The 125,058-nt window shown below is 57.2% G+C and overlaps 3 protein-coding genes across 14 annotated transcripts; 1 reads left to right on the plus strand and 2 right to left on the minus strand.

Moving 5' to 3' along the window:
* Positions 1–8,845: 8,845 nt before the first annotated feature.
* On the plus strand, positions 8,846–24,538 carry SSBP4 (single stranded DNA binding protein 4). Of its 12 annotated transcripts, none has more exons than XM_019015517.4 (18): positions 8,846–9,110; positions 17,329–17,401; positions 17,730–17,791; positions 17,876–17,960; positions 20,820–20,909; positions 21,330–21,395; positions 21,624–21,683; positions 21,770–21,839; positions 21,977–22,047; positions 22,124–22,191; positions 22,534–22,579; positions 22,675–22,710; positions 22,804–22,858; positions 22,948–23,018; positions 23,110–23,188; positions 23,560–23,588; positions 23,684–23,791; positions 24,192–24,538. In XM_019015517.4, the coding sequence occupies exons 1-18, from the start codon at positions 8,986–8,988 to the stop codon at positions 24,219–24,221; spliced, it is 1,224 nt and encodes a 407-aa protein (XP_018871062.2). In that variant the 5' UTR covers positions 8,846–8,985; the 3' UTR covers positions 24,222–24,538. The 12 variants fall into 12 exon arrangements, with proteins under 12 accessions (XP_018871062.2, XP_063557890.1, XP_030860425.2 ...); XM_063701820.1 differs by having other exon boundaries at positions 8,850–9,110; positions 23,684–23,907; positions 24,192–24,398; XM_063701821.1 differs by lacking the exon at positions 8,846–9,110 and adding an exon at positions 9,172–9,680 and having other exon boundaries at positions 23,684–23,907; positions 24,192–24,398.
* A 258-nt stretch (positions 24,539–24,796) lies between these two features.
* Positions 24,797–28,172, minus strand: ISYNA1 (inositol-3-phosphate synthase 1). Its single transcript, XM_031004564.3, has 11 exons — positions 28,068–28,172; positions 27,835–27,963; positions 27,574–27,735; positions 26,948–27,080; positions 26,659–26,852; positions 26,305–26,454; positions 26,007–26,222; positions 25,732–25,896; positions 25,538–25,651; positions 25,241–25,458; positions 24,797–25,093 (listed from the first exon to the last, which is right to left on the minus strand). Exons 2-11 carry the CDS (start codon positions 27,952–27,954, stop codon positions 24,889–24,891), a joined length of 1,677 nt encoding a protein of 558 aa, XP_030860424.1. The 5' UTR covers positions 27,955–27,963; positions 28,068–28,172; the 3' UTR covers positions 24,797–24,888.
* Positions 28,173–34,338: 6,166 nt separating this feature from the next.
* On the minus strand, positions 34,339–116,425 carry ELL (elongation factor for RNA polymerase II). The gene is made up of 12 exons (XM_031004060.3): positions 115,997–116,425; positions 66,973–67,020; positions 59,847–59,968; positions 59,462–59,625; positions 55,626–55,900; positions 52,241–52,365; positions 43,249–43,345; positions 42,175–42,673; positions 38,452–38,518; positions 38,013–38,184; positions 36,913–36,957; positions 34,339–36,556 (listed from the first exon to the last, which is right to left on the minus strand). Exons 1-12 carry the CDS (start codon positions 116,129–116,131, stop codon positions 36,440–36,442), a joined length of 1,866 nt encoding a protein of 621 aa, XP_030859920.1. The 5' UTR covers positions 116,132–116,425; the 3' UTR covers positions 34,339–36,439.
* Positions 116,426–125,058: the final 8,633 nt, after the last annotated feature.

Genomic DNA, 125,058 nt, shown 5'->3' on the forward strand with positions numbered 1-125,058 from the left:
CGCGATCTTGGCTCACTGCAAGCTCCGCCTCCTGGGTTGAAGCCATTCTCCTGCCTCAGCCTCCAGAGTAGCTGAGACTACAGGCGCCCGCCACCACACCCGACTAATTTTTTTTTTTGTATTTTTAGTAGAGACGGGGTTTCACCGTGTTAGCCAGGATGGTCTCGATCTCCTGACCTCATGATCCGCCCGCCTCGACCTCCCAAAGTGCTGGGATTACAGGCGTGAGCCACCCCGCCCGGCCTAATTTTTGTATTTTTAGTGAAGACAGGGTTTCACCATGTTGGCCAGGCTGGTGTTGAACTCCTGACCTCAAGTGATCCGCCCACCTCGGCCTCCCAAAGTGTTGGGATTACAGGCGTGAGTCACCGCGCCCAGCCTGGTTCAGTTTTAAACGGGCTAGTCAAAGAAGGCCTCTCTAGAAAAAAATATAGACAAGAAAAAAAGATGCGCAGGGAGGAGTTCAAAATGGGGACAGGATTTTTGGGGGTGTGGCGTGACTGGGTGATGTTTTCTATATTTGCCTCCTCCTTGCCATGAAATAATTCAATACAGAAATATGTAAATATACATTTGTAAGCCGACCTGAGAGCAAGGGCAAGGTCAAGAGAGGCAGACTAGATTCCACCGCGGACCCTTGGGGTCTTAGCTCAGGGAGGCCTCAAGGGGATGCTGGGGGCGGGACCTGCTGAGACTCTCAGGAGTTGCTACATTGAGTCTCTGCTGCCCTCAAGTGGTTATACTCGGAACCGCAGGTGCTGGCTGCCTTGGCGAAGGCAGGCAACTCCCTAGACCACACAGAGGAGTTCAAAACAGAGGGGATATTGGTAATCTTTAGTCCATTTGCTCAGCAACAAATATTTGTTGAGCACCTACTGTATGCCAGAAAGTGTTATAAGCACTAGGGACACAGCCCTGAACAAAACATACAAATTTCGGCCGGGCGCGGTGGCTCACGCCTATAATCCCAGCACTTTGGGAGGCCAAGGCAGGAGGATCACTTGAGGCCAGGAGTTCAAGACCAGTCTGGGTAGCATAGTGAGACCCCCCCTTCTCTACAAAAGAAAGCAAAACATAGAAACCTCCTGCCCGCATGGAGCTCAAGGGTTCCTGGGGCAATAAATATGCAAAAATTAACAAACAAGATATCCAGGAAGAGCCAGGTGCATGGGCTCACGCCTGTAATCTCAACATTTTGGGATGCCAAAGTGGGCAGATCACCTGAGGTCAGGAGTTTGAGACCAGCCTGGCCAACATGATGAAACCTTGTCTCTACTAAAAAAATACAAAAAGTAGCCGGGCGTGGTGGCACACACCTGTAATCCCAGCTACTCGGGAGGCTGAGGCAGGAGAATTGCTTGAACCCAGGAGAGGGAGGTTGCAGTGAGTCAAGATTGCGCCACTGCACTCCAGCCTGGGCAACAGAGCGAGACTTCGTCTCAAAGAAAAAAAAAGTATCCAGGAAGATCCAACAAGGTAATATAATCCAAACAGAGGTTTGGGGACCTCTCCGAGGGTATGTCACTGGAGCTGAAGCCTGAAGGATGAAGAGAAGCTGGCCATGGTGTACAGTTGTAGAAAAGGTATCCCGGCCAGGAGAAAACCCCATGCAAAGGCCCTGGGGTGGGATGACCTGGATGCATTTAACATAATCATGTCAAAACATGCTCAATATCAGGTACTTACCAAGTGTGGACTCTGTGGTGTTGTTAAGCCAAAGGACCCCCAGAAGGGAAGAAAAGACTCGTGTCCCTGTACCATCCTGAGAGGGATGGACCTTAGGGTACCACAGGAAATCTTTCTTCCACCAGTAAGAAGAAAGACTGAATCTGGGCACAGTGGCACACATCTGTAGTCCCAGCTACTTGAGAGGCTGACACGAGAGGATCGCTTGAGGCCAGGAGTTCGAGACCAACCTGGGAAACAAAGTCAGACCCCCACACACACACAAAAAAATAAAATTAGCTGGGCTTGGTGGTGCGCGTCTGTTGTCCCAGCTACTCGGGAAGCTGAGCTGCGAGGATCGCTTGAGCCCAGGAGTTTGAGGCTGCAGTGAGCTGTGATTGTGCCACGGCACTCCAGCCTGGGTGACAGAGTGAGACTGTCTCTAAAAAAAGGAGGATAAGGGCCAGGCGCAGTGGTTCACGCCTGTAATCCCAGCACTTTGGGAGGCCGAGGTGGGTGGACCATCAGGTCAGGAGGTCAAGACCAGCCTGGCCAAGATGGTGAAACCCCGTCTCTACTAAAAATACAAAAATTAGCCAGGCGTGGTGGCAGGTGCCTGTAATCCCAGCTACTCGGGAGGCTGAGGCAGAGAATTGCTTGAACTCAGGAGGTGGAGGTTTGCAGTGAGTCGAGATCGCACCACGGCACTCCAGCCTGGACAACAGAATGAGATTCCATCTCAAAAAAAAAAAAAAAAAAGAGGAGGCGGAGGCTGGAGCTCTAGACAGACGAGGTGAGGAATGGGCATTGTCAGGGTACCTCGAAGTCAGACCTGGTGCCTCCACTCCCTGATTTGTGTCCCCAGGCAAGTTGCTTTGCTGCTCTGAACCTTTCTCAGACATAGGTGAGTGCCACCTATGGGTCTCTCACAGGACACCCTTGATGCCGTGATGAGCCTGTTTCCCCATCTGTAACATGGGGAGAAGAAATGACAGCCAGGAGTGGTGGCACACACCTCTGGTCCTAGCTACTTGGGAGGCCAAGGTGGGAGGACTGCTTAAGCCCGGGAGGTGGAGGCTGCGAAGGCAGCTGGTTGAGGTTCAGCGAGAGCACTGAAGCAGAGCGCTGGGTGCACAGTAGCTGGGGCTTCCAGTAGCTGGCTCTGAGTTGAAGATTCAAGGGCAGGTGGGATCAGGTGGGGTGAGGGGATACCTGGGAGGTGACCCCAGGAAGCTCCTGGTAGGGAATGGGACATGAGACAGGAAGGGAAGGAGCCCTACAGGGGGCACCAACTGCCAAGAGACATGACACATGTGGATGAGTGGCGCTCAGCCCCGCCTGGGACAGCTGGGGGACAGTGTAGATGCTCATCTCAGAGGGGTCCCACTCAGGGGCGAGGAGCGTGGGGTGTTTTGGTTTGGGTTGTTTTTTTTTTTTTTTGAGACGGAGTTTTGGTCTTATTGTGGATGTGGGGGAGGGACGACGAACGTGAGGGTGGGAGGTTGTAGGTTCAGCAGAGGCTCCTCGGCCAGGAGTGCAATGGCGCAATCTCAGCTCACGGCAACCTCCGCTTCCTGGGTTCAAGAGATTGTCCTGCCTCAGCCTCCTGAATAGCTGGGATTACATACAGGCACGCGCCACCACGCCTGGCTAATTTTTTGTAATTTTGGTAGAAATGGGGTTTCACCATGTTGGCCAGGATGGTCTCAAACTCCTGACCTCAGGTGATCCACTCGCCTTGGCCTCCCAAAGTGCTGGGATTACAGGCGTGACCCACCACACCCGGCCCTGTGGGGTGTTTATCCACCCCCAACCTCATTTTGATTTCCCAGAAAACAGACCCAAGATGGCACACTGAGAATGTGGGGCACATGGGTATCCGGCCATGGGAGCTGGGGAAGGGTCCTGCAGGGGGTGCCCAGGAGCAGGGGAGGTCGTGGGAAATGAAGCTCAGTCCTGTCGGAGACCTTAGGGAGACTGGCATGTCCTTAGACGGGGCATTCCCAGGGCAGGCACGGTGGTGGCTCACACCTGTAATCACAGCACTTTGGGAGGCCAAGGCGGGCGGATCGCCTGAAGTCGGGAGTTCAAGACCAGCCTGGCCAGCATGGTGAAACCCCGTCTCAACTAAAAATACAAAAATTAGCCAGGTGTGGTGGCAGGCACCTGTAATCCCAGCTACTCAGGAAGCTGAGGCAGGAGAATTGCTTGAACCTGGGAGGCAGAGGTTGCAGTGAGCCGAGATTGTGCCACTGCACTCCAGCCTGGGCAACAGTGCGAGACTCCATCTCAAAAAAAAAAAAAAAAGAAAAGAAAAGAAACGGCATTCCCTTGGCCAGAGAAAGCTACAGGTGAGGAGAAGCAGAAGCTGGCGGCGGGGAGTGCAGCCACGTGGTTAGGCCCAGGGTGGGCTGCAGCCAGCGTGCACCCAGAGCTACCAGCAGCTACTACAGACCCTCCTCCTAGGCCTGGGATTTCTAAGAGACACCTCGAGTCTCCCAGACCAGACAGGGTACTGGAAGCACTCTGATGGGTGGGGTATTGCCTCTGGGTCGCTCACATGACGTCCTTGGTTCCTTTACGAGCCTCAGTTTCCCCATCTGTAACATGGGGAGAAGAAATGATGGCTGGGCTTGTTGGTGCATGCATTTGGTCCCAGCTACTTGGGAAGCTGAGGTGGGAGGATCACTTAAACCCGGAGGCTGAGGCTGCAGTGAGCTATGATTGTGCCGCTGCACTCCAGCCTGGGCGACAGAGTGAGACCCCCATATCTAAAAAGAAAAATTAGAGATGCTGCCACCTTCTTTGGTCTGGAGGGAGGACGTTACCAGAGGATGAAAGCCAGTTCCCAAGGGTTAGTATCACTCTGGAGTTCAAGTGCAGGGCAGAGGGGTGGGGCTTTGATGTGTGGCTGGTGAGAGCCACAGAAGGTGCTAGAAGCACAGAAGTGTACCGGCTTTGGTTAAGCTTTGTGGAGGACGGACGTGGGGGTGTGAGTTGCAGGTTTGGCAGAGGCTCCTTGGCCAGGCCCTCCTGTATCCCTTCTGTCACCCGGAGTCCCTCGCAGCCCTGTGGGATTGGTGGCATGACCCAGTGGCTTGGAGGGGTCACTGAAGTTCAGCTGTCTCCCGGTCAAGGCCACAGAGTGAGCCAGGGCACAGCTAGGTTCAAACCCAGGCCCAGAGCCTCTATCTGTGAGTTTCCGCCTCCAGGCAACTAGTCTTGGGGTATAATCCCCATTTCAGAAACCCTAGCTGGCTGTCCAAGGAGTGAGGCTGTCTGAACACCCCTCTGCCCATGCTGGCCACCCCCAGCCTTCCTGAGTCAAAGGCCCAGCTCCTCCCACCCCCCACCCTCGACCTACCCTCGTGTTCACCAGCTGCTGTGGCTGCTCCCACCCTGGTGTTGTTTGGGTTTTAATTTTTGTGTTGCATTTAGAAAATTACCCATAATTACAGCTTCTGAGAGGAAACGGTCTCCTAGCGCAGACCCGGCTCCCAGCTGTGGCCGCCTCCCACGCACGCACGGCTGGGGAGGGGTTGCAGGGGGCGCCAGCCCCAGTCCTGGCCCCTCCCAGGGCCCCCCACTTTAATGAGGAGGAGGGAGGGAGGCCGTTTCCGCCACCTATGGAGAAGAAAAACCACCAGCAGGAAAACCCAACCCGGCCTCCTCTACAGGAATCGGGAGTACTCGTGGGCCCCTCCACTGCTGTGTCCTCAAGGAGACAGGACCCAGAGGAAGGCGGAGGCGGCCAACTGAGGACGGGATGCGTTATTTCATCCGAATACTGCCAAGTCCAACTAGGGACTGTGCGGAAACAGTCTTGCGGGGGCAGTGCCCAGGGAAGGCTTGGAGGAGGAGGAGGAAGAGGAGGAGGGAGAGGAAGAGGAAGAGGAGGAGTTGGCCTCCTCCCCCAGGAGGACCAAGGAGGAACCCTTGGCCAAAGGAGGAGCCTCAGTAGGCCAGGCCAGAAGCCAGAGAAAAAGCGTTCCAGGCGGGAGGAACCGCTAGCGCAAAGGCTTATGGGTGGGACTGTGCAGGGTGGATCCAGGGTGAGGGTAAAGTCGGCCCCTTCTCCTGGCAACCCCCCTGCCCTAAAAGCAGATTCTCCTTAGGGCTCCTCCAGGCACAGTCCCTGACCCGTATTTAGGGGACATCCATGGTGGGTGACTCACCACTGTCCACCCCAAGAAGCAGAGACCCAGCCGAGGACCTGCCCTGGGCCCCTTCCGGGGGCAACCTCCCTGCCCCCTCTGTGCCACCTTGATCTCACTGGCAACCCCACGGAGCTTCTTAGGTTTTTTAAGTTTTTGTTGTTGTTATTTTGAGACGGAGTCTCACTCTATGCCCAGGCTGGAGTGCAATCTTGGCTCACTGTAACCTCCGCCTCCCGGGTTCAAGCGATTCTCCTGCCTCAGCCTCCTGAGTAGCTGGGATTACAGACGCCCGCCAATACACCCAGCTAATTTTTGTGTTTTGAGTAGAGACAGGGTTTCACCATGATGTTTAGGCTGGTCTCGAACTCCTGACCTGAGGTGATTCGCCCGCCTCAGCCTCCCAAAGTGCTGGGATTACAGGCATGAGCCACCGCGCCCGGCCGGTTTTTTTAGTTTTTAGTAAGAGTCTTGCTCTGTCGTCCAGGCTGAAGTGCAGTGGCACGATCACAGCTAACTGCAGCCTTCACCTGCTGGGTTCAAGCCATCATCCTGTCTCGGCCTCCAAAGTGCTGGGACTACAGGCACACGCTGCCACCACGTGCGGCCTCCCATGGAACTTCTTAAAATCGTGACGTAGATCCCATCCTCTCCTCGCGGCTCCACACCCTCCCATTGCTCCCTAATGCTCTTAGAAAAAAATCTCACCCCCTCCCCTCCGGGCGTGGTCTAGCTCTCTGCCTTCCCTGCCATCATCCCCCTCTTCTTCACCCTGCCCCGGCCACGGCCGCTTCCTGGCTCTGCCTCCAGCGCCTTCGCCGTGTGCCCACCTCAGGGCCTTAGCCCTTACTGTGACTACAGTCTGAACATTCCACTTCCAGGTCTTTCAAATCCACCCCTCCTCTCCCCGTTATTAATAATTTTTCCTCCCCGCCCTGCCCGTCCTTCGCTTGGGTGAGGGGTCCCTTTCTGCGGGTTCTGCCCCCGCAAGGCGTGCGCCCTGGTTGGGAGTGCGCGCGGCTCAGCTCCCCGACGCCGCGTGGGACCCAGGGCCGGCTGCCCTCGCACTTTTCCGCCAGCGCCCAGGCTGTGTTTGGAGATCCTTCCCGGTTGCCATGAGAACCGCGCTCCTCGCTCCCGCCCTCCGCGCCTCCCCCATCACAGCTCTCTGGGCCGCCGGCGTCTCAGCCTCCCTCCCTCCTTCCCTCCCTCCCTCCGCCTCCGCCCTCCCCCGGGAGACCGACCGACCCCGCCGTCGCCCGTCCTGTCACCAGGGGTCCCCTCCCTCTCACGCACGTGGCACTCCCTGAAATTAACCGACTGACTCGCCAGCTTTTGACTGTCCGCCTCCCCCATCAGATTCTGAGCTCCAAGAGGTAGCAACGTGTCCCGGCTGGGTCTCCGGAGCCCAGCACACAGTAGGCGCTCAATACATGTTTAATGGGGTGAAGACTCACATTGACCCAAGGAACCGTGGCTCACAGGGGGCGAGGGACCAACCAGGGCACACAGGGCCCTGGGGAGCCACGGAGCTTTGGGAGATTAAATTGGGGGTGGCAGGAGGGGCATCTGCCGGGCCCGGGAGTGCCGGTTGTCACCAAGGCTCTGTGTGACTTTGGGTGAGCCACACCCTCTCTGTGCCTCATTAGGAGTAGGCGCTGGCGGGGGCAGTGGTGGGAGCGGTCATTAGAATGGGAGTGACCTGGACGCCGAAGCCCACGCCCCCCGTGGTCCCCCAGGCTCCGGGGCCGTCGCCAGCCCGAGGCCCTGCGGAATTGTGCGGGCCCCTCCTACCCCGCCGAGCCGGGGCCCGGAGGCCCGCGGGAGAGGAAGCTGGGGGAGGGGGCGGCCGGCTGGACAGGAAGTGGGAAGGGCTGGCGTCCCCCCTCCCGCGCCGAGGCCCCTCGGGGAGGAGGCGGGGCTGGGGCCGGTCCTACCCTTCCCTTCCTCTCCGCGGGTCTGGAGCCCCGGCGGCTCCCGACTTCCCGCCGGCCAGAAGGCTTGGGGTGGGGGCGGGGGGTTCTCAAGTACTGGGGGGCGGCCTCTATCGGGGAGGCATCTGGGGGGTCAGCTGGCAGCGAGAGACATCCAGACATTCACACACAAACACACACACACACACGAAACGTGAGCACAGAGCCACACACAGGTCCTAGGGAGCTGGCGGCCCACCCACGCGCAGAGACACACACGTGCACATTCGGCACACACTTGTGCACACAACCTCACTGAGCGACTCGGCCCGACTCGGACCCACAACTGCCACCGCGCAGCCAGGGACAGTCGCCGAGACAGCGATAATTTATTGGGTGTTTGTCAGCCCCCCCCGCACAAGGATGCACACGTGCACTCACACGGGAGCCGCGTGTTTGCACACACACACGCGGGCTTGCCTAGGAAAAAAGAGGAATAGCCGTGGCAAACACAGAAACATCTAGACCCAGAGTCAACCGCACCGCCTTCCCCTACCCTGCCCATCCACACACGACCCACTGGTACCCGGGCATCCCTGCCCTGCGGGGGTCCCTGCCTCAGTATCCGCCCCCACCCTCTCTGAACACCCCTGGTGGGGGGGATGAAGGGCCCTAGAAGGGGAAAAGGGCACCCACTGCCTGCACCCTGACTCCCGCAGACAAAGGTGGGATGCGCCCCATTTACAGCTCACAGCACCGAGGCTGAGAAGCCCAAACAGCAGTCACCCAGCACCTAGTATTGTCACCGGGTGTTACTTCGGGGTGGTGCCAGGTGGCTCCCACAGCCTGGGTACTATAGGAGCTTTGTGTCTGTGTGCCTGGGTTGTGTCTGTGTTGTGTGACTTCGGGCGGGACGCTGAGTGTCCGCAGGCCCTGTGACTGTGGAGCTGGGTAGGGTGTGGTTCTCAGGAAGCCGAGATAGTGCGCCCCAGGGTGACTGTGAGTTAACTCCGTGGGCTCTGTCCACGGCTGTTGGAAGCTGTGGCACGGCCTTGCATAAGCGCGCGCCTGCGTGAGGCTGGGTGCCTGTGTGCGGTGGCCTGTGTTTAGTTGTTCCAGGACGGCCACTGTGAGCTGGGTGTGTGGCAGTGTATGTGTGTCGCTGGGCGGGCTGTATGTGCGGTGGTTCCCACCCTTGCTGAGTGTGGGTAGCTCTGCGGGGTGAGACACCCAATGTCACTGCCTGAGGCTTTATGGGGCTATCCGCAGTCGTTCCAGCAGCGGGGTACACTTCTGCTGTGTGGAGCGCTATGTTGAGTGTCGCTGCGAATGTGTGTGGCTGGGTGTACAACAATGTGGGTGGCCGGCTCCATTTGAGGTGAGTGAACGTGTGTGTGCACGCGCGCGTGTGCAGCCGCGATCAGCTGTGCGTCCCTGGGTGGCCGTCCGGGATCCTGACCCGCGAGTGTGTAGCCGCGCCCCCACCCCCCGCGGCGGACACTGCGCGTGCGCGCTCCGCCCGCGGTCCCGGCGGCGGGACCCACCCGCGCGCCCGCCATCGCCCCTTTAAGAGCTGCGCCCGCGGGCGGCGGAGAGGCAGCGGGCGGGGGCGCGCGCGGCGGGAGGAGGGGAGCGCGCGTTTCCCGGAACAGCCCGCGCGGAGGAAAGGGAGGAAAAAAAGCCACCCTGCGGCTGGGGCCGGAGCTGGAGCCGCCGCTGCCGCCGCCGCCGCGGCCGTCTGGAGCTCCCCCGCGCGGACGATGCCTGCCGTGCCCGCCTGGGGCTCGGGGCGGTGAGGCCCGGGGCGCGGGGTAGCTATGGCGACGGCGAGCGCGGCCCGCGGCGCCGCCTGACAGGTGTGGGCCCCGGCGGCGGCGGCGTGGAGCAGCATGTACGCCAAGGGGGGCAAGGGTTCGGCCGTGCCCTCCGACAGCCAGGCCCGCGAGAAGTGAGTGCGGGGCCGGGGCCGGGGGCGGGGCTCGGCGTCCGCGCTCTTCCGTGGGCTCCGGCGCGGGCGGGCACCGCGCGGGGCACGTGGGCGCGGGCGGCGGGGAGCGCGGAGCCTGAGCGCGCTCGAGGGGTCGCGAGATTGGCGGGGGCGCGCGACCCCCGAGGGGCACGAGATTGGCGGGGGGCGCGCGAGACCCTGAGGGGTCGCCGGAGTTGAGGGGTGGCGGGCGACCCGAGGGGCGCTAGACGGGAGTGGACTGGCGAGACCGGAGCGGCTCCAGGGGTCGCGAGATTGGCGGGGGCGCGCGAAACCCGAGGGCGCGAGATTTGAGGGGGCGCGCGAGATCCCCGAGCGGGTCTCGGGGGTCGCGAGGCCTCCTCGAGACGTGGGTGCGCGAGGCTGCGGACGCATGGGGATCGAGGTCAGCGAAGTTTTCCGGGACGAACAAGAGTGTCGGCTCGGGGACCCCAGTCGCCTGGGGTAGAGCTGGAGAGCGGCTGGAGGGGCGCGCGGCCACCTGTCTGCCCTGGCCCCAGCAGCTGTGTGGGGCCCCTGGGGAAGCCGCACGGTTTACAGTCCAGGGGCGGGTGGGGACGACGGAGCCCCTCTCTTGATACCACTGAAGAGTGCATACTGAGGGCCCCTTTTGTTCTGGGCGTGGCTCCAGGCTGTGGGTACCAGGCGCTCTGAAGCTGGTAGGGGCAGGTTCCACAGTGCGGATGGAGGAAGGGTCGTGGTGGGGCTGCGGTCTCTCGGGGTGGGGAGTCAGCCGAGTGTGCTCTCCGGGTGGAAAGCATTTGAAAGGTGCTTGGAGCAGTGACCGTCCCGCAGGAAGGGCACGGGGCAGTTTGCAATGTTGTTAAAAGTGCCCAGAGGCCGGGCGCGGTGGCTCACGCCTGTAATCCCAGCACTTTGGGAGGCCGAGGCGGTCGGATCACGAGGCCAAGAGATCGAGACAATCCTGGTCAACATGGTGAAACCCCGTCTCTACTAAAAATACAAAAATTAGCAGGGCGTGGGCGCCTGTAGTCCCAACTACCCGGGAGGCTGAGGCAGGAGAATCCCTTGAACCCGTGGCGCAGAGGTTGCAGTGAGCCGAGATCACGCCACTGCACTCCAGCCTGGCGACAGAGCCAGATTCCATCTCAAAAAAAAAAAAAAAACCAAAAAACAAAAAAACAGTGCCCAGGAGGAGGGGAGTCTTGTCATAGCTGATGGGGGTCTTCCAGGATCCTTGAAGTTGAGCCACCTGGAGTGGCCTGTGGTGTGGAACTGGCCACCCAAGCAGAGAGGAGGCTGGGTCAGCAGGGAGGGGTCCCATGAGGACCTGCCTTGAGGGCCAGGCCAGGAGTGAGGACTTGAATGTCTGGGTGCTGGAGAGGAGCCCTGGACGTTGGCTGAGTGTCCCCCATCCTGCCTCTTCTGCCTAGGCTGACTTGGGGATGCCCCACCCCTCCACAAAGATGCCTGTCCCCTCTGCCCAGCCTCTGGGTCATTTTGAAGAAGAGGCTCTTCTGGCTGGAAGGTGGTAGGCAAATGACTGCGCTGTCAGGCCTCCCTTGCCTGTGTGCAGTTAGGAAGATGACCTCCATTTCCAAGCACCCTTAAGCCCAAAGACTTTTTGAAACTGGCCTCTGGCTCCTGCTCAGGTCGGAAGCAGGAGGTGTCTGCCATGGTCACCCCTGGACCCCTGGTCTGTCTCCTGTGTGTCTCCAGGCAGCTGCTGGCTCTGGAGGCATCCACCCACCCCGTGGGAATCGGGATCGTTCACTGATTCAGCATATCTGCCCTGGGTGTCCCTGGGTGTGGCAGTCGGGAAGGCAGGCTCCGGTCGGGATGGCAGGGTCGGTGGCCCTGAAGAAGCCCCCACCCCAGCAGGGAGGCAGGTATCCAGTTAGCAGGAGAAAGCAAAGTGGATGATAGATAGCGAAGGGTGAGGGGATGTCAGGTGGAGGGCACAGCAAGTGCAAAGGCCCTGATATGGGACCAGGAAAAGGAGCTGGGGCTGGGCCCAGGTGGAGGAAGAGGCAGCCTGCAAGAGTGCCAGATGGGCCACGGTTGTGTGTGCAGAAGTGCGCTCTGGCTCCCAGGTGGAGTGGGGCTTATAGGGGTCAGGAACAGAGGCTGGGAGTCCCTGGGGATGTGGACACAGTCTGAAAGAGAGCTGGGGAGGCCGGGCGTGGTGGCTCATGCCTATAATCATCCTAGCACTTTGGGAGGCCAAGGTGGGTGGATCATTTGAGGTCAGGAGTTCGAGACCAGCCTGGCCAACATGATGAAACCCTGTCTCTACTAAAAATACAAAAATTAGCCGGGCGTGGTGGCAGGTGCCTGTAATCCCAGCTACTCTGGAGGCTGAGGTGAAAGGATCGCTTGAACCTAGGAAGTAGAGGTTGCAGTGAGCTGAGATCGCGCCACTGCCCTCCAGCCTGGGTGACAGGGCGAGACTCCATCTCAAAAAGAACAAAAAAGAGAAACAGTGAAAGAGAGCTGATGGCAGCCTGGACCCAAGTAAGAAGGAAGAGATTTCATAGGTTTGAGCCGGGGGTGGTAGGGTGAGGGGGTTAGCTGCATTCCTGGCCTCCTTCCCATACTGTCCTCCCACTCCCCAACCCGCCCAGCAGAGGTGCTTTGGGGACACTGGCCTCAGGACTCAAGGCTCTCGGAAGTCCCTCAGCTGCCAGTGGGGAGGCTGCAGGGCCCATCTTTGGTCAGAGCCAGCCTGCACGCTTCCATTTCACGGAGAGGGTCTCGTATAAGTGTTGGTTTCATAGAGGTGAGGTTCCTCTATGAAAGAAAGCCTGGAAAACGCCAGATGGCCGCATGCACCCATTTCAACGAAAGGGACACCAGGGCCCTGGAGAGGAAGCCACCTGATGAGAACTCAGCTTCTCTGGCACAGATGAGCTCTCAGAGGCAGCCCCAGGCCTCAGTTTCCTCATGTGAAATGTGGACGACCCATCTTTCAGGATCTTCGCAAGGACTGGGTGGGAGCCCGTAGGCAGAGCACCTGCCGGGGCAGCCACGCGGCTCTCAGGAAGTATCTGCCTCGGGCAAGCCACTTCCTGCCTCTGGGCCTCGGTTTCCTTCTCTGTGAAATGGGGTGAAGAGGTTACACTGCTCCAAACCTCGACTCTCCAGCACTGCACTTTTCTTCCTGCAATGAGCCTCATGCCTCCTAAAAATGAGGCGCTGCGTATCCTTCCTTCTCTCTCTGGCCCCAATCCTGAGCCCCTTCTGGCTGCCCTTGGAGCCTACAGGCCTCCCCGGCTCACCCTAGGTCTCGGCCAGCTGGCTCCAGAAAGGGACCGAGCACCTGGTGGGTGCCTGCCCTCGGGGGCTCGCAGCAGATGGCAGTGACTGCGGAGTGCGGGGGCAGCAGAGTGGGCTGAGGGAGGCTGGGGTCTGAGTGGGCCACTTGCAAGAAGAGGGCCATGTGTATATCCTTCAGCACTCAAGTGTTGCCAGGCAGGTTGAGAAGAGGTCCATGAATCACAGCCATGGTTGGTGTTGCCTGGCAGCTCGTGGGTTTCTCCCGGGCTTGATTTTGAGCCGGCACATAGATGCCGCTGGCTTGTTCATCAGCCTGGCAGGTAAGCCAGGGATGGGATTCACAATTGGACGTGGTCATTTTGGCCCCTGGCTGGAAATGGCTATGAGGGGCAGGTGTGGAGGGTAGTAAGGCGAGGCCGCCACTTTGCAAGAAGCTGCCAGAGGCCTGGCCTTTAGGGTTGGCAGAGGGGAGGGAGGACGGCGAGGGTTGGAGGGTCAGCAGTGAGAGCTGGTGACGGATGGCACGGTGACACAAAGCCGTGAGTGGCAGGTGTCTCCTGCCCCAGCAGCATCTGTGTCTAGGAGGGTGCTGAGCAGGGAGCATCCATTGCAGCCATTCTGGGTAATTATGGTAACTCGCGTCATTACGGTGGTAGCTGTGGTACATTTCAGGCCACCAGGCGCTAGCACCCCATCCTGGCTCTGCTTCCCTGTGCAGCCTCATGCTCGCTCCAGGTCCAGGCGCCCCATGTCCTCCGAGTCTTGTGTTCCTTCTGCAGGGAGAGCTGCCTGCTGCTCTTCCGGGTGCCTCCCCATTTTCCTTTCTGGCCGCCTGCCTGTGTGACACAGGGAGCCCTCATAGGTGACAGGCCCTGAGAGGTTGTACCGGCCCAGGGCAGGTGGCCGGTGGGGGGCAGAGGGCATGGGTGATTTGCATCCAGAGCCCTTCCCTATAACTGAGCTCAGGGCCCCAAGCGGTGGCGCCCCCAGACCTGGCCCCCGGAACAGTCCTCTGGGAGGGGAGGACCTTGTAGGTCCCAAAACTCCCTGGCCGAACAGCCAGGCTTCAAAACTTTTCACCCAAAACAATAACAACCCACAGTTCTTCCCTGGAGACTGAATCCTGTTTAAAATAAAAGGACCAATGTGGAAGGGAAATCAGCAAAACCGAAAACTTCCTTTGGCCTCCCATCGCTCCCAGGATAAACTCCCAAATCCTCAGTGTGGACAGAATAGCTGCTGACCTTCATCAGTACTTAGCCCATGGCTCGCCTAATCCTCCCGGCATCCCAGGAGGGGGTCCCTGGGCCGGTTTGTTCATTCACTGGGGTGACTGGGGCCCAGGATGCCTAGCTCCATTCTAAGGTCGTTGCAGTGAGCAGACTCCAAGTCCCCGCCCCACGTCAAGCTAAATTCCATTGGGGGCCCAAGACAGAGACTCTCAGATGGAGGAGACGGAGCAGGGTGGGGGCTTCCATGTGACAGTGAAGCCCCGGTAGGTGACACTGGAGTCTCTGGGTGGAAGTGCCCCAGGCAGGGAAGCAGTGCGCAGAGGCCCTGGAGTGACAGGGCAGCCAGTGTGTGGGTCGGGGCGGGGGGCAGCACAGGAGGGTTTGAACAAGGAACATGGGGGTGGGGGGAGCAGCACCTGGAGGGGACTCTGTCGTAATCCAGGTGGGAGACGGTGGGTGGCCTGGCCCAGGTGTGCAGTGGAGGTGGGGAGAGGGGCCCAAGTCAGGAGAGAGATTTCCTTCAGTGTTTTTTTAAACGCAGTGATGTTTGGGGACAGCTGGGTGGATCTCACACAGGTGCACGCCTGTGCGCACGCCACCAGAGGCTCCTTGGACAGGATGCATGTGTAAAGGCCAAGCTGACAGTCTCTGAGCAGGGAGGGGGAGAATGGGAAAGGGGTGGGGGCTCAGGGTGTTGAGGCTGGGCCTCTAGATGTCAAGTGAACAGGGAATCCCAAGTTTGGGGAAGGTCAGGCCATAGTACCCTCTGGACAGCCCCTGCTTGAAGGCATCATCAAAACAGGACAGGCGGCCACACAGGGAGAGCAGAGGAGAAGACAGAGCTGGTAGCCGGGGGCGGGGGCTGGAGGCAGGAGGACAGCAGGAGGGGGCGGAGAGGGCGGGGTGGGCTCTAGGGGGCCACCTCCTGGGTTAGGCACTTACGGGGACAGTCAAGGAACAGGAGACAAGGAAGGCAGGTAGAACCCTTCACAGCCCCCTCCTTCAGGAGTCCCCCTGGGCCTTTTGGACAGCTGTGCCCTGGGTGTGGGGTACCCAGAATGCAGCCTCGGCAGGACCTCCCGCTGCCCCCGCCCTCTCGGGGCCGCTCACCAGCGTTCCTGCAACTCTGTCTTACCCCACTCTGGCCTTTCATGCCCCCTGCTCTGACCCCTAAGTGGCTGGGGTGGGAACTCTCTTCCACACCTGGCAGGTGGGTTGGCACTGGGCTCCCCAGGCTAGTCGGTCTGCCCCTGGAACCTGCTCACCCTGGCCTTGTGTGCTCCCCTTCCACTGATGGATGCAGGCCTATCAGCCACTAGCCACAGGGAAAAGCTCAGAAGCCTCTAGATGGGCCAGGGTGCCACAGAAGTGAGCTAGACAGGTGGGCCTGCAGGCCGCGGGGCCAGGAAAGTGGAGGAAGAGCAGGTGTGGGAGACTGGAGGGGTGGAGGTCAGGATCTAGCAGGGCCTGGGCTGGGGGCAGTCTCTTCAAGAGTGCTGTGATGATGCAGGGGTGACCATTGGGCGCTGTGTGTCCTGCCCCATCCCTGCCCCTGGGGTGGCCTTCACAGCTCACGTGGTGCAGTGTGAGCCTGGCGCACTCCACCCTGGACCGCCTCCCCTCCCTGATGTCACCCCCCCACTTGCCTTTCCGTAGCCTCAGTGCCTTCCAAGCTGCCACAGAGCTCACCTCTCTTGACAGGTATTGCCTGTCTCTGTCTCTCCCCTCAAGAACATGGCCTCCAGGACAGGGGCCGGGTGTGTGCACTGCGCAAAAGGCACTTCATGGATGCTGGAGGAACTAATGAAGAAGTGAATGAACGAAGGAGGGGAGGCAGGATGAGATTTGGGGCAAGGGAAGTGCCCATGAGGACCAGGTGGGGGCAGGAAGTCCCCATGTTCTCTAGGGGCCGGGGCAGGAACAGGAGGACTGGAAATCTGAAAGGGACCTGGGGGCCCTGATGGGTGGTGGGTGCTAGGATTGGAGCAGCCTGGCTGGGAGGGAGCAGAGCGTGAGTCAAAGGAAGGTTATTTTAGGATGGGGCCGGCAGCCAGAGAGGGCGGCGCAGCTGAGCTGGAGGCGGCTGTGGAAGGGCCCCCAGGCCTGCCTGCTTCTCGCCTCTAGGGCTCAGCCTCAGGCTGGCCCTCTGGTACCCTGTCTTGAATCTAAGAGTCCCCCAACCCCCAGCAGAGCCTCGTGGTCCCTAGCTGGACAGTACAAGAGCGCTGAGCAGGGAGCGGCTCAGTTCCAGGGAGGTCCAGAAGGGCTGGTGCCACAGGACTGGGCGACCCTTTGGATGGGGGGTTTGTCCTCTGCTCTCTGGTGTGGCAGCTGGACTGGAGCGGGGTGGACAGTCCGGCCTCCGCCTGTGACCTGCAGAGGGCCGTGCTGGAGCCACCTGGCTGGGCGAGGGTGACCCAGGTCCAAGCCCTTGGGGTGCACAGTGGTTGAGAGGGTGAGTCCAGGGGTCCCTGGCAGGCTGGGGACTCGCGCAGAGCCCTGTGGGTGTTTGGGTAGGGCAGCACCACTGCAGACATGGCACTGCAGGCCCTACCTCCCCTGGCCCCCCACCTCCATTCCCCAGACACTGCCCCAGGCTCAGCACTGCCCTGACTGGGGACAGTCTGCAGAAAGGGTTGAGGCCACCATGGTGGATGGGCATCTCTTCCCCAAGGAAGAGATGGGGTCCAGGGACTACAGGGGATGTGGGGTGGAGGACCCCTTCCCTCCTTCCTTCCTGGCCCGGGGAGGCAGGGGATGAGTTTGGAGGTGGGCCCTGAGCACACTACATGGCCCAGGGTGCCCAGTGGTCGTCCCTACCCCGCACACACTCAGGAATGACACTCCTCTATGGAGGAGACCTCCCCAGCGCTGAGGCCTCTCTGGAGTCTCAGTGTTGGCAGGACATGGCCAGGACTTGGTCCTCGAGGGAGCGTGGAACACAGCCGAATTCGGCCCGGAATTGGGGGTCACGGATGCCTGGGAGGGGCCTGCAGGACGTTATCCAACTATGAGCTGTCCCTGCTGAGCAGCTGGTGGGGAGGCCACCTTTCCACCCGCCCTCCTGAGAGATGGAAGGGCTTTGGGGTGGGCCCTTGCCTTGGAGAGCCTGAGCTCCCTGGGCCGCCTCGCCCCCATAGGTTGGCGCTGTACGTCTATGAGTACCTGCTGCACATCGGTGCCCAGAAGTCAGCCCAGACCTTCCTGTCTGAGGTAAGCCGCCACCTCCAGGCTGGCCCTCCCTCCTCACCCACACTCCGGGGGTCCTTCATTTCCACTGGGGATCCAGGGGGTGGGCCCGCGTTGCCCCTCTGATGGCCCTGGGAACTGAGGGCTCTGCGGGGTCCAGGCCCTGGGCTAGCATCCAGGCATCTGGTCCACATGCCCAGCTGGGACCTGCCACACATCCTGGGGCCCTCTGCCCACCCTGTTACCCTTCCCTCCCCACTCCCTCCCTGCCCAGATGTTCTCTGGGCACCCTGCTGGGTGGTGGGGCAGGGTCAGGTAGGGCCACCCCCTCACCACCTTCCTTTCCCTGCAGATCCGATGGGAGAAGAACATCACGCTGGGGGAGCCCCCTGGGTTCCTGCACTCCTGGTGGTGGTACGGGCTGGGCTGCTGTGGGTGGGCTGTGGAAGGGGGTTGAGGGAGGCACGTGGAGCAACCATCTTCCCCTTTGGCCCACAGCGTCTTCTGGGACCTGTACTGCGCGGCGCCTGACCGAAGAGAGTCCTGCGAGCACTCCGGCGAGGCCAAGGCCTTCCAGGACTATGTGAGTCCTGGCCCCAGGGACTCAGGGGCTCCAGGGCGGGAGGTCTGCTGGGCCTGTGGCTGGTGAGGTGGGGTGGGGGGCTGCACAGCCAGAGGAGGGCTGGGGATGGTGGCAGTTTGGGGTTGACAGGCAGAGCTGCAGCTGCCACTCAGGCTCTTGGCCACTTCTGGGGGTCCTTCCACCCTCCACTTGGTCCAGGGTCACTCACAGAGTAAGGGAAAGCTCTTTCCACTGCACCACACTTCTGAGGGTCCCCACAGCCCTCCCACCCCCATTGGGGCACTGGGGGGTGCCATTTCCCCGCCTCTCATGTGAGCCTGCGTGGAGATGGGGGAAGCTCACTGCCTTCCCCCTCCTCTGCCGTGTGTGCATTGGGGGTCACTGCTGCTCCTCTGAGCGGGGAGCCCAGGTCGGGGTGCCTGATGGGCCAGGCACTGGGACACTTTCTGACCTTGCCAGGTATCTGGAGCTGCCCACTCCCTCTCTGCTGTCATTTTCCCTCTGGGTTGGAAAAGGTCAGAGGCCGGCCTGGAGTGGAGGCTGCCTGGCTAACACCAGGGGATGGCAGCCTCCTGTTGTCATGGGGCAGCAGATGGCAGCCCTTCCCTTCATCCTCTGCGCTGGACCACCTGGCCCCCTCTGTTGGGTCTGAGGGGGAGGTGCCGGCTCTGCCGGTGGGCGTCTGGGGGGCGCCAGTCCCGCCCACCCCCTACCCGCTGTGCGCCAGAGCGCAGGCCCCAGCAAGGCAGAGGCGGCCCGAGGGGTGGGGCGCCCATGTCTCTGAAGATGCCTCCAGCATTCTGCATGAGAGCTGGGCACGCTGAAGCCCTCCTGGCGTCACTGCTGTTCACCCCCATGGTGTCCCACTACTCGTGTGTGGTCCCCTTGTCCTAGTCCCGCTAGATCTGGGACCCCGGGGGTGTCTGGAGCTGTGGACTTGGGCGACTCTGCCCCCATCCCTGCCGTCTGGGTCTAGCATCCTCTCTGGGCGCCCCCCGCCGGGCCAGGAGGGCGGAGGTGGAGAGTCGGCGTGAACGCGCTTCCCAGGCGCGCAGCGGTTACCATGGCAGCGCCGGCGCAGAGCGTAGACCGCAGGGCCCAGGGCGGAGGCCGCCCAAGCCCTGGGGTGACCGAATCCCCGCGGGGACTCGTCATGCCGGGCCGTCGCCTCCGTTGCTCTCGCTCTAACGGGGGGCGCCTTGCCCGCCGAGCCTGCACGGAGGCGGCCCCTTCCTCTCTCGCCCTCCGAGGCGGGGGAGGGCTCTGTTCGCCCCTCCCCGGCTCCCTGCCGACCTTGGCGTCTCCAGGAAACGCCGGAGCGCCCAGCCCATCGCCATGGCAACGCGGGCCGGGCCGGCTCCTCTTCAGGGATGACTGACGTAGGGGGTCTGGCCCGGGCCAACCGCCGGGGAGAGCGCGCCGCCCGGGATTAACTGCTCAGGGCCTAGAGTTGGGAAGCTGCGGGGCGCAGGGGGCGGGGTGGTGGGTGCGGTGGAGCGTCCCCGACCAGGAAACGCTCAGGCACCCACTGTGGCCCGTGAGGGGATTGCCCTCCCTGCGGGGTAGACAGACACAGGGCTCAAAGGTGCCCCCTCCCTACCCTCGGGGAGTGGACCGGAGGGGCCGCCTGGGAGCGCAGCTGCTCCAGGCCATTGTGTTTGCGGGAGGGGGCGGGGTGGGGGCCAGAGCCCAGAGGGGACCTGGAAGTTTGGAACTGAGAAAGTGGCACAGGAGTGGGGCCCTAGGGCACGAGGGCTTTCGAAGGATTTGTTTTGGGCCTTGGGAGTGCTCGCCGTCACGGTGGGCTTAGGGGGCTCCTGCCTCCAACCCCTCCCCCAGTTTAGGACCCTGGCGGGAGGCTTGAGGCTAACCTCAGAGAAGGGGCAGGAAGGGGTCAACCCGCAGCCCCACAGAGGGGGAGGGAGGATTTCTCCAGGAGCCCTCCTCTAGGCAGGGGGCCCCTTGCAGCAGTCCCTGAGGGCAGGAAACGCTGTGTGACTGTAGGCAGAGTGCTTAACCTCTCTGAGCCCAAGTGGCTGTAGTTCATGCCACAAACACCTGAGTGTCCCTGTGTGCTGGCTTGGGCCGACCCCAGAGAGAGCCCATCACCTTCTTTTTGGGGTTTGGGGCTTGGCCTGGACCATACAGACAGGGGCCAGGAGAGAAGTTCTCCCCTCCCTGTCCCCAGACGTGTCCCTCTGCCCTCATAGACTGGGCCTCCCTTCCCACCTCACATCCCCCTCCCCACCTTCCCCCTGCCAGACCCTGTAGGCCCCATAGCAGACAGGTCTAGAACTTGGTCCCCAGCCAGGTCTGGGCTGCCACCACAATTTCTGGCAGATATAGGAAGCCCCCTCTCCAGCACCCTGTCTTGTCGCCTTCTCCATCTGAGAGAGGCTGGGGGATGGGGACCCCACCCCAGAATCCTGCTTTTCCCCCTCCCTCCTGGACGAAGGGCAGGGTGGGGTGGGGCAGGGGTCTACACCTGTTCTAAGATGGAGCCTTCAGGGAGGCTCTTGAAACTGCCGGTATATTTGTGTGTATGTTTATTTGGGGGGGTCCTGAGTAGAGTTGGGGACCCGGCTGAGCTGCCCTGCTAGCCAGGACGATGCAGGGCCAGTTGGGATGGGTCTGGAGTGGGGAGCAGGTCTGTGGGAAATGAGGGCGACACTGGATCCTGCGTCCTACAGGGTCTTCAGACCCACAGATCCTCAGGCTGACAACCCCAGTGTGCTCACTGGCCAGTGCCAGCTCGCTGTCCCATGGGGCCAGCCACCTGCAGAGAGGAGGGGGCACACCCCAGGTAGGAAGTGTCCAAGTGTCCTGACCTGGCCCTCTGGGTTTCCCGCACCCTTACAGAGTGCTGCAGCCGCCCCCAGCCCTGTTATGGGGAGTATGGCCCCAGGTGACACAATGGCCGCAGGCCCCATGGCGGCTGGCTTCTTCCAGGTATGGCCCCGGCTGGAGTCCACTGGCCCCCAACTCTGGCTGAACATGCGTTTGAGGGTGGGGGGTCCCACGTGGGCAGAGGTCATGAGGCCGGCAGGCTGGAGTTGGGTGGGAGGGTCCTCTGTGCCGCAGGTGTGCCCAGGTGGGCCTTTCAGGGGCCAGCGAGGGAGGGCCTGAGTGCAGTGGAGGGTGGGTGTCTGTGCGCTTGGCCTGCACATGTGTGCGCACAGGGTGCTTGGGGATGCAGTAGCCACAGTGGTCCTGGTGACCACTGGTGCCTGAGTCCTGCCCTCAAGCCTTTCCACAAGGTCCCTGTCCCACAGGCTGGCCCACCCCTCTGCCTCCATGGAGCCCCTCCCCTCCTCAGCCAAACCCAGTAGGGCCTCACTCCCCCCCACCCACCTGGTTCTGTCCTCCTAGGGCCCCCCCGGCTCCCAGCCGTCCCCCCACAACCCCAACGCCCCCATGATGGGGCCTCACAGTCAGGTAAGGAGCTGTGGTGCCCGCCCCTCACACACACACATCCCCTCCCCCAGCGCCGCCCCCTCCCACCCTCAAGCCATGATGTCCTGGCAGGCGCCAGCTGGCCGGGCTTTGCTGGCTGGTTCTGGAGGAGGGGGCTCCCCAGGTCGGGGGCCCCAGCATAGCAGGAATGGGGTAGCTTTGGGGACCAGAGGGTGGGGGAAGGTGCTGATCCCCACCCACTTCTTCCAGCCCTTCATGTCACCGCGCTTCCCAGGGGGCCCCCGGCCCACCCTGCGGATGCCGAGTCAGGTGAGAAAGGGATGAGGGGAGGGCGGGCAGGAGCTGGGCCGGGGAGGGAGCACCCCACACTCAGTGCCGCCGCACCCCCTCTGCAGCCTCCCGCAGGCCTCCCTGGCTCCCAGCCCCTCCTCCCTGGCGCCATGGAGCCCTCCCCACGAGCCCAGGGTGAGTAGGGAAGCTCCAGCCCCTATCCTGCCATCAATCAGAATTCCAGCTCTCAGAGCCCGGACCTTGCTGCCTCCCCACTGTCCACACTGGGGAATGGTCCAGGTCCAAGTCCCCTTCCTTCTGCCCCACCCCAGGGCATCCGAGCATGGGCGGCCCAATGCAGAGGGTGACGCCTCCTCGTGGCATGGCCAGTGTGGGGCCCCAGGTAAGAGTGGAGCCCTGGTGGGTGGGGCCTTCGGGCTGTCCCCGGTCTACCCCTCACAGCCCCTTTGCCTCCGCAGAGCTATGGAGGCGGCATGCGACCCCCACCCAACTCCCTTGCCGGCCCAGGCCTGCCTGCCATGAACATGTAAGATCCTGGGGGATCCTAGGAGTGTGCAGTTCGCAGGCCACCACCAGCTTCATGGCTGGGTCAGCTGGGGCAGGTCCTGAATCCTCAGGACAGCCTTGGATATTGTTTATTTCATGGCCACTGTTGAGGGGAAACTGAGACTTGAAGTAGCAATTAGTTCCCTGGGGCCAGTGATGGGTTGGGATTGGAACCTGGCAGCTCATGGTGGCCACTTTTCCAGCAACATCTGCTGCTCTGTGGTCTGTCTGGGGATACAGTGGAGCAGGGTGTGGGGGTGTGTGGTGAGGGCTGTGATCCACATGGACTAGCCCCAGAATCTGTCATCGCGGTCTCTTCCAGGGGCCCAGGAGTTCGTGGCCCGTGGGCCAGCCCCAGTGGAAACTCGGTGAGCCTATGGCTGGGTGGGCAGGCTTGGGGTGGGGTGGGAGGGGCACTGGGTGAGCCGCCTGGCTGACTGCTCACAGCTGCCCTTGTCCCCAGATCCCCTACTCCTCCTCATCCCCCGGCAGCTACACGGTAAGTCTGAGCAAAGCTGGGTCACCCCTGGTCAGGGGTTGTGGGATGGCAGATGAGGGGCCATTTCTCACGGTTCCTGTCTCCTGTGTGCAGGGACCCCCAGGAGGAGGTGGGCCCCCTGGAACACCCATCATGCCTAGCCCTGGAGGTATGGCCCAGGCAGAAGTGGGGGTGTGCTAGGGTGGGTGTGTTTGGGGAAAACCCCGTCACACCTGGCACCCTTCTGGTCTTCCCCAGATTCCACCAACTCCAGCGAAAACATGTACACTATCATGAACCCCATCGGGCAGGGCGCCGGCAGGGCTAATGTGAGTGGGGGCTTGCGGGGGTGCTTCTCGAGGCGGTGACCCCACTTGGGGAATGGGTGGCCCGAGTCCCACGCTGTCCCCATGCCCGCAGTTCCCGCTCGGCCCTGGCCCGGAGGGCCCCATGGCCGCCATGAGCGCGATGGAGCCTCACCACGTGAACGGATCCCTGGGTGAGTGGGCGTCCCTGCTCCCGCCCACGTTGCCTTCCGGGTCCGTGCGCTCCCTGGCTGCCTCCCCCTGCCGTCAGCCCGCCTGCCGGGTGGAGGCGTCTAGTGGCGTCCTGAGCCCCCCGGGGGCCGCTCAGTGACAGGGGCTGCCCCGAGCTGGAGGGGGATCCAGCGACCAAACCAGAGGATGCACTGACCGCCCCTCCCCCCCAGGCCCAACCCTCCACCTGGCCTCAGTCCCGGGGTTCCTGGCGGGCTGTGCGGGGCGGGGGCGCGTCAGCGGGGACAGCTTGCGAGGGTCGTTGGCCCCTGGAGGCCGAGGGGCCTGGCGCCAGCACGTCTGAGCCGGTGCCCGTGTCTGTCCGTGTCTGTAGGCTCGGGCGACATGGACGGGTTGCCGAAGGTAAGGAGGCTGCGCTCTTGCAGGGGGTGGGATCCGTGGGGGCGGCGGGGAGGGGGCGGGGCAGGGAGTTGCGCGCTGACCGCGGCCGCCCCCAGAGTTCCCCCGGCGCCGTGGCCGGCCTGAGCAACGCCCCGGGCACCCCGCGGGACGACGGCGAGATGGCGGCCGCCGGGACCTTCCTGCACCCGTTCCCGAGCGAAAGCGTAAGCGACTGCGTCGACTCCCCCCCCGCGGCGGCGTCGGGCCGGAGGGGCCTGGCGGGCAGGCCCCGGCGGGGCGGCCGGGGGGCCAGAGCAAGACCGTGACCGCGGCGGGCCAGGTGGGGGGGCGGCCGCGGCATCCTTTCCCTCTCCTCAACCTCTCCCCACCCCCCACCACCTCCCGCTCCTATTTCACCGTCCCGATCCCATCCGCCCCCACCCCGGGACCCGCGCCCCAGGGCGGCCTTCCCATGCATCGCCCCTCCCCCGTTCCCTCCTGTCCGCACCCCATGTCTGCCCAGGACCCAGCCCTGCCCTGTCCCCCATTGTCCCTGGGGGCGGGTCCCAGCCTCTTCCGGAGCTGAACTCGGCCCCTGCGCGCTGCCCCCTCCTCTCTCCGCAGTACTCGCCAGGGATGACCATGAGCGTGTGATGGGGCGGCAGCCCCGGGCCTCTCTGCGGGCCTAGGCTTCTGCCCAGCGCCCCTGCTCAGGGCGAGGGGCTGAGGTCACACCTCGGGCACCTGGACTCCTGGCCAATCAAGGCTTGCCCAGCTGGGAGGCCCCACACGAAAGACTCTTACCATTTTATTAAAAACGCAAGGACCTCAGAGACGTTCTTTTCTGTATGGACCCTTCCTGCCATTTGTATTTTGTCCCAGAGAGAAAGGCTCTTTGGGGGGCCCCTCTCCCCAGGACGTCAGGGGGTGGGGGCCCATCAATAAATGGAAGCTGGTTTTGGTTTTTGGTAGCTTGTCTCAGATTCCCTCTTTGGCCTTCTGCCACCACACCCTCCACCCTGTGGTCTTGTTCCGTCCCCGCCCCCATCTAGCCCCACCTTTGAGAACTGGGGGCAGAGCGAGGCTCCAGGTTCTGGGCTCTCCCTGGGAGGTGGGGTGATGACCATGGGCAGAGGGGGTGGGACTGAAGCTGGGCGCTCAAGAGTTGGGGAATTAGAGGGAGGCAGAGTCAGGTCACAGGCCCCAAGAACCCCAGGTGGAAGGAGGGCTGAGTGGCAGCGCCTTTATTTGTGGGGGCCTTCAAGGTAGGGTCGTGGGGGGCAGCGGGGAGGAAGAGCTGAGAAACTGTGTGACCAGGGCCTCAGGTGGTGGGCATTGGGGGCTCCTCTTGCAGATGCCCATTGGCATCACCGGTGCAGCCATTGGTGGCAGTGGGTACCGGTCCTTTCTTGTTCAACACAGGGTAGGTGGCAGCCACGGGTCCGACTCGCTTGAGGCTGGGCCCTGGGCGCTCCATTTTGTGTTCCAGGAGCATGTGGTTCTGTGGCGGGAGCCCCACGCAGGCCCTGGAGAGGTCACACAGCTTAGCAGAGCCAGACACCCACAGGGAGAAAGGGGGGTATCCCTGCCACCTACAGCCCCCCCAAGCCCTGTGCATAGCTTAACCAGGGGGTATCTGGGCCCCGGGCGGGAACCTGGAGGCTGGGGTGCACCTGAGGATGTTCTCGATGCAGCTGCGCTGGCGGAAAAGCGCATTGACCACCGGGCTGCCGGGCGGCACTAGTGGCGCCTTGAAGAGGAAGCTGAGCAGGGACAGCACGGGGTGGAAGGTCTGCGGCTCGGGGTCCATGTCAGTGCAGAAGCTCACGCGCTGGCACAGCTCGGTCAGCAGCGCCAGGTCCAGCATGATGGGTGCGGCCAGCAGCGAGTCCTGCGGGGCGGGTGGGTCAGGAGATGGGGGCGGTGGCCAAGCCTTGCCTCCCATAGCAGCCCCTGAAGCCGCGCCGCACCTCGCACGTGTTGTGCAGCACCAGTGTGTTGGTTCCGCCCAGCATCAGCTCCGAGGTATACTCATCCAGCGCGCGCTTGCTGTCACCCACGTACGGCACATACTTGATGACCACCTGGAGTGCAGCAGGAGTTTGCCCGGGTCCCTGCCACCCCTCGCCGGGCAACCCCGCGCCCGCGCCCGCGCCCCACGCACGCAGTGGTCAGGCTCTTCGCCGGGCGTATAGAGCACTGGGTTGCTCTGCACCATGTCGTCCACCACGTTGCTCTTGGACACCTCCTTAGAGCGGAACTGCAATGGCGCCGACAGGTTCTCCCCATCGTTGTTGCCCAGGTGGTTGTAACTCACGATGGACATGGTCTGTGGGTACAAGGGAAGCCCCAGCAGCTGCAGGCCCTGCGGCCCCACAAGCCAGGTGCTCGCGGCCCAGGCCCCCTTCCTGCACTCGGCAGCTCCCTAGGCCCACGCACCTTGAGGCCGGAGCCAATGAGGAAGTCCACAAGCACGGACTTGACTTTGGTCTGGCCTGACTTGAAGTCATCTCCGCCCACAAAAACCCGGTGCTGCCACGCGAGCTCAAGAGCTCCGGGCACCAGGGTGTTCTGCGGGGACCCATTGAGGAAGGCACAGCCCTCCAGGATGCTGGCCACGGCGAAGAGCGTGGAGGGTGACACCTCCAGACCGAGCTGTGGGCAAGGTGGGCAGTCAGCACAGAGCTGTGTCTGTGACTGGCCCTGCCTGACCCGCTCCACCCGGGCGTTCGCCCACCTCAATGGTGCGCAGTAGGTTCTCGGCTGTGTCGTTGAGGCCTGGAATCACCTCACAAAAGCGCTCCGTGTTCGCCGTCCACAGCACTATGACTTTGTCCAGCCCCGCGCTAGACCGGAAGTCTCGGATGTCCCTGCGGATCTGCTCCAGCTGTGGGTTGGATGGAGAGGGTGTGGGGAGGATGGAGAGGGTGTAGGGAAGTTGGTTGTACATGCTCTCGGACTCACAGAGGCCTGGGCTACTCAGTTCCCCGGGTGTCAAGTGAGGCCTGGATTCGCGGGGTGGGGCAAAAAGGGGGAACCAAGTGGCGAAGAACAGGTGGCAGGGAGCAAGGGATGCGGGATGGGACAGCACCTGCTGCGCACGCGAGCCTGGGATGAGGTTGTCCGCGCGCGCGCTCTGGTTGGCCGCGATGAATTCGGGGATGTAAACAGAAGGCCGAGGCCGCAGGGCCTCCATGTGCGGCCACAGTTGCTCCTGCAGCCCCCAGTCCAGCACCTTCGCGCGCCGCATCGCCTCGGCCAGGTTCAGCGACGAGATGTCCCAGCCTGGGGGGACCCTCACACTCGGCCCTGCCCGGATCCTGGGCCCCTCCAGACCCCATCTCCCATCCCGCCCCACCCCGGCCCAGGGCTCCGCCCACCATCGAACACAAGGTCGTTGGGCGCCACCATGGGCAGCAGCGCGCTGAAGGGTACGAACACCTCCTGGCCCTCGGCGTCCAGGCCCAGGCTCACGGTGCCCGCCTGAGTCAGCGAGCCGTAGTAGTTGGCCTCCTGGGGGTCAGCAGACACGGCGAGGTGACGGGTGGGAGTGGTGAAGGGGCCGCGACCCGGCCTGGGCCCCACCTAGACTCTCAAGCCCCGCCCCACTTTCGGGCATTTTTCATTTCCAGGCTCACAGCCAGGACGGAAGCCGCTGCCCCCAGGCCCCTCCCCCGAGACCTCCGGCACCTTAAGCTCCGCCCCTGTAAGACTCCCGAGGAGCCCCCGCTACCTCGCGAAACCCTTCCCCGGGGTCCGCCTGCAGCCAGGCCCCGCCCCCTGCAAGCCCTCCCGCCCGACAGAGCTTCGCCCCCTGCAGGTCCCTCGCCCACTACAGGCCTCCAGCCCCGGGCAGGTCCCTCGCCCCTGCAGCCCCTCGCCCCGCGGAACCCCACCCCCTACAGTCCCCCTGGTCCCGCAGAGCCCCGCCCCCTGCAGGCTCCCGTCCCCGCCCGCAAGGACTCCCACCAAGCCTCCCTACCCACCACGCCCCTCCCGCCCCCACCTTGCGGCCGCTGCGCGTGGGCCAGGACAGACGCAGTCGGTTGGCCAGCACCGCGGCGGTGAGTGTGGAGCCGTTGTTCCCGCCCCAGCCAACAAGCATGACCCCGAGCCGGGGCACCTGCCTGGCGGTCCGGAAGGTGAAGCGCGTGGACGTGGGGTGCACCTGAAGACAGGCCGCGCAGTGAATCCCGGGTCCCGTGCCCTTCTCCCCGCGCCGCCCCGCTCTCCCCAGCACGCCTCCTTCCCCAGCCGCCTGGTCCACCTTGAGAACGCCACCCTCGCGGCTGACGCGCGTCGTCCGGTACTCGTATTGCGCCTCGATGGCCTCGGGGCCGTAGACCACGTCCGGGCTCTCGACGAAGAAATGGGCGGCGGCCTCCATCGCGGCGGGCTGGGGGCCCGGGGTGAGCAGGGGGTCAGCGGGGACTCTAAGCGGCCGGGGCCAAGCCAGCCTGGGTCCCCACGGAGGCCGTCCCCGCCCCGAACCGCACTCACCGGCGCAGAGTCGACTCAGGCAGCGGCGGCGGACAGCGCGGGCTCTCGGGCGCGCGACCTCCGGAAAAAGCGCTGCGGCCCCTCCCCCGCCCCGCCCCCTTCCCCGCCTCTCCCCCGCTGGGAGGGAGGGGCCCAACGTCTGGAGACCCCGGTTCGAGGCCCGACAACCCAGAGCCACCGTGGCCATCGGGTCCCCGTCTGGCGGAAGTGGCCAGGCGTCCACGAGCTCGGCGCGTATAGGTTCACCTCGCTCGCTCCGCAGCCCCCAGGGGCTCATGGCTGCCTATTCCCCCTTTACAAGGGGACAATGAGGCTACACATGAGCCCAGCCACAAGCCAGGGGGTGAAGCTGGGCAGGGAAGCTGGGCCTCCGGGGGGTAGGGGGTCTGGGTCAGAGACACTGCAGGGGAAACAGGCAGAGGACCAGAACTCCAAAGCCAGAATCTCCTCGGAGCCACACTGCCACCTACTCCCCCTTCGTGGGCAGCAGCACCTACCAGGCAGTCCCATCCCCTGGCTCCCCATGTCCGCCCCCATCCATCTCGGAGGACAAAGTCACTCTGCCCCACGGGGCTCACAAGGATGGGGCCTGTTTGACCTGTTTCCCCACCTGCAGCAGGAGGGCTTGGCAGGAGTGGGCCGGAGCGGGAGGCTGTTCGCTGGAAAGGGGAGGGGACGCACAGGCGGGCAGGGCCGAGGCAGGGGAGGAATGAGGCCTGCACTGCAGGGCGCCCCCCTCATGCGCGCTGATAAGGGAGCGTGGGAACCCAGCGGGCAGGCCGGGGCAGCTCCCCCAGGAACTTTCCAAAACAAGCGCCTGGAGGCCGGAAAGTTTCCACCACTGGAGCTGGCCCAAAAGGTGGATAGTTGGGAACGTTTGCAAGAGACAGGGCCTGACCTTGGAGGATGAGAGCTTAAGACTCTGGGTCCAGGCCTCACCCTGAAGGGGCCCCAGTCTGAGGGAGTTGGAAGTGGACTGGGACACCACCGTCCCCAGTGGGTGGGAACTCACAGGCAGGGCCCCTGCAGGACAGGCTCCCCAGATGAGGGGGCTGCTGGCAAGGGTTTTGAGACATGAAGAGGAGTTCACTGAAAGAAAACTACAGGCCAAGCCACCCGAGCCACCCAGACAGGGCAGATGAAAAATTGGCTACGTGGGAGGCAGTTTGGGGTCTTGGGCAGACCCTGAGGGCTGGGGATAGGGAGTGTGAAAGAGTATTTGGTGTTTGTTCCTGGTTCTTGGTTAGACATTGAGCTCAATCACCAGTGGCCAACGATTTAATCAATCACATATATGCAAATGAGACAGTTGGGGCTCAGAACACAGAAACTCCCCTCAGCCTCAAGTTATGGGGCCTTGGCCTGCCCAGCGCTTTGAGCAGGGCATCGGAAAGCTCAGAATCGAGTCTCTCCGACCTTCTCCTGCCCTCCTGCCTCTAGCCCCTTTCTCCCCTGGAAACCATAGAAACCAGAATTCCTCTTCCCCAAGGCAGGTCAGAGACACTGGAGCCCTTCTCCCCTTAAAAAAAAAAGCCACAAAGCCGGCAAAGGTCACTCTTTGCCTGCTCCCTTGAAGACCCTCATTCCGGGAGGGTCCTGCCCATACCCTGGAGGAAGGAATGCTACCCAGAGTCTAGGAAGTCTGGGCAGGCTGGCCCCTCTCCCACACCCAGTCTGCTCCCTTTAAGATCTACAAAGTGTTTCAACACATTGATACACATTCTTCATAGAACCTAAGCCGAAAAATAGGCAGTCAGCCAGGCACGGTGGCTCATGCCTGTAATCCTAGCACTTTGGGAGGTCAAAGCGGGCAGATCGCTTGAGCCCAGGAGTTTGAGACCAGCCTGGGCAACACGGGGAAACCCCGTCTCAATACAAACAAACAAACAAAAAATAGCCGGGCTTGGTGGCGCACACCTGTAGTCCAGCTGCGTGGGAGGCTGAGGTGGGAGGATCACCTGAGCTCAGGAGGTGTAGGCTGCAGTGAGCCATGATTGTACCACTGCACTCCAGCCTGGGCAACAGAGTAAGACCCTGTCTCAAAAAAAAATGGGGTTTAGGGGAAAATATGGAGGGGCTGGGAGGGTGGCATGCCTGGAAAAGGCATGGAAGCTTCACGGCCCGCCCATACCTTGCCCTGTGCGCCTCCTCCATTTGGCTGTGAGCATTTTCCGGAGTTCTGTGAGCTGTTCCAGCAATTATCAAACCTGAAGTGGGGGTCATGGGAACTCGCAATTTATTAGCCTGCTTGCCAGAAGTATAGGTGGCATCTGACACAGGTGCAGCCCTGTGGGACTGACCCCCATAACTTGTGGAGTCCGATACCATCTCTGGGAATGGAACTGTTGGACATCCTGTAGGTACTGGAGGATCAGAGAATCGGGGAGTTTGTGCCTCGAGGCGACACGTGATTCAGGAATCTGTGTAGTTGAGAGACATGAGGAAGGTCCCAAGACCCAGCCCCGGGGAGCCTGTGTTCACAGGGCCACCTGTAGGGGGTGCCGGAGGATGGGAACTGGCACAGGGCAGCTGGAGGGAATCGGCATAGAGGCTGGGCTGCTTCCACCCCCAGCAGTTGACAAGGCCGAAGGAGGGGGTTTGGCCCCTACAGTCAGGCCTGGGTGTGCTGAAGTCGGTGGTGAGATGCACTGTCATTCCCCAGCAAAGTGTGGGCTCCCTGAAGGCAGGGATGAGGCTCTCTGAGTCACTGCTGTGTTGCAGAGCCCAGGTGGAGCTTGGTACAGGAGGGGGCTGCAGGAACAGGGGTGCCCGTTGAAAGAGGACAATTGGGGCCCCTGGCAGGTGGCAGGAGAGGGTTTAACAGCCCTGAGCCCCTCTCTACCAGGGTGCCCAGGTCATGAGGGTGGGAAGGCTCTCCTGAATATCCGGGGCACTAGACTGATGGCATCCATGGCTCAGGAAGGTCAGGGGACTGACTGTGGCCTCTGCAGGCTGCGGGGGTGATGGCCAGAGTATTGCTGGGCAGTTGGCTTAGGGCTGGCGTTGGAGGGCCGGGGGAGGCAGGACCGTGAGCTGCAGGAGGTTGGTGTTGGCCCTGGGATGTTGGGACAGAGATGTTATCCTGGGAGAACAGCGTGGCCAGGCTATGCTGGGAGCAGGGTACACGCTGCCCCACTCGGCTGCATGACTTCCCCTCCCGCGCCCCTCAGATTCCTGGGTGGCCTTAGAACTTGGGCCAAGGCCACGGACGGGCAGGGAGGCCAGGCCCCCCACAGCTGCAGGCCCAGGACCTTTGCCCACGGTCCCATTCTTCGGTGTTATCCCTTACTAAATGCACCCCCTCTTGTCCTTGGCTGGCAGGTTGAGTGTTATGTTCTCCATGGCCCCTGGCTCCAGTTCCACCTGCACCACCGCCGTTCCCGTCAGGCCTTTTCCCCATCCCCACTAGTGGCACAGGGGATGCCCCTGCCCCAGTGTGGAAAGAACAGGTAATATTACCGTTACCTGCTGCTGCTTTCATCAGAGGCAGACAGTCACAGCTGGTTTCCCCCACCCCCAGCCCCACTCCTGTAGCCTTTGGTGCCACAGGGGGCCAAGGAATCCCAATGCTGGGTTCAGCCCACCCTATCCACACCAGAGGGTACTGCTGTGCTCACACACCTGCTATGACTCCCTATCCCTCCGCCCTGACCCAGCCTGCCCCCACCCCCGCGCTCCCCGTCACCTACAGGGCCCTCTGATTTGGTCCTTTCTCAGGCAACGGCTCAGGTAGGCTGCAAACTTTGCCTTCTTATCTGGTCCCAGCCAGAGCCCCTGAACAACCCTTTCTCATCATTATGGCGGCCCCAGGCAACATCACCTCCTGATGCCAGCCCACCCCCAACCACAGGACAGGGACAGCCACCACAGAAACCAGGCTGTGACACACCCACACGCTACACACACGCCCACACCCCAACACACACCACACACCCCGCACCCCCACACCAACACCACACACCCAACACACACCAACACACACCGCACCCTCACACCACACACCTACACACCCCAACACACACCACACACCACCCAACACACACCACACCCTCACACCCCAACACACACCACACACCCGGTCAACACACACCACACACCAACACACACCACACCCTAACACCACACCCACACCACACACCCACACACACCACACCCACCCCAACACACACCACACCCAGCCCACCACACACCCACACACACCCCACACTGCACACCCCAACACACCACACCCTCACACCACACACCAACACACACCACACACCAACACACACCACACCCACACCACACATCCCGAACACACCACACCCACACCCAACACACACCCCAACACACATACCACATCCACACATCCCAACACACCACACACCCACACCACACACCAACACACCACACCCACACCAACACACCCCAACACACACCACACCCTCATACCACACACCCAGATACACCACATCCACACACCACACCCCAACACACACCCACATCCCAACACATACATCCCAACACCACATCCTCACACACCACACGCATCCCCAACACACCACACACCCCACACCCCAACACACACCACACACCCACTCACACCACACACCACCACACCCTCTCACACACCTACACACCCACCACCCCAACACACACCACACACCCACACAAACCCCACACCCCCACACACACACCCCCACAATCACACCACACCCACACCCCAACACACACCACACACTACCCCAACACACACCACACACCCACACCTACACACCCCAACACACCACACACCCCAACACACACACCACACACCCACTCCACACCCCAACACACACCACACACCCACTGTCACACCACACCCACACACCCCAAAACACACCACACACTGCTCCCACACACCACACCCACACTTACACACCTACACACCCCAACACACACCACACACCCACACTCCACACACCCACACCACACGCACCCAACACACCACACCCACACCCCAATACACACCACACACCAACACACCACACGCACCCAACACACCACACCCACACCCCAATACACACCACACACCAACACACCACACGCACCCAACACACACTACACCCTCATACCAAACACCGATACACCACACCCAAACACCAACACACACCACACCCCCACACCACACCCACATCCCCAACACACACCACACCCACACACCACCACACCCACACACCACCACACCCAACACACACCCCCACACAGCACACACCCACACCACACCCACACCCCAACACACCACACACCCAACACTGCACACCCCAACACACACACCTACACCCTCATACCACACACCCAGATACAGCACACACCCACACCCCAACACACACCACACCCACACCCTACCACCCAGATACACCACACACCCACACCCCAACACACCCAAACCCCAACACACACCCCCAACACACCCAACACACACCACACCCACACCCCACCACATACCACACACCACACCCAACACACACCACATACCCAACACCCTAGCATGCACTGCATATAACACACACCCACACCCTAACACACACACCACCACACCCACACCCTCACACGCCCATATACACCACACCCACACACCACACACCCACCCTAACACACACACGTCCAGATACACCACACCCACACATGAACACACCCACACCCTAACACACCACACCCCCAGATACACCACACCCACACACCACCACACCCCAACACCCTCATACACCCATACACCACACCCACACACCCTCACACGCCCACATATACACACCCACACACCCAAACACACACACGTCCAGATACCACACCCACACAAACCCACACCCTAACACACCACACCCCCAGATACCACCCACACACCACACCCCAACAACCTCATACACCCATACACCACACCCACACATCCACCCTAACACACGTCCAGATACACCACCCACACCAACGCACCCACACAACACACCCACACCCTAACACCCCCCCCAGATAAACCACACACCAACACACAACCCACACCCTAACACCACACCCACACACCCACAGATACCCCACACCCACACAACACACACACAACACACACACCCTAACACATCACACACACTACACACCCACACACAACACCCAACACACACCGACACAGATATACTACACACCCACACACCCCAACACACACCACACACACATACACACCATACACCACACATACACCAATACCCACACACCACACACACCACACACCACACACACCAGCCAGGCAGCCTGGGCTGCCAGGTTCAGTTCAGTGAAATTTATTGGAGAATGAAAAAAGTCAGCATTCACCTGTTTAGTGTACAAAAAGGACACTAGATCTTTTAAGAAAATATTAGGAAACTGAAGACGCAGATGCCTTTCAATTGTAACATTTTGGCAAAAGTGGAAAGTTCTTGTAAACACCAACCCCATGGCTCAAAATAGTTTTTCTCCACAGTACAACATTAAAAGAAAAAAAATAGTATCAATAAGTTAGACCATATTTAATCAGCTAGAACTTTGTCCACCAACCCCCAAAACACAAAACTTTTCTTAGCTTCATAATTCCTTAAAAGGAGAACAAATAAACAACAAAAACAACAACAACAACAAAAAGGCAAATTCAACTGACAGCCCCTTGGACTGGTTCCCAGGGCAGAGGGGCGGGCAGTCCCGGGCTGGGACCTCCTGAAATCATCCCACCTCACCGGTGTCTGCAGGGCTGCCTGCGGGCGACACAGCAAGGTCCAGCTGACTCTGGAGGCCTCCTGGAGCCTGCTCGGCCCTTCCCCGGCCCGGCCCGGCCCGGCCCGGCCCGGCCCAAAGAGAAAAACAACAACAGCTATTGAAACATGAAGGATCAGTTTCCTCGGAGCTCTGGGAACCCGGGGGTCCCAAAGGAGAGAGACTCTCGGGCAGGGGTGGGATACACTGTGGGCCCTCCACAGTCAGCTCTTTGGAAGCTGTCAGGAGGCACCCCTCCACCCCCCAGTTTAGAAAAATAGACACATCTGTATTTTTGCATTTCTGTTCTCCCTGCCTGACTGCTGATGGCAGCAGTGACCCCCATGTGATCCCTGGGCCCTGAGTCACAGCCGCCACCCACCCCCCACCACCTTCCCAAGTCATGGCTTCATTCAGCCCTAAATGGGAACACACGCCTCAGACCCCACCATGCCCTGGGGGGTCCCCACATACGCACACTCACACACGCACACTTGCGTGGCCCCCCGATGCTTTGGGGGACACTAGACTAGGCACAGCAACAAAGCAGCAATTGGGGTGTCTGCAGAGCCTGCACCCCCAGAGCAGGCAGACCCATCCTCCTGGCTCCCCAGCTCTGCCCATGGGTCCCTGGGGCCTCCCTGACCCCATGGCGCCCAGCCCTCCATCAGCCCCTCCCTGAGTGCAAACCTTGGCGGTGGCTCTGCTAAGACGACCCCAGGACCCACAAGTGGACCGAGGGACGGAAGGAGGCCAGCAGCATCGAGACCACAAGGTCTCAACAGTGTGGAATGAGCAGCAGCAGCAGCAAATGGGAAACCGAGGACATTGCAAAGAAAAGTCTGACGCCGCTGCGGCCGAGTCTCAACTTGGAGCACAGAAACACAGTGGCCCCCGACAGCTGAGGGCCTGAAATAGCAGGGCAGGCCTGGGGGCGCTGAAAGCCCTCTGCCCCCTTGGCTCTGAGCAGCTGTCTGGGGGCACCAGCTGGAGTTCTCAAAATAGCCACCTGGGCCACCCTGTTTGCTTGCTGGAGCAGAGACCCTGCCCGAGGAGGAGAGGCTGGGGACGGGGGTGCCTAAACGTAGAGCCAGAGACCAGCAGAGGCCACCTGCCCATTCCCCATGCCCTCAGAACGCAGCTGCACCTTTCGACGGCCTTTGTAATACTGCAGGCAGGACCCAGGGCAGCGGCTAGACCCTGGGTGTCCGAGGAGAGGGAGGCACAGGTTTAGAAAAAAGATTTTGCTTCTCTTTTGTACAAAAATAGACTCAAGTCTCATTAGCAGTAGCTAAAAGTGGCTGTCTTTGTATAAAACTAGAAAAGGCAGGCGCGCCACCCCAAGGGCCTAGGAGTCTTCTGGCGAGACAGGAGGCTGAACCCCGGGGGCTGCAGCCAGGGAGGAGGCAGTGGGCTTCCTGGGGAGCCCATCATAGGCAGGGACTGCTCAGGAAGCGCAGGGAGGGCCGAGGTGGGCTTGCAGCCACCCGCCAGGGCGAGACGTCTGCAGGGGCTGCCCTGAAAGCCGGCGGTGCTGGCTCAGATGAGCATCTTCCTCGGGTTTATTTTTTTAAATAAATCCTCTCTCACCGCCTTTTGCTCCCCCGACCCTCCCAGATCCCCGCCATCGGGGAGGGCGGCTAGGGCCAAGCCTGCAGCTGCCGCTGGTCGTACTCGGCGATGAGCCTCTTGATGTGGGCCAGCTTGCTGTGCAGGTACTCGCAGCGGTGCTTCTCCTGGCTGTAGTTGGTGTTGGTCTGTGGGACAGCACAGTCATGCTCAGGACAAAGCCGCCCTGGGTGCTGCTCCCCGTTGTAAGCAAGCCAGTGCCCCCGCTCAAACCAAAAACCTGGGCTTGGTGCCCAGCAAGGAGGGTTGTGGTCCAAGGGCAGAGTGGGAGTTGGTCCCCTGCACCTCCGCAGCTTGTGTGGCTGGGCCAGGATGCCACAGCTGAAGACTTAGCTGGGGGTGGTGGGGCAACTTTGGCCTCAGACTCAAAGGCTCTTCCCCCACACCTTGGAAGTAGCGGGCAGGGAGGCTGCCCTGGGCCCACCCTCCTCCCTCCAGCTCCCATGGCTCACTTGGAGCCCACCCCAACACAAGAGACACTCACCTTTTTGATTTTTCGATATTCCTGCAAAATCTGCCCTCGAGTAGTCTAGAAGAAAAACAAAATTTTGAGAAAACAGAATGTGTCCCCGCCTACAGGAAACCCAAATTGAGTGGTCCCAGGTGCTCTGAGAAGGGTGAGGCGTGGGAGGGTGGGGCAGCCTCAAGGACAAGGCCAAGTAACACCCCAGGGGCCCACAGCGGCTGTAGCTCCGGAGTGGGTGGGGCATGAGGGAAAGGCTGCCGGGTCCCTTGGAGGCAATAGCAGGTGGGGCACTGCTGTTGTGGGGGCGTGGGAGGACAAGGAAGTATCCATGTTGCGGGGGGGTGGGGAGGGGGTGGGGGGGTGCAGCAAAGAGGGAGGGAAGGGGAAGGAGAGATGCCCCAAGAACCTGTGGCTCGCAGCCCCTAGAACCCCATCATGAGTCGTCGTCTTTGGAAGGCAAAGGGGCCTTGGCCAGGAGGGACCCCAGCATCTGATTAATCGGGGCCCAGCCCTGTAGTCAGGTCACCAGTTCCGAAAGGTGGCAGGTGGGGCGGCTGCGTCCAAGGCTAGGCTAAGGGTGGAGACTCTCTGTATACACAGGGCAGCTGAATGAGCTGTGAGCTCAAGCCAGGGGACCACAGGAGTCCTTATTCCCAGGACCACAGGGACCTGTCACCTCCCCCTGCTATAGTTGTGGCAGCATGGATGGGCCCCAGGGTGCTGGACAGAGCTCAGCTGCGGAGTCTCCTGAGGGTTTGGCACAGGTACCAAGAGCCCTGTGTCCTAGGCTGTGAGAGGACCCCAGGCGCTCAAACATGTGGGGATCCATGTACCCCGGCTCGCCCCCATCCAAGGAGGTGGGTCACAGCTATCCCCACTGCAAAGGAGGCTGACGAGCTGGGCTGCCTTCAAGGACTCCCACAACAGGACCCCAGGGCCGGGCCAGAACCATGGGGTTGCTGCATGGAGTGCACCAGGTGGAGAAGCGCTGCCTGGGGAAGGGCCAGACTCTGGGGCCACCAAGCAGGCCACTAGGCTCGTGGTGGCGATGGTGCGCGCCCAAGTGGGCCCTGGCTCCCGCCAGAGCCAGGGCACAGTAGGCAGCGGGGGGGCTCTACCTCGTACTCCTCGGAGCCCTGGGAGAGCTGCCGGAGCTGGGCGTCGAGCTGGGTGAACCGCCGCGTGATGCGCTCAATGCGGGCGTGCAGGTCGCGGTACTCGCTGTACTCGGCATTGAAGTCGTTCTTGTAGCTCTGGCGCTGCTCCGAAGAGGAGATGGCTGCGTACTTCCTGAAACAGGAGAGAGGGGCCACTGAGTGGAGGCTGGAAGGACCCAGCCCCACCCAGGAAGTGGCCATCCTGGCTCCACCGGCGGCCTGGCCTCTTGGGTGATTCCCTGGATTATGAGGGGGCCTGGCCCAGAAGAGGCTGCTATGTTTGGAATTCACATGCTCAGACTTGCAGTGGCTTCTACCTCTGATAACCTGCAGTGCTGGGGGAGGGGGTCTGAACCCAGAAAAGGGAGGCCTGGCCTGCAGGGCCCAGACAAACACTCACAGCAAGTAGTCAGGCGTCTCCGACGTGGACGTGGGAACACTGGAAACGCTGCAGGTTCCGTTTAAACCTACGAGAGCAAACACATACCTCCTGAGTCTGCGCCCATGGCACCGGTCTGCAGGAAGCACGCCAGGATGGGGACATGCATGAAAAGTGCACACTTTGCTGCTGGAGGGACATAGAGGGATAGCAGAGGGGATGACTGTGTGGCAGGTGCAAGGGCTGAGCCCCTCGCACCTGGCAACTGTGGGCTGCTGGACCTGGGCGTGCCCTCCAGGTGGTGAGCAGAGCTCAGCGTGCACCTGCGTGTCCAGGGCAAAGCCCTGCAGGACACAGAGCACCCAGGCATCACCACAGTCACATTCTTGGCAAACAGCGGACAGGTCAGGGAACTGCAGGGCCAAAGCCTGCACAACCAGTCAGAGCTTCCCCCAGGCCAGGCCCTTGCTGCCTCCACTGACTGCATGTCAAAGGTCACTAAGCTGAAAACAAATGACCCCTGGCTTGACCTGAATCTCTGGGGCATCCCAGTCTCTGGCCAGACAGGACAAAGACAAGATGGCCAGCAGGGCCTGCATCTCTTGCTGCTGACAAAGTTCCAGGCCCTTGGTCTGTGCCCCACCCAGATCATCCCGTCCTTTCCACTAGACACTGAATTGCACGCTCCACAAGGCAGCTCCAGGACAGGGCCAGCCAGAGGAGCCCATAGGCCACCCCAATCGGCCATCCGTGAGCAAAGTGTCCATGATGACGCTCAGCCCTTCGCCCCTTCAGGGGCCTGCCCAAAGCTGCACAGCTGATGGCTAGATGGCACCCCAGGCAGCTGTCCTGCTCCTGAGCCATGTGGTGGGGTGCCCCGGCCACATAAGACAACACCCCTGAGGGTCTGGAAATCAGGGAGGGGAGGGGCAGGAAGACTGAAGTGCGTGTCGCCTAAGACCACAACTACAATTTAGTGTGCTTCCTAGACCTTCTTGCAGTGGCTTTCTTTCCGATACAGAAATGATTTTATCAATTTCAGATGTATCCTCAATACACTTTTTTTTTTTTTTAGAGACAGGGTCTTGCTCTGCCACCCAGGCTGGAGTTGCAATGGTGCGATCATGGCTCACTACAACCTTGAACTCCTGGGCTCAAGTGATCCTCTTGCCTCAGCCTCCCAAGTAGGTGAGACTATAGGCATATGCCACCATGCCCAGCTAATTAAAAAATTTTTTTGTAGAGATGGGGTCTCACTGTGTTGCCCAGGCTGGTCTGAAACTCCTGACCTCAAGCAATCCTCCTGAATTGGCCTTTCAAAGCGTTGGGATTAAAGGCGTGAACCACCACACCTGGCGAATTTTTTTTTTTTTACTTTTTAGTAGAGATGAGGAGGCTTGCCTATATTGCCTAGGCTGGTCTTGAACTCCTGGACTTAAGTGATCCTCTTGACTTGGCCTCTCAACATGCTGGGATTATAGGCGGAACCACTGTGCCTGGCCCTAGTGCACATTTTCAGGGGCCCTCTGCACTATCCCCTGAGAGAGCAGGAGTCTGCGATCTCCAGTTTGCTGAGCCCTCTCTCTCAGTGTAACACACCTGGGCTGACCACAGCAGCTTCTCTGCTGCCAAATTCCCAAAAGTGGACAAAGCTCACTCCCCACAAAGTTTCTAACACTCCCCACTTTGGGCCAGACACTGCCTTCAATATCACCACCACCCCCACCTGGGTTGTCTTTAAGAGGCTGTGGCCTTCCCAGGGACGCAACTCAATGGGCATGTATTGAATGGGTCTGACCCTGGTCCGGGCCAGAAGGAAGTGAGAGGCAAGGCGCAGCTGCGAAGGCCAAGCCCATGCTCTGCCACACAGTGGCCTCCGTGGGTATTCTAGAACAGGTAACTGCCATGTGTCAGGCTGGTCAACATTACCTCATTTGACATGCCCCAAGATCTTCACGAGCTAGGATGACAAATGGGGAAATCAAGGCTCAGGGTCAGCTCAACCTGGTACCAGTGGGACCTTCAAAGTCCAGCCCTTGGCAGACCTCAGTGGTCCCCAACTCCTACTCAAGCTCTGGCTGTGTGGGGCCGGCCAAGCTGGTCCCTGCTTCGGGGCCCCAGAGAACACCCCCACAGCAGCTCCTCTCCCCATCTCTCCCCTTCACAGCCCACGTCTCTCTACTTGCTTGTCCCGGGCACGGGCACAGGACAGCTAAGACATGCCCTGCACAAGTACCACCTTCAGGACTCTGGGTAACATGGACCACCAGCACCAGGCTCAGCTTCTGGTGCCTCCACTGTCCTTTTCTTGGTGCTTGGGACATCTACCCCTGCTTTGCACTTTCTCACCTGTGGTAAAGATGACAGCCCCTGGGCCAGGGATGAACTGCCTAGGGGCCAACATGCACCAGGCCAGACAGGAAACCACCTTGAGTCCCCAGGCCTGTCTTGGCACCTAGGCACTGGGCATCCAAGGAAGGGACACAGCCCAGAGTGGTCTGTGGACCCTGGACCCGGGCCAAGGGTCTCAAATGGCAGATCCTGCCATTTGATCGTGGCCCAGGTCTGGCTGTGGGGTGTGGGTGTGTCCTGGGAATCAGGAGTCCCGCCCTGAGCATGGCGCTGGTCAGAGAGGCTGCCCAGGGAGTGAGGCCACCTTCTCCCCGTCGGCCCCCACATGCAGTCCCACGGGAGGTGGGAAGCCCAGCACGAGGCAGGGCTGACCCAACCCCGAAAGTCCTCATTCCTATCCAGTAAGACCCAGCCACAGTTGTGAGGACCTGCTCTCCAGCCACAGCAGGGGACAGGGCATGGCCCTCTGAGCAACGCAAAGCTATAATGAAAGAAAGGCTCCCACCCTCATCCCAGGAATCCCCTGACTCAGCCTCCTCCCCAGAGACACAACCCAAAAGCACAGCAGGTGACACCACCTGGGCTGCCCTGGGCCAGCTGGCGCCGAGAGCGAAGTGGCCATCTGCAACTGGCCACCATCGCCACATGGGACCACTGCAGCCCCTGTCGCACATGGTGGTGGAACAGCCGCTGCACGCTGGCCACTGCTTCTGCTGGTTCCTATAAATGAACAGCTGCGCAGGCTCATGGCCACGGTGCTAGGCGGGTGCTACTGCTGCTCAGTTTAGGTGCCTGGGCTGTGGTCTCGGAGCTGCCCAGGTCTCCTGGCTCCCCAATCCCAGCCTGCCAGGCCCTGTCCCCACAGCAGAAACCTACAGTCCACAACAGTCGCACGGGGCCTACAGAGGTCCAGGTGCTATCCCTCTCCCACCAGGATCTGCCCATCTGCACCTGTGCTGCCTCTCCCTGAATAGGGCTGGCTTGCCTGGGCCCCCACTGCCTTCCCTGAACCCCAGCAGACCTCAGCATGGCCCTGGCTCCTGGGGCTTCCCTGCAGTCAGAGCTGGGGCCTAGGCCCCATTCCTCTCTGCATGTTAGCCCCTTCTGCGGCCTCAGTTCCCCACAAGGCTCTGGGCCTCCGGCCCCCAGTGCTGGCCTGGCACATTGACTGCAAGTGGCACCGGGCACTCCAGACAGGCAGGGAGAGGACCAGGTGCAAGAACATAGGGTGCCAGGTGCCAGGCACACAGGGCGAATCTGATGGGGCCTGGGGCAACAGGGTCCCCTCCCCTGGCTTCTACAGCTTGAGCCCCCTCGACACCCCATGAGGGTGAGGCGGGTGTGGGGCCAGTACTTAGAGTCCCGGCAACGCCCTCCTGCCTGGGCACCTACCTGGGGTGTCTGCTGGGGCTCCGGGGGTGGCATGGGTGGCAGGTGCACAGTCTGTAAGCTGGGCCCGGGGCTTGTCCTCAGCTGCCCTCTCCTTGTCTTTGTGCTTCTTGGACTTCTTCTTGGGCTTGCTGCGCGAGGGGCTGCCGTGTGGCCTGCTGGGCTGGGCACAGTCCGTCAGCAGGGGCAGGCCGAGGCGCACAGTGGGGGCTGGGGCAGCCGCCTCTCCGTGCTCACAGTCTTGGCCGCTGTGGCCCAGGTCATTGCTGACATCGGCCAGGGGGTCGTGGGCCCTCGGGGGCTCCAGCCGCGGGGGCAGGTGAGTGCTGGAGCTGAGGGTGTCCGTGCTGGCTGGTGGGCCCGGGGTGGGCAGCAAGGCCTCACGGCCATTGGGCACGCCCAGCTTCCCATTGACGGCAGGCTGAGCTCTCTGAGTGAAGTGCGATATCCGGGGTTTCTTGTTGGCTAGGGGGTCGATGAAATCAGGAGGCTGCAGCCGTTTCTGGAGAGGAGCAGAGATCATTTTAGAGAGGAGCACAGAGTGGCTGAGCAGCAACAGGCAATCCCCTGGCCTGGCTAGAAAACCCAGCGCCGCCTGCAAGGCCCATGCTGGCCACATGGGGGCGCCCGAGCACCAAGTCAGGTCCCAGGTGCCGCTCAGGGTGGCCTCAGCTGGGGCCCATCAGCCTGCTGGGATCGATGCAGGGGGAGGGCAGGGCCCAGCGTGTGAGCAGGCCACCCCTGGGACTGGTCTAAAGCGCTGCTGTGCTCAGCATGCTTCCCCAGTGATAACTGTGACACAGGAGCAGGAAGCCCAGGGTTGAGCCCACATCAGGGAGCCGCCCCCCATCCCAGGTTCCGCACTGTGACACTGGGGTGCTGCGGCCACACTGGTAGGAATCTGCCCCCAACCCCAACCCGACAGCTTCCCCCTTGGTCCCTGGGCGGAGGGAGGCGGCTCAACTCGGAGCAGCTCATGCTCCAAGGAGCTGGTGAGGAAGGTGACAAGGGTTACTGATGCAGCACAGGGTGCCCTGCAGGTGCTTGGGACAGTCACCCCAGGCATGCCCCACTTACCTGTGGGGGCGAGGCCGAGCGCCCACGCTCGCCTGGGGGGCTGGAGGCAGCAGGGTCTCCAAGGAGGCTGCCAGTGCTCTGTGGCTGGCAGAGCTTCCTGCGAAGGAGAGGCAGGGCTAGGTCAGAAGGTGCTGAGGGGGCCTAGGGGCTCCAGGCCTGTATCCACATGGGGGCCCAGTGGAGATGCCTCAAGGAAGGGACCCCCCTCCTCCCAAATCCAGAGCAGGGCCAAGGGGTCACAGGAGCCTGGGCCTGAGCCCATCCTGCCCCTGACTTCACCCAAAGGAGGACTTCCCCACTCACTGTCCCCCTGAGCCCAGAGGAGGGTCACTTTGTGTAGGTGCCTGCTACCGGAGAGACCAGGGACACACGTTAGGGTGCTGGACCCTGCTTTTAAAGACAGCTGTTCATCCTGTTCAGAACGCTCACTGCAGAAACTGTCCAAAATGCAGAAGAGAACGGAGGGCCCTGGCCTAGGATGAGACAGCCTTCCTGGAAGCCCAGGTCACAGCAGGATCTGGAGGGCAGCAGAGTGGCCACCAGCTTGATTAGGTGATGCAGCTGGGGAAGAAGGGAAGAAGCACCCCAGTGCATGCCCCTTCTCCCGCTCCATGTGATCTGGGCAAGTGGAATCCCCCACCCCCGCCAGCAACCCCGCAGCTTATGGGTATCCTCTCTGACCCAACTGTTTAATTCCCGGGGGCTGTGCCATCTCAGGGCAGCCTAGCGCCCCTCCAGGCCCTGCAGAGAGACTTAAGTCCAGGGCCATGACCATTCTGCCAGCCAGTGACACCCAGAGCCCATCTCCCTAACAAATGGGCTAGGCTACAGACCACTGCAGGTGTCACTTCCCTGGTGGCCTGAGAGGAGAGCCATGTGGATATAAACAGAACTCCCAGTTAAAGACAGAAAACTGAGAACAGAACAGGCATTTGCATCCACTGGACAGGCAAGGCAGAGACAAAAGGAGGAGCGAAGACACCGGAAAGCATAGCAGAAGCATGAGTGGTGACTGTTGCAGGATCCAGAGAATCCAGGGCCCAGAGCAAGAGGCACCACGACCTCAGGGGACAACAGACTGCTGCAGGGCCATCCCCCACAGCTCTACTCCAGGTCCTCATCACTGCTGGTGGGGCTGCAGGACAGTGAGCCCAGGGCTGTCAGGCAGCAAAGAGGCTCAGGCCACTCCTCCAGGCAGTTGGGAAGTTACCTGGGCCACAGCTGGACAACAGGATGGCCAGATGTGTGGCCTCAGGAGAAGAAGAAACAGGGCCCAGGACTAGGGCACATCGGGATTCAGAGGCCCCAAGCTGTGCAGTGTCCCCAAGGGCTGCACTGCAGCTTCCAGGCAACAAACGTCAGACCTCAAAACAGAGGAACAGGAAAATACATTTGAAAAGAGACTCCACAGGGAGATGAAAACGTTAAAAAATAAATCAACAGGCCGGGCGCCATGGCTCACGCCTGTAATCCCAGCACTTTGGGAGGCCAAGGCAGGCAGATCACCTAAGGTCAGGAGTTCGGGACCAGTCTGGCCAACATGGTGAAACCCTGTCTCTCCTAAACGTACAAAAAAATTAGCCAGGCGTGGTGGTGGGCACCTGTAACCTCAACTACTTGGGAGGCTGAAGCAGGAGAATCACTTGAACCCGGGAGGCGGAGGTTGCAGTGAGCAGAGATCATGCCATTGCACTCCAGTCTGGGCAACAAGACCGAGACTCCGTCTCAAAAACATAAAATAAATAAATAAATAATGCCAGTCTTCGTGTCCTTGGAAAAACAAAAGCTCTGAATAGACGTTTCTTCAAAGAAGCTATACAAATGGCCAAAAGCACATAACAAGATGCTCAATGCCATGCGTCATCAGGAAAATGCAAATCAAAACAACGAGACACTGGCTACTCTGGGCACACTGCCTATGGGTTAGCCCTGCCCTGCAAGGAGCAATAATGAACAAACAAACCCACCAAACAAAAAACAAACAACGAGATACCACTTCACACACACCCAGGGATGAATGGAATAAAAAAAAACAGAAAATAGGTTGGGCGCAGTGGCTCACGCCTCTAATCCCAGTCACAGCTCACTGCAGCCTGGATCTCCTGTGCTCAAGTGATCCTCCCACCTCAGCCTCTAGGGTAGCTGGGATCACAAGAGCACAACACCATGCCTGGCTAATTTTTTCATTTTTTGTAGAGATGAGGGTCTCACTATGTTGCCCAGGCTTGTCTGGAACTTGAGCCCAGGCTTGGGCTCAAGCGATCCTCCCACCTAAGCCTCCCAAAGTGCTGAGATTATAGGCATGAGCCACCACGCCCGGTCCTGATTCAACATTCCTCACAGCTACAAGTTTCCACAGATTACATGTCAGCCACATAGTGTATAATTCCATTGATCTGAAATGTCCACAACAGGCAAATCAAGAGACAGAAAGCAGATTAGTAGTTACCAGGGGCTGGGAGCGTGGGAGGGAATGGGGAGAATGACTCCTGATGGGGACGGGGTTTCCTTTTGGGGAAATGAAAATTTTCTGGAACTAGACAGAGGTGGTGGCTGCACAATATTATGAATGTACAAAATGTTACTGAGCTGCTCACTTTAAATGGATGACTTGTGTTACATGAACTGTATCTGAATAAAGCTGTTATTCTTTAAAAAACATCCTTAGAGGCCGGGCCCGCTGGCTCACGCCTGTAATCCCAGCACTTTGGGAGGCCGAGGCAGGTGGATCACGAGGTCAGGAGATTGAGACCATCCTGGCTAACATGGTGAAACCTCATCTCTACTAAAAATACAAGAAATTAGCTGGGCATGGTGGCGGGTGCCTGTAGTCCCAGCTACTCGCGAGGCTGAGGCAGGAGAATGGTGTCAACCCAGGAGGCGGAGCTAGCAGTGAGCCGAGATCGCGCCACTGCACTCCAGCCTGGGTGACGAGCAAGACTCCGTCTCAAAATAAAGAAATAAATAAATAAATAAAATAAACATCCTTAGAGTAGGTTAAAAATGACATCCTGGGCTGGGCATGATGGCTCATGCCTGTAATCCCAGCACTTTGGGAGGCTGAGATGGGCAGATCACCTGAGGTTGGGAGTTCCAGACCAGCCTGGCCTGCATGGTGAAACCCTGTCTCTACTTAAAAATACAAAATTAGCCGGTCGTGGTGGCAGGCGCCTGTAATCCCAGCTACTCGGGAAGCTGAGGCAGGCGAATCACTTGAACCTGGGAGGCAGATGTTGCAGTGAGCAGAGATTGCGCCACTGCACTCCAGCCTGGGCAACAGAGTGAGACTCAGTCTCAAAAAAAAAAAAAAAAAAAAAGGCATCCTGGCTCACGCCTGTAAACCCAGCACTTTGGAAGGCTGAGGCCCTTGAGGTCAGGAGTTTGAGACCAGCCTGGCCAACATGGTGAAACCCCAGATCTACTAAAAATACAAAAAATTAGCAGGGCATGGTGGTGCATGCCTGTAATCCCAGCTACTCAGGAGGCTGAGGCAGGAGAATTGCTTGAACCGGGGAGGCAGAGGTTGCAGTGAGCCAAGATTGCGCCATTGCACTCCAGGTTGGGCGATAGGGTGAGTCCCTCTCCAAAAAAAAAAAAAAAGAAAGAAAGAAAAAGACATCCTTTCCATGAAATAAGAACATGATGAGTTAGGCCAGGCACAGTGGGTCACGCCTGTAATCCCAGCACTTTGGGAGGCCGAGGCGGGTGGATCATGAGGTCAGGAGTTCAAGACCAGCCTGGCCAAGATGGTGAAACCCCATCTCTACTAAAAATACAAAAATTAGCCAGGCGTGGTGGCGGGCACCTGTAATCCCAGCTACTCGGGAAGCTGAGGCACAGAATTGCTTGAGCCCAGGAGGCGGAGGTTGCAGTGAGCCGAGATCATGCCACTGCACTCCAGCCTGTGTGACAGAGCAAGACTCTGTCTCAGGAAAAAAAAAAAAGAACATGCTCCTACGAAAACGCAATGGGGAAGACTCTTAGAAACTAGAAATAATAGGCCTTGCATGGTGGCTCACGCGTGTAATCCCAGTGCTTTGGGTGGCTGAGGCAGGCAGATCACTTGAGGTCAGGAGTTCAAGACCAGTCTGGACAACATGGTGAAACCCTGTCTCTTTGCCTAGACAAGAGAGCAACACTCTGTCTCAAGAAAAAAAAAGAAACTACAAATAATAGTAAATTAAGAGACGGGATGAGAAATGTCAAAGAAGTCTCCTAAAAGAAGAATAAAAAAGAGCAAGAGATGAAAACCAGTCCCGTGCAGGGGATGGCGGTAGAGCCGGTGGGCTGCGGCGGCGGCGGCTCCAGCTGGACTGTGCTGCTGCCATCTCGGCTCACTGCAACCTCCCTGCCTGATTCTCCTGACTCAGCCTGCCGAGTGCCTGCAATTGCAGGCGCACGCCGCCATGCCTGACTGGTTTTCGTATTTTTTTGGTGGAGACGGGGTTTCGCTGTGTTGGTCGGGCTGGTCTCCAGCTCCTAACCGCGAGTGATCTGCCAGCCTCGGCCTCCCGAGGTGCCAGGATTGCAGACGGAGTCTCATTAACTTAGTGCTCAATGGTGCCCAGGCTGGAGTGCAGTGGCGTGATCTCGGCTCGCTACAACCTCCACCTCCCAGCCGCCTGCCTTGGCCTCCCAAAGTGCCGAGATTGCAGCCTCAGCCCGGCCGCCACCCCGTCTGGGAAGTGAGGAGCCTCTGCCTGGACGCCCATTGTTTGGGATGTGAGGAGCCCCTCTGCCTGGCTGCCCAGTCTGGAAACTGAGGAGCGTCTCTGCCCGGCTACCATCCCACCTAGGAAGTGAGGAGCGTCTCTGCCCAGCCGCCCATAGTCTGAGATGTGGGGAGCGTCTCTGCCCTGCCGCCCTGTCTGGGATGTGAGGAGCGCCTCGGCCCGGCCGCGACCCCGTCTGGGAGGTGAGGAGCATCTCTGCCCGGCCACCCCATCTGAGAAGTGAGGAGACCCTCCGCCTGGCAACCGCCCCGTCTGAGAAGTGAGGAGCCCCTCTGCCCGGCAGCCGCCCCGTCTGAGAAGTGAGGAGCCCCTCCGCCCGGCTGCCACCCCGTCTGGGAAGTGAGGAGCGTCTCCGCCCAGCAGCCCCCCTGTCCGGGAGGGAGGTGGGGGGGTCAACCCCCCGCCCGGCCAGCCACCCCGTCCGGGAGGTGAGGGGCGCCTCTGCCCGGTCGCCCCTACTGGGAAGTGAGGAGCCCCTCTGCCCAGCCAGCCGCCCCGTCTGGGAGGGAGGTGGGGGGGTCAGCCACCCGCCTGGCGAGCCGCCCCGTCCGGGAGGGAGGTGGGGGGGTCAGCCCCCCGCCCGGCGAGCCGCCCCGTCCGAGAGGGAGGTGGGGGGGGGGTCAGCCCCCTGCCCGGCCAGCCGCCCCGTCCGGGAGGTGAGGAGCGCCTCTGCCCGGCCGCCCTACTGGGAAGTGAGGAGCCCCTCTGCCCGGCCAGCCGCCCCGTCCTGGAGGGAGGTGGGGGAGTCAGCCCCCCGCCCGGCCAGCCGCCCCGTCCGGGAGGGAGGTGGGGGGGTCAGCCCCCCGCCCGGCCAGCCGCCCCGGCCAGGAGGTGAGGGGCGCCTCTGCCCGGCCGCCCCTACTGGGAAGTGAGGAGCCCCTCTGCCCGGCCAGCCGCCCCGTCCGGGACGGAGGTGGGGGGGTCAGCCCCCCGCCCGGCGAGCTGCCCTGTCCAGGAGGTGAGGGGCGCCTCTGCCCGGCCGCCCCCACTGGGAAGTGAGGAGCCCTTCTGCCCGGCAAGCCGCCCCATCCGGGAGGTGAGGGGCGCCTCTGCCCGGCCGCCCCTACTGGGAAGTGAGGGGCGCCTCTGCCCGGCCACCACCCCGTCTGGGAGGTGTACCCAACAGCTCATTGAGAACGGGCCATGATGGCAATGGCGGTTTTGTGGAATAGAGAGGGGGGAAGGGTGGGGAAAAGATTGAGAAATCGGATGGTTGCTGTGTCTGTGTAGAGGGAGGTAGACATGGGAGACTTTTCATTTTGTTCTGTACTAAGAAAAGTTCTTCTGCCTTGGGATCCTGTTGATCTATGACCTTACCCCCAACCCTGTGCTCTCTGAAACATGTGCTGTGTCCACTCAGGGTTAAATGGATTAAGGGCGGTGCAAGATGTGCTTTGTTAAACAGATGCTTGAAGGCAGCATGCTCGTTAAGAGTCATCACCACTCCCTAATCTCAAGTACCCAGGGATACAAACACTCTGCCTAGGAAAACCAGAGACCTTTGTTCACTTGTTTATCTGCTGACCTTCCTTCCACTATTGTCCTATGACCCTGCCAAATCCCCCTCTGTGAGAAACACCCAAGAATGATCAATAAAAAATAAAATAAATAAAAAATAAATAAATAAATAAAAAGGAATTCCCCTGCAAAAAAAAAAAAAAAAAGTAAAGTTAGAAATATTACTTACAGAATTACTAAAAACGGCCTAAGCATACTGGCTGATGTCTTCTGGAGTGGAAACAGACATTTGAAAGAATGTTGGACAAGAGAATTGTGTTGTGAATGTTAACTACCCAGGAGTGAGTGAAGTAGCCAATTTAACATTAAAGGCAATGAAAACCAAAAAAAAAAAAAAAAAAAAAAAAAGAGATGAAAACCAGCTGGGCGCAGTGGCTCACGCCTGTAATCCCAGCACTTTGGGAGGCTGAGGCGGGCGGATCACCTGAGATCCGGAGTTTGAGACCAGCCTGACCAACATGGAGAAACCCCATCTCTACTAAAAATACAAAATTAGCCGGGCATGGTGCGCATGCCTGTAATCCCAGCTACTCTGGAGGCTGAGGCAGGAGAATGGCTTGAACCCAGGAGACGGAGGTTGCTGTGAGCCGAGATCACGCCATTGCACTCCAGCCTGGGCACCAAGAGCAAAACTCCATCTCAAAAAAAAAAAAGAGATGAAAACCAGGAAGAGGAGGACAGACTCTAGCAGCCTGCCAAGAGCAGTTTGAGGTGGCGTGCAGTAGGATAGGCCTTTCCACTATCACACATAGGACAGAAGGACGGATAGACGGATAAGGCAAGTTTTCAGCCTGCGGGGGCCGTGGTGCCCACCATCCCAGAGTAGGTACCTGGCCAGCCCCTGGCTCTGTGGACCAGCACAGGGTTGGGGTGGGAAGCCTCTGACCTTCAACGTGGAGGGAAAGCATCTTGGACTCTACAAGTCTAGATGTGATTAACCGCCGGCTCAGCAGGACCATCGTCTGGGCATGAAGATGTGGCCAGCAGTCCTCCTGGAGCCCTGTCCTCAGAGAGGTGCTCCAGGAGCTGTGCTCCCTTGGCACCAGGGAGGAGCAGGAAGCAGGAGTATATAGACTCTGGCATGGGGCTCACAGGAGAGGGGAGTGGCTCAGGTTGGAGGTAAGGGCACCAGGCAGTGTGTGGCTTGGGCAGAGGAATCAGGAACTCTTGGGGGGACCTGCAGGACCCCTGACCCACGGACAGTGATGAGAGGAGATTTGGATACCAGGGACAGATCGGGTTTGGACATCATGAACAAAGAGAACATGAGAGGAGAAACCACCCCCCAAAGCCACATGTGGTGCCAGCTCAGCTGGGGAGGCTCCTGCAGTGACTTGGGCCCCCACATCCCATCTGTCTCACAGCCTGCACTAGGCTAACGGCCTGCACTGGGCTAGCCCAGCTGGTAACAAATACTCCAAGGCCCTGCTTTGATATACACGAAGCCATGGTGTCAAAAACTGCTATAAATGGGGCTTTCTTAGGGATGGGGTGCTAAATAGGAAAAAAAAAAAAAAAACAGCTGTGCAGAGGGGCACCACAGGTCACCTTCTATGTGGTTATGGCCCAGGGACATCAACCCTGCCCCCTGCACGCTAGTGGAAGCTTGTGAAGGCAGTGCTGATCCCCATGCCGGCCCAGAGTGAAAGCAGAGTGCCAAGGGGCTGGCATGAGCCCAGCAAGCTCACTCAGCAGACGGAACATGAGCCTTGAATCAGGGGAGCTGGAGGCAGCTCTGGAGCCTGCATCCCGGGGAAGCTCCCCAACGCCCCAGAGATGCAGCCCAGCCTTCTCCACCTCACTCCACTAGCTCTGGGCAGTTCTCCTTCCAGTGCCCTACGGGTCTGAGGAACCCAGGGGGCCAAGGGAGAGGGCACAGGGTATGAGGATGGGGGCGGGTCTTCTGCCAAGACTGTACCCTCCGCCAGCCTGCCGCCAAGCCAGGGCAGTGCCCCGCAGGCCCCTGACCTGCACACCCAGGGTGGACAGGCAGGCACTACCCTCTCAGGGGAGCAGAGTGGACCCCCAACTTCATTCTGCTTTCCAGAGGCAATTACTGCTTTAAACAGCTGAACTTCCAAAAAACAACTACAAACTCATAAATACCTCCGAGTCCCTGAGAAATCACTTACGGACTAATTAGCAGATTGACCTGCTTCACAGCCCGAGCTCCCTAGCTGGCAGCAGTGGAGAAGGAAATCATTAGCCGCCTGCCTCCTTAACCACTGCTCCCCTGAGCTGCTGCCACTTCTGACCCTGGGTCCCAATTAGCCTGAGGGGATGCATTTAATTAACGCTGCTTAATGACGCCTGCCAGGAGTGTCGTTTGGCCTTATTTCTCTCTACTTCAGGTTCTTGAGAGGCTCTTTTCAAAAAGTCAGTGAACTTCCCAGGCCCTGTGGGGATGCCCAGGTTGTGGAGGGAAGCATGAAGGGAAGTTGGGGACAGCTGAGGAGGGTCTCAGCAGACTGAGGCCTTTTGTCTGAAGATTCCAAGGTCGGGGCCAGTGACTCACACCTCCGTCCCACTCTGTGGGCGTGGCCTTCCCCCACCACGGGACGCCCTGGGGCACCACGTGGGCAGTAGGAAGGATGGCCAGAGAGGCCTACTTGGACCCTTCCATCCTGCTCCCAAGCCCTGTGGCCTTCAGGACCACACAAGACCACCCCAGCATCCTCTGGGTAAGCTCTGGCTGCCTTCATGCGGGTGGGGACACGCTGGGGGATGGGAGGCGGCATTACCGGACGAGCACCCGCTTCAGCAGCTGCTGGTCCCCCTCCGAGTAGCCGGGCCAGTCCTTCTGCACGTCCTTGTACATGCAGTCCTGCAGGGTACACGTGCCGTCCTTAGCACTCATGTTGGCCACCTGCAAGACAGAGCCAGCCATCACTTTGTGGGAATCCTGAGAGAGACGGGGGACTAGAGAAAAAAGATCTGATGGCGGGTTTGGGAGGGAGTGCAGAGACAGTGGGAGACAGACAGAGACAGAGGAGACGAAAGAGGATGGCCCACTACCGATCCGTGATGTCTCTCTCCCACCCCCAGTTCCCCCGCACACAATCCTCAGGGTGCAGAAGGGATAATGAGGGTCATGAAGGCAGGTCCAGACTCAACTGTCTTACAGGTGCTGGGGCCAGGCTGGCTCCAAAAAGGGGAGGGCTACCACCTGCAGTACTGAGACCCCATCACCTGCCCCCTGGCCCCCCTAGCCTGTTTTTTTTCTTTTTTTGATACAAGATCTTAGCTCACTATAGCCTAGACCTCCTGTGCTCAATAGATCCTCCCACATCAGACTCCCAGGTAGGTGGGGCCACAGGTGTGCACCACTATACTCCAGCTAATTTTTTTTTAAGAGATGGGATCTCGCTATGTTGTCCAGGCTTGTCTTGAACCCCTGGGCTCAAGCGATCCTCTGATCTCAGCCTCCCAATGTGCTGGGATTCCAGCCACCACACCTGGCTCCTATTTCTTCCAGGCTGGAGTGCAGTGGTGTGATCAAGGTTCACTGTAGCTGCAAACTCCTGGGCTCAAGCGATCCTCTTGCCTCAGTCTCCCAAGTAGGTGGGCTATAAGCATGCACTATCATACCCAGCTAATTTTTTGTATAGATAGGGTCTCAGTATTTTGCATAGGCTGGTCTCGAGCTCCTGGCCTCAAGGATCCTCCCACCTCAGCCTCCCAAAGTGCTGGAAACAGGCGTGAGCCACCGCGCTGGGCTCCAACCCGTTTCTGATCACAACTCCCAGGGAAGGGTCAGCCACGGCTGGGGATGCTGGGTGAGGGGTACCTCCGGGGCCAGGTCTGAGCCCACCTTCCCTACAACCAGCCTGCCTTGCTGTTGCCGGTTGACAAAAGCTAAGTTCGTCTCCCAGACTGCTAACAAAGATGGATTCAGAACGTCTGCCTTAGAGGGATCTGAGGAAGCTCCAGGTCACTGCCCTGAGTGGGTGCTGCGTGCTGGCCTGCAGGGCACTCTGGTCTCTCCATCTTGCTGCAGGCATAGCAGTCACTGTTTTCTGCTGCATCTGACATGGCTCTGCGTCACAGCGTATCCCATGGGGAGCATTTTTTTTTTTTTTTTTTTTTTGAGATGGAGTCTCGCTCAGTTGCCCAGGCTAGAGTGCAATGGCGCTATCTTGGCTCACTGCAAGCTCCGCCTCCCGGGTTCACGCCATTCTCTGGCCTCAGCCTCTGGAGTAGCTGGGACTACAGGCACCCGCCACCATGCCCAGCTAATTTTTGTGTGTGTGTATTTTTAGTAGAGATGGGGTTTCACCGTGTTAGCCAGGATGGTCTCGATCTCCTGACCTCGTAATCTACCTGCCTCGGCCTCCCAAAGTGCTGGGATTACAGGCATGAGCCACCGCGCCCGGCCCATGGGGAGCATTTTTAACAGTTGAGTAATATTCCACCCCCAAACTGCTGCCAGTTTCTCTGTAGCATAAACAGACATTACTGTGTGCAGTTTTTTTCAGGTTGGCAACAGTTTCCTTCGACGGGATTCCCAGAAGCCAGATTAGTAGGTCAAAGGCTGAATATTTTTATGGCTCTCGACAGGCTTTGCTAAACATTACTCAGCCATCAACAGCCCTCCCCTTGAAGGATAGGCCTGTGGGTTTCCCTGGGGCCCAGCCAGTCCTAGAGGTGGACACCTTCCATCTCTGCTCTAGATTTTTCCACAGAGGGAGGGCCAACCACCTTTGAGGCATGCAGTTTTGTCACTGCCATTCCTCAGCGTGTCTGAGGGCCTGTGAGGGGCTGGAAATGACCAGTCTGGGTGAGGCACATCCCCCTCCTCTTCTACAAGCCAACAGTGTCCTGCTGACCCCCACAGCTGCTTGGGGGGAAGCAGCTGCATAATGAATATAGAGGCAAGTAGCAGACGAGCTGTCCAGGGGAAGTCACAGTGGCACGGGAAGGGACAATCTGCCTGCAGACACTGGCCAGGCCTGCTCCCAGGAGGCACTGAACCAAAGTCACCTGGAGAAGCCAGGCACCAGCACAGGCACCTCCTGGCCAGGCCAATGCAGGTCCCACATCTGATGACTCCATCGAGCTCCCTTCAGCAACGCCTGCTGGCACCATGCCAGCCCTGCCTTGGGAGCAGGATGGGGGTCGACGAGGGCCAGGCTGACATCCTCCCAAGGAATGTGCAGCAGGGTCCCACCAGCCGCGCACCCGAGAGGGACGCCTATGAGGAGCTCCGTAAACATGTAAGAACGTCCTTTATACAGCTGCTATCCCGGCATGCCACAGCATGTGCTTTTTGCTGCAGGCATCACCTGTGTTCCTGAGGTGCTGGATATGACCCCGAACATCCCAATTCCATCATCCTAAAAGGTGCAAGAGGCTCAGCCATGTCTCTTCCTCCACCACAGCAGCGATCCGAGGAGACCCATCCTCAGTTCACCTCAAGGCTGCATCTGCATAGTCTGGCTAATGTTCTGAAGCCAGTGCGAGTCGCTCCCCTTCCCAGGGACCCCAGGAAGCCAAGGTGGAGCCTCAGGAACCTCCATGGGTGAGGGGGGTGGAAGGCAGTCAGGGCCATCGCACCTGCTCCAATGCCCGGGGTGTTTCTCAACAGCAGGCTCCACTCGCCAGCACCACATTCCAGATGGCCTAGCCTCCAACCCCAGGGAGGGGCACTGCAGGTCACAGACGGAAGCCTGATGGTCTGAGACGTGAAGCCCCTCACCCGGAGGCGCAGGTGGAGGGCGGCAGGCAGCTGATTCACACTGAGGCCTGCCAGGCTCTGCCAGGCACGTGTAGATTCCTTCCTCAGGCCTTGAGTCCACAAATCGTCTGCAACTGAAGCCTGAATCCACTGTGCCAGGCCCCACGGCCTGTGTGTCGGCAGACAGTGAAGGAGGGCCTGGGCTCCATGCTGAGTCCACCTCTCAACCCTGGACAGTCAGGGCCATGCCCAGAAACGCATACATGGCCCCCTAAGCTTGTTCTAATCCAGGAGGCCCTGGCTCTCAGGCACGTTCTGAACCTGTTAGAGACCCCAGGAAGGGCTCTTCCTTGCCAGTCCCAATCCCAGTCTCCATGCTCTGGCCCATCCCACCCGCACAAGACCATCTGCGGAGACCACTGGTAAAGACAAGACATCGGGGCGGCACGCACCTGCTGGAGGAGGCCATCTAGCGCGTCCTTGTCCGCCTGCGTCAGGCCGTCCTTCTGCAGTCGCAGCAGCAGCTCGGCCTTGCGGTAGGGCCGTAGTGCCAGGAGGTGCAGCACTCGGTCACGGAAGGGCCTCTGGGACACCCCGCTGCCCCCACTCACGGCACTGGCACCACTCTTCCTGATGGCACTCGCCAAGTTGATGGGGGTTGCCCGCTTCCGGGAGGGCACCGCGTCTGTTGCACCTGGGGCTGGTTTCCGAAACTGAACCTTCTTGCCTGCAACAAGAATCCAAGCTTTAGGGAACAGAGAGGGCGCTGCCATGTCCTAAGCCAGTGCTGCTGACCAGGTGCCCAGAGGTTTGAGACTATAGACAGTGCTGGTGGGAGGCACCACACCAACCACAGCAAAAGCCAGCTTGCTCCTTGGGGACCCTGGGCAACCAAGAGCGCCACCTGCTGCCCAAGGCCGGCACCTGCAGGGCACCCAGCCTCAGAAGTGGGAGGTGCAGGCGGCATAACTGTGTTAGAGCCTTAACTTACTTCATCACAGGCAACCTAAATCCTGGACAGCAAAATCACCTGATCACTCTCACTCTGGTGGGCAGTGTGTGTGTGTGTGTGTGTATGTGTGTGTGTAATCACCTGATCACTCTGGTGGGCAGTGTGTGTGTGTGAGAAATCACCTGATCACTCTGGTGGGCAATGTGTGTGTGTGTGTGCATGTGTGAAATCACCTGATCACTCTGGTGGGCAGTGTGTGTGTGTGTGTGTGTGTGTGTGTGTGTGTGTTTGGGTGGGGGGGGTCGGGGGGGGGCAAGGATTGTTTTGTTTTTTGAGACAGGATCCTGCTCTGTCACCCAGGCTGGAGTGTAGTACAATCATGGCTCATTGCAGCCCCAAACTCCTGGGCTCAAGCGATCCTCCCACCTCAGCCTCTGGAGTAGCTGGGACCACAGGTGTGCACCACCATGCCTGGCTAATTTATTTTTTATTATTTATAGAGATGGGGTCTCACTATGCTGCCCAGACTGGTCTCAAACTCACGGGCCCAAAGGACCCTCCCACCTCAGCTTTCCAAAGTGCTGGTATTATAAACCAGAGCCATCCTGCCCAGCCTGAGGCAGGGGCTGTTTGTAAACTCTTCTGATGTTAAACTGGGGGTCCCTGAACTGCAAGAGGCAGTCACTCCCAAGCCTGCACTTCAGAGTCCTATGCTGGCCCCATGTGGCTGCCATTTTTGTTTTTCTAAAGTCAATAAAGATGTCGGAGCCACTTTCAGCAGCTGCTCTGAAGACCCTGGGGTGCAAGTGGCACCCCAGCCTTAGGCCTGGTCAAGCTCTCCTCTGGCAGGCATGGCTGTGCCCAGAGCCCTGGGGAGAGCAGGTTCCCCTCTATCCCCGACGCAGAGACGTGGGCAGGGTCCAGCACGCTGCTCCCCTGCTCTGTCCTGAACGATGATGCCCCGGCATCCTTGGGAACAGGGTCGGCCAAGCAAGCTCAACAGTGCCTCAAATCCTTCCCCAAAAAACTCTTCGTAACAACATCACTCTGATCTTATCTCTCAAAATCTGATCTGTCAAATTAACCCAGAAAGCCTTGCTTTCAGAATACCCAGGGCCAGTGCTCACACACCTCTGGGGTCTGTTCAGTGGGGTCCTGACAGCAGGGCTGGACTCACCCATATAGGGCCAGGCTGATTGACAGGGAGGAGGAGCAACCTGAGGGGGGCACTGTGAGACAGAGGAACACGCACATTCACATCTTTTTTTTTTTTTCTTTTTGAGACAGAGTCTCGCTCTGTTGCCCAGGCTGGAGTGCAATGGCACAATCTCAGCTCACTGCAACCTCCACCTTCCAGGTTCAAGGGATTCTCCTGCCTCAGCCTCCCGAGTAGCTGGGACTCCAGGCGCACGCCACCACAACTGGCTAATTTTTGTCTTTTTAGTAGAGACGGGGTTTCACCATATTGGCCAGGCTGGTCTTGAACTCCTGACCTTGTGATCTCCCTGCCTCGGCCTCTCAAAGTGCTGGGATTACAGGTGTGGGCCACTGCATCTGGCCACGTTCACATCTTAACAGACAGCATCCCCTACCAGAACATAAACTGTTTCAAAAACCCTCACTGGGCCGGGGCGGTGGCTCACACCTGTAATCCCAGCACTTTGGGATGCTGAGGTGGGCAGATTACGAGGTCAGGAGATCGAGACCGTCCTGGCTAACACGGTGAAACCCCGTCTCTACTAAAAAAAAAAAAAATTAGCCGGGCGTGGTGGCAGGCACCTGTAGTCCCAGCTACTCGGGAGGCTGAGGCAGGACAATGGCGTGAACCCGGGAGGCGGAGGTTGCAGTGAGCCGAGATCGCGCCACTGCACTCCAGCCTGGGCGACAGATCGCGACTCCATTTCAAAAAAAAAAAAACCCTCACTGTACCCAAAGTGGTGTGCTAAGATACATTTCTGATCAAGTTTTTGGCTGAAGGACCCACAGATTTATTAACATGTATATGGGGCCAGGTGCGCTGACTCATGCCTGTAATCCCAGCATTGTGGGAGGCCCAGGCGAAAGGATCATTTGAGCACAGGAGTCAGACACCAGCCTAGGCAACATAGCGAGGCTCTGTCTCTACAAAAAATCTAAGTTAGCCATGTGTGGTGGCACACACCTGTGGTCCCAGCTACTCCGGAGGCTGAGGTAGGATCACTTGAGCCCAGGAGTTTGAGGCTGCAGTGAGCTATGATTGTGCCACCGCACTCCAGCCTGAGTGACAGTGAAAGGTCCTGTCTTTAAAAAAAGAAAAAACAAAAAACAAAACACGTGTACAGCTGTCTCTTCAACTGTTCTCTCCACAGCAGCCCTGTGCTTGGGGCTTACAGCCCAGGGCCTCAACATCATGGACAACCCAGGCTCCCTGGCCATACAACATGTCCACCCGGACTCAGTGTTGACCAGGAGGACCAACCCCTGCACCCACATCTGGGGTTTCACTCAGAGGGAACCCCTCTGCTCAGCAAAGGGAAATCACGTGCTTTCTTCGGAAGGAGGAGAGAGAGGAATTGAAATGCCCCCGCCTTTTCTTAAAGATAAAACTCAAAAAGCCATCAAGGCTGTCGTCTGCTCTGAGCCATCTCCCTCCTCCCTGAAGCCCGGCACCCTACTCCTGCCATAATGAGTTCCCATGACTCCTGGAGCTCTGCCTGGACTAAGAGGCGGGGTGCTGCAGCTCTGTAAACAAACAGCACTGTGCTTCCCACTGTCAAGGCCTGTTGGCTTCTCAACTGCTGAAACCGTTTCCAAGTTGATGCTGAGTGGCCAGAGCTTTCCTGCAGTGCTGGGTCGCTGGCAACACGGCCTGTGAGGCTCATTTCCTGCCTGTTGCCGGCTGTGGTGGCGTTGGGCAGGAGCTGGCTGGTCAGGTGAGGGTGGGGGCAGCCTCCAGAGACAGACATGGGCCTTGCCCTAGGCTGCATGCCCATCTTCGGGGAGCCTGTTGATCTCGCCGACAGGTGAAGGTCCCCAAGGCTGCAGCCTGAAAGCAGGGACCACCAACTCACAGCTCCTGGAGTTCTCAGGCCCCTTTGTCCACCTCAGGCTTCACAAGCCAGCAGCTGCCATAACCCAACCCCCTATCCCCCACATAGCCCCCAGGCCCATGTGGCCATACCTCTCTTCCCAACCCAGACTCTGGTCCAGGCACGTCCTGCTCAGAGACCGACTCCTTGGTTGACCCATCATTTCTGTGCAGGGCACAGCCAGTGCCCAGCCTGGACAGGCCCCAAATGTCTCCCGACACTGGCAGCTGCCCGGCTGCCCTACAGCCCTGCCAAACCCGCTGCTCACCCAGGTAGCGGCCTCCAGCCTTGATGACAATGGCACTTCGGCTCCGTGTCTCCTCCTCTGCCTGGGCCATGCTCTGCCGCGCCTTCTGGTAGGAGTCGTCGGTGGCACACACTGTGATCTTGTCCTGTATGCTGCCCAGGCAGTCCAGGTGAACTTCCCCATGACTGCAAGACAAGGCCAGGAGCTGGGGTCAGCAGCTGGGACAATGCAGGGAGGATCCGTTGAGGGCCCAAGCCCCCAGCCCACCACCTGGCCTGGAAAACGGACTCTGTCAGCACCGTCTCAGGCAACATGGTTTCAATGGGGCACATCTCAACCCTGGGCCAGAGGTGGCAGGGTGACCTCAAGAGCCGGCGGGGTGCTCTGGGGTGGGGCGGCACCTCACCTGGAGACATACTGCTGGATGCAGTCGAAGCTGCCCTGGGGGTTGTCGCGGCCGATGTTGGAGAGGTAGAAGGAAAACGTCCGCGCCTCTGCGGGGCAGTCAGGCTGGGGGATGGAGATGTGCTGCGTGGAGGGGGAGGGGGTGTCACTGGGAGGTCCTCGACAGGACAGGTCCCCAGCCTGCATCTTCCTGCATGAGTCCCCACAGTGCAACCCTCACAACAGGAATGTGCTGGCCCCTTTCCCTAAAACACACCCCTGCTCTTCTGCCAGTGACGGGACGGGCAGCCCATCCTCAGCAACACACACTGCGTAGAGAGGGGACTCAGGCACCTATGCGGGTGGGCATGGGGCCAGGGGGCGTTTTCAGCAGCAACAGCACTGCTGTCTGAGGACAGTGCTCAGCACCTGCCCAGATGCAGGGTCCCCACCCCAATCGTGTGACCCCTGGAAAGTGGTTTGTCTGGACCATGACTCACTTTCCCCACCACCAAATGGACAGACCTGGCCTGCGACACCCTATGAGGTAAAATGCAACAAGAGGGGCTTGGGCAGCCACCCGCAACTCTGGCGCCCCTCCTTGGCGACCCCCTCTCAGCATCCCCCCACAAAGGACATGGACTCCACGTGAGTCTCCATTTGCTGCAGCTGTGAATCAGGTAGGCTTGTGTCCCAGGGGCTCACAGATCAGAAGCACTGGCCCCCGACAAGCCTGTCATGGGCTGTCATGGGTCACACCAGCCTGACTTTGGCTGTGCCCCTGCAGCCCAGCTGGGCAAAGCTCCAGCCCTGCCTGGGAGGACGGACAGCCAGGGGCAGGCAGGCGGATGGATGGACTGCGCTGGTCCCGGCCAGGCTCAGTGCAGGGCGGCATCACATCAGAGGCCATTACATTCCAGGCTGACCCCAGACCCTCTGTCAACAGAGGTGGCCCTTCCTAAACTAATGCCTGGGCTTTGGCATGAGCTCCTCACAGTTAGACTGACACATGAAGGGCGCTCAAATAGTCCACAAGGAGGGGACAACATGGGGGGAGCCCTCAGGTCTTGTCCCCTGGCTGCAGCACCCCCTTGGCACCCAAGCCCCGTCTCCTCCTCTGTGACACCATGAGCGCGGGAGAGACTGTGGCTGAATCTCCTGCCCCCTCGCCCCTGCTGAGCTGCCTCATACGCCCATGGCAGGCTTTGCCTGCCTGTGCCTCACCTGTGAGACAGGACGGGGCTCCTGCCACCAGGCACGTGGAGGAGCACCAATCCCCGGCCCTGCTGTGTGGCCTTGGCTGGGACTTGTCCCCTGGGGTAGTGTTTGGACACACAAGGGAAGCCAAGGCTGCACCCAGCCCAGTGCCAGTCCCTGCTCCCAAGACAAGAACAGTTCCTGGGTTCGGCCACTTGGGGCAGGAAGAGTCTGGTCTGGGCTTGCAGGCAGTCCCTGTACCAGCCAGTGTGCCCGGCCTGCAGACCCTTCTCCAGAGGCCCATCCTGCCCCTCCCCCAGGCTGAACACTGCCCCAGGAGAAAAGCTGTCCCACCTGCTGGGGTCTGCCCAGCATCCCCTCTCAGCCTCGAACATGTCCCCCTAAGGCAGGTGCCCTTGTCCCTGTCATGCTGATACAGAAACACAAGCTGAGGGGTCAGGACCCAAACAGTGTGCTGGTGGAGGGCGAGGCCAAAGTCCATTGTGGGCCCACCATGCCAGGCCACACCTGAACACAAACACACATCTCTATCAGGGTCAGAGAAGGCAGAAACGGCCTGCACTCAGCATCGGAGAAATCACACACATATAGCCTCTGATGATTCACTCTCGGACAGAGAAACCCTCCCCACCCGCCCCCACCACACAACCACACACACACACACACACACAAACACAACCCCTCCACACACAATCTCCCCACACACAATCCCCCACAACCACACAATCCCCCCCCCACACAAACACAACCCCTCCACACACAATCTCCCCACACACAACCCCCAACCACACAATCCCCCACACACACAAACACAACCCCCCCACACACGATCTCCCCACACACAATCCCCCACAACCACACAATCCCCCCCACACAAACACAACCCCTCCATACACAATCTCCCCACACACAACCCCCCACACACAACCCACAAACCACACAACCATACACACACAATACCGAACACATAGCGCCACACATACAACCACCCCGACAGCACCACACACAACCTCCCCCACACACAAACACAACCCACACACACAACCCACACATGCACAACCCCCACACAGCCACACACAAACCCCTCCACACCAAACCCCTCCACACACAAACCCCTACACACAACCAAACACAACCCAGACATAAACAACCCCCACACAGCCACACAAACACAACTCACATAACCACACACACAACCACAACCCACACAAACACAACCCCCCCCACACAAATCCATACACACACACACACAAACACAATCTATACACACAGAAACACAACCTCCCACACACAAACACAACCACACACGCCCTGAAGCCTCAGCCAGAGCCATGTGGGTGACCCTGGCCATCCAGATCTGTCCTGCTCCGACGCCACTGAGGTGTTTTTTCACCCAACACACACAGGTGCCACCCTGCCCTGCCTGCACCTCCCTTCCCTGCCTGCACCTCCCTTCCCAGATGTGACTTTTATTCTCGTTCATACAAGAAACTGGAAACGCTGCTGGGATGAGGGAGGCTCAAGTTTGTGAGAGGCTCTGTGGTGGCCAGGTGCACAGGTGACATGGTGACCCAGAATGAGCCAGCCAGGGAAGCTGGGGACCACACGTCCAGGGAAACCAAAAAGAGTGGCTGTGGGAACCTGAGCCTGGCCTGGGTGGCTCTCCCGTCCTCCTCTGTCATCTCTTTAACCCCCACTGCCCCCTGTGGTCCTGGCCTGAGGCCCAAGTTGCCAGTGGCTCCCGCCCCACAGTGACTGAGGGCTGGGCACCCTCACGTGCAGCCCTGTCCCAGGAAAACCCCAGCTCCACCCAGGTTGGCAGGACTCATTCTGTCACCCTGGCTTCAGGGGAGATGCCACTCAGCAGAGAGCTGGCAGTGAGACCAGGCCACTGCCAGCTGGACGGGGGGGAATCTTACACGGCAAGGCCCACCCCCTATGCCTCCATGGGAGGGTCTGGGCACCAACTGTGGCCGGGGGCAGCTGTACACCCAGTCAGCACTGACAGGGCCCCTGCCTGAGCCTGCCCAGCAACCTTGCTTCTCTGTGGGTAGGGGCTTCATAGTGGCCCTTCACCCTGCTTGGATCTTTTCCACACAGGTGTAGACATCTGCCCCCCAAACTCCATCCTAGAAGCAGGGGCCAGGTGCAGAGCCCAGGGCCAGGTGTGCAGCTGTGGCGGGGAGTAGGGGCTGCATGAAGGGGGGTGACACAGGCCTCAAAGCTGATGCTCAGGAGAGTGTCGTGCTGCTGGTGAAAAGGGGAAGACACACAGAGGGCATGGCGGTTGGCGTCCTTCAGGATGCAGGGGTGAGAAGGTGGGGAGAGTGTTAGGAAAGGTTTCCCGGAGCCAGACACCGAGGTTCTCACAGGCCCTGCCTCCCCTAGCACACGAAGCGCTACGGAGCCCTCTGATTAACGGGCTGTTTTGCTGCTGGTTAATGGTTACCAGCCCGGGACCGTGGGGAAGCCAGCGGGATGGGAGCAGCCCAGGAATGCGGCCACTTTCTTCGCACTAGCCAAGAGCTTGCCCGGGTTCTGGGACAAGGTTTGAAACGCAGCCCCTGCTCAGCCTTCTGAACGGGGTCTTGGTTGCTCCTTGGGGACTGCTCATGGGCCCAGTGACCCACGTACCAGTGGGCTGCCATGGGGCCCTCAGATGGCCCACGCACAGCAGGTCTGGGTATGTCTGAGGTCAGCCCCGGCTCCAGGTTATAGGGGGTGGGGAGGAGTTGCCATAAACCTAAGCACTAGTCCATGCTCACAGACACAGAGCCCAGGCCACAGGGGCTCATCCTAGGCGCTTCCGCAGGGCCCAAAGGCCCGCTGCCCTTCCCGCTGACCTGACCATGGCCACCAGGGGGCGTCGCTTCCACCACCGCTCAAGTCCCTGCCAGAATCCGTTCATCTCTTCCCTTTGAAATCCATCCCAAATTGGGGCCTGCTGCACTCCCCACCTGACCCCAGACAGGAGCTTGGGCGATGCTGGCTGACTGGATCCATGAAGGAACACCATCCAGGGGGCGTTCCGACAACGATGAGCCCAGTGCAGGCTCTGTGGCAGGCTGCCGGCAGCATGGCCCAGGACCAAGAGCCCCAAAGCTAACAGCCCACTAAAGTGAAGCAGCTGGCCAGGCGCGGTGGCTCCCGCCTATAATCCCAGCACTTTGGGAGGCTGAGGTGGGTGGATCACCTGAGGTCAGGAGTTCGAGACCAGCCTGGCCAACATGGCAAAACCCTGTCTCTAGAAGGAGGTTAGCCGTGTAGCCACCCCAGGTCTCTCTCAGTGACTTGGGCCCCTGCTACACATGTTATTAGGCTCCAAGTCAAGGCACATGGCATGCTGCACACAAGGACACCACTGTGTGCTTCGGCCATGGCCAGGCTGCAGTGTGTCATCTGACGGGCTCGCTGAGATGGGGGTTGGGGATAAGGGGCCCCCCCACTGCTCAGGTTGGGGTAGAGGGGCATGGGTGGTCAGGCAGCAGCAGAAGGCACAGAGTGACTGCTGTAGGACACCAGAGGGCACTGTGGGGCTGCTCTGGCAGCAAGCCCAGGCCAGCCCGCCCCTGCCCCCAACCTCTGACCCCTGAGAGAATGTCCTGGGGAAGGTAAAAAGGAGGTGGCCAAAGGGTGACCACAAGACCCAACTGGGGCTGATGGAAGTGTGGGGTTGTGTCAACTGGCTAGGCTGCAGCCCCTGGGGATTCATTATTCCATGACATCCCGTCTAGGGGTGCCCTGGAGGTACTCTGTGGACATGGTTACCATCCACAACCCAGATACTGAAAGCAAGTAAAGGAGATGACCCTCGATGGTCTGGGTGGTCCCATCGAATCAGCCCAAGGCCTTAAGAGGGAAACTGGGGTTTGGCAGGAGGAGGAAGAAACTCTGCCTGAGGACTGCTCCATCAGCTCCTACTGGAGGTCTGCAGCCAGCCCTGAGGGTTACAGACTCCCCAGCCCACAGTCGTCTGAGCCCACTGCTTGCGATGCATCTTTTTATCAGCACACACAGACACACTTCTCCTAGAGGCTCCATGTCTCTGCAGAACCCTGGGCTGCACCTGGAAGCCCATGGATCATCATGTCCATATCCCCACATCCAGCTGTGCAGAGCTCTCAGGCTGTGGACAGAAACTGATTTAGGTACAACATGTAACTCTAAAAGAAAAAAAAAAAAAGTTGGGTGCAGTGGCTCACACCTGTAATTCTAGCACTTTGGGAGGCCAAGGTGGGAGGATCATTTGAGCCTAGAAGTTCAAGACCAGCCTGGACAACATAATGAGACTCCGTCCTTAGAAAAATAAAAACAAAATTTGCTGAGCATGGTGGTGTACACCAGTAGTCCCAACTACTTGAGAAGTTGAGGTGGGAGGATCCCTTGAGCCCAAGAGTTCAAAGCTGAAGTAAGCTATGGTTGTGCCACTGCACTCCAGCCTCGGCAACAGAGAGACTCATCTCTTAAAAAACAAAACAAGGCCGGGCGTGGTGGCTCACTTGTAATCCCAGCACTTTGGGAGGCTGCAGCAGGTGGATCACCTGAGGTCAGGAGTTTGAGACCAGCCTGGCCAACATGGTGAAACCCTATCTCTACTAAAAGTACAAAAATTAGCTAGGCATGGTGGCAGGCGTCTGTAATCTCAGCTACTTGGGAGGCTTAGGCAGGAGAATTACTTGAATCCAGGAGGCCGAAGTTGCAGTGAGCCAAGATTGCGCCACTGCACTCCAGCCTAGATGCAGGGGAACCTGCAATAAAGGCTAGAAGAAAAATCAAACCATTCTAAGGCATATCGGGTAGGTTAGGGGAGATGAAGAGTCCTAAAACAGGGGGTCAAGGAAGGTAGATGACTCACCCTTTCTCTCATTCCCTGATTTTTCTATAAGATCGTCATTTAGAAGAAAACATATTTCAAAAAAATGAGGGTGCTGAGTTTCTATGAACCTCTCTCCCAACCAAAATCCAGACAAATGTCCATGGTCCTTGTGTGCCCTAATGCAGCAGTCCCCTACCTTTTTGGCACCAGCGACTAGTTTCGTGGAAGACAATTTTTCTTTTTTTTTTTTTTTCTTTTTTTGAGAGAGTTTCGCTCTTGTTGCCCGGGCTGTAGTGCAATGGTGCAATCTCGGCTCACTGCAACCTCCACCTCCCAGGTTCAAGCAATTCTCCTGCCTCAGCCTCCTGAGTAGCTAAGATTATAGGCATGCACCACCACGCCCAGCTAATTTTGTATTTTTAGTAGAGATGGGTTTCTCTACGTTGGTCAGGCTGGTCTCAAACTCCAGATCTCTCAGGTGATCTGCCTGCCTCAGCTTCCCAAAGTCCTGGGATTATAGGTGTGAACCACCACACCTGGCCAGAAGACAATTTTTCTATGGATGGTGGAAGGGGGACAGGGAGCCATAGGGGAGGATGGTTTCTGGCTGAAACTGATCCACCTCAGATCAGGCATTAGATTCTCATAAGGAGCACGCAACCTAGATCCCTGGCATGCGCAGTTCACAATAGGGTTCGCGCTCCTGTAAGAATCTAATAACAGGCTCAGCTGACAGGAGGCACAGCTCAGGTGGTCGTGCTCGCTCACCCACAGCTCACCTCCTGCTGTGTGGGCAGTTCCTAACCAGTCCAGTGCTGGGGGTTGGGGGCCCCTGACCTATCAGAGTGGAAGCTAGGTGCACATCGCTGCATGAAGGGACCCACTGGGAGAGGAGAGCCGCCCACTGCCCAGGCAGCCTGTGATGTGCACCCGACACGTCCTGGTGTGGCCCCAGCCAAGGGGCTATCCTGGGGGCCTAGAACCCAGCCTTGTGTGGTGGCAGACAGGGCCCAAACACTGCCATGAGCTGCTGCTGTACCCAGCGAGCAAGGACAGACCTGAGACTATACCAGTCCCAAGATTCCAAATATGAATAATTAAGACAAAAACTTACCCCTTGGCTTCCTTGAAATCGGATAGACGGCCTCAGTGAAAGAGAATTCTACAAAAAAAAAAAAAAAAAAAAAGGTGAGGGGAACATCAATAAAGACATTGGGAAACCCAAAGACTCCCTCCCCAGGTATAGAAGGAGCAGGGTGAAGATGGTGTTCTCAGGAGAGGGGAAAGGAAATGCACACACTCTGAAAATTATAGGCAAGGTCACCAGAGCAGGGTTTTAGAAGGATCAGTAGGAGTTCCTCAGATGGACAGAGGGCTGGGGACACATGACAGGTAAGAATGGGGCCTCCAGACACAGACAACAGGCTGGCGGCAGGCCCAGGATGCAGGGGCGGGGAGTGTGCCATCCTTGGAAAGCCACCACCAGCCTGTGAATCCACCGGGAGAGAAGGGCAAGGCTCAAGGTGCTCACAGCCCTGCCAGGAAAAAGCAAAGACAGGTCAGGGTTGACCCTGGATCATGACTCTCCCAAGGACCCATACAGGCAAAAGCAGCCCCCTCCACTCTCACAGCCCCAGCTGATCCCCTGAAACCACCAACCAGGCTAAGTCCTGTCTCACAAACACTGGCTTTTAACAACCAGGTGGGTGAGCAGTGTCTATCAGAGCAGGTGCGGTGGGGCCACCTTGGAGCCTGGGGTGGGAGCCTGAGGCCTGCACAGCTCCACCACATGGCCTTGGGGCAGCCACATGGCTTCTGGACAGCTGGTCACTGAGCTTGGAGCAGTGGAATTTCCAAGGAAAAAATATACAAAAGAGCTCAAAATAAATACTGACGCTTCAGCTATTCAGAGACCAGCCTTCTGGCAGTATCTGAGAAAGAACTGCGAGCCAGAGGAGGACTGCACCTCTGCATCTTCTTCCCTCTTCCCAACCTGGGGCCCTAAGCATAGATCTCAGCGTCCCAGATGCTACCCCACAGCATAGCCCTGGCTGATCACCATGATTCTTGGTCCCCAAACCCACCTCTGCACCACCTGGCCCCACTGCCCCACTCAGGTCCAGCCCACTGAGATGCCCTCCCACCCAGGCCTTGCTCCTGTCCTCATAGTACCCCGTCCTGGGCTCCATCTCCACTGCTCAGGTCTCACTCCCTCCCACCCTGGTCTGCCTATAGCTCTCCACAGAGGGCAAAGCACTACTTGAGTCTGGAGAGGCCTGTCGGAAGACCCGGGGTAAGCGGAGCAGCTCCACACCTGCGACAGTATCAGAGACAACACCTACCCCATGGGTCAGCCCAGGGTCCACCCTCTGGAGCCACTCAGCACCGTCCCAGGACTCCAGCTTGAGATGGCACAGGGCCCTCCAACTGCTCACATCCAGCGCCCATCAGTTGGGAACGACAGGAGCTGCTAGGAGCAGTGGAAGCCGCCTGGGACATGAGAGATGGCTGGCCTTTCAGCACCTGCTCCATGTGTGCCCTGAGCCATGGGTCTGCTTGGCCAGCTTACACCACGCAGCTGTATACATATGACATGCATAGTGCCCAGAGTGGGAGGCACCGAGTGCCTCACTTTGGTCTACCAGGAGCCCCCTTCTTTGCCAAGTCTCTCCAAGGATTTTGCCAAGACTCCCCAAGGATTCTGCTGTTTAGGGGAGAACAGAGGGATGGTGCCCCTGCACGCTAACACCACCCAGGCCGTGATGCCCCAGAAACTGCCCCATGCTTCTCAAGCACGCCACCCCTCAACAAATACATGGGCCCACTCCACAGCGAGCACGATTCACGGCGCAAGCCACCACTGTCCATGGTGCAACACATCCATGGCCCACTCCCTTGTCCTGTTCCAAGACCAGGAAACAGGTGCTGCAGTCACAAGGGCCACTGTGCTACTGCGACAAGGGGGGCTCGTCTAGAGCAGCTCAGGAAGGGCTAGCCCTGTACCCCAAAACACGACTCAACCACCAGCTTGTGCTGCTACTGCAGAGAACAGGGGACCTCGGCCTGGCTGGGACCTTGGGGAAGCAGCATCTGAGTGACCTTTGCCACAAATTTGGTTAAACAGGCCAGGTGCGGTGGTTCACGCCTGTAATCCCAGCACTTTGGGAGGCCGAGGTGGGCAGATCACTTGACGTCAGGAGTTCGCGACCAGTCTGGCCAACATGGTGAAAGCCCCATCTCTACTAAAAATACAAAAATTAGCTGGGCGTGGCAGTGGGCACCTGTAATCCCAACTACTCGGGAGGCCGAGGCAGGAGAATCACTTCAACCCAGGAAGTGGAGGTTGCAGTGAGCTGAGATTGCACCACTGCACTCCAGCCTGGGCAACAGAGTGAGATCCTGTCTCAACAACAGCAACAAAAAAGAATTTGGTTAAACACAGACGTGAAAAAGAGATCTATAGGGACCAATTAAGATGTGAAAAGACACCGGATGCCATTACTCATCAAGGAAATGCAAACTGTAACCATAGTGACCTAGATTGATAGCCATAAAAATATTTTAAAAAATAAAAAAAACATAACCACACTGAGATAGCTCTGTACCCATCAGAGCAGCTAATCTAAAAGAGGCTGACAAGAGCAAGTGTTGGCGAGGACCCAGAACCTCTGTCGTCGTGGGCGGGAATGGACAAGGCTCAGCCACTGTGGAAGCCACCTGGCAGTTTTCTAAAAGGTTAAACAAAGGGTTAAACACACCCAGCAATTCCACTCCCGGGTATACACCCACAAAAACACACTTCCGTACAAAAACTTACACCTGAACATTTATAGCAGAATTATTTAGAGAATCCAAAAAGCAGCAGTAGCCCAAATGTCCGTCAACTGGTGGAGAGAGAATCAAACGATGGAATACGGAGGACCATGCCAAGTGAAAGAAGGCTGCACGTCATGCCACAGGCTGTATGACTCCATTTCTATAAATCCCCAGGAAAGGCAAAACCAAAGAGACAGAAAGCCGACCAGCAGGTGTCCAGGGCTGGAGGTGGGAGTGGGGAGTGGCTGCAGCCGGGCGAGGGTAGAGGGTCAAAACTCACAAAATGGGATGTTTTACAGGATGTTCGCTACACCTTCCCAACTGCCCTTGAGCTCACAGGGGCCGTCTTTGTTGACTCAGGGCACAGGAGCAACATTCTCTGACACACACACGGCAAGTTCTGGAACAGACGGAGGAGAGTCCTGTCCGTTAACCATTTTCAATGCACGAGTGAAAGGGAACTGGCGTAAGACACAAGAACCACACGGAGCAAAGGAAGCACCAAGGCAGAATGGCCCAGCCCACCCCACTCAGGGAGCCCCCACAAACTCATGGCACCAGTCTTCATGGGCCCAGGGAGCACACGACCAAGGCCAGGTGGGAAGGGTATTCTGGAGGAGGGAGCAGCAGGGGACTGGAGCAGGAACTCAGTGCAGCAGCTGCAGAGAGCAGGTGGGCCCCGTCTCTCGCGGTGCAAACCTCTGCAGAGGGGTCGGCCCGGGGCTAACACAAGCACCCTGTCTACTGTCCATGCGAGGCCTCTGCATGTGCAGCTGTGAGCCAGGGATGAGGGCTCAGAAAACAGTGATGATGCTGAGGCCAGTTAGGGTGACAAGGGACAGGAACCAGTTAGGGTGCACAACCCCCCAAGGAACTGTGCCAGGGCAGCCCCAGCTGTGCAAGGCTGAGGGTGACAGGCCTTGAACACACTGGCCCTCCCACCCACCCCGTGGCTCCACGCTCCCTGTGGGCCACGCCATCCAGTGAGGCATTTAACCAGGTTCTGGTAGCTGTCGGGCAGGTCACCTGCAAGACTCCTTTCTTGCCAAGTTGCTTATCCCCCAAGGGTATGGAGAACAAGACTTCATGCCTCAGAGGAGAAGGGCTGAGGGGCCACAGAGCCAGCCTTTCTCTATGATGCCAGGAGGGCTAACCTCAAGTGCCTGTCCCCATGAAAGGCGGCCGTCATCATGGCCAGGCTCCCAGCCACTCTGGCTCACACTGTATCCCCACCCTCCAGCAGGAGACCAGGCCCTTGTTAACAACAGAGCAATTCACTCCTAACATCACGCACGCATGAGGGTGACAGACACAGGACGCATCCAGCCATTAACAGACATGGGCACTAAGGCTAACTCCCGTCGAAATCATGGCCAGCCCTGTGCGGACCATCGGGCAGGGACCCACCTCATAAGAACGCCATGTGGTATCTATAAGCAGAACCCTACAGACACGTGAAGCAGCAGGAAAACGAGACTCCTAAGCCAGGGGGAAAATGAGCCGGCACAAAGACGTGGGAAGCACAGAGATGCCGACTAAACAGACAGGGGCTTTGGAACAGCTACTGTGAACTTGGAATGCTCCAAGCCTGAAGGAAAACAGCTGAAGAGGAAGACGTATGGGTATCGTGAGAGAGCCACGAGTGGCTTCTGGAGCTGAGACACGGAGGATCGGAATGAAACGGCCACTAGGTGGAAGTCACAGCAGGCACCACAGAAGAAAAGGGCAGCGAACTTGAAGACAAAGCCACAGGAGCCACCTAGATGAATCCCACAGTAAGAAGCCTACAGGAAACGAACACCACCTCGGTGACCTGCGGACGACAGCAGGGGATCCCACGTGCAAGTAACTGGAGTCCTGAGGGCGGGCGGGGGATCTGAGAAAAGAGTGGCCAGAGATTCCCAAATGTAACAAATGCTATAAATCCACAGACCCAAGAAGCCTTGTCAACCCCCAGCAGGAAAACTACCAGGTCATGGCGCATCATGAGCAAATCAGCACAGCCACAACAGTCGCCCCAAGTGCCGAGGTGCCGACACTGCACATCAGGAGCCAGCCCCGAGACTGGGAGGGCATCTTCAAAGTGCTGAGGGAGAAACACCGCCAGACTACAATTCCATGCCCAGTGAAAAGAGAAAGGGAAATAAAGATTCGCTCAAACAAATGCTGAGAGAATCTTCTGTCAGCATCTGGCCTGCACTGTGAGGAAGGTTCTAGAAGTTCTTCAGAAGAAGGGAGAGTGACCCTAAATGGACCTGTGGATTTGCAGAGGATGACGTGGGCACAGTGAGCGTGCATGAATAGAAAAGGCTTTTTTCTTATGATGTTTCTGCAAAAGATCATTCAAGGCATAAATTACGGTAGTGAGGCTGGGGTTTTGAATGTGGGGTGCTAAATAGATGGTGATGAGAACACAAGGACTGGGTGGGGGGGATGAGAAAAAACACAGAAAGCAGCTGGGGTGCAGTGCCCTGACAAGCCAATCGAGGGCCCAGGAGGTGAGTGTCGGCTGCAGACAGGCAGAGCCAGCTAGGTCCCTTCACGGTGGGACCAGCTGTCACCCTCTGTGCTCACCAGCCTGGCCTGGTGGGGACGCCTGACAGCACGTGGCCCACCACACCCTCTTCTGGCTGCTCCCTCCAGAGCCGACATGCGTGGTGTCATGGCCGAACACTTGTCAGGGGGGCCAAGCGCCTCGTTACCTCATTTACGAAGCAGGACAGAGGGTCAGGAACAGACCGTAGCACAGGTGATTTCCCTGCTGCCTTAGAAGCTTTGGGGTTGGCCTCAGGCTGCATTAATTAAATAACAGGGTAACTCAGTAGCACATGACACCTGCAGGGTGCTGCCCATCTCACACCCAAGAACACCCGGCAGGGGAAAGCCATGCCTCAGGCCACCGCCTGCCCAGTCTCTGTAGACCCTCTGAGGGGTCATCACCCCCACTGCAGGGTCAGAGGTGACAACCTTCCCTGGGCCCCACACTGGCTGACAAGTCCTCTCAGGCCCTCGAGTGGCAAAAATCCAACTTTCATTACCCAGCATGAGGTATGGAACTGGGAGCTCCTGAGATAGAAAGTCACCCCCGCTGCTGTACTTCAGGCCAGGGCCCCAGGTGGGAGCTGGGGAGCCTGGTAGGGCCGCCACAGCTGGCCTGACACAGTCAGCAGGTCAGCTGGGTCTTCAAGGCTGGGCAGGCAGGCACTGAGCTGTGCCGAGGCTGGTGCTCCCCCGACCCAACTGGACTTCAGACCCTGACTCGGAGAACAGACCTCAACAGGGCAGTGATGCCTGCGCCCTGCGGTCACTTGGCCTGGGCACCCATTGGGGCTACTGAACACAGACTGGGAGACTCCTGCAGGCAGCTCTCCCTCAATGAGGACACTCCCGTAAAGACAGCAATGCCTTTGGGAAAAGGGTCGAGGGTGCAGAGCCTGGGAGGCGGTGAGAGCCCTCAATGCTGAGACAGAGGAAAGGGTGAGGAGGAACCTCTCCAGGGCCAGAATCCCCTGATCCTCTCCCCTCCGGCAAAGAGCACTTCCGGGGATGAAGCAACAGGAAGTGGCTTACGAAATCCACCTCCAGGCTGAGTGACCAGTTTACAGGAAGTGTGGTGGGTGAATCTTCCCCAGGGCACGAGGCAATGTCTGGAGCCATTTCTGGTCCTCACCACTGGGGGCGGGGACAGTCCCCACCATCTGGCTCGGGGGAGGCCAGGGATGTTGCTCAGCACACTGCAGGCAACACAGAACCTCCTGCCCCAAATGTCAAGCAGTGTGGGGGCTGAGAAGCCCTGGGCTGACCCTGCCACGGGAAGCGACCATCAGAGCAGAAAGCAGAAAAATCTATGGGAAAAAAGACCTGCTCCCTTCAACAAATATAAAATATAAATGGAAAAGTTACGGGTGAAGAAGAAGGTGTCTATGATTGTTGGCCAGGCATGGTAGCTCACACCTGTAATCCCAGCATTTTGGGAGGCTGAGGCAGGTGGACTGCTTGAGGTCAGGAGTTCAAGACCAGCCTGATCAACATGCTGAAACCCCATCTCTACTAAAAATACAAAAATTAGCCAGGCATGGTGGCATACGCCTATAATCCTAGTTACTCGGGAGCCTGAGGCAGGAGAACTGCTTGAACCCAGTAGGCAGAGGTTGCAGTGAGCTGAGATCAAGCCACTGCACTCCAGCCTGCGCAACAGAGTGAGACTCCATCTCAAAAAAAAATAAATAAATAAAAAATCTAGGATTGTTTTAAAAACTCTCCAGCAAAGACAAAAACTAGGGAGAGGGCACAGTGAAGAGATGAGACACACAGACAGATGGACGGGGCCCAATCTGGCCAGGTCCCAGGATACCTGCTACCAGCCTGGGGACAATGAGGCCCAAGGCAGCAGGTGCCAAGGCTGCCCCAAAGACACATGATCCTTCCCACCACCCTCCAGAAGCACCCACTCAGCAGAAGTGCCCACTCTCCCCAGGCAGCACGTTCTCCCTGCTGTCTACTGGGCAAGGCCTGCCACTCCACCCCTGATGCAGGAAATGACAGAAAGGAATGCATCTGTTCCTTCTTCAGAAGTCTATCTTGCTGACTCTCCCAAGCACCAGTGTCAGCACACGCGTCCTGATCTTACAGAGCTGGGGTCACCCTGCCAAGCCACGGCGTGTGGTCCAGCAGAGGGAAGGTGAAGTCCCGGGAAGTGCCCTGGACGGTGGCCTCCCCACAACAGGCCCCCCCTTTCCAGTAAAGCACAAATGATTGTGAAACGCTATTCAGGAATCCTCCTTGAGACTTCCTGGCAGGACTGGAGCGGGACATTCAGGCCACGGAGAGTTTAGACAGTGACTCTGAGTGGGGCTGTCTCCGTGAACTACAAAACAAAGGAAGATCTGCCCAGTGGGCTTGGTTGGCTCAGGGACGAGCTAGGGAACTTGGACAGACACATTGTGGACCTCACTGGTTCCAGCCTAGGGAGCCAGGTGGCCACGGTCAGGGCAGAGCAGAGGGCAGGACCCACGGCAGCTCCTCTGCCAGCCTGGGAGGACAGATGGTGTGTTCAGCAGGCCGGGTGGGCCTGTAAGAGCAGGAAAGGGACTCCAACTGGCTACAAGCCAAGTGTAATTCAGTGGCCGGCATAGCAAGTATTTTCTTTCTTTCTTTCTTTTTGGAGATAAGCTCTCACTCTGTCACCCAGGCTGGAGTGCGGTGGTGTGAACACGGCTCACTGCAGCCTCGACCTTCTAGGCTCAGGTGATCCTCCTGCCCCAGCTCCCGAGTAGCTGGGACCACAGGCACACACCAACACACCTGGCTAATTTTTCTATTTTCTGTAGAGATAGGGTTTTGCCATGTTGCCCAGGCTGGACTTGAACTCCTAGGTTCAAGCAACTCGACAGACTCAGCCTCCCAAAGTGCCAGGATTACAGGTGTGAGCCACCGCACGCAGCCCACAGCAGATACTTCTATTTGCATTCACGAAGGTGCATAGAAAGCTTATGGGAAAGGGTTTTTCAGAAATCTTGTAGACAAAAATATGCAGATTGCCCAAAACTGTGGCCTCTACACGTTCCACGCACCTTGCTTGCTTTTCCCAGGACAGCACACTGAGCAGGCCACCTTCCTTTCTGCCCAGTTTCCCGCATCCCCACTTGGAGACTGACCCTCCCTGCACCCTCAGCAATCCTGGATCTGTTTTTTTGTCCCTATGGTTTTGCCTTTCCAGAAAGTCTTATCAATGGAATCACATAAGATGAGTTTCCCGTGGTCCTTGCAACAAATGAGCATAAACTTGTGGCTTAAAACAACGGAAACTGGTTCTCTCACGGACTGGGGGCCAGAAGTCTGAAATCCAAGTGTTAGCAGGCTCCCTCCTTTTGGGGGCTCTAGGGGAGGACCTTTCCTGGCCTCTTCACCTGCTGCAGGCTCAGGCACTCCCTGGCTTGTGGCTGCATCACCCTAATCTCTGCCCACTGGGGTCATGCAGCCTTCAAGTCCTCTTCTGTCTGCATCAAATCTGTCCCTCTCTTACGAGGACACTTGTGATGACAAACAGAGACCACCCAGATAATGCAGGGTAACCTCCCCATCTCAAGATCCTTAACCTAATCTCATCTGCAAAGTCCCTTTTTCCACAGAAGGTTACACTCACAGGTTCCTGGAATCTGCTGTGGCCATGATTCAGCCAACCACCTACTCAGCATGACGCCTTTGAGATCCATCCTGTGTGTTGCCCCGCTGTATAAATACGCCACCTTCCCGTGCATCCATTTGCTGGATGAAGGACACAGGTTGTTTCCAGTCTGGAGAATTAATGAATCAAGCAGCTATAAATACTCATGGACAGGTTTTTCTGTGGACGTGTTTTCATTTCACTTGGTGAACACCCAGGAGCTCGACTGCTGGGTTACAGAGTAGGTGTACATTTAATTTAATATGAAACTGCCAGGCTGGCTCCCAAAGTTGCTGTACCATTTTGTACCGCTGCCGGCAGCGAATGAGAGTTCCTGTTGCTCCCCATCCATGTCAACATTTAGTGCTGTCAGCTTATTTAAAATGTCAGCCATTCTGGTAGGTGTGTGGTGCAGTGACAGCTTGTGGAGGTTCATGTTTGGGTTTCCCTGCTGATTAAGCATGTTGAGCATCTTTTTACAGGCTAATGTGCCATTCTTCTAGCTTCAGTGGGGAAGCTGTATAAATCTTTATCCCATTTTTAAAAATTGGGTCATTTTCTTACTAAGTTTTGAGGGTTTTTTTTTTAATATACAAGAGCTTTATCAGATAAATTTTACATTTTACTCCTAGTCCATGGCTTGGCTTTTCTTTTTTTTTTTTTTTAGACAGAGTCTCGCCCTGTCACCTAGGCTGAAGTGCAGTGGTGTGATCTCAGCTCACTGCAACCTCCGCCTCCTGGGTTGAAGCAATTCTCCTGCCTCTGCCTCTGCCTCTGCCTCTGCCTCTGCCTCTGCCTCCCAAGTAGCTGGGACTACAGGTGCGTGCTACCACACCCAGCTAATTTTTTTGTATTTTTAGTCGAGACGGGTTTTCACCATGTTGGCCAGGCTGATCTCAAACTCCTGACCTCAAGTGATTTCGGCCTCCCAAAATGCTGGGATTACAGGCGTGAGCCACTGTGCCTGGCCTGCCTTTCCATTCTCTTAACAGTATCTCTCAAAATACAGAAGTTCTTAATTTTGATGGAGTGGAATTTTTCAATTTTTTTATTTTATGGGTGGGTCTTGATTTTGTGTCTTAGTTCCTCCCATCTTTTTGGTTGTTGTTGTTGTTGTTGTTGTTGCTGCTGTTGTTTTGAGACAGGGCCTCACTCTGTTGCCCAGGCAGTGGGCAGTGGCACTATCACAGCTCACTGCAGCCACAGTCTCCTGGGCTCAAGAATCCTCCCAGCTTATCCCCAAGTAGCTGTGCCACCATGCCCAGCTACATTGTTTTTTTAACTCTTTTGTAGAGGTGGGGGTCTCCCTGTGTTGCCCAGGCTGGTCTCAAACTCCTGGGCTCAAGCGATCCTCTCACCTCAACTTCTCAAAGTGCTGGGATTATAAGCGTGAGCCATCACACTCCCATCTTTTTTTTAAATAGCTCTATTTTAGGAAAATCCTCCAAACTGCTATTCTTTACCAACTCCCCTCTCCCCTCCCAAACTAGCAGCTCTGGGTAACTCCTGCCTACACCCGTGGCTGCCACAGCCCCCAGTGAAGGGTCTCTCAGATTCCTTTGTCTGCATGCACCCTGGGTCATGACCACAGATGCTCCCTGGATATTCCCCGGATGCCACCGCCCACCTGGCAGTTGCAGTGCAGGGTTTTTGGACACTATCCAGGTCCTTCTTCCAGAAGGCACTCAGCAGGTGAGCAGAAAGTGGCCTGTGTCGCATGGGAAGCCCCTCAGATGTCTGTCCATTCCTGCGTCATAGCTGGGGGTGGGGGAGCTGCTTGGACTCCCTGTCCATAGAAATCACAGCCAAATGACACGCAAGGACTCGTGGTACCACAGACGGCCAGCCTCCATCACTAACCCATTCTCATCCTAAACTGCATGGGATTGGGTTCCGGTTGTTACAACTGAGGAAAATGAGGTACTGAGAGAGGACAGGGCTGCCCGAGGTCACAGCAGACCTCAACCCAACGTCACAGGAAAACTGAGCCCTGGGGTCCCCATGAAGATTTCACAACTTATCCAAACTCACATGATCCCAGGGTAGCAGGATATGACAAACATTTACTACACAATTCTTCAAGTTACAGTGCTTCTATGTCCCTGAGCCCTGCTTCATCAGACAGACAGAAGTCTCCCTCCAAGGGAGGGACAAGCGCCCTGCCTGCCCTGCCCACCCTGCCTGCACCTCCATGGGTCAATCTCCAGGCATGGCCCAGGCCTGCTTCCAGGAGAGTGCATCTCAGAGCCATGCAACCCATGCCTGGCACAAGCCCTCCTGCCAACACCTTAACTTTGCCTTTCCCCCTTATTATTCCACCTTTTGCATCTGCCTTTCTTCAAACAGGGAAAGACGCTGTCGTATGTGGGCACCTGCTGCACAAGTACACTCCATGGGCACCTGGGCCACAGTGTCAGGCCCCTCTGTCCCCTCTAGCGCACTCTGCAGTATCTGAAACAGAGCAAACCTGCAAGTGCCAGTGTGATGGGCACAGAATCTCGTTTGGCAGCCAGATGCTGTGGTGGCTCACGCCTGTAATCCCAGCACTTAGGGAAGCCGAGGTGGGTGGATCACTTGAAGTCAAGAGTTCGAGACCAGCCTGGCCAACGTGGTGAAACCCCCATCTCTACTAAAAACACAAACTTTGGCCAGGCGTGGTGGCAGGTGCCTGAAATACCAGCTACCCGGGAGGCTGAGGCAAGAAAATCACTTGAACCTGGGAGGGGGAGGTTGCAGTGAGCCAAGATCACACCACTGCACTCCAGCCTGGGCAACAGAGTGAGACTCAGTCTCAAGAAAGAAAAATAAAAAATTTAAAAATTAGCCAGGTGTGGTAATGCGCACCTGCAGTCCCAGCTACTCAGGTGCTGAGGCAGAAGGATCACCTAAGCACAGGCGATCGAGGCTGCAGTGAGCCATGGTTCCACCACTGCACTCCGGCAGGGGTGACAGAGATACTGTCTTTAGAACAAAACAAAACAAAACAAAACCGGCAAGGAAGCACATGAGGCTTCACAACCAATGCTCTTTTGCCTCCACCTGTGCTCCTCAAGAGGAGTGCAAGAGTTTGGTGGGGTTTTGTTTTTCTTTTTAATCATTCACTAAAACTCACCAACAACAGGTACTGGACCTAGGAATTTCGAACGGAAGGCCTCCGAGAAGCTGCCCTCTCACCAAACCTGCCTTCTGCCCATGGTCTGCGGTGCCAGATAACAACTGCTTTCCCCCAGACAACAGTGACCATGATCTGATCACATCTGACAATGGAAGAAGCTAAGGGACTGACCTAGGTCACTGGGGTCCTCCAGGGCACAGCATGGGCCTCTCCTAACCCTGGGTTCCTGACGTTTCTGAGGTGAATGAGAACGCTCTAGGGCCTGACATGGGCCATCCCCTCATCAGAGCCCAGGCCAGGCCTCTGTGGGGGTTGGGTCCCTGAGAATGCAGCTCTGCCCTGCCACTGTGCTTCCTGCTCAGGCAGCTAGGAGGTCCCAAACCCCATTCACCTCCATGGGACTATTTGGAGCCTAGCAGAAGCGGCCCATGGGCTCTCCTGTCCCCAGGAGGCCCCTCCAGGCCTCCATCTCAACTCCCCTGCAGACAAGGCCATGCATGTGCCTTCGACCTGTCAGTCTGTAGGGCCACCTCACTTTTGGGCCTTCCAAGCTCAACTGCTGTTAGAACGCCTCCTCTCTGCCACACTCCCAAGGCCACCCGTCCTCAGCCTCACCACAGAGCAGACTGGCCCCTTCTGCCGAGCCCCAGTGCACCCAAGCTTTCCAGCTGCCTCCACCTCTCCCCTGAAAACAGCTAACACTCCACTATGGGAGCCCATCTCCTCCCAGGGCCAGGGAGACCAGGGAGACCAGGTCTGGCCCCCAACTCTAAGGCTCATCTTAGAGGCGAGATTCAGGCCCAGCCCAGGGTGCCCCATGAGGCCTGGTGGTTGGAGGCAGAGGGTATCCCTTGCCCAAATTCGTGCCACATTCACAGTCACTGGGAAAGCTACGGGGATGGGCCGGGCGTGGTGGCTCACACCTGTAATCCCAGCACTTTGAGAGCCAAGACGAGCGGATCACGAGGTCAGGAGATTGAGACCATCCTGGTTAACACGGTGAAACCCCATCTCTACTAAAAATACAAAAAATTAGCCGGGCGTGGTAGCACACGCCTATAGTCCCAGCTATTTGGGAGGCTGAGGCAGGAGAATTGCTTGAACCCAGGAGGCAGAGGTGGCAGTGAGCCAAGATCACACCACTGCACTCCAGCCTGGGCAACAGAGCGAGACTCTGTCTCAAAAAAAAAAAAAAAAAAAAAAAAAAAAGCAAGCAAGCTACGGGGATGAAAACAGTTAAGGCACTCTCCTGGATGCATCACGAAGCCCCTCAGCCACTGTTTCTCCCTGAGAGCACAGCCACCCCCTGCTGACCTTGGCAGGAAGCAACAAGCCCCACAGCACAAACACCCCCAGGCTGCCCTGCAGAGGGGTCTCCACCTCGGGTGGGAGCCCTGCAACCTGGGAAGGAATCTGGGGAGGGGCTTCTGTGTGAAGCTTAGCTCAGGGCCCCAAGGGCGGTCAGTGTCAGGCACTGGCTCAACAGGGGCAGGAAGAGAGAGCCTGCTGAGCACCTCGTCCTCAGGCCACTCGGCCCCGTTTCTAACAGTCTATGTACAACAGACCCATCCAAGATGTACTCTGTGACCCAGAGTAGGGGTGCGGTCCTGGGAGTGTCCACTGTGGATGTGACCCAGGTCAGAAGGAGATGGCAGCTTGCCAAGCTCCCAAGGCACACACTCAGGACCCAGGAGGACTGTCCTTCCTCCTCCGGTGGTCGGCCACACTCACCAAGGCTGCCCCTGAGGCCCTCAGAGACCCAGGCGGTTCTGAGAAGGGAGCCTGTCTCTGAAGCAGAAACCACGCCCTTTCACGGGGCCCCTGTGTCACGTCAGCCGCCTGGATGATTCACAGCTCCGCACCAGACTCAGCTCTTACCGCCTCATCTCATTGTCTGCTCACTGCACCCTCTGCAAAGCACCCAAACCCCTGTCCCAGAAGATGGGCAAAGATCACAGAAAAATAAAAGAGGCTGCCAAGAGAATCTGGCACCCTTCAAGGCATGACCCGTGGTCCCCAGCCAGTACGCACTGCAAGGGTGCTCTTAGGTCCCCTTCCCAGTTTGAACCTGCAACCTGGGAGCTGCCACATCTGGACCTCAGGGATGTGACCTTGCCAGCCACAAAGGTTGGCATCGGGTCCTGCCTGCCACCTCACCCACATGCACCTCTGCAGCCAACCAAAGCCTTCCAAGATGCTGGCCTCCACCGTCAGCTACAGGCCATGCTGACACCTCCGATGCTTCCACCACCACGCAGCAGGTAAATCCTAATCACTCAGGAACACGAAGAAGGCCCTGTGCATGTAGACCCTGCTGCTCAGACCCCGCTACCCCCCCAGGAGACCCCCTGAGAAAGGAGTAACTGCTTCTGAGCCATTGCCCATATGGGCTGGCATTCCCCATAAAAACCCATCGAGGGCTCCAGAGGCTTCTGGGAACATCTGGACAATCCAACCACCCCAGAGAGCAGGGTCACCCCTCAAATGGGCAGGCCCAGTGAGGACAGAGCAAGCGTTACTTATGTGTCCTGAGGTGGGCATCAAGCACGAGAGCCAGGCCTCAGTCTTCCTTCGTGCTTGAGGAACAGCTGGGTTTGGGGGACAGTTGCCCTCAGCATGGCCATGAACCACCTTGAGTGCTTAGGATACGCACAGATCCCTGAATGTGCTGTCTCAGGAAAATCCTCCACCTTGCTGGGTCTGACAGAGGCAGCTGCATGAAACCAGCCCACTTTTAACTTTAGAGACAGAACCTGATGTGGCCACGGCCAGGCTGCACTAGCCCCTCAGGGAGGCCCCAGGCCAGATAAGCACTGCCTGCATCTTCCACTGAGGAACATCTCTGGGACGAGGACCCATGCAGCTGCCTGATGCTCAGGTTCATCACCAACAGCACCAAGTTGTTCCTCTGGAGAGAATGAATCAGTCCCTTCAGATCCTCATCCTCCTGAAAGTTGAGCACATGGCTTCTAACAGGCCCAGGTGCTTACCTTCGGAACAACGGGATCTTCTATTACCCAGAAAAACAAAGTAGAGCCTTCCCGGTACAATCTGTACTTTCAGAATCCGAACACTCAGGAGCTGTGCTCAGAACCTGGCTGGCAGGGCCTGCTCTGCCCCATCCAGCTGTGGTCCCAGCCACCAGACTCCAACCTACCCTGACAGGAGCCCTGTGCCTGCCGGCCCCACCTCACTCTGGCCACAACCAGGCTGGCAAGTGTCCACCGTGGTCCCTGCCCAGTAATAACCTCAGCAGTGTGGTATGGTGTGGGCATCCTCACCTGGTGGGCCCATCCTGAGAAACATGCCTGAAGGCACCTGGCAGGTGAGCAGGGAGAGAGGTAGGTCCCAGCCCGCCTCTCCACCTGGGTCTTATCTCACAAAAGGATCGGCCCTGTTATTGGGTTAGGTCGTGGGTAAGCGTACACCAAGATCCGCCAACTGACTTCTTCCCAGAAAGATGCCTGTCCTTCAGAGCAAACGGCCTGACAAGAAATGTCACCAAACTGGACTCCTCCCCACCAGCAGCATAGAACCCAGAGCACAGCTCCCACAGAGCCAAAAGGAGACCACACAGCAGGAAGCATGTGGCACTGCCAAGCTGGATAGGAGCTGCAGAGGCAGCCTGTGACCAGCGGGGCATGTGCTGGCCAGGGCTGGCCCAGGGCAAGTCCCCAAACCTCAGAGTACCCAGGAGGCCCTGGGGCTCAGGATCCAGGGCTCTAGGGAGGGGTTGCATGCTCCCAGCATCCACGGGGCGGGGGCTAGAACAGAACATGCTCTGCCAGGTGCTCAGCACCCACACACCCTCAAAAGTCTGATCGCAGGGACCTTCTATGGACCGGGCTGTGCATCTTGAGGGCCAACTTCAAGCAAAGGAAAGCCTGATCACAGGGAACTTCTATGGACAGGGCTGCGCATCTTGGGGGCCAACTTTAAGCAAAGGAGGAGACTGAGGCTCAGGGAAGCCAGGTGCCTTGCTTAAGGCCACCAGCTCAGTAAGTGGCAGGGCTTGAGCTGAAACACAGGACTCTCCCAAAATGACGAGGCAATGGCACCCTGCTATGTCAGAATGTGTCTTTTCTCCTTCCAAACTGACGGACTGACTCTTCACAGGCACAGGTCATGCATCCTGGACCGGCTGACCAGTGTCCTGAACTGAAGCTGTGCAGGCGCGGGTCCCTGCATCTGCAGACCGACTTCCGTCATCCCGCCTGCAGGGGGTGTGGAGGAGCCTTGCCTGACAGCCGGAGGGAGCCGGAGTCTGAAATCTCAGCTGCTCTTTTTACAGAACGTTTTGTCACCTGCCTTCAAATAAAAGCGCCCGATTTCGGCTCAAGGTGACATGGATTGGGTATTTGCCTAGCAGCTGACACACACCAGAAAGCAGGAGACAGCAGGAGCTCTGCCAAGTGTGCTGTGGATCTAGGTCAGAACATGGTGCAGGTGTGAGCAAGGGGGCGTCCTCCCAGGAACGCTAGCACAATTCCAGAAGTTTCAAGAGAACGCTGAAGTTCAGCCAGGTCAGACAACCACCTGACCGCGGACAGATTTAGAGAAAGTCATGCAGGCCTAGGCAGACCTCGGGCTGGCCGCCCCGGGTGCTCCCATCCCCCTCATGTTAGCCCCTGGTTCCCCCAACCACCACTCACTCCTGCTGGGACGTCAAGAGCCCCAGGTTCTTGGCTGCTGCCATCCAAGACCTGAGCCTCTCCCAGCCAGCTCTGGCACCTTCTCTAGTTTCCTCACAGGGGAATCTTACCCAAGTATCTATTGGATCACTCCCTGCACACCCCAGCTGCCTGATAAGGCCGGCAGGCTTAGCCCTGCAGCCCCCAGCAGCCCACGCTGGCCCCTTCATGGTACTCACACTCAGTGCTGTGTGACCCCTGTGCCTACTGCAGTCTAGATCCTCCTGGGATCCACCCGGCCAACACCTCCCCCAAGGCCTCATCAGAGAGGCTTTCCAACTGTGAGGGCTCACTGGGGCCCCGGCCCCTGGCTGTGAGCATCTCACTGATTGGGGTGCGAGGTTGGTCTCTTCCCACCTAAAGGGGAGTTCCAGGAGGAGGCAGTCCCTCCTGTTTCTGCTGACCCCTGGGGCTGATGGCCTAGCACTAGGACAACAGAATAAGGGCTCAGACGCGCACTGAGCAGAGATACGGAGCTGGCCCTGACCACGCTGTGGGGCCCGTGCTGGTCCCTCAAGCCTCCAGCCACCTGCACGCGGGGCCAGCCAGGCCAGGTGAGACAGAGCCTTGCTTACACGCCAGCTGCGTCTGAGAGCAGAGAACCCTGCTGTCGCCTTCTCTCCTGGACGCAATCTAAAACAATCTCAACTTACAAAAAACCTGCAAGAACAGTACAAAGAACAGCCATATTCTGTGACGTTTCGCCCACCTGCCCCCCCCCCCCCCACCTATTATCCACATACTTAGATGTAGCAACACACTTGCTTCTTGAACCATTTGAGCGCCGGCTGGAGACTTTGCCACACTGTGCCCCTAAACACAGCATGTTTCCTGAGAGTAAAAATACTCTTCTGGGCCGACACAGCGGGCACCAGCTTCACATTTATTATTAATATGACACTTCAAGCCACCGTCTGTCTCCCAGGTCATTGCCTGACTTGGTGGTGACCTCACATTGTCCTCCCCGCAGCAGGAGCCCATGGGCAGTGGCACACTGCACTCAGCTGCCCTCATCAGCTGCCTCTAATCTGCAAGTTTCTTGGCCGAATATTCTTCAACATTCAATGTTTTTGGGTAACACAGACCCCTCCTCACTTTCTTCATCAGAGTGTGCTGGATTTTGGGTCTGCCTGGTGTCTCCTGAGACCAAATGCGTGGTATGTTCCCGGCCAAGAGCCACATGGTGACCACGGCCCTCGGAAGGCATCCCACCCTCATCAGCCATGAGCTCTGACAGCCCAGACAGCGCTTCCCCGTGCCACAACCCTCCTCCCCTCACATCTCCCAGCAGGTACCCACTGCACACCCGCAGCCCCAGGTGTAGTGCCCGCCATCTGCAGTTTGGCTATGGTGGCCATAAAACCCTGGTTCTATCTCCACTGGCCTGGGGAGGAGCCCCCTCTCTCCCCGGTCTCACACATGCTCACCACCGGCAGCAGGTGACATTCTCACACATGCTCACCACCAGCAGCAGGATGGCTAGCATCACACATCAATGTGGTTAGTCTACAGTATCCAGCTGTTTGGCCAAACAACAGTCTAGATGTTGCCATGAAGGTATTTTTCAGATGAGATTAACATTTTAAATCAGTAGACTGTTTTGTTTTTTCCTTTGAGACAGGGTCTTGCTCTGTCGCCCAGGCTGGAGTGCAGTGGTGTGATCACAGCTCGCTGCAGCCTTGACCTCCCTGGCTCAAGCAATCCTCCCACCTCAGCCTCCCAAGTAGCTGGGACTACAGGTGCTCACCACCACACCTGGCTAATTTTTTTTTTTTTTTTAGTAGAGATGGAGTCTCACTATGTTGCCCAGGCTGGTCTTGAACTCCTGGGCTTTAGCAATCCTTTTGCCTCAGCCCCATAAAATGCTGGGATTACAGGTGTGAGTCACTGTGCCCGGCCAAAATCAGTAGACTTTGAGTAAAGCAGATCACCCTCCAAAGTATGGGTGGGCCTCGTCCAATCAGTCGAAGGCCTGGAGGGCCTCTGGCAGAAGGACTCTAGGCTTGAGCTGCAACATCCACTGTAACCTAGGTCTCCAGCCTGCCGTCCTGCCCTGCAGATTTTGGCCTTGTCCCCCCAACCCCATAAATGCTTAAGCCAATTCATTAAAATAAAGATGGACCAGGCACAGGGGCTCATGCCTATAATCCCAGCACTTTGGGAAGCCAAAGCAGGAGGATCGTTTGAGCCCAGGAGTTGGAGACCAGCCTGGGCAACATAGTAAGACCCTGTCTCTACAAAAAAAAACAAAAGATTAGCCCGGGTGTGATGGCACACACCTGTGGTCCCAGCTATGCAGGAGACTGAGGCAGGAGGATTGCTTGAGCCTGGGAGGTTGAGACTGCAGTACAGCCTGGGTGAAAGTGTGAGACCCAGTCTAAAAAATAAATAAAATAAAGATGACTTTATATTTACCTACCTACCTCTCTTCTCTCTAAATATACATATACACACACTCCCTTCAGATTCTGTTTTGAGAGCCCTGACCAATACAGACTCACAGGCTACCTTTTGCAAATGGCCTGGAGCACGACACTGCCCTTAAAGTCTTCATGTTCAGATTGTCCCAGGCTGGCTTTTTGTACTGGCTCCTGGCTCTTCCCCAACCTCCTCTGAGCCCCCACTGAGACTATGACACTAGGAGAGGATCCAGCCTCCACCTGGCCTGTTCTGGCCACACCATGGGGTTACCTACCTCTGTGAGGAAGCCACATTCGGTGACCTGGAAGCTTCCTCATCCGTCATGGTGACGCTGCTTACAGAGGTCTCCTGCACGGGACAGCTCCCCACTGCCCTATGTGCAAGGACGGCCATTCCTGCATGGCTCAGCCTAGGGGTGTCCTTGAATTTGAGTGGGATGAAGGAACATATCTGTTTTTCATAAACTAAAACGTAGCATTTCCTTCCATTTGAAACATAAGCAATAAGCTACAGTGGTATCAGCACTATCTGTGCCTCTGACGTGCTGTTAGTGCATCCAACGATGGTTGTGCTGCTATCTGGAAATGCCACTTCAGCTCACCACTAATTATGGCAGTGAGACTCGCTACTCAATCTCATTATTAATGTGTTAAAAGAGTCAATCTGTTACTGGGTCACATATTTCTTTTGAGCGACTGATAACTCTCCTGACACACAAGTGTGCCCTCTCCTCCTCTCTGCCAAAGGCATCCCCAGACCTCTCAACTACCAAGGAGGGGAGGTGACAGAAGCTGAAGCTGGCAGAGGACAGCTCAAAGTCAGAGAGCAGGGCTGGAGTCCAGCAGCCAGGCCCAGGCCCAGCTCCACTGCCCTCTAAGCGGCATGGCCTTGGGTGGATGAGTGAGCCTCTCTGAGCCTCAGTTTTCTCTTCTGGAAAAATGGGGCCGTGAAGTCCTACTGGCCAGGCTGCGATGACACCAGGAAAGGCTAGGACAAGTTCATTCCCCCACTCCTCTCGTGATTCCTCCCCTCCAAATGAGAAGCCATTTCATTTGCTTCCCACTCTCCAAATGAAAAACCATGACCTTGTCACCTGCTGCTCCTAATCCCCAGGTGGCTTCTAAAGCCAACAGTGACAAGCAGAGGGAAGAGCAGGCTGCCTTCATCTTCCCCTCTGAGACCAGACCACAAGGGTGACCGAGAAGGAAAGATGGAGCTTATCCCATGGAGACAAGCCACTTCTACAAGTCCAGGGATTTGTCTGAGATAATAAAGGAATGGGGCTGGGGATCCCATCAGGGCAATTCAGAAACCCTGGTGAAAAGAAGGGCCGCTGTCACCAGAGTGGCCCACCAGGCCAGGGGGAAGCTGTGCCCACACCTTCCAGAAAAGATGGGCTCTGTGCTGCGGCCCTGAGGGGCTTGCCCTGGGCCCTGGGCCCTGGGCAGCATAACAATGCTTCTGGCCCCTCTGAGGCCAGGGCTGTGCTGTCACTGCTGGCCAGGGCAGGGAGGGCTGGCTCCCCAAATGCAGGGCCTGGTGCTCCAACTTGGGTGGAAAACAGAGACCCTGAACTGGGAGTGAGCTGCCGCACTTGGGAGGAGAGAATGACATGAACATGGTGTACTCTCAACCTCTGACCCATGCCGGCAACCCGACAGGCAAGGCACGCAGAGCGACTGCAGCCAGACGGCCCCACACTCCACAGACGCCTGGAAGGGAGGCGTGTGTCCAGCTGCCTCCACCTGGACTCCCAAGGCTCAGTTGGCCCTGCCTCAGGCCCTGCCCCAGAAGTGCCCAGCTCCCTAACAGGGGCTAGGGAAGAAAGTGGCCTACAGGCCCACCAGCAACCCCATCCCTTTCTCATGGCCTGGGAAAGGCCTGCTGGGTCACTGACCGTTCCTCATAGCTCTTTGCTCTCTTGTCCCCACACACAGATGTCCCCCAGTGGGGACAATCCTGAAGACACTTGAAAGGTGATCTAACCTACGAGGGCACAGTAAAGTGAGTTCATGGCCTCTTGTCCCAAGCAGGTAGACAGAAACAACAATCAGTACCAGAAATCCATCCAAGGACAGGCAGGTCCACACAGACCAGAGGCCCCCAAGATATCTCCAGGTCTTTCTCCCTTATTCCAACCTCACTCCTCCTCTCCACTGCCCAGAGTGAATCGCCACAAAAAAAAAGTTTCTGTTTGGAGACTGAGGCAGGAGGATCGTTTGAGCCCAGGAGTTCAAGGTTATAGTGAGCTGTGATCAAGCTACTGCACTCCAGCCTAGGCAACAGAGCAAGACCCTGCCACGAAAAAAATTTTAAAAAGAGGGGAGGGGAAGGGGAGGGGAAGGGAAGGGGAGGGTCAAAGAGAGAGAGAAAAAAAAGAAAGAGAGAAAAAGGAGAGATTTGGATGTAGACGGTGCCAGCCATGGCAGCATCAGCTCCCAGCCCACGTAGGAAGGAAAGGAAGAAAGTTAGTTTCTTTTTTGTTTTTTTTTGGTTTTTTTTTGAGACGGAGTCTTGCTCTGTCACCCAGATGGGAATGCAGTGGCGCGATCTCTGCTCACTGCAGCCTCCTCCTCCCAGGTTCAAGCAATTCTGTCACAGCCTCCTAAGTAGCTGGGATTACGGATGCCTGCCACCACACCTGACTAATTTTTGTACTTTTAGTAGAGACAGGGTTTTGCCGTGTTGGCCAGGCTGGTCTCGATAATCTGACCTCAAGTGATCCGCCCACCTTGGCCTCCCAAAGTGCTGAGATTGCAGGCATATGAGCCACCACACCAGGCCAGAAGTTAATTTCTGATTCCCACTCTCTGCCCTCCCCTCCCCCTCCCCACCTGTGCTGACAACAGACCCCACTCTCCAGCCTTCTGGGCTCTGACCAGGTGGGGCATCTTCCTGTCTCTGCCTTCAGAGCTTGGGAGGCCCCACCCGTACCTGAGCTGGAGCCTCACCTTCCTCCACTTCCCTAGCCGGGTGGCATCTGGACAGCTCTACCCTGTACCTCTAGGCAGATGTGATCTCAGAACCACCATGTGCCCAGGATTTGAGAGTTGAAAAAGACAGCAAGGCAGGAGTCCAGGGCAGATGGCTGGCGCTAACTCAATCAAGGTGTGGGCTATAACGTGTTAGGCCCTGGGAACTCATCAGCCAAGGAGACAGATGTGGCCCTGCCCATTCAGAGCCCCTGGGCACAAATGTTGGAGTAGACAAAAACTATAGTGACACAGGGACCCCTGGCAGGGCTGTTCTAACTGCCAAGGGTTAGGGACCACTGAGCCGAGAGCAGAAGTGCAGGAGGCGAGCTGACCCCAGGAGACTGCAGGCCTTGTGGGGTGGTCTGTGGAGGAGTGGGGAGGGTCAGTGTCCGGCATGACAAGGCTCGGGAGCATCTGGGGGAGGGCCTGGCCCCACGTGCACATCACCAGCACCCTGGGCTGCTGGGGTGTGGAGGGGAACTGGCAACAGCAGCAAAAAGCCCAAGCGGGAGTTGGTGGGCCCCACCATTCCCACCCACTCACTCGCATCCCCATCAGGGAGGGCGCAGCACCCACCCAGCTGCCCTGGGTAGCACAGCTTGCAACTTCCTTGCTTCAGGCGTCAGGAGGACCCTAAAGGCTTCTTGGAAGCAGCGCCCCACATGAGGGTGCCCAGCTCCCACTGCAGCTGAAGGAGGAGGGCCGAGAGGCTGCGGAGACAGGGCTGGTAGGCAGAGTGACAGGCGGCAGTGGCTGCCCCACTGAGGAGAAAAGGAGGAGCCACAGGCCCCGGCTGAGTGAGCAGAAGCCAGTCCCCCTGCCCCCTGTACGAGTGGCCACTCTGGGGCAGTATGCACTGCAGTGGAGGGATGGGGAGGCAGGCAGGTCCCACGCGGCTCAGCTTCCCAATACTGACCAAGACCTGGGCTGTAGGGGAGACTTGGACATGGACAGTGCCAGCCAGGGCAGGCCCACTGAGGCCTCTTCTGATCTTACCTTGGACTATGAGGCTTAGGGCGGAGGGCTGAGGAGCAGGCTCCCGCCACATGGGCCTGAAAGGGGCTAGCCTCCGTGAGCGCCTACCCTACCTGCTCCATACAGTAGGCGTTTGGAGGTGATGTGGGAGGTTTATATGGGGACTGCAGAGGGCGTGGAGATGCAGGCTCAGTGCCACCAACACTCCACTCGGTCCCCACAACCTCCCGGACAGATGGGGTTACTCCCTCCTTATGGATGGGGAAACTGAGGCTCAGGTGAGGCCATGGCTGCGCCCCACAAAAGCACCTTTCAGTACTACTGGGCCAAACATTAGAACTTGATACCAGAGCTGTGACGCCCATGCCTGAATGTGTGGGCGTGGTTGTGAAAGGAGCCACCCGTGAGCCCCACGAGGTGGCCGGGCCACTGCCTCATCCAGAAAACTCCCCTGCACGCAGGAAGAGCTCAAGGGCTGCTGTGCAGAGACACTGGGTGAGGAAAGAGCTCAAAATCTCCCTGAGGGATGACTCAGGAGACAGAGACCTGACCAGACTCAGCCTCACACTGCACCCAGAGCGCTTCCTCTACTTCCTGTGGTAACAGAGCCTGTCTTCCTGGGCTCGAGAATAAATAAAACCAGGTCAAGTGCAGGTAACAACTTTTTTTTTTTTTGACCTTATTAGAAACACATAGTTTGGCAGGAGCTACAGAGATCATGGGTTGGAGGCGTGGAGTAGGGTTGGGGTTTGGCACAAGTCCAGGCACAGGCCCTTCCCCAGTGTCCCCTGCCAGCAGGTGGGGCCAGCTCCAGGCTGCTGCTGTCCACTCAGGTGGTGGGGACTGGGGGAGGTCCTTGCCAAGGCCAGGCGGGTAGCACAGGAACCTGTGGCTGTGGCCTGTCATACCAAGTCTTCCACTATGGGCAGACATCACTTCAATAATATAAAAAATCCAGAAGGAAAAGTCTAGTCTAAAATGACAATGAGATACCACCACATGCTTATTAGAATGCCCAAAACCCAGAACAGACAGCACCAAGTGCTGGTGAGGACATGGGGCAACAGGAACCTCATTCACTGCCGGTGGACATGCAAAATGGTGCGGCCTCAACAGATTCCTGAAAAACTAAACTAACATACTCTCACCATCCAATGCAATAATTGCACGCCTTGGTATTTGCCCAGAGGCACTGGAAACGTGCGTCCACACGAAAAATACTAATTACAGCAGCTTTATTTGTCATTGCCTAAACTCAGAAGCAAACAAGATGTCCTTCAGTAGATGAATGGATAAATAAACCATGTCACATCCAGACAACAGGATATAACAAGAAATGAGCTAGGAAACCATGCAAAGACATGAAGGGGCCTTAAAAGCATATGACTAAATCAGCCAGTCTAGAAAGGCTGCACACTGCATAGTTCCAACTACAGAACATGCTGGAGAAAAACAAAACTATGGGGACAGTGAGAGCATCAGTGAATGCCAGCGGGCAGAGGGGAGGAAGGGGATGAGTAGGTAGAGCTGGGAGGATTTTTGGGGCAGTGACATGACTGTGTGGCACTACCATGGTGGACATGTCATTATACATTTGTCTAAACCCATAGAATGTACAGCACCAAGAGTGTGTCCCAGTGGAAACTCAGGGCTCCAGATGATAAAGACATCAGGCTGGGTGTGGTGGCTCACACCTGTAATCCCAGCACTTTAGGAGGCCTGGGCGGGAAGATCACTTGAGCCCAGAGTTTCAGACCAGCCTGAGCAACACAGCAAGACTGTCTAAAAAAAATTTTTTTTAATTAGCTGGGCATGGTGGCACACACCTGTGGTCCCAGCTACACGGGAGGCTGGGGTGGGAGGATCACCTAAGCCTAGGAGATCAAGGCTGCAGTGAGCTATGATTATGCTACTGACTCCAGCCTAGGCAAAAGAGTGAGATCTCATCTCAAAAAAAAAAAAAAAAAAAAAAAAGATGTCAGCCAGGTGTGATGGCTCATGCCTGTAATTCCAGCACTTTGGGAGGCTGAGGAGAGCAGATCGCCTGAGGTCGGGAGTTCGAGACCAGCCTGACCAACTTGGAGAAACCCTGTCTCTACTAAAAATACAAAATTAGCCAGGTGTGGTGGCTCATGCCTGTAATCCCAGCCACTCGGGATGCTGAGGCAGGAGAATCACTTGAACCCAGGAGGCGGAGGTTGGATGAGCCGAGATTGCACCATTGCACTCCATCCTGGGCAACAAGAGCAAAACTTGGTCTCAAAAAAAAAAAGATGTCAGTGCAGGCTCATCCATTGGAAACAAATGTGCCACTCTGTGGGGTGGATGGGACACTGAGAATGGGGGAGGCTGCAGGTGCGGGGAGGCGGGGAGAAGTATATAGGAACTCTACCTTCCACTCAACTTTGCTCAGTATTGGCCAGAGCCAACCCGGATCACTAAAACTATTTATGACCTAAAATTAGATTTTGAGAAGGGCTTCATAGTAGCAGGACCTGATGGGACCCTAGGGCAGCCGCCTCAGCTAGAAGACAACCAGGAGGTCTATTCAGTTAGGAAGGGAAAACAAAACTGTCTTTCTGATGCCAGGCAGCTTCACTCAACGGTGTGAGACTGCACAGTACCATCCAAACTCCTGGATTTCTACGATTCTGGGAAAACAGAATCGGCAGTGTCACGACCAGGACAGAAGGTCTGGTTTAGCTTCAGGGACCCTGTGAGACCCTCCCCAATGACCAGCAGCTGGGCCGGCCTCTCAGGACATTGCTGCCCCCGGATGGGTAGACAGGCTGGGTTAAGAACACAGAAAGCTGGGTGTGGTGGCTCATGCCTGTGGCACTTGGGAAGCCAAGGTGGGAGGATCGCTTGAGCTCAGGAGTTCGAGACCAGCCTGGACAACATGGTGAAACCCTGTCTCTACTAAAAATACAAAAATTAGCCAGGTGTGGTGGCAGGCGCCTATAGTCCCAGTTACTCGGGAGGCTGAGGCAGGAGAATCGCTTGAAACCAGGAGGCAGAGGTTGCAGTGAGTCGAGATCACACCACTGCACTCCAGCCTGGGCAACAGAGCGAGACTCCTTCTCCAAAAAACAACAACAACAACAACAACAAAAACCCACACAAATGTGTGCACTAGGGACAAAGCTAAAGGCTGGCTCCCTCCTGCACGCCACCCTAGGCCACTCATTCTCAAGCCCAGGATGCCAGGAGGGAAGCCTGGCCTCAGCCTTAAAGCTGAGGCAGCTCTTGAGGCAGTGTCACGACCTCTCCTAGCTGGAGATCCCAGCAGCACACTTCACTCATCCCAGCAGGGATGGGAGGGCTCAACAGGAATGACACAAGGGCCACCAGCAGCTGCTGGGAAGTGAAAGCAAAACTTCTATCTTGGGGCCCAAGAACTGAGATCAGAAGATTCACTTCCAACTTATGATCTGCCATTTAAAAGCTGTGTGACCTCAGTAAGACACTAAACCTCTCTGGGCTTTGTCACACAGGGTGATGATCTAACTTGCAAGGCTGCTGAAACAACATATTAACAGCACAAACTGGACCCTAACATACCCGTGACCTCCAGCATCTGCCTGTAAGCTTCTAAATGCTGGAAATAAAGCAACGTTCTTTAAAACAAAACAAAACACAAATACAAATCCTGCCACGAGCAAGGGGGCAAGGCCTCGGGCCCCTGCAGACTTCCCAGGGTTGGGGAGATGGTCCCTCAGCCCACCGTGTGGCTGTGAGTGATGGACTTGACATCTGAACTCATCAGTTTTCTCATCTGTAAAATGGGAATAACCCCATCCTCCCTTTCAGGGGCCACAGTCAGGGCATGAGTAGCCACAGCCACACCACCTCACGGCATCTGCTCCCGAGACAGAGGAACAGAGGGGCACAGGGGACAAGGGCTGGGAGAAAGGACACTGGGGGGCTCTCTGGGTCTCTAGGAGAACCCACCAGGGATGGCTGATGGGACAGGCCCCACAAATGGAAGAAGAGCGGGGCCGAGGGAGCCATCTGACCACAGAACATGCTCAGTGACCTTTCTCAAAACTGCATCAATGACCCCAAACAATATTTAGCAAGGTGAGAGCAAACCCGTTAAGTGCTTAAGCAAAACACGAGGCCAGGTGTGGTGGCTCATGCCTGTAATCCCAACACTTTGGGAAGCCGAGGCGAGCAGATCACTTGAGGCCAGGAGTTTGAGACCAGCCTGGCCAACATGGCAAAATGCCATCTCTACTAAAAATACAAAAATTATCTGGGCGTGGTGGCGGGTGCCTGTAATCCCAGCTACTCAGGGGGCTGAGGCAGGAGAATTGCTTGAACCTGGGAGGTGGAGGTTGCAGTGAGCTGAGATCGTGCCATTGCACTCCAGCCTGGGTGACAGAGCAAGACTCCGTCTCAAAAAAAAAAAAAAAAAAAGTGAGACCACCAGCCACGTTCCTGTTCCCGCCTTCCTCACTCCTGAGACAGGTGTGACCATGAGGCTTCCTGTGCATATCGTGGGTTTGTAAATGAACCCCACTGGGCTGTACCAAGTGCCCTTCAAGAGGTCCACTTCTCCTACCACCTTCACAGCCACTCCATCAACTGGCTGCTTGTGACATTTGAAATCTTACACATAGAATCCAGTTTTCTCCAGGCAGGACCCGGCGCAGCTTTGTTCCCAGAGAGTCCATTCTCACAAAAGGAGAGACGGGAACTGGGAGCTTCCCTCAAGGAAGCAGCTGTGTGTTGGGGCCGATGGAGAGGTCGACTGCTCCCCTGGGAAGGTCGGCATAACACTGGTGCCCTGCGACCTCTTGGCGAGCTCTCCCTGTGCCAGGCCCTGGGCAGCATGGCAGAGGGTGGTCTTGGGCTGGAACATACCATGTGTGTAAAATAGCTCTGGGAACTGTCAGGGGCCATATAAAGCTCACTATTTTTCAACTCAAAAACACTGCTTTAGCTTTTTAATACGTCACTGAGGTACACTGAAGCATACCCAAGACTCTCAAACACAGCCTAATACGGTTTGAGTGCTTCAAAAAATACCAGCCAATTTGCACACAGATCACACTCAGGAAAGTGAACACATGGCGGCTGCTTGCCAAATTCAACTCCACAGAGTTGACTCTGTGACTCCACAGAGCAGAACCTGCAGGGAAGCAGGCCAACCTCCAACCACCGAACTTAGGCCAAAACTCACAGCAGGAGAGGCAATGCCGTCCCATCCCAAGCATGTGGGCGCACACCTGGGAGAAGAACGAGCGGGCTACGACACTGTTCTCGCCAGCTATGCCTGTGGGCAGCAAGCAGCACACCTCCAGGGGCCACGGAGACAACCTGTGACACAGTGAACCCCACTCCACGCCAAACCACCCAATGGGAAACAGTGGTGAGCACAGCCATGGACCACAGAGAGTAACGCAAGTGGGCAAAACACATGAGAAGCCACCAAGCAGACCCAGATGAGAGCAATACTGTGTGTGCCCAGCACCAACACCAAATTAAGAGGAATCAAAAACCCTGCTGAGCGAGAGAACGTGGGAAAGGGCCTGGGATGGGCCCACCGTTGGCGAGGAGGGGCCCACGCCTCGACAATGAGGCAGACCCTCCAACGTGCCTCACACTTCAAGGCAGCTCTTCCAGGCCAGCCGGGGCCTTGGAGTGAGGGGCCACTGGCAGGAGGGAGCAAGACACTGGTCCACGGCACAGCCAGCTCAGAGCCAGGAGGATGAGACGGGGGCCAAGCCAGGGGCCGGCTACTCAGGGGTGCACACGAGGACAGCCAGGATTCACTAGGACAGGATCTGCCCAATCCCAGGCACTTCCCACTGGTCCATCTGACACACCTGGGGGCCCAAGAGATGATGGCATCACATAAAAGCAAAAGAAAGTTGAAACCACCAATCCAGGCAAATTCGGACTCTCCCACAAATGGTCCATCCTTGGGGAGCATCTCCCCCACATCCTCAACCTCCAGCTACAGTGTCTGCGGGTGGGCAGGAAGGAGGGGAGGCAGCATGGGCACCAGTGACCAGGGCAGCCCTTTCCAAAAGAAGGCCCTGAACACAGTCAAGAGGAAGAGGAAGAAACACTGGGGCCTGGCGGGCAGGTCCTGGGGCCTCATGAGGGTGGTTTGGCTCAGAAGACACACGATCAGGAACCAGGCGTCACCCCCAGAGGCTGCTGGAGTGCGTCCCACAGAGGCATGAGCAGCACCTGGCACGGGGACAAGGAGCTTACAGCAAGTGGGAGGTGCTCTGGTGCTCTACACTAAGCTGCCTGGTGCCCCACAGCTCCACGGGGCAGGAGCACCCGGGAGGCTCCTACCACCACAGCCAGATAGCCCATTGAGGAAGCACACCCCCAGTCCAGCACCCAGAGGTGAATGAAGGATTCCAGGACAGCAAGGGAGACACATGACCACCCTAGGGTGGACCATGGGAACAGCTGTGGGTACAGAAAGGCTCCCTGGAGCCATCATCCGCGGAGAGCACCAACTACGTCTTCTGAGTTGTGGGCAGGCCAGGAGGGGAGGGAGGTGTCCCAGGTGAGGGCCAGGCCTGTGGTGACTGTGCCTCTCAGTGGGCAGGGCTGCCAGAACCCAGCAGTGAGCTCACCTTAGTCAATTCTGCCAGCGGGCACCCCCACCACCAGGGAAATCCTGCAACCAGCCGCATCAGGAGCAGACGTTTATAACTAAAAGATCAAATATCCCCAACCACAAAAGTCCCAGTAATCCACACACGGGGCTTCCCAAAATCCCATCTCTGAGAGAAGACAACTGAAGAAGCCGAGGAGGAAGAGACGGTGTTTAAATGAGAGAGAGGGCCCAATGACAACGGACACCAGACACCTGTCACTTGTCATGCTGCAGATGCCAGGAGGAGGAGTGGGAACACGGGGTGGCAGCATGGGTTAGTGTTCTGCAAAGAAACCCAATGACCTTCCTGTTTTTGCTTCTGAGACAACTTAGGGAAGAAGTTTTGGGCCATCAATGCAGAATCCAAAAGCCCCTGTCTTGGGAAACCACGGGGCCACCTGGCCGGGTGTGCCAATGCCCAGCAGAGCTTCGGTTATTAACAGGGCAGGCCAGCGCTCCAGGCAGGCAGCTCGGCACTTCCAGTGGCTGCACACCCACCACACACAGGCACAGGGCTGGGGGGCACTGCTCGGCTCCCTGGGCCCTGCCAGAGTGGCTCCCTATCACTTGCTTATTTTATAAAGTGGCACTTTACAGCTGGTTTAATGTGGTAAAACAGGAACCTGGCTTAAAAAGAAAAGGGAACCCACACTGTGCCAGGCTGACACCCAGCGCAGGGACATCCCTGTAAGCATCCGTGGTCTGGAGAGTGTCCAGTGGCACCGCCCGCCCAGCAGTCACGGCCGCGGGTATCTTTATGGCATCTGGGAGGGAGCACACCCACCCTGGGGTGATAAGTGGGATGAAAAGAAAGTGACAGAGTTTTTCTGTCTTATTTCTGGAAAAGGCATCTGGCAAAGCTGGTGAACAGCAAGGGAGTGAAGCAGACCCATACGAGCGAGGGAGCCCCAGCAAGTGGGGGGCACGTCTGGCCAGGCTCTGAGGAGCTGAGCTGCCCGTACCGGGAATCCCAGGCAGGATGTGGGCTCTTGGAGGTGATGGAACAGACAGAACAGGCTATTGCAGGACACACGTCCCTCCTCACCCGGCCCCACCACATGTTCATCTAGTAACAGTTCACCAAGCGAGCTGATGTGGCCCCAGACACCCAGAGCTCAGCGTAGACGCGGAGCCACGGCTGCTGAGCACTCAGGGGCTGTGAGGAGATGTCTGAGCAGTGGTGGGAAGGGACAGGACCTGTTACTCTGGCCACCTGGCACCAGCAGGAGTGGAGAATGGGCTGTTCCAAAGCACCCGCCTAGGGCTCAGAAACACCACCCTTCCTTGGGTCCTGCCGAGCTTCCCTCCTCAGGGAGCCTTCCCTGCTGCAGGCTGGATGAGGGCCCACGGGACTGTCACTCTTCACTCCCGTTCAGAATGCACCTGGCTAACTGGAGTCACACCTGGGGGCCTGGCTGCTGCCTGGCCAAGGTTAAGGACACACACTCTGGCCAGATGCTAGGTCTGACCCCACTCCTATCCATGTGGACACCCCGCTCACTCACATTCCCCCGCCTGATCCAAGGGGCTCACTGAAGCACTGACTCCTCGGCATCCAGGGAGGCCTTGCCTGGTGGCTGCAGCGTGCAGAGGATCTGTGGGCTGTCACGGCGGATGCAGGGGTCGACTGTGCTGGCACCCCTGCCAAGCATGCATCACTTCATTTTGGCCTCCTCAGCCACTTGTGCCAACAGGCCAGGGACGGCACAGAGAGGCTGGAGGGGTGAGGCTGAGGAGGAGGGGAGGTGGGCAAAGGGCATCTGTCAGCCATCTACCCAAGGGTGTGCTCACTGACGCACAGAGGCCACTCCTGCTCTGTTTTTCCAAAGCAATCTGTGACTCTCGGGATTACCCACATCTCAAGGTACATCCTGATTGAAATCCATGACGCGCGGCTTGCTTTGCTAAATTTTCCCTACATTTTCTACAGAGCTCAGCATTCTTCAACTCCCATCTGAAATTGCCATGTACATCTGATCCCTGTCACGTTCATCTCTGCCTGGGAGGAAGGGGAAGTGGCTACAGGCTCCAGAACCTGCAGCCTGGGTCCGGTCATCAGAGCAGTAATGCTCTCTGTCATTGGTCAGCAGAGGTCAGGCCCACCTGTCAGGCCTCAGAAGAGCCTGGCACCGCCCACAGGGTGGATCAACGGGTTAATATGTCACAGCAGAAAACCTGAGGCTCAACTTTAAATAAACAGAACTCTCCCAGCTGCATCCCTGCCAAGGCCCGAGAATGACACTGGCACATGAGCTATATCTCCCCCCACCAACACACCCCATGGGCTGTCATGAGAAACACTGCATATACCAGAACCTGTTTACTCTGGGACACTCTCCACGGAGCCCTGCCACCACCTGTCCAGTGGACAGGGCCTGAGGGACACAAAGCCCCCACAGCCCTGAGCACCCGAGGAGCCACCTGGCCTGGGGATGTGTGATGCCTGCACACAGGAGGCTCTCAGCCCACAGCTCCAGCAGAGGAAAAAACTCTTGCCTTGTGGAGACAACCCAGGCTTTGACTATTCTGGGCTGCCAGGGCTGTGGGAGCAGCAGGTCAAGGTTCAGGACATCTCACCCTCCTGCCATCATGGCCAAACCTCAGGCGACTGAGAACGATGGGCAACTTCTGTGTGCCAGAGGGCAGTGACATACCAGGACATCAGGGGAACACAAGCCACTGTCCCGTAGCCCCCACTCCTCTCCCATCCTCTCCTCCCCTCCCCTCTCCTCCGTGGTGTGCTTTCTTCTGCATCTGCCACAGCTCACCCAACAGCAAATGCAATCCCAACTAGTTAGGCCCTTGTTAGGACTGAAGATAGCTTTTGCTATTCTTCTCTACTCAATTCTTCATCCTAAGGATGCTGTGGCCAGTCACACCCTCCCACGGGCAAGGGCACCTGGCAGTAAGCCCCAGCTACTGCCATTAGTCATCCCACTTCCCAGGCAGGCAGGAAGGCAGGTGTGCAGAGCACTGGGCAGGGCCATAGTACCTGTGCCACGCACACACATGCTCTTCACCTCATCCAGAGTTTCCTAGGTTTTGGTGCTTCAACAGCCCTCAGTAATGCGGGCTCCTTACTATGAGATAGCCTGGGAGAGAGCTGGGGTTTCTGTGATGGGAAAGGGCTAAGCTGGGAAAGGAAACAGTGTGTGACTGGTGCCCTGCAAGCCGCCTAAGGCACCAGGCACACACAGGGGAGGGGAGAAGAGGACGGGAGAGGAGTAGAGGCCACGGGATGCGGCTTGTGTTCCCCTGATGTCCTGGGACACAGCTCCCTGAACCCCAAAACACCCCACGGACAGGAAAGCAAAGTAAGGAGAGGTGAATGTGAGTTGCAGGAGGGGCTGCAGGCACTGACCTGACCTCCCACCCACAGGATGACCCCACACAGCAGAGGGAGAAACTGAGGCCCAGAGGGTGGCACCACTGTACAGTCAGGTACCCCCGCCCTGTGTCCTGCTCTGTGCTACACACACCACCCAGCACACATGTGGCCAATACCAGTGAGGCAAAGGTGGCAGCCTGGGCCCCCCATGCTGGCCCTCAGCCATCCCTGGGACAACAGTCTAGACACCCAGAAGCTCTGCGCCTAGGCCCACTGACCCAGCCTCCCTCCAAGCCCTGGGTGCCCACGTGTGCCCAGGCTGCTGCCCCTGGGACTCAGTCCACGCCACACGCAGCAGCTGGGTCTGCAGCCTGGCTTGGAACCAACCCCCCACAGTCAACATGGAGACAGCCCTGCTGGCACCGCCCCAGGCCTGGGCCCTGTCTCCCGCACCCTCCAGCGACCTGCCTGGGCCACCCTCAAGGAGTGCCTGCTCCTAAGCCGCCTTCCACAGTGGAGGGACACCCGTGCTGCTTCAGAGCAGACTGTGGCAAGTTACCCTCTCCCCCAGGGAGAAAGGGATCCAAAGCTCCTGTGCCTCTGGGGTGCAGCATCAGCCCAGACTTCTGCTCGGCTGGGTGCCATGGCTCACGCCTGTAAGCCCAGCACATTGGGAGGCCAAGGCAGGAAGTTCGTTTGAGTTCAGGGGTTTGAGACCAGGCTGAGCAACACAGGGAGACTCTGTCTCCATATAAATAAAAAATTAGCCAGGTGTGGTGCCACGCACTTGTAGTCCCAGCTATTTGGGAGGCTGAGGTAGGAGGATCACTTGAGCCCGGGAGCCAAGGCTGCAGTGAGCTATGATCACACCACTGCACCCCAGCCTGGATGACAGAGCAAGACCTCGTCTGAAAAAACAAAAGCAGACTTCCGTTCAACAGCATGTGAACCTCACCTTGCACACCTAGGAGTTCGTCACCCTCCTCAGCTCAGAGATTAGAGGGAACTCTCCTCACAGAGATGCTATGATCAGAGGGCCAGGGACCCTGTCTCATTGATCCTACGCTCTAGACCAGACATCACCTCAGAATCCTTCTCAACACAGCTCCACTTCCTATCTACAAGGAGCTGGCCTACAAGCGATTCCTACATTATGGGGTCATGTGGCTCCAGGCACATGGCCTTTGACCAGTGGGAGCCTGTGCACAGGTAAGAGAGCCAGGGCAGCCTGGAGATGAGCTGGACACAGGCTGCCAGCACTGGCTGTCCCCTCCCACTTGCCAAATCCAGTGTGAGCTGAGCACATTTCACTGGAACAAGCAGGCGTCTGAGAGCATCCAACTCCAAAAATAGTGCCACCAGGAGAGGAAGGAACACACTCTTCTAGCTGCACCCGCTCCCTGCCCTCAGATGCCTCCCTGCACGGTCTGTGCCTTGCCTGTGGCAGTTCAAGGGTCACACCCAACTCTGAAAAGGGAGAGATAACATCCCCAGATAAGAAGAGTGAAAACAGGCCAAGTCTGCTGCCAGAGCCTGGCCACAGACCCACAGCCCCTTGGCAGAGAACTGCTCAGGAAGTCCTCCTCTGAGTCTTTCAAGCCACTGGTATCTAACAAAGAATCTAATCTGCACACGGCACTTGCCCCGAGCTAAGAAAGTTCTGGAAGGGTCTCCTAGGTCTCCCCAGTCCAAGGTGAGCTTGCTCCTGTGGAGGGAGATGCCTGCCTGCCCATGTCCACCACCACTGCACACCAAGCCAGTCTGAAGCCACCACGATCTGGCTGTTCCTGGTTTATGGTGCACCTCCCCGCTGTGAAGAAGCGGGCCATGTGAGCGCAGGGGCTTCATCCCTCCTGCTTCTTACTGGAGAAACACTCCTGGAGGCAGCCAAACCCTCACTGGGTGCAATCCCTCTGTGTAGGAGATTGCACTGTGTAGGTTGTGTCCCGCCGAACAACCACGCAGCTGAGGCTCAGCTCAGAGACTGCATTCAGAGCCCAACTAGAATCAGACACAGGTTCTGCGGGCCCCACTACCCATCTGGAGGCAGACGCCTGACCCCCAGCTCCATCCCCAGAGATGAGGATGCAGCAGGCTGGGGCTGACTCCATGTGGCAGCTGCTCCCAACTCCACAAGGGACACCCAAGCCAGCCCTTCCCATCCAGGCTGCGCATGACTGTGTTTTGTTTCAAAGGTCACATACAGGTCACAAATAAAGAGGCCGGTTCCCACTGGAAGCTATGTCAGGATTGATGCAGTCCCTGAGAAAAACTCCCGGAAAACCCAGGGACTCCCATGCGGGCTGAGAAACATTTTGAGTTTGCATGAGATCAAAATAGGAGTCACAGCTGAGTGTGGTGGCTCACGCCTATAGCACTTTGGGAGGCCAAGGCGGGAGGATCACTTGAGGCCAGGAGTTAAGAGACTGCAGTGAGCTATGATCACACCACTCCACTCCAGCCTGGACAGCATAGCAAGACCCTCTCTCTAAAAAATAAAAACAAAAATAGAATAATAAAATAAAATAAAATACAGGAGTCAGCAGCCAGGAGGGTAGCCTGTCCCAGAGTGGATGCCCTCAGGTTCAAGATTTGACATCATCTGCACTAACTGTGTGATCTCAAGTTAGCATTATCTTCTAGATGTCCCATTAGTGAAATAAAGGGGCCAGAACAAAAGGACCCTCCAAAGTCTCAACTGGCCCTGGCCAACAGCAAGGCTTCACAGGGCTGCCTGGCACTGCACAGGGGCCTGGGAGCCCAAGGCCTGAGCCTGGCCCCACGACAGTGGTTCCACTAACACACCAAGTCTTCCTGCCACACACGCAGCTGGACACCCTAGACCAGCGGCCAGCAAGCTTCTTTTATGAAGGGCCAAGAGTTGGTATTTCAGGCTTTGTGAGCTAGACAGTTGCAGCCTTGGCTGCCGTCACAGAGCAAGAGCAGCCATAAATTACAGGTAAGCAAGTGGGCAGCTGTGTCCCTATAAAACTTTATTTACAAAGACATGTGGCAGGCCAGACCTGGCCCTTTGGCCACAGTTTACCAACACGCTATAGTCTCTAGGGTTGCTGCTGAAAAAGATCACACCACAGCCCACTCTGTCCGTGTCCTAACAAGGCAGCAAGCCTTGTTGTGGGGATAAGCAACTATAGCAGTGACCCTGGGCAGAGCCTATAGGCCTCAGTTTCCTTGAGGACACAAAAAGAGACCCTGTGAGTCACCTCTACCACTAATTCCATGGGGAAATGGAGCAAACATGAGGTGGACGCAGCCCAGGTTCCCCTCAAGATCTTGGGAATAATATTTCAGAGTAGCCGTGAGCAGGAGGCACCCACCAGGGCCCTTCCCCACAGCAGCCAGGTTGGAGGTCCTGTGAACCAGGCGCCCTGATGCAATCAAGCAGGCATCCTTATCACAGTGCCCCACTGAGACCCTAAGGTCACTCCCTCCAGGTGTAGGGGCTACAAGATCCACAGCAGGAAGCTCAATGTACCCCGAAAAGTCACTGTTTTCAGAAAGGAAAAAGGAACTTCCCAACCCAGCTTACCCTCCTCAGGCCTGTGGGAGGAGACAAGGCCACCCCAAGCCCTTTGGGTTCCTGGTGAGGAGTCACCCTTCCGAAAGAAGGGCAATGTGATGGTGTGGCCGCCCCAACCCGGCCCCTTGGCCCACAGGCCCCCACTAATCAGCCTACCCTGGATAGAGGGGCCCAACCTAAGGTCTCCAGGGTGAACACAGATGGAGATACAGGCCAATGCACGCGCGCGCGCGCGCACACACACACACACACACACACACACACACTCCCCTCCCCAACTGGAGGCCTGGGGCTCCTCCTGGAAGTAGGTAGATTCCACCTGCCCACAGGATCCTAAGAAAACTCTGCTCCTCCTCTTCCCTCCCACCCACCTTCAGCAAATGCCTCAGGGCTAGGCCAAGGGCAGCAGCTGGACCCCCCGCCCAGCCAGTGCCCCCCAGTGGGCTGTCCCTGACCTGCAGGACCTCCAGGCTACTTCTCACCTGGAAGAGACCTCATTTTCCACAGAAGCTTAATCCAAAAAGGGCTAAAAATAGAAATTCTGCACCCATCTGAGCTCTTTGCCCGAGAAGGGCCCTGAAGCCTCAGTACCTGCAGGGCTCAGAAGTCCTGCCACTGAGAGGCTCAACCACCCTGGCCAACCTCACCCAAGGCCCTTCCTAGCCCTCACTGCTTACAGAAACCCATGTCCCAGCTGGGCACGATGGCTCACGCCTGTAATCCCAGCACTTTGGGAGGCCAAGGTGGGTGGATCACTTGAGGCCAGGAGTTCGAGGCCAGCCTGGCCAGCATGGTGAAACCCCGTCTCTACTAAAAACACAAAAAACTTAGCTGGGCATTGTGGCACAAGCCTGTAATCCCAGCTAATCTGGAGGCTGAGGCACGAGAATTGCTTGAACCTGGGAGGTGGAGGTTGCAGTGAGCCAAGAATCACACCACTGCACACTCCACCCTGGGTGACAGAGTGAGACAAAAAGAGAAACCTGCATCCCAACACAGGCCGGGCAACCGCACACTGGCTATGCAGAAGCAGGGCACGTAGCCACTATCATCTCCACTCAGCCCCAGCTTCCCTCACTGCAGAGCCACACCGGGCTCTCCCTGTCCCTTTCTCTCACCTGAGCCCAGGTGATCCTGCTCGAGACCTTCCTCTGTCACCTGTGACCAGGTGACTCCTGGGTCCATCCAGGGGCATCAGAGGCCCTGCAGGCCCTAGCTCTCACAGGACAGTCACACACGAGGGCATTTAAATGGCTCCAAGACCACCCCACACCCATTAAGAAGGCTACCATCAAAAAATAACCAGTTCGGGCAAGGACGTGGCGAAACCACAACCCTTGTGCACGGCTGGTGGGAATGTAAAATGCTACAGCCGCTGTGGAAAACAATCTGGCAAATCCTCAAAAAATTAAACACAGAATGACCACAAGAGGCCGGGAGCAGTGTCTCATGCCTCTAATCCCAGCACTTTGGGAGGCCGAGGCGGACAGATAACCTGAGGTCAGGAGTTCAAGACCAGCATGGCAAACATGGTGAAACCTCGTCTCTACTAAAAATATAAAAATTAGCTACACATGGGCTGGGTGTGGTGGCTCATGCCTGTAATCCCAGCACGCTGGGAGGCTGAGGCGGGCAGATCATGAGGTCAGGAGATCGAGACCATCCTGGTTAACATGGTGAAACCCCATCTCTACTAAAAATATAAAAAATTAGCCAGGCATGGTGGCAGGCGCCTGTAGTCCCAGCTACTCGGGAGGCTGAGGTAGGAGAATGGCATGAACCCGGGAGGTAGAGCTTGCAGTGAGCTGAGATAGCACCACTGCACTCCAGCCTGGGAGACAGATCGAAACTCCATCTCAAAAAGAAAAAAAAAAAAAAAATTAACTAGGCGTGGTGGTGGGCACCTGTAATCCCAGCTACTTGGGAGGCTGAGGCAGGAGAATTGCTTGAACCTGGGAGGCAGAGGTTGCAGTGAGTCAAGATCACGTCACTGCACTCCAGCCTGGGCGATCCAACAGGTCCACTTCTGGGTATGTATCCAAAAGAACTGAAAGCAGGGGTTTGAACAGATACTTACATGCCCTGTTCACAGTAGCATGGTTCACTACAGTCAAGAGGTGGAAGCAACCCAAATGCCCACGGACAGAGGAATGGATGAGCACGATGTGGTCCATCCACACCACAGGACATCAGTCTGGTTCCCTGCCCACTGCCCACCACCCACCACACCACCGGAGGTGGCCTGATGGAGAAGGTGGAAGTACAGGGGGCCCCAGCTCCCTCTGACAGTGCTGTGGGCTTTCCAGTGGGAAAACTGCTAAAGAAACCAGGAAGCTGGCCAGGCACAGTGGCTCAAGCTTGTAATCCCAGCATTTTGGGAGGCTGAGGTTGGAGGACTGCTTGAGCCCAGGAGTTCAAGACCAGCCTGCGCAACACAGTGAGACCCTGCCTCTACAAATTAAAAAAAAAAAAAAAAAATGGGCCAGGCACAGTGGCTCACGCCTGTAATCCCAGCACTTTGGGAGGCCGAGGTGGATGGATCATGAGGTCAGGAGTTCAAAACCAGCCTGGCCAAGATGGTGAAACCCCGTCTCTACAAAAAATACAAAAATTAGCCGGGCATGGTGGCAGATGCCTGTAATCCCAGCTACTGGGGAGGCTGAGGCAGGGGAATCGCTTGAACCCAGGGGGCAGAGGTTGCAGTGAGCCAAGATCATGCCACTGCACTCCAGTCTAGGCGACAGAGTAAGACTCCATCTCAAAAAAAAAAAAGAAAAAAAATTAGTTGAGTGTGATAGCATATGCCTGTAGTCCCAACTACTGGGGAGGCTGAGGTGGGAGGATCGCTTGAGCCCAGGATGTTGAGGCTGCAGTGAGCTGTGATCACGTGATTGCACTCCAGTCTGGGCAACAGAGCAGAAAGCTCCGTCTCAAAAATAAAGAAATAAAAATAAAGAAACAGGCCAGGTGCGGTGGCTCACGCCTGTAATCCCAGCATTTTGGGAGGCCAAGGCGGGCAGGTCACTTCAGCTCAGAAGTTCAAGACCACCCTGGGCAACATGGTGAAACCCCATCTCTACAAAAACATACAAAAAGCAACCAGGCGTGATGATGGGTGTCTGTAGTCCCAGCTATTTAGGAGGCTGAGGTGGGAGGATTGCTTGAGCCTGGGAGGCAGAGGTTGCAATGAGCCAAAACTAGGAAGCCAGTTCTTTATTTCAGAAAAAAAAACAATAAAACCCTAACAGCAGAGCTATAGGAGAAGCTATTTTAAATTTTGGAGGCTTTGCTTTCTGGGATCATTTTTGGGTCAACGAGGAGAGCAGCTGACACCTCATGCACAGCCAGGGAGAACAAGCCTGTCTCACCTCTAGGACGACACCTTCACCTGAATTGGGAAGTTGAGGCTCAGGGAGGGTGCCAGCAGCCTGGAGCCCCAAATTGTCACTGGGAGCAGCGCCACCAATGTACCTGATCCCCAATATGCAGTTCTCAGCATCCTTCAAGAGAGACGCCTCCTTGTGAAAACATTTTCACCAACATATAAAAAGGACACGGGGCGCAACAACAGCATCTCATGAAGAGCTGAGGCCCCCGATGGGCCTGGGGGAAGGACAGGGGTGTTAACAGTAGGGCATATACTTGCGGTCTCCCCATCTGAAGAATGGTGAGAAGGACTGACCACAGCCCTCCATCACCAGCAGCTCAATTTATCCAAAGAGGAGCAAGCCAAGAGGGGCTGAGCTGCCTTCCCTGGCCTCAAAATCGCAGCCTCATGCTCCAGGCTCCACTCACAGACACATGGGCATGCCAGGCCACAGCCTGTGCTGCATCACCTGCCTCACCTCACCTCATCACTCTATGTAGCCTCACTACGGGAGAGTGGACTGGCCTGTACATACACAAGACCTGCAGCATCCGGACATCCCCAGAACCAAGCACAGTGCCAAGAACACAAAAATGCTCGAAGAATACTGACCTGTCAGGCTCCACGATGCACAGAAGGTGCAGCATTAAAACATAAAGTGTTCAGGGAAGAAGAGACGCAAAACCATATGATTGTGCCACTATGACAACACGGTACACCCAGGCGAGACAGAGGAGGGTGCAAAGGTGTCAACAGAAATTGCCTGGGGCAATGAGAACAGACTTGCTAATTTTAGGTACGTTGCAGGCTTTCTACCCTGAGTTATACTGCTTATATAGTAAAAACGAAAAAAAAAAACTTCACAGGATGCTTTTAAAACAGGAGTTCAGGCTGGGCCCAGTGGCTCACGCCTGTAATCCCAGCACTTTGGGAGGCTGAGGCGGGCGGATCACAAGGTCAGGAGATGGAGACCATCCTGGCTAACACGGTGAAACCCTGTCTCTACTAAAAACACAAAAAATTAGCCGGGCGTGGTGGCGGGCGCCTGTAGTCCCAGCTATGCAAGAGGCTGAGGCAGGAGAATGGCATGAACCTGGGAGGCAGAGGTTGCAGTGAGCCAAGATCACACCACTGCACTCCAGACTGGGCGACAGAGCGAGACTCCATCTCAAAAACAAAACAAAACAAAAAAACAGGAATTCAGTGATTCCACAAACTTGACCAGAACTCGAAGCCCTATCCCTTCACAAACACATCTGCTGGCCTGGCTGCCTCAGTCAGGAGCCGTGTCTCCACTTGGTCAGGAGGGTCCAGCCCTGGAGGATATAATTAGCATCAGACTCCGGGGCCCACTGCCAGGTCAGATGGAGGCGGGAGGTCTCTAGGACGCTTTTATCTGGGAGAATAGTCTCCCTGCGGATGGTTTATTTGGACACCAGCTTTTTTCATTAAAAAGCAAAGTGACAGCCGGGCGCGGTGGCTCGCACCTGTTAATCCCAGCACTTTGGGAGGCCAAGGCAGGCAGATCACAAGGTCAAGAAATCGAGACCATCCTGGCTAACACGGTGAAACCCCGTCTCTACTAAAAATACAAAAAAATTAGCCGGGTGTGGTGACCGGTGCCTGTAGTCCCAGCTACTCAGAAGGCTGAGGCAGGAGAATGGCGTGAACCTGGGAGGCAGAGTTTGCAGTGAGCTGAGATCACACCACTGCACTCCAGCCTGGGCAACAGAGCGAGACTCCATCTCAAAAAAAAAAAAAAAAAAAAAAGGCAAAGTGACAAAATAACCACATGTCATGGCCATCTCTGTCATTCACTGCACCTGCAGGTCACAGGCCATTTGGATGCATTGTTCTACATTTCCCTTTGGACTCTGTGGCTGACTACACAGGTGAGATTGAAGACAACCCTGTCCATGAGGTTCAGAGACCAAGGAGAAAGTGTGACAACTGAATTCATCAAGGCAGAAAGCACAACGGGGAGCAAGACCCTAAAACAAAGGACACAGAAGAGGCCAAACCCAAAATGTGCAGTATCAATCACAAGTCTGTGCCCTGCCAGGTGCCTTAAACAAGGCTGATGCCCCCTGAGAAGCAGACCTCTGAAAACTAGGGTCTCTTCCCTGGGCAGCTGCTTCGAGCCCAGGGCTACGTGGAGCAGAGAGGCAATCTTGTTTGTCAGGCTGGCGGGTTCCTCCCTCAAGGTCTCCCAGTCGGGATGTCACAATCCGGGTGTGATGTCAAAACTGCTTCAAAGGTGATGAACTATGGCCTTGGCCGTGAGTCAACAGAGGGGTGGGTTTCCGAGTGAGCGCTGCCTGCTGTTTACACACAATCACAGCCACGGCAACCAGCTGAAAGCACAGTCAAGGGTCACGATGCCAAGTGCAGAGCTCAGTCCCTCACACACACTCTTGCCTGCCTCCTGCAGAGACTGCCAGCTCGGGCCCACAGACTCAAGCTGGCTTGTCCTCTTCTAGCACCTTCTGGGAGAACCCACTCAGAACCACCAAATGCTCACCTTGAAACACACAGATAAACCATACCCTGGTGCACCAGTGGGCCACTCCTGATGCCTCCTGGCAGCCCACCTGCTCCGCCCCAGTCCATCCAGCGGCCACAGTCCTTCAGAGATGGCAGAGCCCAGGCCATGACACTCGGATTCTGGGTTCTCAGCTACTTCCCAGCTGGGAGATCCTGCCTGGTGATTCAGCCTCCTCCAGAGTCTCCACCCATATCCTCACCTAAGAAATGGGAACTGCTCCCACCACGGGGAAGATGGGATGAAATGCAGTACTGTGGGTGGCACAGCCAGCACTGGTGGGGCAGGGCACCCTCCACAGGTGTAGGTGCCCATCACCTTTCCACTTTCTTGGGGGAGGGGGTCCAGCATGGCCAGCAACCGGAGGAATCTGCTCAGTCACTCACGTCACCAAGGTTCGGGCCTCTTGGGGACGCGGAAAGTTGCATTTAAGTGAGGCTCAGGACCCCAGTGTGACTCCCCTTCAGGTCAAGACCCCTGCAACCTCAAAAGATAGTTTGGCTTGGCCACTCAAGAGGCAGTATGGGCCAGTGAGGACAGCCGAGCGCCCTTGGACAGATGATGCCGCCTCTCAGAGCCTCATCTGTCCCTGTCGTGAAGGGGGACCATAAACTTGCTCTCCCGGCAAGTGGTCAAGATGATGTGCACCCATGGGAAGGGATGGGGGTCTAGCCCAGGGCCAACAGGGGCAGCACTAGCACTAGGTCTCTAAAGAAGGCCTTCTCTGAAAAGCAGGCAGGGCTGGCAAGAAGCTGCCCTGCTCAGAACCAAGGGGGGTGCCCACCGGGAAGGGAAGATAAGTCGGGCCTCTGGGGCCCTGCTGTGGGAATGGATCACAGGCTGAAGTAAGGCTCCTCCTGCCACCGGTGCCAAGGGTGACATCCACACAGCCCACCCACTTAGCAGCAGACAGTAGCCCCCAGCACAGCTCCAGGGCCACCCAGAAGAGCCGAGTACTGGCCACAGGCCTGAGGCACAGCACCCCTCTACCTCCACTCCCTTCACACCCTTCCCTGGGACAGCACACCGGCCATGCCTGGGACCCTTCCCCCAGCAGACTGCAGCTCTGTGTCACCTGCTGGAAGCACTCACTGACTGCCCCACCTATACCCCTCACCATCATTAACGTTGACCGCCGGTGAGTTACTCTTGCTAATTTCTGTGCCATCCTTCCTGTTCATGAATTCTGTCTCCTGCCACTAGAATGTCAGCTCGTGACATGAGGGGCCCATCTCAATCACTGGTGGGTATCCCACCCCTGAGCCATGGGCACTGACCAGAGGCTCAATCATACCAGGTTAGATGAGTGATCTGGAGTCTCCCACCGGCTCTGTACGAACCTCCAGGCAGGGACCAGCCCCCCAGGAGCCAGCTCTGGGTCCATTCACTAAGGGCTCAGAGCACAAGAGGGGTCAGGTTATTGTCCTCCCAAGAGGAAGAGAATCTGGAACTCAGAAAGGGTCAGGCACCAGGATCCTCACAGCCCTGAGAGAAGGATCTGGAACTTGAGGGAGCAGGTCAAGTACTGCTGACCCCAGTTCTGAGAAGGATTCGGAGATGGGAGGGGTCAGGCACTCACCCATGGCCTCAGGAGGCAGGTGGAGCTGAGATTCAAATGGAGAGAGGCTCTAATCCCCAGGCCTCCTGAAGCACTTCCTGGGCCCTCATTTTTTTCTGAACAACGGTGTGCTCCTCTCCACCAAGGAGCTTGTGATCCAAAAGAGGTCACTCAGCAACAGAGCCCATGCAAACCCCTAATGATGAACTACAACCCAAGTGCCCCTGGGAGGGTCACTTCCTCAGACTGACCAGAGGCTACTTTTCCAAGCAGGTGAGTGACACTGTCCTGGAAGGAGAGGGTGTGTCCATGCTTCCACTCTCCCCTCTCCCAGAAATCACTCATCAGAGCAAACCGGGAGATCCACAAGAACAGCCACCTCACAACCAATGAAGGTTTCGTTTTGTTTTTTGACACAGGGTCTCCCTCTGTCACCCAGGCTGGAGTGCAGTGGTGCGATCTCGGTTCACTGCAACCTCCATCTCCCAGATTCTCCCGCCTCAGCCTCCCAAGTAGCTGGGATTACAGGCACGCACCACCACGCCCGGCTAATTTTTTTTGTATTTTTAGTAGAGACAGGTTTTCACCATATTGTCCAGGCTGGTCTCAAACTCCTGACCTCAAGGGATCCTCCCACCTCAGCCTCCCAAAGTGCTGGGATTACAGGTGTGAGCCACCACGCCCGGCCATCCCATGCAGGTTTTTATATTCAAAGAAAAACAGACACGTAGTTCATGCCTGTAAGCCCAGCACTTTGGGAGGCCAACACAGGAGGATCCCTTAAGCCCAGGAGTTCAAGACCAGCTTAGGCAAAATGGGGAAACCCCATCTCTACAAAAAAAAAAAAAAATTTTTAATTAAAAGACAAAGAAAAAAACTGGGCCAGGCACAATGGCTCATGCCTGTAGTCCCGGCACTCTGGGCAGCTGAGGTGGGAAGATCACTTAAGCCCAGGAGTTCAAGGCCGCAGTGAGCTATGATCACACCACTGTACTCCAGCCTGGGTGACAGAGTAAGACCTTGTCTCAAAAAAAAAAAAAAAAAGAAGAAGAAGAAGAAGAAAAGAAAAACTAGGCCAGGAACGAAGGCTCACTCCTGTAATCCCAGCACTTTGGGAGGCCAAGGGAGGAGGATCACCTGAGGTCAGGAGTTCGAGACCAGCCTGACCAACATGGTAAAACCCCATCTCCACTAAAAGTACAAAATTTGTAGGGCATGGTGGCGCATGCTTGTAATCCCAGCTATTTGGGAGGCTGAGGTTGCAGTGAGCCGAGATAACACCATTACACTTCAGCCTAGCAACAAGAGTGAAACTCTGTCTCAAAAAACAACAACAACAACAAAAACTAGGCCAGGCACGATGGCTCACTCTTGTAATTACAGCACTTTGGGAGGCTGAGGCAGGGAAATCACTTGAGCCCCGGAGTTTGAAACCAGCCTTGGCAACATAGTGAGACCCCGTCTCTACAAAAAAATTTAAAACTTAGCCAGGTGCAGTGGTGCACACCTGTGGCCCCAGCTACTCAGGAGACTGAAGCAGGAGGGTGGTAGTTCGAGGCTGCAGTGAGCTATGATCATGCCATTGCACTCCAGCCTGGGCAATGGAGCAAAACCCTGTCTCTCAAAAAAAAAAAAAAAGGGCCCAGCGTGGCGACTCAGGCTTATAATCCCAGCACTTTGGGAGGCTGAGGCAGGTAGATCACTTGAGGGGTCAGGAGTTTGAGACCATCCTGACCACATGGTAAAACCCCATCTCTACCAAAAATACAAAAATTAGCCAGGCATGGTGATGCGTGCCTGTAATCCCAGCTACTTGGTAGGCTGAGGCAGGAGAATCGCTTGAACCCGGGAGGCAGAGGTTGCAGTGAGCTGAGATCACGCCAGCGCAATCCAGCTTGGGCGACAGGGCAAGACCCTGTCTCAAAAAAAAAAAAGGAAAGAAAAACTGCACAAAGTCCAAGGTAGAGTGAGAAGGCCAGCAGCTATGTGTATTGCTGCGCCTTTACCTTCCACCACGCTGCTCCAGCTGGCTACCAGGTCAACACCAGAGCCCTCTGGGGAGAGAAAACAGGAGGGCTTCTACCTGGGCTGTTCCCAGAGCTAGGATTACCTGCTCCTGGGAGCCACAGAGAAAGTTCCACAGCAAGTTCCCTTCTAGCCCCTGCCACACCTGAATTTGTAAAAGCCTCTTCGCAATTAAAAACTAAAAATAGGCCGGGCACGGTTGGTCACGCCTGTAATCCCAGCACTTTGGGAGGCCGAGGTGGGCAGATCACAAAGTCAGGAGATCGAAACCATCCAGGCTAACACAGAGATCGCACCACTGCACTCCAGCCTGGACAACAGAGCAAGACTCCGTCTCAAAAAAAAAAAAATTAATTAAAAATAAAAGCCCTCTCCACAAGTTGCAATTGGCAAACTATATAACCACAGCATCGAGGAACTCTGGCTTCTGGTTGATAGAGTTGTCCACATGAGAGTTTGTCCATAACCAGTATATTTCTCTGGTTACACAATCAAGTTCTTCAAGCCACCTTCCTCAAGCTCACTACCCAAAACCACAGAGAGCACGGAGCTGCCGTGCCTTAGAGAAGTCCATCCACTATACTGCCCCATGGGCAAGATTAAATTCAAAAGTAGCCGAGCTGGCTGGGAGCAGTGGCTCATGCCTGTAGTCCCAGCACTTTTAGAGGCTGAGAAGGACGGATCACTGGAGGTCAGGAGTTCAAGACCAGCCTGGCCAACATGGCAAAACCCTGTCTCTACTAAAAATACAAAAATTAGCCGGGTGTGGTGGCACGTGCCTGTAGTCCCAGCTACTCGGCAGGCTGAGGCAGGAGAATCGCTTGAACCCAGGAGGCAGAAGGTGCAGTGAGCCAGGATCGCGCCACTGCACTGAAGCCTGGGCAGCAGAGTGAAACTCCATCTCAAAAAAAAAAGAAAGAAAGTGGCCAAGCCACTTAAATTACCAGACAGCTTTTTGAGAAAAATCCAAGTTTGAATCACCCCAAAATATAATCCAGCCAGCCAAGTTGCTCTGGATGGCTTGGAAAAGTTCTTCTAGGAAGCCCCTCCTGGCTGGTCAACATGCTGCCCTACACAGCTGGGCTCTGAGCCACAGGAGTTTAACAGTCCACAGTTACCTTCACCCTAACATGAGGAAGATCCAGCTTAGAGAGGGGATGTAACCAATACCCTAAAGTAAAAATAGCAGTGTGACAGCATGAGGTGGACACACAGGCGGACCTTCTGGACTGAAAAGCAAGCGAGGGCAGCATCAGAGAGAAGGCGGAGCTCCTGGTTCCTAAAGCACAGAAGACAGTGGTGACCAGGTACCAAGTCCATCGTAGTTATATGACTCACGAGCTCTCCCCCAGCTGTTTCTAGGAAAGCCTGCCTTCCTGCAGGACAAGTCAGAATCGCTCAGGGAAAAAGACCCAGGGCCAGAATTCTACCAGGAAGAGAGGCTCTGGCTGGTCATGGGCCAGCAGCTGCTGTCGCTGCCACCGTCTCCTCCTCACCTGCAGGGGCGCCTTAGCCTCATTTTGGGGAGTCTTTTTGACAAGGTGCGAACTTGCTCTTCCAAAAAAAAATGAAATCCTCATTCCATGAAGGGGAAAACTGAGACACCGGGACAGGGAGGAAATTGCCCAAAGACATGGGAAGAAGCACGGAAGGGGTGGGCACCGGGAGAGCGGTGGAAACGAAACAGGGGGAAGAAATTCTCGGCTTAGCTAATGGAGCTGAACAAGTTCGGGGCAGGAAGAAAGCCACATTCCTTCCTAGTTAGTCTCCCTCCTCCCCCGCCCGCGGCACCCCCCCACCCCCACCATCAACAGTATACACAAACACACACATACGCAGGGAGCAGGGCTCTCTGAGCCCGAGACTAGACCCACCCCCCACTCCCTCTAGGGCAATGAAGCCCCCAATTTCCAGAAAAGGAGTTACAAGGTTCCTAAACCCCTTCCCCTCGGGACCTGACCACTGGTCATCTGCAACTTCTGACCCAGCACAGACGGGGGGAGGGGGGGCCATGACACAAACAGAAATGAAAAAGGCAGGTTTCTGACCACGGCCCCAGATGCGCCCCAAAGTCAGGCCCAAGAGAACATACACAGCAGCCTCCCCTCCCCACCACCAGCCAGGTGGCAGAACCGAAACGCCTCAAACTTCCCCCAGATGGGCCCAAATCAGCCTCTGAGAAGTTCCAGAGTCAGCGGCCAGATGTGGTAGCCAGAGCTTCCTCCTGGGTGGCAGGGATCCCCTACATGTGCCCTGAGGAAAACATCACAGCCGCCCCCAACACTTCCACTCTCCAAGGAACCTCTCTCCGGAGAGAGAGGGTCACCTGGGGGTAAGGGGAGCAGAAAGCTGGGACAAGCTGTCAGTTTCTGCCCAAACTCCCCGTCCCAAGAATCAAAGTGGCCCAACCTGAGTGGCTTCATCGGAACGCGTCAAAGCCAGCCCCCAGCTGCAAAGCCTCCCACCCAGACAGAACAGACCCCCACAAGTGCCCCGCTGACCACCCCCTGCCGGGCACCCAGACGATCGCTGCTTCCCAGGAGGACAGACACAGTCACCCCCCACCAACGGCGCTGCCCCGGCCCCAGATGGAAAAGCCCCCAGCTTCCCCCTATCACGATGCCGGGACCGTGCGGCCCACCGCCTCCTCGCCCCGCCGCCAGGTGCGCAAACTGGACCCTGCCCAGGTGCCCGGCAGGCCAGAAAGGCCCCGGACGCCGCCAGGTGCCGACACCGACGCCTCCCGGGCCCGGCGCGCGAGTCTGGGCCCCTCAGCAGCCCCGGGCCACCCGCCTGTATTGCCTCCTAGTGCTGAGAAGGAACGCGGTGCTCCAGGCCGGACTGGCGCCCACTCCGCGCCCCGCCGGCCCAGGGACCCGCGAGCAGCACCGCAGACCTAGCGTCTCCGAGCCCGGACGCCTCAGTGAGGGGAGCGCGAGGCCGGCCCGCGTCCGGACGTTCCCCACTGGCGCGCCGGGCGCCATGCCACTCACCTGTCTGGCGCGGTAGCTCTCGAAGGCCCTCAGGGCACTGTCGGTGAGCTTCACGTGGAACACCGACACCTTGCTGCCGTCGCTAACCCGCCCGCACGACAGCCCGTAGCTCCTATCTTCCTTCAGCGCCGCCATCTTGCGACCATCTCTCCCCCGCGCCCCCTTCCCGGCTCCAGCGCCGCCGCGCCGGCCACGCCCCGCCCCGCCGCCCGCTGACGCGCTGAATTATTCATGAGACGCGGCTGGCCACGCCCCCCGAGTCCGGCCAAACCAACAGTCGCCGCCACACCGCCAGGCAGCGCACTACATTATTCAGGAGACGCGCCTGGCCACGCCCCATGAGGGCCCCACAAGGCCCACAGTCAACGCCCCAAGTTGTTGCATATTCATAAAGCACTTATGGCCCCGCCTCTTCAGGCCCTAGGGGTGGCCACTTCCGTGAACGAACTCCGCCTCAACACGCGCACCCCTCCAGGCCCCGCCTCCATAGTATTATACATAACCCTGACTCAGCCAGCCAGGCGCGTCAAAGCCCCGCCCCTACAGCCGCTGACGTGATGCATTATTTATGAGATCTCTACAGTCTTCCGTCTTTGGCTTCTGTGGAAAGCCGCAGAGAGGGCGTGGAGAGGCGGAGCCGGCGCGAAACACGTGGGTGGGTAGGCCCCGCCGCGGGCCGGGAGGGTGGGCGTGGCTATGTAAACGACGCGCGCGCGTTGGACGCTGGGTTGGACACATAAGGCATCCCTTAGAGGGGGTGGATGGGACTTCCACCCAGGGAAGGTGCTGGACTGGTAGGTGGAAGAGGAGCTGGTAAACTTTTTCTTATGAGATGAGTACTTTTAATAGGATAAAATCCTACATCCCCACAGTCCCTGAGCGATGGTGCAGTCCAGCTTCATTTTCCTATTTTAATTTTTTTTTTGAGGGGTCTTGCTGTGTTGCCCAGGCTGGAGTGCAATGGCGCCATCATGGCTCACTGCACCTTCGACCTCCTGAACTCAAACTGATCCTCCTTGTCTGGGCCTGCTGAAATGCTAGGATTACAGGAGTGAGCCACCAAGCCCAGACTTCCATTTTCTTTTCTTTTCTTTTCTTTTTTTTTTTTGGAGACGGAGTCTCGCTCATCAGCCCAGACTGGAGAACAGTGGCGCTATCTCGGCTCAATGCAACCATCGTCTCCCGAGTTCAAGCGATTCTCCCGTCTCAGCCTCTCGAGTAGCTGGGATTACAGGCGCCCGCCATCATGCCCAGCTAATTTTTGTAGTTTAGTAGAGATGGGGTTTCACCATGTTGACCAGGCTGGTCTTGAACTCCTGACCTCAGGTGATCCGCGCGCCTCGCCCTCCCAAAGTGCTAGGATTACAGGCATGAGCCACCTCCCCCAGTTTTTGTTTGTTTGTTTGTTTTTAGACGGAGTTTCGATTTCCTTGCCCAGGCTGGAGTGCAGTGGTGTGATCTCGGCTCACTGCAACCACCGCCTCCTGGATTCAAGCAATTCTCCTGCCTCAGCCTCCCGAGTAGTAGCTGGGACTGCAGGCGCCTATCACAACGCCAGGCTAATTTTTTGTATTTTTAGTAGAGACGGGATTTCACCATGTTAGTCAGGCTGGTCTGGAACTCCTGACCTCAAGTGATGCACCCACCTCGGCCTCCCAAAGTGCTGGGATTACAAGCATGAGCCACTGTGCCCGTCCAGCCTTACATCTTCTAAAAAGCAACTTCATTGAGTCACATTTTACATATAAAATATATTCCCAATGCTGTGTAGCTGTCACCACTATCTAATTTCCGAGATTTTTTTTTCTTTTTCTTTGAGACAGAGTTTCGCTCTTGTTGCCCAACCTGGAGTGCAACGGTGCCATCTCAGCTCGTTGCAACCTCCGCCTCCCAGGTTCAAGCGATTCTCCTGCCTCAGCCTCCCGAGTAGCTGGGATTACAGGTGCCCACCACCACGCCCAGCTAATTTTTGTATTTTCAGTAGAGACGGGGTTTCGCCATATTGATCAGGTCTCTAACTCCCAACCTCAGGTGATCCGCCTGCCTAGGGCTACCAAAGTGCTGGGACTACAGGCGTGAGCCACTGCGCCTGGCCAAGGGAGGAACTGGCTTGGAGGGCCAACCAGCTCGCTCTGTGATCTTCTGAAAGGCACCTCCTGCTTCTGAGCCTCTGTGGATTCGCTTCGGAAACAGGAAACAGCAATAAGAGCAGTACTCAGGACCTAGCAATGTGTCTCACACCTGAAATCCCAGCATTTTGGGATGCCATGACGGGAGGATCGCTTGCACCCAAGGGCTTGAGACCAGCCTGGGTAACAGGGCTAAGCCCCCTCTCTACAAAAAAATTTTAAAAATTAAAAAAATTAGCCGGGCATGGTGGAGCACCCCTGTGGTCCCAGCTACTCCGGAGGCTGACGTGGGAGGCTCTCTCGAGCCCATGGGAGGTTGAGGCTGTAGTGAACTATGTTCGCACCACTATATTCCAGCACTCCAGCCTGAGTGACAGAGTAAGACCCTGTCTCCAAAAAAAAAAAAAAAAAAAAAAAAGCCAGGCCCCCAGTGGCTCACGCCTGTAATCCCAGCACTTTTGAAGGCCGAGGGGGGTGGATCATGAGGTCAGGAGTTCGAGACCACCACGACCAACATGGTGAAACCCCGTCTCTGCTAAAAACACTAAAATTAGCCAGGCATGGTGGCACACGCCTGTAATCCCAGCTACTCAGAAGGCTGAGGCAGGAGAATAGCTTGGACCCGGGAAGCGGAGCTTGCAGTGAGCCGAGATCGTGCCACTGCACTCCAGCCTGGGTGACAGAGCAAGACTCGGTCCCAAAAAAAAAAAAAAGTATTTCTCCACATCTACTTTACATTTGATTCCCCAGTGGATCTCAATGAGACCCCAGGAAAAATAAGGCAGAACTTATCAGACGTTGGCATGCTCTGCAGAAGTTTCTTTTTTTTTTTTTTTTTTTGAGACGGAGTCTCACTCTGTCGCCCAGGCTGGAGTGCAGTGGCACAATCTCGGGTTCACTGCAGCCTCGCCTCCTGGGTCCAAGCGATTCTCCTGCCTCAGCCTCCCGAGTAGCTCGGGTTACAGGCACGTGCCACCACCCCTGGCTAATTTTTTGTATATTTAGTAGACGGGGTTTCACCGTGTTAGCCAGGATGGTCTCGATCTCCTGACCTCATGATCCGATGATCCGCCTGCCTCGGCCTCCCAAAGTGCTGGGATTACAGGCGTGAGCCACCGTGCCTGGCCTTTTTTTTTTTTTTTTTTTTTTTTTGGAGACAAGTTCTCACTCTGTCACCCAGGCTGGAGTGCAGTGGCATGATCTCAGCTCACTGCAGCCTCCAACTCCTGGGCTCAACCCATCCTCCCACCTCAGCCTCCCAAGTAGCTGAAATTACAGGCATGCTCCACCATACTGGGCCAATCTTTTGTATTTTTTGAAGAGATGGGATTTTTCCATGTTGCCCAGGCTGGTCTCTAACTCCTGGGTTCAAAAGATCCTGTCGCCTAGCCTCCCAAAGTGCTAGGAAGTGCTAGGATTATAGGCCATAAGCCACTGCACCTGGCCGTCTGCAGACATTTTTGTTTGTTTGGAGATGGAGTTTTGCTCTTGTTGCCCAGGCTGGAGTGCAGTGGCACGATCTCGGCTCACTGCAACCTCTGCCTCCTGGTTCAAGTGATTCTCCTGCCTCAGCCTCCTGAGTAGCTGGGATTACAGGCACACGCCACCACACCCAGCTAATTTTATATTTTTAGTAGAGCTGGGATTTCACCATGTAGGTCTCGAACTCCTGACCTCAAGTGATCCACCCGCCTCGGCCTCCCAAAGTGGTGGGATTACAGGCATGAGCCACTGCGTCCGGCTTTGTCTGCAGAAATTTTTAAGAACTAGGTTACCCATGGCCAGGCATGGTGGCTCACGCCTGTAATCTCAGCACTTTGGGAGGCCGAGGCGGGCAGATCACGAGGTCAGGAGATCGAAACCATCCTGGCTAACACAGTGAAACCCCATCTCTACTAAAAATACAAAAAAATTAGCCGGGTGTTGTGGCAGGCACCTGTAGGCCCAGCTACTCGGGAGGCTGAGGCAGGAGAATGGCGTGAACCGGGAGGCGGAGTTTGCAGTGAGCTGAGATCGCGCCACTGCACTCCAGCCTGGGTGACACAGCGAGACTCCATCTCAAAAAAAAAAAAAAAAAAAGAACTAGGTCACCTAGGTCACCCACAATATTGCAAGTGAGTTGATCACCCTGGGGTGCCCCCCGGACACATAGTCCACCTGGTGAGCTCTCTGATGGAAGCAGTGACCCCACCCTGCCCCTTACCCCGTGTGTGGTCTTGGACACGTCTTGCCATCTCTGTTCCTCAGTTTGCTCATCCAGAAAACAGGGAGTGTAACGGCATCTACCTGATTCTTCTATGACAATGACATGAGACAAGGACATGCGTAGCTCGCCCTGTTCAAGTGTTCCAGAAATGTGAGCACGCGTACACATACAAAATTCCTTCTGCAGTGCTCACTTCCAATTCACAGCCCATGGCAAGTCGGGTAAGGCCCTCCTGAGTCACTGCTCAAAGCCAGGTACATGGGAGGTGATAGTAAATACTTTGGTATGAAAGAAAAAGCCATCCCCGTCGTTCTCCAAAGGTACCACACATGGTCCAGCTGGCATACCTTGCACAGCTATGCCATCCACAAGGGATACCCTTCACCACCCATTAAAGGCATCCCATGCCTTCAACACAACTGCAGTGTCACACGTGCTGGATGCTCCAGCTCACCACCCATAACCAGCTCAGACCTTTGAGGATGAAGTGGCCGAGTAAATAACCACATTCAATTTCACACTCCCGGTCTGGCCATTCGGGGCCTCTCTCCTCCCCGTCCCCGGACCATGTCATAACTTGCATGTTCTAGGCAGCTCCGGGGCTATTTCTTTTCTTTTTTCTTTTTTTGAGATGGAGTCTTGCTCTGTCACCCAGGTTGGAGTGCAGTGGCACGATCTCAGCTCACTGCAAGCTCCACCTCCTGGGTTCACGCCATTCTCCTGCCTCAGCCTCCCATGTAGCTAGGACTACAGGCGTGTGCTACCACGCCCAGCTAATTTTTTTGTATTTTTAGTAGAGACACCATGTTGGCCAGAATGGTCTCAATCTCCTGACCTCGTGATCTGCCCGCCTTGGCCTCCCAAAGTGCTGGGATTACAGGCTTGAGCCACCGCGCCTGGCCAGCGGGGCTATTTCAACTCCAGACATTGGCACCGGCAGTTTGCTTGGCCAGTAAGGACATTTCCTTCCTTTAATAAAGCTTTTTTAAAAGTTTATCAAACAAGCAGCCAGGAGTAGTGGCTCATACCTATAATCCCAGCACTTAGGGAGGCCGAGGTGGGCGGATGACTTGAAGTCAGGAGTTGAAGACCAGCCTGGTCAGCATGGTGAAACCCTGTCTCTAATAAAAATACAAAAATTAGCCGGGTGTGGTGGCACGTGCCTGCAGTCCCAGCTACTCGGGAGGCTGAGGTAGGAGAATTACTTGAACCTAGGAGGCAGAGGTTGCAGTGAGCCGAGATCGCTCCACTGCACTGCAGCCTGGGCGACAGAGTGAGGCTCCGTCTCAAAAAAAAAAAAAAGTGTATCAAACAAGTGAGTGAAATATTAACTATCAGTCTCACATTTAGCCAGGTCTAGGCTGCAATTCAAGACTAAAATATTGGCTGAGAGCAGTGGCACGTGCCTGTAGCCCCTGCTACTTGGGAGGCTGCGGTGGGAGAATCACTTGAGTGCAGTGGGGTGGGTCAATGCTGCAGAGAGCTGCGATGGTGCCACTGTACTCCAGCCTGGGTGACACAGCAAGACCGTGTCTCTAAGAAAAAAACAAGACTAAAATATCTTAGGAGCTCCTGGATTGAAGAAATTCTGTATCTTAAGATTTGTATGCTGGCCAGGTGTGGTGGCTTACGCCTGTAATCACAGCACTTTGGAAGGCCGAGGCAGGCGGATTACGAGGCCAGGAGTTCGAGACCAGCCTGGCCAACAAGGTGAAACCCCACCTCTACCAAAAATACAAAAAAATTGGCTGGACATAGTGGCACTCACCTGTAATCCCAGCTACTTTGGAGGCTGAGGCAGGAGAACTGCTGAACCCAGGAGGCAGAGGTTGCAGTGAGCCGAGATCAGGCCACTGCATTCCAGCCTGGGCAATAGAGCAATACTCCATCTCGGGGGGAAAAAAAAGGATTTGTGTGCTACATGAACAGGAAACAAGTTGACTTTGCATTACAAAAAGTCAAGAGGTTCTATATATATATTTTTTGGCGATGAGTTTCACTCTTGTTGCCCAGGCTGGACTGCGATGGCGCGATTTTAGGTCACTGCAACCTCCGCCTCCTGGGTTCAAGCCTATTCTTCTGCTTCAGCCTCCTGAGCAGCTGGGATTACAGGCTTATGCCACCATACCCGGCTGATTTTTGCATTTTTAGTAGAGATGGGGTTTCACGATGTTGGCCAGGCTGTTCTCGAACTCCTGACCTCAGGTGATCCACCCACCTTGGCCTCCCAAAGTGCCGGGATTACAGGCTTGCTATACGGATTCTGAGGCACAAGAATCCCTTGCACCCGGGAGGTGGAGTTTGCAGTGAGCTGAGATGGTGCCACTGCACTCCGACCTGGGTAGCAGAGAGAGAGAAAAAGAAAGTTAATCACCAATGTGGTGAAACTCCATCTCTACTAAAAATACAAAATTAGCTGGGTGTGGTGGCACGCGCCTGTAATCCCAGCTACTCAGGAGGATGAGGCAGGTGAATCCCTTAAATTCTGGAGGCGGAGGTTGCAGTGAGCCAAGATGCACCACTGCACTCCTGCCTGGATGACAGAGCAAGACTCCGTCTCAAAAAAAAAAAAAAGGCCAGGTGAGGTGGCTCATGCCTGTAATCCCAGCACTTTGGGAGGCCGAGGCGGGTGGATCATGAGGTCAGGAGTTCAAGATCAGCCTGGCCAACATGGTGAAACCCCGTCTCTACTAAAAATACAAAAATTATCTGGGCATGGTGGCATGTGCCTGTAATCTCAGCTACTCAGGAGACTGAGGCAAGAGAATCGCTTGAACCGTGATCCGGGAGGCAGAGGTAGCAGTGAACAAGATCATGCCACTGCACTCCAGCCTGGGTTACAGAGCGAGACTCTGTCTCAAAAAAAAAAAAAAAAAAAAAAAAAAAAAATTAGCCAAGCTTGGTCGCGTGCCCCTGTAATCCCAGCTACTTGAGAGGCTGAGGTGGGAGAACTGCTTGAACCCTGGAGGCGGAGGCTGCAGTAAGCCAAGATTGGGCCACTGCACTGCAGCCTGGGTGACAGAGCAAGACCCCATCTCAAAAATAAATAAATAATTAAAAAAATTAGCCAGGTGTGGTGGCGTGCACCTGTAATCCCAGATACTTGGGAAGCTGAGGCAGGAGAATCGCTTGAACCCGGGAGGCAGAGGTCAGAGGTTGCAGTGAGCTGAGATCATGCCACTGCACTCCAGCCTGGGTGACAGAGCTGGCATGCAAGGAATAAAAATAAAAATTAGCTGGGTGTGGTGGCGCATGCCTGTAATCCCAGCTACTTGGGAGGTTGAGGCAGGAGAATTGCCTGAACCTGGGGCTAACCACTGGAAAGAGGGCACAGCCTCAAGCCACACTCAGCCTCAAGTCATCCAGGTGACCCAGAGAACAAGGGCCTGGAAGAAGCAGGTGAGTGGGTGAGGTGGGGGTGTAGATTGGAGTCCCAGGCCTTTGGGAGGCCCTCCAACCTCCCTTCTGCACCAACTTCTCCTGGGTGGCTGTGGCAGGCAGCTTCCCCTCCTGGGCTGTAAGGGAGTAGATGCAGGTGAGGTGACTGTAGTGGTCTATTTTCAAGGATGCCCTTATCCTTGGGGGCAAGATGGAACAGCAGGAAGAAGGGGTGCGGGTGCTGGGCTGACAGAGGCCCCGATGCTGGCTTCGCCCATCCTGGCTGCACTGGTGAGCGGCATCATAGGAGAAGCTCCCAGAGTCCAGAGTTGGGAGAGCCAGATGGGATCAGGGAACCTCCCAGCATCAACCCTGGCCCTTCCTCATGGCCCCTGAAGCCCTGCAGGGTGTGGCTCTGCAGGCTACCCAGCCTCATCCATCTGGAATGCACCAGGCTAGACCTGGCCCCAGGGTCTTTGCACTGGGTGTGCTGTTGCCCAGACCTGGGGCTGTCAGCTCCCTGCATGGGCAGACCCTTGCCATCGCTGAAATATCAGCGCACACATCCCCTGGGAGAGGTCTTCCTGGGCCTCCAGCTGTGCCTTCTCACAGGCTGCATCCAGACATTCACATCCTCTCCCCTGGACCCCATCTGTCCCTTGTTTTGAGATGAAGTCTCCCTGTGTTGCCCAGGCTGCAGTGTAGTCCCATGATCTCAGTTCACTGCAACCTCTGCCTCCCGAGTAGCTGGGATTACAGGCATGTGCCACTACACCCAGCTAATTTTTGTATTTTAAGTAGAGATGGGGTTTCACTATGTTGGGCAGGCTGGTCTGGAACTCCTGAGCTCAAGTGATCCACCCACCTCGGCCTCCCAAAGTGCTGGGATTACAGGTGGGAACCACTGTGCCTGGTGCACTTTTTTTTTAAACATAGATGGAATCTCACTATGTTGACCAGGCTGGGCTCAAGCGACCCTCCCACCCTGGCTTCCAAAGAGCTGAAATTACAGGCCATGACACTACACCCCACCTCTTTATAAAAAAAAAAAAGGCCGGGCGCGGTGGCTCACGCCTGTAATCCCAGCACTTTGGGAGGCCAAGGCAGGTGGATCACGAGGTCAGGAGATCCAGACCATCCTGGCTAACACGGTGAAACCCCGTCTCTACTAAAAATACAAAAAATTACCCAGGCGTGGTGGCGGGCGCCTGTAGTCTCAGCTACTCGGGAGGCTGAGGCAGGAGAGTGGCATGAACCCGGGAGGCGGAGCTTGCAGTGAGCCGAGATCACGCCACTGCACTCCAGCCGGGGCCACAGAGCAAGACTCTGTCTCAAAAAAAAAAAAAAAA

Source organism: Gorilla gorilla, chromosome 20 (genome assembly GCF_029281585.2).
Source record: "Gorilla gorilla gorilla isolate KB3781 chromosome 20, NHGRI_mGorGor1-v2.1_pri, whole genome shotgun sequence".
NCBI lineage: Eukaryota > Metazoa > Chordata > Mammalia > Primates > Hominidae > Gorilla > Gorilla gorilla.

Coding starts and splice junctions, on each gene's coding strand:
- SSBP4 (XM_063701820.1), top strand. CDS start 8,986: ATGGGGCTATCCGCAGTCGTTCCAGCAGCGGGGTACACTTCTGCTGTG. Junction 17,961..20,819: donor CCAAGGCCTTCCAGGACTAT/GTGAGTCCTGGC, acceptor GCACCCTTACAG/AGTGCTGCAGCCGCCCCCAG. Junction 22,048..22,123: donor TGGCCAGTGTGGGGCCCCAG/GTAAGAGTGGAG, acceptor TTGCCTCCGCAG/AGCTATGGAGGCGGCATGCG.
- ISYNA1 (XM_031004564.3), bottom strand. CDS start 27,954: ATGGAGGCCGCCGCCCATTTCTTCGTCGAGAGCCCGGACGTGGTCTAC. Junction 27,081..27,573: donor CCACGCGCAGCGGCCGCAAG/GTGGGGGCGGGA, acceptor GCTGACCCCCAG/GAGGCCAACTACTACGGCTC. Junction 25,094..25,240: donor TGCATCGAGAACATCCTCAG/GTGCACCCCAGC, acceptor TGACCTCTCCAG/GGCCTGCGTGGGGCTCCCGC.
- ELL (XM_031004060.3), bottom strand. CDS start 116,131: ATGGCGGCGCTGAAGGAAGATAGGAGCTACGGGCTGTCGTGCGGGCGG. Junction 42,674..43,248: donor GCTCGGCCTCGCCCCCACAG/GTAAGTGGGGCA, acceptor GCTCCTCTCCAG/AAACGGCTGCAGCCTCCTGA. Junction 38,185..38,451: donor GAGACGCCTGACTACTTGCT/GTGAGTGTTTGT, acceptor CTCCTGTTTCAG/GAAGTACGCAGCCATCTCCT.